Here is a 127405-nt window from a genome sequence, read left to right as displayed (position 1 = left end):
GCAGTGTTATTTCCTCATTGTTTATACTGCCTTTAATCAGTATGTAATTACCTTCCCTGTCTTTTTTAATCATATCTATTTTTACTTTGGCTTTGTCAGAGATCATAATAGCCACTCCCGCCTTCTTTTTCTCATTTGATGCCCAAAAGATTTTGCTCATACCCTTAACCTTGAACTTGTGTGTGTCTACCCGCCTCATATGTGTTTCTTGTAGACAACATATGGTAGGATTTTGGTTTCTGATCCACTCTTCTATTTGCTTCCATTTTATGAGTGAGTTCATCCCATTCACATTCAGAGTTTCAATTGTTAGTTGTGCATTCACTGACATTTTTGTATCCTCCCCTAGACCCACCCCTTCTTCTTACACTATTTTCTTTTAAACTGGTGGTTTGCTTTGAGCCTGTATCCCTTATCCCTTCCCTTGATTGACTTCCCTTTCTGCCCCCTCCCTTGTTATTCCCCTCTTTTTGTTTTTTAAAGACCTAATGAATTATTTCCCCCTTCTTCTCCCCTCCCTTTTTTGACTTCCCCACACCCCTGCTCCCTTTGGTCTATCCCTTCTGACTTTCTCAGTAGGGTTAGATAGAGTTTTTATCCAAATGGATAAGAAAGCTACTCTTCCCTCTCCGGGTTGATTATTACCTCTTAATGCTCTCTTCCTCTCCTTCTTATGATAGTATTTATCTCCTCCCCTTCCCATGCCCTCTTTGTGTGTAATAGAATATCCTATTTTTCTTATTTACTCAGATTTTTCTTGGTGTCCCCTACTATTCCCCCCCTCTTTTTCACCCCCCAAGTCATCTTAGACTATTTAGTATCCTGTCCTCTCACTATGAATTATTCTTCTGGTTGCTATAATAGTGAATATTATAATAGTGAATAGAGTTCACTACAGAGAATTATACATAGCATTTCTCCACCTAGTAATACATATAAATAGATCTTATTTAAGCCCTTAAAGAGTCAAGTTTAAAGGATTATGAGTTTTCTTTCTTTTCCCTCTGTTTCTTATTTACCTTTTCATGTTTCTCTTGATTTTGTGGTTGGGTATCAAACTTTCCATTTAGTCCTGGTCTCTTTTGTGCAAAAACTTAGAAATCTTCAATTTTGTTGAATGCCCATACTTTCCCCTGGAAGTATATAGTCAGTTTCAATGGGTAATTGATTCGTGGCTGAAGGCCCAGCTCTCTTGCCTTTTTGAATATTGTATTCCAAGCCTTGCAGTCTTTTAGCGTGGAGGCTGCCAGATCCTGTGTGATCCTTATTGGAGCTCCTTGATATTTGAATTGTCTCTGTGTCTTCTTGTAAGATTTTTTCTTTTACTTGAAAGCTCTTGAATTTTGCTATTATATTCCTTGGTGTTGACTTTTCTGTGTCCAGTGTAGAGGGTGATCTATGGATCCTTTCAATGTCTATATTACCCTCTTGTTGTAGAACTTCAGGGCAATTTTGCTGAATAATTTCTTTAAGTATGGAGTCCAAGTTTCTATTAATTTCTGCCTTTTCTGGAAAACCAATGATTCTCAAATTGTCTCTTCTAGACCGGTTTTCTTGGTCTGTCACTTTCTCATTGAGATATTTCATGTTTCCTTCTATTTTATCAGTCTTTTGACTTTGTTTTATTTGTTCTTGTTGTCTTGAGAGATTGTTGGCTTCTAATTGTTCGATTCTAGCCTTTAAGTACTGGTTTTCGGCTATAATGTTTTGGTTTTCCTTTTCAATCTGGTCATTTCTGGTCTTCAGTTGACTTGCCTCACTTTCCAACTGCGAAATTCTGCCTTTTAAACTGTTATTTTCTTGCCATATTTCTTCCATCTTCCTCAACATCTCATTTTTGAACTCTTCAATAGCTTGTGACCAGCTTTCATTTTTTGGAGGGATGTTTCATTATTTGTTTGTCCTCCTCTACTGTCTGGATTTTCTCTGTGTAAAAGTTGTCAAGTGTTCCAGAATTTCTCTTGGTAATCTTTTTCTTCTGGGCTTCTCTATGGCTTGCCATCATTAGCCCTGCCCCTTTTCTGCTTTGTCTTCACACTCAGGGTCTGCCTGTGCCTTCCAAGCTCCCAGGGACTCCGGTCTTCTTGTCCTCGGGGTCAGGCCTCCTGGTAGTCCCTGGTCTGCCCCTCTGCCCGAGGCTTCTTCAGTGGTCTCAGGGGCTGCTTACACATCCACTCTCCAGTCTGCACCAGGTCTTCACTCAATGTCCTAGTCTGAGCTAGAAATCTTTATTCACGCCTAGGGCACTGCCTTCAGCCACACAGATGCTTGGGAAAGTCCCTGCTTTATAGATCTTTATTCGCACCTGGGGCAGAGCCTTCACCCACATAGATGCTGGGAAAAGTCCCTGCGTTAGCGTTCTTTCTTTGAGCTGGTGCAGAGCCTTCACCTGCGTATACACTTGGGAAAGTCCGTGCGTCCCCCCAGCCACTTGGGGTCCCACATCTGGCAGCTCACAGGTTCAAGCCCTGGGGCTGCTAGTGATTTACTGGTTGCCCCAATCCTGTTTTCGATCTTGTGCATTGGCCTTGGTGCTGTGCGTGGTGTGTGTGTGTGGGGTGGAGGGGCTTCTTCCTCTCACGTTTTAGTGAGAGCTGTTTCACCCCTTTATGCATGGAAATGCCCCGATTCCACGTACCTTCAATGCTGTGCCCTGTTGTGGGGTTCCTTCGTTAGTCTGGATTCGTTTTTATGTCCCCTTGAGGAGTCCTGTATGCATCAGTTAGGAGAGATCGAGCAGCTGCTCCTTACTCTGCCGCCATCTTAACCGGAAGTCTCCAACAGTTTTTATAAAAGAATATTTGCTTCATATAGCAAAAACAATGTAGGAGCATCTCTCCCCCCAGGCCCTACATTGAGAGCATATTCTCTTCTACATGACCTTGGTAACTCTAGGAAAGAAGTAGAGGAACTCAAAACTTAGCTAAGTTACTACATAGCATTGGTCCCACCAAGTCCTTTTTTTCAGATGTGGCATGACTACTGGATGAGTTTTCATCTCAGCTTCTGCCAGGTGAGAGTCCCAAAGACCATTCCCAGAGATCACTCTTTCCTCCTCTAGGCATCGATGCTTCACTAGTTCTGAAACCTAGATTCTAGAAATGCCCTGTGGACCTTTCCATGGCCTCACCTAGAAAGGAACACACCAAACACAGAGACTAAGTCCCAAGAGCAATATCATGGCAGCCCTGTCCCCAAAGGCCTCCCCATATTGTCTCTTATCAGATGCATGAGCAAAGGAGGCCAAGAGGAAGTGATAGTCCTTTAGAGGCAAAGGTCCCTCAACCAATTAAAGAATCTTGATATATTTTCTTTCCATGCTATCATGACTCTCCTAGAAGCAGACTCCCTAGAATTTCCATGGGAGGATTCATCATCCAATCCAGTTGGTAGGATCTCTGTAGGTGCCAGACTTGATTTATATCAACAGATAATGAAATTGGTAGGAAGAAGGTGCAAATAAAAAGAGAGAATTCAGGAGAGAGGATTGAATGTCTCATCTCACTGCATTAAATCTACAGGAAAAAGCAATAACTATTTGACTATGGTACTCAGATGAATGTGTCCTAAATTAATAAGTCCTAGGGAAAAAACTATGAATTGATGAGTTTCCTTGATCCATCAGAGGAGAAAATTTTCACAAAGAATAAAATGGAATAAGCCCCATATTGGGATCTTAGAACCTCAGATTTAGATTTTGAAAATAATTTTAAAAGCAGATAGTTTTTATAGGTGTGGAACTTCTCCATTTTGCCTAATTTCAAGGATTTAGAAATTGAATTGACTAATTTTCAATAGGACACACACAAATGCACTTCATAGAGAAAGTTTCACTGAGGGGATAAAATCCTGTCTTTGAAGAAATAGTGTTCATTAACCTTTTGCTACTAGAATTAAATATTTTCCATTAAAATATGGTTGACTATTAAATTGTAAATATCCTCTTTTAAATACAGATTGCTTTTATAATAGAAGTATTAACATTATCTCTAATAATAGAGCAGTAGTCAAAAGTTGAATGAATCACAGTGATTGGTATAACTTTTTTATGACCTTCCTCAAAATGATTCCAAAATAATTAGGCTCAGTCATGTTATAGAAAGGGCCAGAAAATTATTGTTTATTAAAAATTACAATTTTTCAAAAACAGAGATTTACATATTAATTTTAGAAATTCTCTATGTATTTTGAAGCCCAAAGTTATCAGTTTAATAACTCAAGAAAGATGAAATCTTCTAATGTGGTCAAATAGGACCACAAAGGCTTATTCCCTTTCCTAGCTTTCCCAAATAAAGAGGTGTTTTCACTATCCATTAATGAAAATTTCTCTTTTATTTCCAGAATTAGTATTTCATAAATTCAGTAAACATTAACTGAATTAAGGGTCAACTCTTTCGATGAGACACTGTGGTGTAGAAATGAGTAACGTAGTATCAAATGTTATTTTTCAAGAGAAAGCATATTATTTTAAAATTTTTCTATCATTTATATTTGCTTCTCTCTTTCTTCCTTAGGTAACTGACTCTTTGATCTTTACTAAAATCTTTCTCCGATTCCTCATCTTGGCCTAGAGGCTAGTCAAGGTTGTTCATAAGATACTTTATTGATTATCTTCTTTAGAACTATCTCACTTAGGTGTATAGCAGGTGAGTGCCAGCCTCACTTTTTGCAAACTTCTAAGTCATTACTATAGCAAATGATTAAAATGATTTTTTTAAATGGGTGGACTTTTAGGATATGTTCTGGCTGTGTGGATTTATGGGAGATGCTGGTATTTTCATCCTTCATTTCAAAAAGATCCAATGACATCAAAAGGGTGATGTCTTTTTTGGCAGGTGAGTTGGATTTAAGTGACACAAAGTGGCACAATCCTCAGCTTCACTCTCTCTCCTAGAGTTATTGAAGTTCAGAGATAAGACAAAAGTCAGGATGACTAGCAATGATCCACAATATAGTGGATGCCTTTGGAATCTTTGATGGCTTGACCAAGATCTAAGTGCTTTCTTTCAGATGCCTTCATGACTGTTAGAACAAAAAAACACCTAACTCATGATGGGGTTTGAGGTCTATTGGTTCTGTAAGAAAATATAAGTAAGGTAATGGGGTCACCAGGGATATTACAATAAACTAAGTGGTTTGTGGGAACACACTCTAGGATTTATGAGAGACTGGATCAGGGTGAAGAGACCAGAGTTTACTGGATTTCCACAGGAATGGCAGTTGATCTTAACTGTCACCCAACTTCCACTAGACCAGAGTATAGTAACAGGCTAACAAGGTAAAAGGGACTTAACAGCTTTAATTATGTTAGACTAAAAGGTGGGAAAGGATTTCTATACTTAAAATCTAAGGGATAAAACCACAGGGCAATGGGAGGACTTATTCTACTCTTATCTAAGTGATCTAAACTAACAGGGCCCAAGGAGCTGTAAATGGAGTCTCTGCGTTTCTACCTCAAACCTGGAACCTGCCAGGCTTGAGTACAGCTAGGACTTTGTGGCTTTGGGATTCTCACTGCAATCCACTGATGATCTCTGGATGCCAGGAGTCAGGATGATCTCAGGTACCAGGTAGAAAGGGTTTTGCTTGAAGCACTGTCCTCCAGTTTTCAAACTTCTCCTCCTCTCTTGTCTCTGTAGGTTTATCCTTTTGCTGGATGCCACACCACACAGGATCCCAGGGGAAATCAGGAAGCAGGATGTCCTTTGCTCTGAGGTCTCCCAGGCTGGCAACAGTTTTTGCCTACCACTAATGGAGTCCACACTCAGGGCACAGACAGACTTCCTCCTCCCTCATTCCATCAGGGAATTCCCAGCTCCAGCTCCTTCCTGCTAGGTACAATTTAATTCCTAATAACTAGCTAATCTCATTTTTACTCATAACAGTTCCCTTCAACTGGGTTTAGCCCATCTGCTGGGAAGGTTTTACTGAGGTACATTATTTACTGTGCATATTATATCTTATCAGAACCACAGGTGAGAGTTGGGTGTCAGGTGGACATCAAAGGTGGATGAGTACCCCTAAAAAGGATTTGGAAAGCCTTCAAACCAGAGCTGCTAGTCCTCCTTGAACACCCCATACATCCCCCCCCACCCCGGGAGATAGGGTCTGAAGAAGACTAACTTGGCTTCCTACTCTAGAATAGCTTTAAGGACTTTCATGGAAATAGTACTTGGAGACAAGAAAAGGCTTTTTGAATTTAGCAGTGATGGACACAGAAAGAGTACCTGGTTGCAGAAGCCATGGTGGTGGCTCTGTAATGGAGAAAGAGGAACTGCTGCCAATGTAGCACCAGGTCTACTGACAGATTCATGTACCAGGGTGCATGAGACAGTGGTGACCAAGGCAAACAGAGTATTTGACCATTGGTGAACTTTCCTCCAAATAAGAATCCAATTAGCCAGAAAAGCTACATTTCCCTCTTTCTCCCCTCCCTTCTTTCTGTCCAAGGGGATGGATGTATATTCCAGAATTCTCTATTGCTTAAAGTTGTTTATTTGCTGGCCTAAGTAGAAATTTTTTAAAAACTGACTCACCATAAATGAAATCTGACCTATTTTAACTGCTTTTGATTTGTCTTTATCCTTAATTGCAAAAAGAGGATGCAAAAGAGAGGAGTTTTGGTGTATAAAGATATGGAAAGGACCAGAATTTAAGCCTTGGTCTAAAAAAAAGGTACCAGGCTTTCTCTTTATTGAAGGAAAGAATTAAACTGAGAGAGAATCTTATGGTTTGGATTTATTGATTTTGGCTAATTTTACCAAAAATAAACTAGATCTAGGATTTTCCTTTTGCCTCTCAGGTGAAAGGGAGTTAAAGTGTCATTTTTTCATTTTCCTCTGACTAGAGGGCTTTGTTACTGGCAAGAGTTGGGAAATGAAGGGAGCTTGGAAGGTTTCTCCCATTTGGGGTGTTTATGCAAAATGCTTTTAGGCTTTAAAAATTCAGACTTTTTTTTTTCAACCAATATGAAAGCAGCTGGATTTGTGGTCTTGGTAGAACAAGCCCTTCCTTAAATAATCTCAACCCACCTCAACCTTGAAATTGAACCTTCCCTTCTAGGAGCAAGAAAGAATTTTAGTCTGTTAGCTATTTGATGATTAATTTCTATCATTTTTTCTCCTAAAACAATTTGCATTATAAGTGCAATGACATTAGCAGTAACACTGACTTCCTTGTGAATTTTTTACCTATTAAAAAGAGTAATTCTCATATCAAAAAAGGGGAAAGGATCTACTTGTATAAAATATTTATAGTTGTTCTTTTTGTGGTGGGAAAGAATTGGAAAATGAGGAGTTAATTAGGGGAATGGTTGAACACATTGTGGTATATGATGATGGACTATTATTGTGCTGTAAGGAATGAACGGGGTGATTTCAGAAAGAGCTAGAAAGACCTACGTGAACTAGAATAAACAGAAACAAGAAAACATTGTACACAGTAACAGCAAAATAGTGAAATGATCAACTGTGACAGACTTAGCTAATCTCAGCAATACAATGATCCTGAACAATTCTCAGGGATGTATGACAAAGAATGCTGTCCACCTCCAGAGAAAGAACTGACGGAGTCAGAATGCAGATGAAAGCATATGAATTTTCAATGGTTTATTTGGGTTTATGTTTGGGGGCTTCAGTTTTATAAAATAACACACAAATGGAAAAAATAAAGAGTAATTCTCAGCTCTTGCCCCAAGTAGCTGGTGAATTGGGTAGCTAAAGGCCCCCAAATGCTCTTATAGTTAGCATTCAAAGTAGTTAAAGTCAAAGGACCCTGAACATGAATTGATCCTTGCTGTTTATGCTAGTCACCCTTGAGACCCTGAAATGACAAAATATCATTAAAAGTCTTTTTTCCCCTTTGGGGCACAGTGGCTCATTAATCCATTATCTGACATTCCAGGAAACTAAAAGAGAAAAGAAAACATGCAGTTGGACCCATGGACTACTTGCACAGCTTAACATTTGTGACACACAAAATTTAAAAAAGAACAATATTTTCCTCTGAGCCATTGTTTTGCTTTTATAAATGAGAACAAATTCAGGGAAATTCTATAAGTTTGAAAACACATAGAAATATCAGCAAAGCTACACAGATATAGTCTGTTATCTATACATATTATTTTATTTTCCCAAGAACTGAGAAACCTACAAATTGACAGAGGAGAGTGAATAGAGAAGCAAAGTTGAAGTCATAGGATATTGGTTCAAATCCTGACTTTGCTACCTACTTTGATCCTGGATAATCTCTTTGACCCTCAGTTTCTACATCTTTAAGATAAGGAGAATCTAGAGGAGCTTTAAAATCCTTTCTAGGCCCTTCTATCACTTACTTGGTTAGGTATTCCAAAATCAATCAATCCATAAACATTTATTAAGTGCCTACTATATGCCAGCTTTTGTTTTCATTTGTATCTGACTCATGACTCCATTTGGGGTTTTCTTGGCAAAGATATGGGAGTAGTTTGCCATTTCTCCTATTTATTTTACAGATGAGGAATTGAGGATTAAGTGACTTGCTCAGGGCCACACAGCTAGTCTGAGGCCAGATTTGAATTCATGAAGATGGGAATCTTCCTAATTCCAAGATCAATGCTTTATTCACTATATGCCATTATATGCAGGTACTATGCTAAGTGCTAGGGATCTATAAAGAGGCAAAAGATGGCCCTTGCCCTCAAAGAGCTTACATATCTCTGGGGGAGAGATAACATGCAAAAACAAATATATGCAAAGCAAGTTATATTGACTGATTGATTAAAGCATCTACTCTGTAGCCACACAAACATATACAATGTGCCAGGCACTGTGCTGACAATCTGCTTACATTAGAGAAACAAAGAAAAATCAAATAAAAGAAAATAGAACAAAAAACTACCCTTTACTCTCAAGGAGTTTATATTCCATTTATAGACAATGCGTCTATAAATGGGTACACATGAGATACATACTAATAGGTGGGATATAAAACCTTTGATGGGAAGGCCCTAGTGGATGAGAGGAATGTCAAAAGCTTCATCATACAGATGGTTAGAGCTGGGATAGAGTTTAGAGATCATCCAGTCCAATCTATTTAATTTTAGAGAGAGGAGAAAAATGAAGAGATCTTTCTAATTCTACAATGTTTGTTTGTTTGTTTGTTTTAAATTCTTACCTTCCATCTTGGAATCAATACTGTGTATCAGTTCCAAAAAAGAAGAGCAGTAAGGGCTAGGCAAGGGGAGTTAAGTGACTGGCCCAGGGTCACACACTTTCTGTCTCTAGGTCTAGCTTTCAAACCACTGAGCACCTAGCTGTCCCTACCCACCACTTATTAATAGCAGAATCAGGACTTGAGTTCTAACTAATTCAACTAAAGTCAACTAACATTTTTTCCATTCATAAGTTCATCTAATGAAAAACTATTAAACGTTTAACTGTTTTAGCATTATGTTAGATACTAGAGAAGATAGTTTAACTAAAAAACTAAAACTAAACTAAACAACCCCCCAAAAAAAGTTTTATGGAAATTAGCAGAGAGACAGGATATATATGCAAGGATTGGTGATTCATGGCAGTGTGGCTACTTCCTTCATCAGGGCAGTCTATGAATCTTCTAGCCTAGAGTTGACGAGGCCCCCAAATGGACTATCCTGAGGCCAACCTGGCAATGAACACCTCCTACTTTACTAGCTTGGTTCTTGGATGCTAGACATAGAGTTTTTTATCAGACAAATTTTTTCATATTTAATCCTTTCCCACTTGATAAGACTTTGTCAGGTTTTGTGTCCTAGGGGCATGGCCTTTGAGAATCAAGGTTACCATTTTGCCTTGAAAAAGAATGAAAGGAAGACTTTGATCTATTCCAGTCAACATTTATTAAGCACCTGCTATGTGCCCAGCAAAGTGCTTGGGATTCAATTAATAAAAAAAAAAAGATAGTTTCTACCCTCAAAGGGTTTATAATTCAAAGGAAGGAAGGAGGACAACACACAAACAGAGGCAGGAAAGATGGGGGGTTTCTAATGGGTACCCATTGCAGGGTCATCTTGTTCCATGGAGTAAAACTAAGGCAAAGGAGCAGATGCAGAGAAAAGTGAGCCTAAAGGTGTAGTTTGATACTTCATTATCCAGCACTTCAATCAGAGGGGAGAAGAGGCTGAAAGAGATGGTGTCAGGCAAGGCTTAAATTGATGAGATTAGAAGTGAAGAGCTTAACCTGGGGAGCATCTTGTTCCCTGGTCTTTAGTAGAAGTGTGTCACTATTTTATACAAACATTGAAACTATGATATAAAAAAGTAATAAAATTTTGTTTTAAGCTTTATTAATGTGTTTTGTCTTTTTATCAGTTATTTCTGAATAGGCTACACCCAACAAAATTGTAATAAGAGCAATATTTCCTAGGGTCTTGCCACAGAGTCTGGCTTGGCTTTTTCTAAGGTCCAGCAGCCTAGTTTTTTCCTTAAAAGGCATTAAAACCATCCTCAACATTTAATTGGCTAGGACGACTAAGCCTTGACATAGATTCCTGTTTGTCTGAGTACAGAGGGCAGGAGTAGTTCCAGCTGCTTCTTCAGGTTACTGACCATCAATCATCACATCCAGAAAACTGACCAAGATGACAAAACAGGAGAAAAGTCAATGTTGGAGGACTTGTGGGAAGTTTGGTACACTATCCATTGTTGATGGAATTGTGAATCAGTAAAACTATTTTAGAAATCAATTTGGCATTATGCAAATAAAGTGACTAAAATGTCTATACTCTTTGAGCCAACAATTCCACTATTACACATATATCTTTAGGAGGCTACTGATAAGAAGAAAGTCTACATATACATCACAATATTTATAACAGCATTTCTAGTGGTAAAAAAAAACAAACTCCAAGTCAGTTGATATATTAGGGAACATTTTGAGCGTAAATCAGATTTCAAGTTTCCTTTTTCCTTAAGAAATAGTGAAGATGAAAAAGAATCACACCATTTCACAATAACTCATAAACTTCATCCATTTCTACAAGCAACCTTCTGGTCTTTGTCAAAGTAAAATATCATGTTTAAAAAATATGTTGCAGTAGGAGCTGTGAGAGGCAAGTCTGTAACACCCCTGCCCCAACCTCTTCCACCATGCCCTGGAAGTGTTGGTCTACCCAAATTGTGAGGCTGAGAAGCAGTCCAAGGCATCATCCACGACTTTTTGTAGTATTTATTTCTTATCCACTTAACATGTATAAAACTATGTTGTCATTTTAATTAGGTTCCTAACTTAAAAAAAAACTTACCTTCTTTCTTATAATCAATACTATCAGTTCCAAGGCAGAAGTGCAGAAAGTGACTTGTTCAGGGTCACATAGCTAGGAAGTGAATGAGGCTACATATGAACTCAGTCCCCAAGTAGTTGCTCCTGGTTCCTATTTTTTTAAATGTGTCACTGATGAAGTTTTGAGGTGTTGTACCCCAATCTCTATTTTTTCCCATAAGCTCTGTGTTTTTTCTTATTACTTGATTTTGTATAGCATGGTACCTCCTGGGAATGCATATGTTGCAGAACTGACTGTACATGAAAAAATTATACTGTCTATTATGATTCTCAGGTGGGATGACTTTTGAGTCAACTTATAAACTTTTATTTTGTTTTGTTTTGCTTTTAAAACCCTTACCTCCCATCTTAGAATCAATACTGTATGTTGGTTCCAAGGCAGAAGAGGTAAGGGCTGGGCAATGCTGGTTAAGTGACTTGTCCAGAGTCACATAGCTAGGAAGTGTCTGAGGGCAGATTTGAACCCAGGATCTCCCTTCTCTAGACCTGGTTCTCAATCCACTGAACTACTCAGCTGCCACCATCTTACAAACTTTTGAAAGACAACAATTGGCTAATAATTTGAAAATATAAATAAGAGTATGCTTGTTAGAATTTACAGATTTCTTAAACAATTGCTTTCAAAGAACTGAAAAATATACAACCAATTCTTAGATACATAGAGATCTATGGGGAGAAATTACATTTTATTTTTAAGGTTTAGACCCCCCCACCTCAAGATTGTCTCTGTGAGATCCTTACCAAAACCAGTATGTTTCATGAATTTAATCAGATGTCAGTGAATGACTAATAAATAAGTAAATAAATGATTAAACAAAGCAAGGAGAGAGTTATGTGGAGGTTTTTGTTGGTTTTTTTTTTTTTTTGAGACTGGGTCTCCCAATCTGCCCAGTCTGGAAGCACAATAGCTACTCACTCTGCTCCCACCCCCAAATAACATCCTCTCCCATGAGCTCATCATATTGGTGCTGAAATAAATACAGGGATTCAATTAACTTGAATTTTACTCTTCTAAGATGTCCTGAGCTCAAGTAATCCACCAGCCTTAGCACCCACAGTAGAAGGAATCACAAGTATATACATTAAAACCCTCAAAATGCAAATTTCTCTGGCAAAACACTCATGGGAATATAGCTTTATATAAGTCTTCAAAGACCCTCCATTGGATTTGTGAATTAGCCAATAGGTCTTACGTGTACTTTTGATATAATTATGTTGTAATGGACATATGAAGATTTCTAAGCATGTGCAATCATCAGAAACTGTTTTACTCCTTTTTGTATCACTATCTGCCTCCTGAATAAATGCTATAATATCGGCAGATAGAAATACCACTGCTATTGGGGCGTTAAAAGTCCTTTTCCTTTCATTTTGTACTTAATGATTACTCCTTCCATCTATCACCAGGCATCGTGGTTTGCTACAAAAATCTATAACTTGGAGTCTGAAACATCCCAAGGGGCCAAGTCTGAATAATAGCTTCTCCTCTGCCCCCAGGCCACATTTTCCTGATAACTGCTGGGTTCACCAAGCCCTCAATAATCACACAGACATTTTATTTAGCTTGATCACACTCATTGAAATTTAATTTGCATTGTGGGTGTGTATGTAGGGGAATTAGGGACCAGGGATATGGTACTTGCAAGTGTCTTGCAAGTGTCTTGCTATGATTGCCATTTTGGAATTGAATGTCTCTTTCAGGGAGGCCTGTATGAAATTACTGGACAGAAAAGGATGTCTTCCGACTGCCTCTCTGCATCTGTTTCAGACTGAATCACATGGAAAACTTTTCTAAAAATATGCATAGAAAGACCTCCAGAAACCAGTATCAGCCTTCTAAATCCCTCAGAGATCCCTCGTTAGACAGTGACTCAGAGACCAGAGGAATAAAAAGGAAGAGAAGGAATGCTAGGATTTAGATAGAATGTTAGAGAGGTCTAGGATGCTGAAAATCTAACTGCAAGAATGTACTCTGGGCTAGTCCCTAAATCATTGCCCAAAGGTCTACAGTACCACAACTATTGAGGTGAGACAGGATGCTTTCATTAGGACAGGAGCTAGTGTTAGGACTTTCTTTGTGTTATAGACCCCTTTGGCAAATTGGTGAAACCCAAGAATACTTTCTCACATTAGTGTTTTTAAGTGCATAAAATAAAACACAAAGAACTGCAAAATAAAGAAAATGAAGAGATAGTAGGGGAAATGGTAAATGAGTAGAAGGGTAGGAAACGAAGTCCATATGAAATCAGGGAATAATTGCCTATTATCTCAGGAATAATTAAGGGGGGCAGCTAGAAAGCACAATGGATAAAGCACTGGGCCTGGAATCAGGAAGACCTAAGTTCAAATCTGGACTCATACACTTAACTAATTTGTGAACCTGGGCAAATCATTGAATTCTGTTTGACTCAGTTTCCTCATTTGTAAAATGAGTTGGTGATGGAAATGGCAAACTGGTCCAGTATCTTTGTCAAGAAAACCCCAAATGGGGTCACAGAGAGTCAGAGACAATTGAAACAATTGAAAGATAATCACACAGAACAGTCATTATACTTTATATTGGATTTGTTGCAAGTCAGGTCTGATTTTAAGCTTTCTTATTTGATTGTAATTGCTGTGCAAAACTAATAATTGAGCCTTTAATAACTCCTTGAGCTTTTGGTGAAATTATGACTTCATAGGTTAAAGTATTAGTTATATTACAATATGAAATATTGAATAATTTAAAGAGGCCATTGACCCAATTTATTGATTACTGCTAGCCTAACTAATAAGTTGATCATGATCAGATCTAGTCTCAGTTTACCTTAATTTTTAAATTAAGGTAACAGGTTAGCTAAGCAGAGAAAAAGGTGCCAGACCTGTAGTGAGAAAAATATCTTCCTGAATTCAAATCTGGCCTTAAATACTTACTAGCTGTGTGACCCTAGAAAAGTCACTTATTCCTATTTGCCTCACTTTCTCCATCTGTAAAATGAGTTGTAGAAGGAAATGGCAATCCATTTCAATATATTTCCCAAGAAAGCCCCAAAGCAGTCACAGAATTTAAACAACAACAATTATATATATACATATATATATATATATACACACACATACACACACACACTCTGACTCTTTAGACACTGTTTTAAATTTTTTTAAGTAATCAAAATGATTATGATGCATATTAACATGTAGGAGAGAATAAAACCAGATATAATCTAAGATGTACTCTAGGTTTTAGAAAGATTTTTGATTTTAGAGAATTTTTAAGGTAGATTTTAAAGAATATAGAACTGTATTGGTGAACCTATGGCATGCATGCTAGATTGGGGCACTCTCCTCCCTCTCTTCACCTGTGCTGTGCTGAGGGCATTCCTCACTTCACCTGCTCCTCTGCTGAGCAGCCGAATGGGAGTGCTGCCTCACTCCCCTCTCTAGGGTAAGGGGGTGGCTCACATGTGGTGTGAGGGTGCAGTTTGTGCACTCAGTCTCTAAAATGATCACCATCACTGGTATAGAGGAAGGAAGTAGGTGAGATCCAATGGCCTATAACTCTTTAATTTTATTATATTAAATTTTTTTTTATTTTTTCCCATGGTTACATGATCCTTGTTGTTTTCCTCTCCTTTTCCCTCCCCCCTCCCAGAGCTGACAAGCAATTTCACTGGGTTATACGTACATTAACACACAAATCCTGCTTCCATATTATTCATTTTTGTAATAGAGTAATCTTTTAAAACCCAAACTCCAAATCACAAACCCATATAAACAAGTGATGATTAATATGTTTTCTTTTGGATTTCTACTCCCACAGTTCTTTCTCTAGATGTGAATAGCATTCTTTCTCATAAGTGCCTCAGCATTGTCCTGGATCACTGCATTGCTTTTAGTAACAAATCAATCACATTTGATTGTCCCATGATGTTTCAGTTACTGTGTATACTGTGTATGCTCTCCTGGTTCTTTTCATTTCACTTGGCATCAGTTCTGAAGGGAAGGTCATATGAGGAAGGATGGGAAAAGTCATCTACAAGAAGGTGGGAAACTCAAATTAGGTCAAGTTAAGTCTTGGAAATTGTGTCAGGAGTACTAAAACCCAGCATGAACTAATGCTAAAAAGAAAAACTAAGAATGAAAAAAATTATCTGACAAATGAATGATTTATATTTTTAAAAGTGGTTGTCTTAGATGGTTATATACATTTAAAAAAACATGTAAAAGTAAGAAATCACCCAAAGATGATATTAGATGCTTATTTTGAAGCTTACTGATCAGTATTTCATCTTACACATTGATTCTTTTATTAATTTTTGAAGTGAAAAAAGATGAAATTTCCTTCTTTTTAAATCTTTTCTATTTTTAGCATCAATTCTAAAACAGAAGAATAGCAAGGGCTAGGAATCAAAGTTAAGTGATTTGCCTAGTATCTAGGGAATCCCTAGGAAGTGTCTGAGGTTAGATTTGAACCCAGATCCTCCCAACTCCAAGTCTGGCACTCTATCCAGTGTGTGCTACCTAGCTGCCCCTCAAGATACTAGAGTGGTTTTCCATGTCCTTCTCCAACTCATTTTACAGATGAGAAAACTAAAACAGACAGAATTAAGTGATTTGCCTAGGTTTACCCAGCTAGTAAGTGTCTGAGGTCAAATTTGAACTCTGGAAGATGGGTCTTCCTGACCCCATGCCCAGCTCTCTGTCTGTTGTGCCATTTAGTTGCCTCACTGAAATTTCTTATGTATTTCAGAATTATAATTAGAACAGGGTGTCCAGGGCTTTATCGCAGGGTGCCAGCTTCTTGGTGGGAAGGACACTTTCCCCAAGCAATAGCCCAGAGACTACTATCCATCATTATACCTCACATTTCACAGACCGAGACCTTGTGTCTCTTCAGGGGGTGGGAGAAGGATAAGGGTGAAGGAGCAAAGGTGTAAGTAGAGGCTAAGGAAGGAAGAATTTGGAAAGCAACAATGAGCTGCGCCTCACCTAGCCAGACTTCTGTGGAGGGACTATTCATTAAATATAGGATTCCATGCCACCTGATACTTTCTTTCTTATTTCTTTTCCCATACCTCTCAACTGTCTTCTCCAATGAAAAAAAATTCCTAGTTCACTTCTAGTATATCTTTTTTTTAACCACAAAGAAGTATAATTTTTATTGCTGAAATCTTTTTTTTCAGTCTCCTCATTGCTATGAAGAATACCAAAAAACCTGCCACAATTAGTATCCCAGATGTGAGAACCTCAAGTGCCCTTATGTCTGGGACTGAGCCTGACTGAGAAGAGCTCTTAGTGACGTGAAGGAAAAACATAGGGTCCTTGTTAGAAACATTTAAAATATTGTCCTAATATACACTGCATCCAGAAACATTCTCAAAGTGGAAGGAGCCAGATTAAAATTAAATTGGAAAGGGACAATCATTAGCCTGATTGTTCACCTATAGAAACGGGGTCAATAAAGTATATATAGGTTGAAAAATGAATTTTCATTTACAGCAAATTAAACTGTAGAAAATCTAGGCCATTATAGAGCCTTTCACTACTGAATATTTTGGAGGCATTAGTATCAGGCATATGTCAGCTAAGTGGTTTAGCAGATTGAGAGCCAGGCCCAGAGGCGATATGTCCTGGGTTCAAATTTGATAGTAGACAATTCCTAGCTGTATGATCCTAGGCAAATCCTTTAGCTCTCATTGTCTAGCCCTTACTACTCTTTTGCCTTGGAACCAATACACAATATTGATTTGAAGACAGAAGGTAAGGGTTTAAAAAATATAATTGGGAAACAATTTAATCAAATAAATAAAAAACTCATAGAACATAGATAATATTAATATATGGTTTTTTTAAGTCAATATCTAATCCACAGGGATTCTTATGAACACTTTAGTGCCCCTCTCTACCCTTTTCTATTTATTTTACACTATTGATGTAGGATAGCCTTTTCAGGGCTGCTCATTCACTTTCATTGTCCATCTTTCACCCATCTCTCGCTTGTAGCTCCAAGAAGCTATAGCACCATGATGGCAAACCTATGGCACCCCCCCCTTTCCATTCCCTTCATTTCTAGAAAGGCAGAGGGACTTGGTGGAGGTGGCCCCCTGCCCCTCTCCACCTATGCTGATGACATTTTTCACATCCCACGCCCCTTTGCTCAGCAGCCAATGGGAGTGCACAGGAGGTAAGGTGGGCAGCTCACAGGAAGGAGAGCTGGAGGGGAACAGAGTGCTTGGACTTCTTTCCATCCCCCTCTCTACACTCACTGAGGATATACCTCACTTGACCCACCCCTCTGCCCAGCAGCCCAATGGGAGCTCTTTCTACCTCCCCTGTGTGGGTTAATGGGGGGAGGGTGCACCCAGCACTCAGTGTGGGGGGAGTACTGTACCTGGTGTGGGGAGGAGGGGGCAGGCATGGCACTCAGTCTGGGGTTTGGGGTTTGGCACTCCATCTCTAAAATATTTGCCATCATTGCTATAACATGTGAAGTGGCCACACTCTTGACACCTATTAGTATCTATATAAATGCTAGCTATTATTATTATTAAGGTGACACAATGGATAGAGTGCTGGGCTTGGAGTTAGGAAGTCTTATTTTCCTGAGACACTTGGTAGTGTGTGTGATTCTCAGCAAGACACTTAACCCTGTTGGCCTCAGTTTCCTCATCTATAAAATGAGTTGGAGAAGGAAATGGCGAACCACTCCAATGTCTTTGCCGAGAAAACCCCAAATGAGGTCAGGAAGAGTCAAATATGTCTGAAACAACTCAAAAACAAGAAACTGAGATAGATAATGATATAAAATAATGATCTTGAGGTGGATGTGCTCAATCATAGAAGGAACCTTGAGAGTTCAATAGATTGGAGAACATTGGTCCTTTCATGCTTCCTGGAAGAAGGAAGATCTACTTTAGAAAGAATATTACTGACTGGGGAAATAACTTCAAACATGGGTTAGGCTGATCAGAAGACCTGAACCTGGAAGGAAGAGTTTGGGAAACACAAAACGAAAGTGAAGTGTAAAATACCTATTCAACAAGCCAACACACTTCATTATGTTTTCGTGTTTTAAGTGCCATCCTTTTAAGTGTCTCTACTATTGTTGCTGCTCATTAAGTTTTCTGTTATCCACACTTCTAAGAGTCTTATGTGTTTAATATGTCTTTTGTTTGGAAGAAATAAATATTCATACCATACATTTAATACCTTTCTACTTTCCATTTTGGGGAGATCTCAGACATGAGCCAAAAATCTAAGCTTTAAAAATCTTTTCACAGGGTGCAAGTGACCAGGGTTATAACTAACCAAATGATATGATAAAAAAAATAGTCCAATCTTTGTTGGTCAGGTTCCCTTAAAACTGAATACAATCCAGCCTGCAGGTTCAAAGCAATTTTTATTTGCTTAAAAAATGTTTTCTAGTTACTAGAGAGAGGGGTTTCAGTGCCTTAGCTTCTTGATCCCAGAAGTAATTCTGATTGTTAGCCTATGGAATAGAGCTATTCCTGACCCTAATCCATAGGCTAAATAAAGTATAGATTAAAAATTGAATTTTGATTTATAGTAAATTAGGCTGTAGAAATTCCTGGCCTTTACAGAGACTTTTACTACTGAATATCTTGGAGGTATTCATTATTAGGCATATGCCAGCTTAAAGTAGAGAATTTAAGAACCATTAAAACTTTTGGAAAGTAAATAGTAATTGACAAGATGACATCATTAACATCAAATAGTTAGAGAAATTTCTAAGGCCCACCTTCCTAAATATTGTACAAAGAGAATAAAATAGGGGCATTACTTTTACTACCTTCTTTCATAAATTGTATAAGAGTGTGAAGGTGATTATTATCCTTAGAAACTTCCTACTAGATTACCCTGTATTTTGACTACATGTAGACTGTCACCTCCATTTCACATGTCTAGCTGTTCAGGGTTTCAATACTATTGTGTTGTATGTGAGTCTATGAACCAGATTGTTGGCTGACAAAGTTGTTTGAGGCACTAAGGAATTCAGAAGAACACAAGAGGATGATCAACAGCTGGAAAGGTTCCCACTACACATCAGAATCTGAAAGAGAGAGCTTTAGGAATAAGTGTTTTGGCATTCCCACGGCAACAGTTTACTGATGGCACAGAAACTGCATTTTTCAAGGCTCCTATTGTAGATACCTTCCAGCTGTTTTCTGTTCATTTGCCTTTGTTCTCTACCCATAGACAGCAAACAGTATTTAATAGGTATTTTTCCTTTAAAAGCAAACCTCTTTTTAAAAAGTGTATTCTAATTCTATTATACCTTCCTTTTTGATGCATTATCCCACTCTCTAAAGTCACTCTCCCAAACCTTTTCATCCCTTCTCAAACTTCCCATGGCTCACTCCTCCCTCACCAAAAAATCTCTCAACTGAGAACTTCAACTCATATTTTGCAGGAAAAAAATTGAGGCCATTTGCTGTAAATTCCTTCTTCTCTTCTCTTCCTTATCACCTATCACTCAGGTGCCACCAGTAACTTTCTTTTCCTTAGCTCCTGTTTTATATGACGAAATGGCCTTACCCCTTACCAAGATTAACACTTCTAGTTGTTCAAGAGATCCTATTCCATCCTGTCTCTTCCAACCGATTGCCCCTCTCTGTCATATCTCTTTGATTTATTTTCAGTATCTTCTTCTCTAATGGGTCATTCATTTCTGCCTACATATATGTCCATGTATCTATCCCCCATCCTGAAAAAAATCCCTAATTGATCCTTACTTGATCCTGCTAATGATTGTCCTATATCTCTTCTGTCCTTTGTACCTTAAAAAGACTGTCTACATCAAAGCCTCCATTTTCTTTCCTCTAACACTCTTAATTCCTAACAACCTGGCTTCTGACATTTTTATTCTACCAAAACTTTTCTCTCCAAAGTTATTTATGATCTCTTAGTCTCCAGCTCCAAAAGCCTTTTCTCAGTCTTCTCTACAGCCTTAAACATTGTAGATCACTCTCCTCTTTGACACTCTCTTCTCTCTAGGCTTCCATGACACCACTCTTTTCTGGTTTTCCTCCCATTCCTCTATTTCCTTTTCTGGATCTTCCTCTAGATCACACCCTCTAAAGGAGGTGTTCCTCAGGATTAGGTCTGGATCCTCTTCCCTTTTCCCTTTATACTGCTTCACTTGCTGATCTCATCAGTTCCCATGGATTTAATTATGATCTCTATGCGAATGACTGTCAAATCTACCTTTTCCACACCAGTATCTCTACTGACTTGTAATCTCACATCTTCGACTACCTTTTAGATTTCTCAAAATGGATGTTTATAGTTAAGTTGCACAAAACAGAACTAATTTTTCTTCTAAGTACCTACCACATCTTCCCTACTACTATATAGAGAATAAAACCATTCTCTCAGTCCCTTGGGTTCACAACCTAGGAGCCATCCTGGATTTCTCATCATCATTCAACCTATATATCCAAGATATTGATAAGGCCTGTTTTCAATATCTCTAGAATACACTCTACCCCCTTATTACCTCTCACAGCTGCCACTACTTTAATGAAGGTCCTCAGCACCTCAAGTTTTGATTATTGAAATAGCCTGCTGGTGGGTCTACCTGTTGTGAGCCTCTCCTCACTCCAATCCATCCTCCATTCAGCAACTAAAGTTGTTTTTCTGAAACCCAGGGCCAATCATGTCAACCCCATATTCAATAAACTTTAGTGGTTCCTTATTACTTCTGGGAGCAAATACAGAATATTCTGTGTGGCATTCAAAACTCTTCATAACCTTCCTAGACCCATCCTGTCTTTCCAGGCTTCTTACACCTCATTTACCAACATGTACTCTTATCCAGTAACAGACCTCCTAACTGTTCCATCTCTCATGTCAGGGCATTTTCTCTGGCTATCCTCTGTTCCTAGAAATACTCTAAGAGTGTTTAGGAGTATCTAAAGAGGAAGGAAGGAAGGAAGGAAGGAAGGAAGGAAGGAAGGAAGGAAGGAAGGAAGGAAGGAAAAGAAGAAGAGAGGGAGGGAGGGAGGGAGGAAGGAAAGAGGGGAAGGGGAAAGAGAAGAGGAAGAGGAGAAGGAAAGAAGGTAAAGAAAGAAAAATGTCCTAAGATCTCATTTCTGATACCATTTTTTATTTTTGGAAGATAGAGAGAAAACAGCCTAGGAATAGTTTGCCCTTAGGAAGCAAAGTTGAGGGGATGGGTTACACATACATAAATATGTTCAAACTATGCAAGTTGCATTTTTCTTGTTGTCCTGGGAACCATGAATATACTTGAATTTTTCTGATGATAAGTGCTGCTTGTATCAATGAATAGTTTTTAGATTACATTATTAGTGTCCAGGGCATTGAAGCATTTTGAACAATGGATAATGATTTCACCTTCTTAAAAATGGGAGAAAATTCTAAAGAAAAAATAAGACATTATAAAGTTCCTAAGAAATATATTTTGCTAAAGAAAAAATTAAGTTCAAGAAGTAAAAACTATAAAATTCTTTGTCCCATGTGTACCCTCAGTAATGTGTTTTCCTTTCAGTGATGAGTGGAGAATCATGTCATCAGAAAGCTGTATGCCCAGAAAAGAAATTAGGCCAATCAAGTAGCTAGAGCAAAGGATAGCCCACATGTTCCATTGATATCTTTACCCTGTTACAACAATTGGACAATGGGGCAGGTGGGTGGCTCAGTCGATTGAGAGCCAGGCCTAGAGAGGGGAAGTCCTAGGTTCAAATCTGGCCTCAGATACTTCCTAGCTATGAGAACCTGGGCAAGTCACTTAAGCCCCACTGCCTAGTCCTTACTGCTCTTCTGCCTTGGAACCAATACATAGTATTGATTCAAAGATAAGGTAAGATCTAAAAAAAATTAATTAATTGTGAAAAATAATTAGATAAAGACCTTTATCATGTTGAGATGATCCTATGCAAGGATATTTGGAGTATATACAATCAATGTGTACAAATAATAGTAACCCAGAATAAGAAGGTATAGATAATTGTGACTAGTATTATTAGAGGGAATATCCCCATGGATGAATTTATAGTTTATATATTTGATATTAAAGTCAAATGAATAGAAGAATTGTTATGAGTGTGAAGAACATATAAAACTGATGTAGTAAAAGACGGAACTTTTACATTTTGCTTTCTTAAAGTAAATAAAGTTCTAATTTGATCCTTCCTCTTTGGGGAGAGTTTGAGGCTTCTCTAAAAAAGTCACAAAACCATTTAGATCCTTCATTTTTTTCTCCCTCTATTTCTCCCCTATAACTCACCATCTGTGGGGACCACAAAGAGGGAACCAGTTGTTAGTGGGGATTTTTGACTGGTTTAATGAGAGGAGGTTAGGACAGGGCTAGAACTATGCCTATCCTTTGACCCAGCTATACCACTACTAGGTCTGAATCCCAAAAAGATAAAAGGAAAAGGACCTATTTGTATAAAAATAGCTATAGTAGCTATTTTAAGTGGTGGCCAAGAATTGGAAACTGAGAAGATACCCATCAATTGGGGAAAGACTGAACAAATTGTGGTATATGACTGTGATGGAATACTATTTTGCTATAAGAAATGATGGAGATGGTTTCCAAAAAATTCTAAAAGACTTTCATGATCTAGTACAAAATGAAGAGAGTAAAACCAAGAAAATATTGTACACAACAATATTGTAATGATGCTCAACCGTGAAAGACTTATCTACTCTAATTGATATGATGATCCATGACAGTTTCAAAGTATTCATGATGAAAATGCTTTCTGCTCTTCAGAGAGAAAACTGATGAACTCTGAGTACAGATTAAAGCATATTTTTCATATATTCTTTTTTATTTCTCTTGATTTTTACATGACTAATATGAAAATATGTTTCGCATGACTTCACATGTATAATGATATATTATTTACCAGCTCAATGAATAAGGGAGGAACTGGAGGGAGGAGAAAATTTGGAACTCTAAAAAGAATGTTATATATACATTTATTATAGACATGATATATATGTATAAATGTGAAAGTGTGTGTAATACATATGTATATATGTGTGCATATATGAATATTTTATATACACACATACATATATGCCTAGCAGTTGGGTGGCACAATGGATAGAAATCTAGTCAGGAGGAACTGAGTTCAAATCTAGCCTCAGATAACTCCTGTGTGACCTTGAACTTATCCTTTTTTACCTCAGTTTCCTTATCTGTAAAATGAGCTGGAGAAAGAAATGGCAAATCACTCCAGTATCTTTGCAAAAAATACCCTAAATGGGATCACAAAAAGTTGGATACAACTATATTTATATATGGATCCTGAGACAAGGTTAATTTCCAGGAGCTCCCATCGCTGCAGCAAAAAGTCTGAAGCAAAGAGGCACATTTAAGTAAATAGAGAAGGGAATACACAGTGGGTTAGGGACTAAAGAACTGTTCTGATCATTTTCCCTTCTGTCTCAGGTTCTAATTAAATAAAACAGATTATTGGGAGCCAAGAAAATGACATATTTGTGGCTATAAACTCCTCCTTTTGGTTTCTTTCTCCACTAAATTCCTTTAGTCATTTTGATGTAAGCACCTGTGTGTTGGAAATGAAGGATTTAGTAAAGGGGGAAAATACTTTCCAACTCTGTATTGCAGATTTTCATGGGGATGAGGGTCTCATAAACATTCAATACAGCTCTTATGTACTAGAGTAATAAAGTACAGTAAATATACACATAGCTCATTTATGTTTGCTCTGAGAAGTATGCCTTAAAACTAGAATTTCAAAGCAGTCTCCTATAGGACATGTAATTCCACATGGGATTCTGGACACCATGAGGCCTAAAGAAGCCTCAGCCAATGTGTGTGCTTTTGTATACCAAATAGCCACAAGGAAGGAATTCATAGCATACCAACTTACTCTAGTCCCAATAAAAATCATAAACACCTAGGACAGCTGTGGAATAAGGGCTTCATTTATAGAAGGAAAGCGTGATATAAAGTGATACTCCATTGCAAAGAAACAGCTTAGATAAATAAATGCATGATGACAGCAGCTAGCTGGAGTGTTTCTCCTTAATTCTGGGCTATTCTCTAGTCATAAAATTGGCCAATGAATTTGCTTCACTTACTCTTCCATGTTAATAGTAATCAAATTCATCCCCACTCTCATAAAGAGACCTAGAAAAGAGATGCATTTCAAAAACAGGATTGTTGGCTCACTTTCTTTGATTTTGTAAACATTATAATCATTTGTACCATATTTTAAGTTGAGAAGAACAAACGAATAAATCCATGTATCACTTCAAAATTGGGTTAATAATTCAGATTTTTGTAATGTTTCAACTAATTGGCCCTTCTTGAAAGTGCAGGATAGCTGGCAATAATCCAGCACTCCCAGCATGCCTATGTTTTTAGGATGAGGGTGTTCTTCCCCCCTCTCCTATTATTCTCTCAATGACAATTTCTCCTCCACTCTTTCATAAGTAACAGTCAAAGAAATTCTCACGTGATTCCTATGAGAGTACTAAAAGGGCCACTGTGGGGAAGGTGGGGAATAAAAGAGAAAGGGAAAATAAATTCTGCTACTCGGTAGAAGAAACAATTGCCTTCTGCTTGATCTAAATCAGCAGCCACTCTACACATCCCAGGGTGAAGGGAAATTACCTCTCAATGCAATACCCAAAGGCATGTCGTGTGTTGGTCTGTGACTATTCCCTCTTTATGAGAGCAATTGGAATGATGCTGAGTAAAAGGCTATTGTGAATTATGCATTGTCTTCATAGATATTCCAGAGAGAGCTATGAGCTGGGTAGTCTGGAGGAGCTCCAAGAGCCCTGAACATGGGTCCACGAGAGGTCTGGGTTTGAAGGCTAACTCTGATCCTTGCCAAATGCATGTCCATGGGTAAAGTTACTTAACCTCTCTTGAACCTCAGTTTCCTCAAAAGTAAAAAGGGAATATTACGACCGGTGTGGAGTACCTACGTTATAGGACTGTTATAAAGATCAAGTGAACTAATGCTTGTAGATCAAACCTTAAAGTTCTATACTAGTTTCTCAAAAATAAGAATACAGTTTTAAGATATTTAAAAACAACAAATTACCCTTTAAACTTCACTAAAACTTTTGGGACACCTTTTATTAATATCATGGGATCTTAACTACAGATCTGAAATCCTCTAACTGGAGAATTAGCACTCATTCTATTATACTTTGTTGTCAATTATTATTATAGGAAATTGATTAACATTTATTAAGCATCCGGTATGTGCTATGCATTAGGAATACAATGACAAAAGCAAGATAATCGCTGTTCCGTTAAATATAATATACACACATTTAACTATGAGACACACATGTATATATATGCACATACAATTTACATATAGATTATATTTATATATATACACATGTACACAATTATTACTAATCAATTAGAAGAATCACAAACAGCTGAAAGAATAAGAAAAGGTTTCTTGAAAGAATGCCATAGCTTGAGCTGAGCTTTGAAAAGAAATAGGGATTACAAGAAGCAGAGGTCACAGAGTATCAAGGAGAATCAAGAGAATGACCCATTCAGAGAATGACAGAAAATGAACCTGTCTTCTTTTCTTCTCTCCTCTCCCATTTCTTTCCTTTCCTCTCCCTTCTTTGCCCTCACCTCTTCTGCTTTCTTTCTCCTCCCTTTTCCCCTCCTCTTCTCTTCATAACCAGCAATTTATTTCCAGTTTGATTTTTACCAATTCATTTCCATCAAAAATTTATTTCTAATTCAATGGAAATAAATATGAAGGCTAAAATTGGTTAAAAAACAGGTAGGCAACTCAGTGGATAGAGCACCAGGTATGGAGTCGGGAGGATCTGGGTTCAAATCTGACCTCAGATGCTTCGTAGCTGTGTGACTGTGGGCAAGTTACTTAACTCCATTTGCCTGACTCTTGTCCTTCTATCTCAGAGTTGTTACTAAGACAGAAGGGTTTAAAAAATGGGAAAGACATGGTATGACAGTAGTTATTCTAAAAAAGACTTGGAGGTCTTAGTGGACTCATTATAGGTCATCAGTGTGTTATAGCAACCAAAAAAAGCTACTGAAGTCCCAGTAGTGTAGACAAGAAACTTCCCAGAATGAAGGAGGAAGAGTCTCTTTATACTCTACCCTACTAAGACCTTATCCAAAATAGTGTTTTTGGCTCTGGGTACCACAGTTTATAGCTACTGACAAACATGAAAGTATCCAGATGAGATCAAACAGGATTGGAAGGACTGGAAATCCATGTCCTATAGGGATCTGTTGAAGAGACTAAGGATGTTAATCCTGCTCTAGACAGGTGTTTCTTTGGGTATGGAAGAAAGAAAACCATACACATACAGACATATATTTTTGTTGTTCAGTCATTTTTCAGTTGTGTTCAGCTCTTCATGACCCTACTTGGGCCTTTCTTAGCAATGATACTGAACTGGTTTTTCATTTCCTTCTCCAGATCTTTTAACAAATGAGAAAACTGAATTATGGGACTTGCCCAGAAACACACAGTCAAAAAGCATCTGTGACTTAGGTGTGAATTCAGGGCTTCCTGAGTGCAGGTCCAGTGCCCTATCCACTGCACCACCTAGTTTTTCCCAATTTTGGTTATATTTGGCCATTTTTCAGTCATGTCTGACTCCTTGTGACCCCTTTTGGGTTTTTCTTGACAGAAATATTAAAATGGTTTGCCATTTCCTTCTCCAACTCATTTTACAGATGAGAAAACTGAGACAAACAGCATTAAGTGATGTGCCTTAACTCCTTAATTGCTCGGTGCCTTAGTTTCCTTAATAAGGATAATGAGAATTAAATGAGATAATTTTATAAAGCACCTTGCAAACTTTAAAAAACTATAATAAAGCTATTACAATTATTTTGAGCTCAGAGCTACAAATCTGAACTACAGGTTATACATACTATTATCATTTCTTTTTTCTTTTTAAACCCTTATCTTCCATCTTGGAATCAATTCTTTGTATTGGGTCTAAGACAGAAGAGTGGTGAGGGCCAGGCAATGGAGGTTAAGTGACTTGCCCAGGATCACACAATAGTACTGTACTTCTTAAAACAGCACTAATAATGAAATGTTCTAAAATTAGAGACATCTGGGAGGGAGCATCGGCATGCCACAATCCCATATGGATAAATAGACATGGTTTCTTAGCAACTCAGATATAACATAGTCATTATGATGCAGTGGATAGAGAGCCAGAACTGGAGTCAAGAAGACTTTTCTTCTTGAGTTCACATCTGGCTGAAAACATTTATGAACTGTGTGACTATGGGCAAGTCATTTAATTCTGTTTACCTCAGTTTCCACATCTTTAAAATGAGCTAGAGAAGGGAATGGCAAACCACCCCGGTATCTCTGCCAAGGAAACACCAGATGGAGTCACAGAGTATCAGACATGATTGAAATGACATGGTTCACCTTGGGTTGTTGGAGGTGATGAGGCTGCAATCAACAATTGCACCCATAAACAGCATGCTATTTCATATGTTTCATACATTCTCTAAATTTTTGCCACAAGTGGAAGCACGAGTTTTTGCCATGTGTTTGGCACTATTTTTTACATATGCCTAACATTTTTTTTAAAAACCACATACACAATTGCTGAGCCTAAGAAGCTGGAGTGTTCTACCCACTCCCTTTCCACTGAGGGCCCCTTCTCAACTTGGAACCCAAGCACATTAACTATATTAGGTTCAGTGCTGGGGCAAGCCTGGCCTCTTGCAAGGGGAGTTAGGCTTCACACTAGTTAGCTCATTACACCCTCCCACTTTAGTGCCTCAGAGAATTACTTAGAGCTAAGATTTTTGACTTATGTCAAGGTTTTCCACAAAATGGGGAGTAGAAATATCCTCAATATACAGTGTGAATCAGGACAGCTAGGTGGCTTGGAAGATAGATGTGAGGCTTGGAGATCAGATATCCTGGGTTTAAATCTGGCCTCAGAGATACTTTCTAGTGGTGTGACTCTGGGCAAGTCACTTAACCTAAATTGCCAAGTTCTTACCATTCTTTTGCTTTGGAACTGATACTTAGTATCTTAGTAAACTAAATAAAAATTAAGGGTTAAACACATACACTCACACATACACACATACACACACACTATGAATCAGGTATGGGATAAGTTTCATTTCTTATGCACAAAAGAAATTCTACTGACTCAACTAACTACAGCACAATTCCCAGATTTTACATGGAGGAGCAAAGCCCAGTCTGCATGAAAAATACTTATTTGAACTCAGACTATAAATCTTAATTTTAGCTTGTTTGCTTGCATTGAAATAATTTTTAATAAAGATAGCTAGAGGGCCAGTTGGGTGGCTCAGTGAAGAGCCAGACCTGGTGACAGGACGTCTGAGGTTCAAATCTGGCCCCAGACACTTCCTAGCTGTGTGACCCTGGGCAAGTTACTTAACCCCCATTGCCTAGTTCTTACCACTTTTTCTGCCTTAGAACACAGTATTGATTCTAAGATGGGAGGTAAGAGTTTAAAAAAAAAGACAGCTATATACATTGTTAAAACTTAAAGAATCAGGGAGCAGCTGGGTAGCTCAGTGGATTGAGAGTCAGGCCTAGAGATGGGAGGTCCTAGGTTCAAATCCGGCCTCAGACACTTCCCAGCTGTGTGACCCTGGGCAAGTCACTTGACCCCCGTTGCCCATCCTTACCACTCTTCCACCAAGGAGCCAACACACAGAAGTTAAGGGTTAAAAAAAATTAAAGAATCAGTAACATAGCCACTGTTACAATCTGCTACAAAGTTAAGTCATAAACATTGGAATATGAAACTATTTATAGGACATTAGACATTTTTCATTTTACTTCTGCTTTTCACTGTGTTTCTCAGAGTCTGTATTATCCAGCAAATCAGGCCAGGGATTGCCCTCATCTCATCCCCTCAGAGGACGCTAAAGTAGTTGCTGTGGACTCCTTATGAAATATATTTGTTGTTCAGTGGTGACAACTTTTCATCACCTCTTTGGGGGTTTTCTTGACAAAGGTACTGGAAGGATTTACCATTTTCTTTTCCATTTCATTTTCTATATGAAGGACATGAAACCAACAGGGTTAAATGACTTGTCTAGAGTCACACTGCTCATGCCTCATTTGAATTCATGAAGTCAAGAATCCTGAATCTAGGTCCAGCACTCTATCCACTGTGCCATCTAGCTGCCCTAAATACATAGCCAGTATAGTCTGAGGGGCCAGAATTTCCAGATCTCTTCAATTCAATAGTGGCCTCTAATCCTATATTTGCCCATTGCAGAATCAATATTCACTCATCTAGAATGAAAAAAGATGAAAAAACAACAACAAAGAAAAACCAAAAGAGACAACTCCAAACCCAGAATCAAACTCACTTAGGCAAGGCACTTGCTCAAGGCTATCTGCTGCCTGTGGTGGGAATAGGGTGCACTACTATTCCTACCATATTTCATGGAGATATATTGAGACAATTCCAATGTCTTCCACAACCACAAAAAGAAGAGAAAGAACAAAGATCAGAGTCACACCCTTTTTTCAAAGGTTCACTAAATTATTGGCTCTTCCTATTCAATCACTAATAAGTCAGTAAACATTTATTTAATATCTACTATAAGGTAAGCATTGTACTAATGACTAGAGATACAAGAAGAGGCAAAAGATAGATTTTGCCTTCAAGGACTTTACAATCTAATGGAAGAGACAACATACAAATAAATATATACAAAGTAAGCTATACACAGGATAAATAGGAAGTAATTAAGAAAAACAAGGTACTAGATTTAAGAAAGTTTAAGCAAAGCTTCCTGTAAAAGATGGGATTTTATTTGGGACTCAAAGGAAGCCAAGAAGAAAGTCACTAGTTGGAGTGGAGGAGGGAAGTGTTCTAGACATGGAGGACAGCCAGAGAAAATGCCTTGAGACAAGAGATGTAGTGTCTTGTTTGTGGAACATCCAAGAAGACAGTGTCACTGGATAGTAGATGTTGGTAAGTAAAGTGTAGAAGACTGGAAAGGAAAGAGGGGGCTACTTTGAATGGCACACAAAGCATTCTGCACTTGCTTCTGGAAGTGCTAGGGAACCCCTGGAGTTTTGTTGAATAGGGGACAAATATAATTGGACCTGCCACTTTAGTGACTAAAAAGGAGAATGGATTAGAGTAGGGAAAGACTTGAGGCAGGTAGACCCACCAACAAGTTATTTCAATAAGTCAAGTCCTGAGGTGATGAGGGTCTGCACTAGAGTAGTGGCAGTATGAGGAAATAGAAGATGTGTTCTTGAGATGTTGCAAAGGTAAAATTGACAGGTTTTGTCATTATCTTGGGTTTGGAGGTTGAGAGATGATTAGGAATCCAGGATGGCTCCTAGGTTGTGAGCCTGAGAGATTGAGGAAATGGCATTATGCTCTGTCTACAGTAAAGGGAAAAGTAGGGGATGGGGAACATTTAGAAGGAAAGATAATGAATTCCATTTTGTACATGTTGAGCTTAAGATGTCTAGTGGGCATCCAGTTTGAGATACCTGTAAGGCAATTAGAGATTGGAGATGAGCAGAGATTTGGGGGAAGGCTAGGTAGATTTGAGAGTCACTATTGTAAAGTAGTAAGGAGAAAGAAGAGAAGGACCATGACAAAACTCAGAGGGATACCTGTGGTTAGAGGATGTGATCTGGATGAAGATTCAGCAAAGGGAAGAAAGAAAGAGTGGACAAATAGGAGGAAAACCATAAGAGAGTGTTCTCCAGGAAACCTAGAGAGAAGAGGTTCATGGAGGATAGTGTGACCAACAGTGTTAAAAGGTTGTAGGGGGGTTAAGAAGACTGAAAACTGAGGAAAACCCATTGAATTTGGCAACTAAGAGATAATGAGTAACTTTGGAGAGAGCAGTTTTGGGAGGAAGATGAGTTTGGAAGTTGGATTGTAAGAGGTAAAGAAGGAAATTTTTTTTCTTTTTAAATTTAGAATATTTTTCCATGGTTACATGATTCATGATCCCCACCCCAACCCTCTTTCCACCCCACTCCTGAATAGCAGGGTCAAGGGAACTTTTTTTCCCTTAAAATATAAGGCAATTTAGGGTAGGAAATATTTTTAAAGGGATAGGTAAGACCTGAGCATGATTATGAGAGTCAACAGAAGTATTGAGCCTATAATGTAGGGTAAGTGTGTTATAAACCTTAAAGTGCCACATAAATGCTAGCTATTGTTTTTGTCACCATCATCATCATTACTTGCACAAAAAAAAAGAAAGAAAAAGGAAGGAAGGAAGGAAGGAAGGAAGGAAGGAAGGAAGGAAGGAAGGAAGAAAGAAAGGAAGAAAGAAAGAAATGGAATGATCCATGGAGCAATAGCCCAGAGGAAAAGGTTGGATTAGATGAAGGGCAAAGGCAGAGGGATTAGTCTGGGCTAAGAAAGGACTTTTTTACACTCTGAAGAAGGAGTGGTAGGAAGAAAGTAAATGGGTGAGGAAAATAGGAGTGGAGTTGAAAGGTGTCCAGTTGTGTAAACTATAACTTTTTAGATAAGTATTATGGGCTCCTGCTGAGAATGAATGGGAAGGGAGAGAGCAAGTTGGAAGTTGAAGAAAGAAAAATTGTAAAACCCTCACTGTGGGTATTGTGGTAGAAAATCAATTAGAAATGAATAAATAAAAATTTCCAGAGAGGCCTAAGAGCTCAATTGAAGGTAGATAGCACATGCTATATTTCCTATATCTTGAGATACTTTTGTCACATTTTTCTCTATAGATTCATATTAATTAAGATTGAGTTGGAACATTTTCACATCCTGGAATTCAGTTTGGCTCTTGATTACTAGAAATTTTCTTTAGAATGTTTCCTTTTATTCTTCTTCCTTCTGTTCATAAATATCACCCTCTTTACTGAAAAATATTCATTTTCCAAAGTTTTTATTATCACAAGTCTCTAATAGTGGTATAAATACAGGTTGATGATATCAGTTTTACTTCAGGGTCAAGCCAGTTTTTTACATAAACATCTTGCTGATTGACTATTATTAAAGTGGACCCTACTAACTAACCAGTCTGAATAACAGAATTTACCTATAGTATCTCATAATATTATCTCTGCCTGTGAAATCCTATCCATGTTTCAAGGATCAGGTCTAATGCCATCTCTTGTAGACAGATTTCTCTGATCCCCCTTGTCCCCAGGAAGTAGAAAACATCCATCCCCTCATCTGATCTCATAGAATTGTGTCCTTTGCACTTATATTTTAATTTCCATTCCTTTGTACATGGGGTGTTTGGGTGTTCAAAGAGGACTAGTACGTCTTGTGTGAGGGATTGCTGAGCTGCTTTCAGAACTGCTCATCCACCTTTGGTGTTCACCCAGCACACAACTCTTACCTGTGGCTCGAAGAAGCTGTAGCATGCACAGGAACCACACCCCAGTAAACCATGTAGGTAGATGGGCTAAGCCAGATTGAAGGTAACTGATAGCCCACACACCCATGAATGAGTGAGGGGAATGTCTACCCCAAGTATGTGAAGACTTTCCCCAGTGGAATGGGCAAATGGAAACAATTTGTTCCAACAGCCATGAAGATAGCTGAAGTAGGTACTGTTGAGTGCTTAAAGCTTGGTCAGACAATGAAGACATCACGGTCATACATTGCTTCATGGTTCATCACCAATTGTTCTGACTTTTGTCTTGCCACTGAACTTCAATGACTCTGGAAGAGAGAATGAGGCAGATTACTCTATGCAACTCTGCCTCACAAATTCGACTCATGCACAAGTCGAGACATCATTTTGTGATGTCACTGGTCCTTTTCAAAAATGAAGAATAAATAACAATAACTTCGTGCAAGGATTTTTATCTTTCCTACTATTCTCATCTCTCCTTTTCTTTTATTTTCTGTTATATTCTGTTGTATATTATAGGATCCTTGAGGCAAGGACTATATTTCATTTATCTGTGTACCTCCTAAACCTAGCAATTCTTTGAACACAGTATAAATTTAAATAGAAAAGGAATGAATAACTATTCTGAAAATCTTAATAGTCATACAATTATTAGCTACGTGACTTAGGACAAATCACTTAACCTGTCTCGACCTCAATTTCCTCATCTACAAAATGAGGAGGTTGGACTAGATGATCTCTTAAGTTCTCTTCACCTCTATCCTTCTAAGACTTATTATCACTTGTGAGGTTTGTGGTAGAAGGAATTTTTGCTCAGGTATAGGTTGGAATGGATGGCCTCTGAAGTCTCTAACATCTCTGAGACTGTATGAAATGCTATTGTTATAGAAATAAGTTATTAAACCTTCTTTCTCCACTATTTTTTGTTTTCTCAATTAGAGATTTAATCTATCCTTTAAATAGGTTATCTAATTATATGATAACTTTGATCATTATACTACATTGTACCGGGCCTTTTATTATTTAAGCATTTGTTGGCTTATTTGACTTTTAATAAGGAATCCATCTTCACTAAAAATTTCAATTGCATTTATTTATTCATTATTTTATTAATATATTATATATTTAAACATATTTTATTTATACACATACATAGTTATATATTATTTATGCATATTTTTATGCCTTCATTATTTGTTTATTTTAAAAATCATGTTAATATACTGTTGTGTGCAAGCACTGGACTAGGAGTTGATAGGGAGGATATACAGCTAAAATGAGATATAATTCTTGCCCTTATGGATCTTACCCTACAATCCATATTAGGAAAAGAATCATGACTCTGGGTCTAATCTCAAATATGAAATTAGAGGTAATTTAGACAGTGTATTCAAACAATACACTTTGCTCTAATGGTGAGGTATGATACTGCGTTATAATACCACAGAAACACAGATAAGGCTGATTATGTGATAAATATAAAACCAACAGATGGTTCTAAGAAATTAGTCACTCCTTAATTGAGTTGCAGAGGAACTCTATCTTCTCCATTTTTTATGGGGATAATATTTTCTTAGTGGCTCATTCCCTTTCTGGGGTGTAGTTTTTGGTTGAAACTCAGCATACCAATATGGTTGCCCAGCCTTGTTCACTTAGCTACTTCCAAGTTCCCTCCCACCCCACCCAGCTCTCATTGAGGAGAATTTGGTTCATAGAATTTTTTTCTCTTTCCCTCCAAAGCACTTCCATCTCAGTGAAACATATAACTCATGAATTTCGAACAAGATTGCTCTGGCAACATCAACTTAAGTGTTCAAATCTTCAATGATTTAAATCTGTTCTTTGAGTTTCCTCCTTTCTTCCCAAGGTCCTGCAAAGACTCAAGTAAGCTGAGTTGGCACAGATTTCCATAGCTATCCAAATGAATGATGAGAAAATCTAAAAAATAGTTTTAAATATGGCCACACAGGTTGTAAACCACAAGGAGAGAGGGGAAGAAAAACAGCATGACTGACTTTCTCTTCATTCTGCTTTTCCCTGAGAAACAGGCAAAAGTGAAGGAGTAGATGAAGCTAAGGTAAATAAGAAGAGAACAGTTTTCTTCTTTCCTTGGGAGATCCCAAGCTAATCTTACCAAGAGACACATGATTCTGAAAATCTGATCAAGTTCTAAGAAGGTCTAGACAGTCCTTTCACCATGAAATCTCTCAGGCCCATGGGGCTCTTTCTTGGCATGGGGAACAAAATATTTTTGGCCTGCAACTCAGCCTACATTAAAAAAATTCAGTATTGAAACCCTGACTTGGATGCTGACTTGGCTTTAACCTCCACCATTCTCCATCATTCTCAGCGTCAAGTCTTTTGGCTATTACCTCAGTCTTCTCAGACTGGAATTTGTGATTCTTTCAAGAAGGGTAGTAGGAATAGAATCCCTCTAGGTGAAAACACCAAAATTCCCTGACCAGTACCCAGACCTCCAATATGCTCAATATTCTCAGTCTGTGAGAGAAATGATACAAATGTTTGTGTTTTGGTTCAGATCTGTGATTTCATTAGTATAAATAATTATTAAAAGGAAAAGGACCTATTTTTACAAAAATATTTATAGCAGCTTTTTGGGGTAGCAAAGAATTGGAAACTGAGGAGAAGTTGTTAGTTGGTGAATGGCTGAGCAAGTTGTGGTATATGATTGTAATGGAATATTATTGACCTATTGTTATAGCAAGCAGGATGATTTCAGAAAAGCCTGGAAAAACTTATATGAACCCATGCAAAGTAGAGTGAGAACTAAAACTTTGCAGCAATATCATATGATGATCAACTGTGAGTGACTTAACTATTATCAGTAACATGATGATCCAAGACAACTCCAAAGGACTCATCATGACAAATATCCACTTCCAGAAAAAAAAGGCTAATGTAGTCCAGATGTAGACCAAAGCATGTCATTTTTAACTTTATTTTCTTCACAGGTTTGAATTTGTTTTTTTAATGTGTCTTCTTCTATAATATTATGAATATGGAAATATGTTTTGCACAATAGCATATGTATAACCAATATCAAATTGCTTATTGTCTCAGGACTGGAGGAAGGTAGGGAGGGAGAACATTTGGAACTCAAAATGTTCCACAGAGGTTAAAATTTATTTTTACATTTAATTGAGAAAAAAATAAAATCTTACTGAACTTTGAAAAAAAGAATTCTTCACAGAGAAAACTCTTTATTAATAGATGTTTGTCAGAGTTCTGCAATTTTTAATCCTAGAGTGTTTTCCTGGGTTAAAGAGGTTAAATTACTTGACTAGGGTTACAGAGCTAGTATCTGTGAAAGTTGGGAATTGAACTTAGGTGTTCTGACTTCAAGGCCAACTCTCTATTCAGTTGGCCCTGCTGCATTAGAGTCACAAAGAAAATGCTATGTACGATGTGTCCTCAATTTGCCAAAAACTCTTCATTCTTGATACTGGCAAACTTTGGTACTAGTACTAGAGAGGAAAGTTAGCACCGTCTTTTCAAATCATAAATACCATTTGAGTTGATTTACATTCCAGGTAAAACTCCAAATTGTTTCTCATTTATTTGAACCCTTTTGCCTATTCTAACTATAAAGTCAACTGGCAACCATTGTAAGCAGCAGAGGCAATGTTATCAAAATGTCCCTTGGGTGAGAGTGGAGGGAAGATGAAGATATTAGAACATTCAACGTGCTGTTTTTCTGACTCTGTGATTGCAATCACCACATTCCAAAGTGCACAGATTATCCAATTTCAGTCTCACAGAGCTAACATATTATCTTTACATTTTCCATATCCTCTGGAGTTGGAAGATACAGTGGAATGTAAACAGTATAACATTTATATGTAGGTCAGAGGTAAGCAAAGCAGGCAGGGAGGTACCTTTATTCTGAAAGCTATAAGGGGATCATTTAAATTTAAATGTCATTGGTTTGGGTTCATTTGGTACAACTTGTATTTTATAAGAATCTCAAATTTCACTGCAGATTGTGGCCAGACTTTGGGTGGTATTGAAGATAATATTTTCTGTTTCCTGTTTTCATAATGTAGTGCTACAAACATTAGTGTGAACAGTTGGGAGGAAGTTAGAAGGTAAGTAGACTGTAGATTTGTAGTCTGTATTTCCAGCTGTTCAATCTGGCTCTTAGTTCCTGTTTCTAGGATTATATTTATGTATGTACCACTGTGAGGAAAAGAATTATCTAAACACATGACATCTCTTGGGTCTTTCCATTTTGGCTGCATAGTTTCTGTTCTGTTGACAGCTGCTTGTCATATTCCTTTCCCACTTGGGTGGTCTGATTTGAATGAAGAAGATTGGCCAGGATTAGTATCTACATGATGGCCTTTGGATGTCACTTTAATTGTCAGGAAATTCTGACCTTTAAAATTTTGTATTCCACTCTTTCTCACTTCCTTGGGGATCAATGATCTCTACAGAGCTCTAATGAATATGATCTCCAGTTGCTACTGAGCTTTTGGATACATAAGGTTGACTCCTGGCACATAGCAGTGGTAGATATTTAGGAATGGATTTATAGAGTCTGATGGAATGTTAGAGGTAGAAGAGAACTTGGAGGCTCTCTAGTCTAACTCATTCATTTTATAGATGATGGATACTTCCTATAAATTCAAATTTAAAAGGTTCACATTTGATCATAAAATGAAAAGGCAAACCAAAAATATTTTTTCCATCCCAATATCTTTGTGCTTAAAGGAAAGTGACTGATTTAGGAATTTGAGGGGGAAAAGAAAACAAGACTGAGATAAATTGAAATTTGTAATTGAAGCTGAACTCCCAAACTTTTTTGAATCTTTCCTTATATAAAATCTGTGCTTTCCTCTTGTTGTTGTTCAATCATTTTCAGTTGTGTCCAATTCTAAATTCCATTTAGGGTTTTCTTGACAAGGATACTGGAATGATTTGTCATTTCTTTTTCCAGCTAGTTTTCCAGATGAGGAAATTAAGACAAACAGGGGTAAGTGACTTACTCAGGGTCACATAGCTAGTAAATATCTGAGACTATATTTGAACACAGGAAGATAAGACTTCTTGATTCCAGGTTTGGCACTCTATCCACTGTACCACCTAGTTGCCCATTTTCCTCATTAAAAATATTAATTAAAGGTAATATGTGCTCATGGGGAGTTGAAATCTGTTGCAAATCTGGATAGCATTTGCTAAGAACATGTTGAAGCAAAGACTCCATTATGCTCCACTAACTAAATATATGAAGCTAAAAGTTAATAGTTGATGTTGGATATAAAAGTAAATCTATATTCTCATGATATCATGACAGACAGACTTTCTATTTTGTTCTTACTAACATCCATTTTTTACACAAAAATAAGATTTAATATTAAAATTGATTCATTGAACTTCTTTGCTATATACAAATACTCTACACTCTCTAAATCCCTAAATTTCTTGTATTCATATTTCCCAAATACTTAAGACTACTCTTATGAGATAATGGGAATAGCCCAATATTATCTCTCCCTAATAATGGAAGCCAGATTGCAGTAATCAAGGGATTAGAAGCATTTGTGGATTTAGTCCCTGAAATTCTACAGAGTTGCTAATGGGGGGTAAGGAAAATTTCCAAAGCCACAGTCAATGTGTTAATGTCTTTAGAAATCCTGAGATGATGGCAGTTCTATAGAAATACATCTGCTTGCTCCAACCAATCATTTCATTAAAATGCTGTTAATACATTTTAATCAAATCCCATCATGATGTGTCACAAAAGCTTTTGACTGATTACACAAGAGGAGAATAAAATAGTCTAACTATCAAACTATCTGCCCTTTATTAACATCGTTCTAACAAATTTTATATTTTGGAGACCAAGTAATGGTGGTAGGTGACAAATGACTGTATAAATCAGAGTCATCAAGTATAAAATTAAAAGGTCAAGTAAACACATAAGTCCTGAAAGAAAATCTGTTTATTAAGTAGAACTATATTTTAATTCAAACTGACAAAACACAGAGCAAGGGGGCAGCTGGGTAGCTCAGAGACCCAGGTCTAGAGACGGGAGGTCCTGGATTCAAATATGGCCTCAGACACTTCCCAGCTGTGTGAACCTGGGCAAGTCACTTGACTCCAATTGCCTACCCTTACCACCCTTCTGCCTTGGAGCTAGCACAGTATTGACTCCAAGACGGAAGGTAAGGGTTTAAAAAAAACAAACATAAAACAAAAACACCCTACAAATTTGAAGAAATTCTTTACTTTGTTATGTTTTTCAAACTTAGTTTGATGTGTTTGAGATTAGTGTAAAACATCCATGCTTTCATTGTCATTTGTTGGTATGATTGAATTAGAGAAGTTAGAAGACAAAACACACACACACACGCATGCACGCACGCACGCACGCACACAAAAAACTTGCCTTCTTCTCTGTACCCACAATACCATTGTGCAATTTGCACTAATAGGGTCTTCTAGCATAACTAAAAGACACATAAATCCATTTACTTTAAGATCCACCAGTGACATCATTCTTTTTCTTACCTATAACTGAATCATAACAAATGCTTATTTTCACCTAAGAAAATGTTTCCTCAAAAGTAACTTAGCTAACAGAGTATAAGAAATGGCTATTTATTTTTTTCCTTTTTATCAGCTCCCTGGTTTAGTATAGTTAGAGATGAGAACTTTACATTCCTTCTCAGGATGTACAAAGATTTTTTTTGGCTTCTTATGGTGGAAGTCATTCATATTTTGTTTTCCATTGCTATGTTTCTTTCTCTAGTTTTAGTAGTAACAAACGTAGAAACATGGCCCTAAAAAAATCCTCATTTCAGAGGCGCACCTCTCTGTTAGATTGAATAGTTTGAATTCATCATCTAAGTTAGTTCTAATTTCAGGCTTGATATTAGATCCACAGTCAAAATTCTTTTCCACTGTGGAAAGTTGTGTCCATGGAGTAGAATTCATATGGCTACTGACTATGTAAAATATCTGTTGAACTCAGCTAAAAATGAACTGATTCCTTTCACTCTACCTCCTTCCTGCTGAAATGCAACTTAAACATTTTACCATCTGCTCACTGTTGTGATCTATCCATAACTGTATCATGTAACCAAACTCCTTAAATCTAGGCAGTTTTAAATGGTTTAAAACTCCTCACAAAAGGAGCATCATATTTTAAGTCTCAGACTAAAAATTCCCCAAGGAGGTCTGTGAGCACCTACTCATTCAGTAAGAGAAACATAAAGGCAGCACCATTTGAGGATCAAGGAAAATTAAGTCTTTCTTTCATGCCACAGACATGTTTATATGGTTGCTATAGGGAAAATGCAAATAAAGCAGTAATTCCTTGTCTTCACATACCTAAGAGACAGCCAGATTTAAAAGTACTATCTTGGGGCAGCTGGGTAGCTCAGTGGATTCAGGCCTAGAGACGGGAGGTCCTAGGTTCAAATCTGGCCTCAGACACTTCCCAGCTGTGTGACCCTGGGCAAGCCACTTGATCCCCATTGCCCACCCTTACCCCTCTTCCACCTAGGAGCCAATACACAGAAGTTAAGGGTTAAAAAAAAAAAAGTACTATCTCTGAGTTCTCACTTAAGACACAAAGAAACTAATCATGATCACTGAGGGATAGTAAGAGGGTGTTCAAAACATTTAGTATAGAATGTCAATTCCAAATGCTTTGAAGGGATATTGTCTAGGCACATGATTAACTCAGTAACGTTAATCAATTAATTAATCAATAAGCATCTATTAATACTAGAAGATCCTGTCATATCAACTGAAACAAAATTTTACCGTACTTTTACTTTAAAAAAAAACATTTTCATCCTATATTTTCATGTAATTTGGTCCTTCGAGTTATTTTAAAATTCCAGTCCTTCTATTAAATGCTTGATCTAATATTCTTTGAACATACCATTTTTAGGAACAACTAATGAGGGTGGATCCTATGAAAACTATAGCAAGAAAGGAACCACTCAGAATTCCAGAAATGTGCCTACTATTACCAAGTGGTAATGGTGTTAGATTAGACTTGAGAAATTGCCATCACAATAGTAATTTAACATTCATATCCCAAAGGAAAACTGCAGGGTAATGATTCAAACTAGGATTCAATAGAATTAACAATTAAAATGAGAAATATCATTGATGTGCTGGATGTTATTAGTTGGCTCTACAGAAACACTGAGTCTACAGAAGAGCTTTGTTAGAGTATTTTTCCCATGCATTTTGTAGCCCCACACAGTTTACATTGTTGATGTTCCTGGACACATCAATGTGATCCTTCTCACCAAAGCCAATCTGTCTACATGTAACCTTGATCCTATCTCTTCCCATCTTCTCCAGTAGGCTTGCAGTTTCAAATATCCTCTCTGTCAAATCTTTCCTTACCAATTAGTTCTTATATTATTGCCTTCAAATATGTCCAATTCTCCCCCTCTCATCCTAAAAAAATGGAACAAAAACAAAATAACACAGAAAAAAAAGCAAAAACTTTCACTAGATAGACCATAATGTCTAGTCCAAAGTCATGGTAACTGGAGCTATTGTGAGAGGGGAGAAAATGGAAAATGGAAACATATATTGTGGCTAGGTGGTGTAAGGCTTGAAATTTAACAGAAGAGTTTGTGTCCCTACAGACAGTGAGTCATAAGAGTTGATTTATTAGGGGAGTGATATGGAAAATAATTTTTTCAGAAGAATGAATTGGGGTGTGAAGAGAATTGAGGCAGGGAGGCTAATTAGAAGACTGCAGTGATAATTTAAGGGAGAAGTGATGAGGGCCTGAACTAAGGTGGTAATTATGTGAGAAGAAAGAGTAGAAGGAGAAAGATGTTTTAGAAGTAGAAAAGCAAGATATAGCAACTGATTGGATATATGGGATAAGGGAGAATGAAGAGATAAGAATAAAGGCAAATTTAAGTGAGGGGGGCCATAAGGATCATAATGACATTTGAAATAGGTGAGAGTTTGGGGGGTAAGGTAATGGATTTTGTATATGCAGAGTTTAAGATATCTCCAGGACATCCTGTTAGAAATGTCCAATAATTAACTGGTGATGTGGGACTGAAGCTCAGGGGAGAGACTTAGGACTAGATGTATCCACCTTGGAATAATTTGATGAGGTTACAGAGAAAAGGAGAGACAAAGAGGCAGAGAATTTAAAGAAAAAAATGAAGAAAGTCTAGGAGAAAATCTTGGGGAACAACCATTTTAAAAGAGCATGATCAGGGGGCAGCTGGGCTAGCTCAGTGGATTGAGAGCCAGGCCTAGAGACGGGAGGTCCTAGGTTCAAACCCGGCCTCAGACACTTCCCAGCTGTGTGACCCTGGGCAAGTCACTTGACCCCCATTGCCCACCCTTACCAATCTTCCACCTATAAGTCAATACACAGAAGTTAAGGGTTTAAAATTAAAAAAAAAAAAAAAGAGCATGATAAGAGAATGATAAGCCATCAAAGAAAACAAAAAGGAATATGACAGATAGGAAAATATGACAATTTTTTCTCATAAAGGGTTAAAGTTGGATCTGGCACAACCTTAGAGTAATTTCACAAAAATCCAGAAAGAAAGGAGTATATAGAAGAAGAGAATGGTCAACAGTATCAAACACAACAGATAGATCTATAAGAAAATACTATTAGATTTAGTAAATTTGAAGAGAAAAGTTTAAGTTGAGATAAAATCATGAGGCAGATTGCTGAAGATTTAAAAGAGAGTGAAAAAAGGAATGGAATTGGTGAATATAGGTAGCTTTTACAAGAAGTTTGGTTGAGAAAGGTAGGAGACAGGATAAAAGCTTGAGAGGACAATATGCTCTAGTGACAGATTTTTTTGTTTGTTTTTCTGTTATTTTAATTTTGTTTCATTATTTTAGGATAGAGGAAATTGGGCATGTTTTAAGGCAATAATATAAGAACCAACCAGTGAGGAAATGTTGAAGGTTTGACAGAGGGGATATTTGAAACTACAATCTGCTGGAGAAGATGGGAAGAAATAGGATCAAGTTGGCATGTAAACAGGTTGGCCTTGGAAAGAAGGGTTACCTTATTGTCAGAGACTGCAGGAAAGGAGAAAGTGAAAGATGTTGTCAGGGGCTTTTGAGATAAAGAGAATAAGAGAAGAGATATTTCACATTGAGTGACTTTAGTTTTCTCAGTAAAGATAATGGTAAGATCTCTTCAAGCTATAGGAATGAGGAGATAGCTGGAGGAAGATTCCATACTTATGGTTTGGGCATGTTAGGAGATCCCAAGCCTTCTGCTTCCTGGATGAGAAGAGTAGCCCATATTTGCATAGCACTTTATGATTTGCAAAGTATGATTTTCATTACAATTCTATAAGGTGGTTTAATTATTATTCTCCCCTTTTTACAGATAAGGAAAATAAGTAGTTTCTCTTGGAAAAGAAAACTAAAATGAAATAGTCATTTGTTGCAGAGATCATAGAGGGGATCTTTGACTAGGTATCAGCTGGACTACTTGGTCACTAAGACTTTCTCCAACTGTGAATCTGTGATTCAGGAAGATCAGAGGACTGATAAGTAGGATTATAGGATGATAACTCTAGAATTTATCAGGACTTATGCTACTTTGAAAATAAAGCTACAGGACAGCTAGGCAACTCAGTGAATTGAAAGTCAGGTATGGAGACAGGATTCAAATGTGGCCTCTGACACTTCCTAGCTGTGTGACCCTGGGCAAGTCACTTCTCTCCCATTGCTTAGCCCTTACCACTCTTCTGCCTTGGAACCAGTACACAGTATTGATTCTAAGATGAAGATAAAGGTTTGAAAAAAAAGAAAAATAATGAAACTGCAAGCAAATTTGTATTTGCAGAGAGCCAAATCCAAATGAAGGGCACTATTATACTAAAATGCACACATTCCTGAGGAAGTTGAAGCCTTTTCTGCCTCACTGACTCTCTTAATGAGTGGCCTGCCTGGACAGATTTTTGCTGGCATCCTTAATTGGGCCTGCTTTGCTGTCATTAGGGCATGATGAGTTTGTTCATTCTTCCCTCTATCCTTCCCTGCCTTATCACTGTCTGGCAAACTGGCACAGCTTTTTCTTGCTGTTTCCTGCTCTCTTCTTACTACTAGAAAGCCAGATGGCTCTGTGCCTAGTGTGTTGAGATTGGATTTGTAGTGACGAATACCTGAGTTCAAATCCAGTTTTAGACTCTTCATAGTTGTGTGTGACCCTGAGCAAGTCACTTATATATGCCTCAATTTTCTCCTAAAAAAAACAGGGATAATAATAGCATTTACTTTCCAGAGATGCTAGGAGAATCAAATAAGATAATATTTCTAAAGTACTTTGTAAACATCAAAGAATTATATCAGTTCTATTATTTAAACTTTATTTTCAGTCCACTTTTAAAATGGTTTCTATGTCCAGATAAAGATTTGTATTGCATTCTGAGCTAGTATTTGCTACAAAGGAGTAAACCAGTCAATGAGCAGGAGCAATAGGGGCCCCATGAGACCAATAGATTTAGATTTAATTATGAGTTTATCGATAACATCTCCATCTCCTACACTCATCCTAATGAAAACACCGTTGGACATAATCATACATACATAATCATACAAGCAACATTGCTATTCCTGAGCCCCTGGACCCACTCTCCCTTTCTACCCCTAAAGCTCAGAAACCATTTATTAAGAGTTTACTATTTGCCAGATGTTGAGATAAATGCAAAGGAAACAAATACAAAAGTCACTGTTTTGAAGGACCTTTTATTTATAATAGAGAGATAAAAGACACAATGAGGAATAGTAGTCAGGAAAGTGTGTTTTAGGCTGTAAAGTCACAGGAGTGACTGATAGGTAGAACAGTTGATTGATATGACCTTTCCAGAAATTATGGCAATCACTGTTCCTATAGGAAGCAGTGGAAAGTAGGGGTAGATGGGGCATAGACATTGCAGTAAGTTGGCCAGGATGAACCTTGGTCAAGAGTATGGAGTTAGCTAAATTTAGTAGACTAAGTGAGCTTGCACTCTTATACTCACCAAATAAAGATAGCATGACCCCAAGTTGGAAATTCCAAAGCTGAATGGCTTGAGTAGCTTGGTTCCTCCAAGTCTCTGGAGGCTCCTTTCAGAGAGTGCAGCAGCAATAGCAATGCTATCAAAACAGCCTGAGAAAGACTTCCATGGGTTCCTGTGTGGACTGCCCAATCCAGAAACAATCATTTATTAAGCACCTACTATGTGGCAGAAACTACATATCTACAGATATTTCATTTGATCCTCACAGCAACCTTGGGATGTAGGTGCTATTATTCTCCCCATTTTACAGTTAAGTAAATTGAGGTGGTGACTTGTCCAAGGTCACATAGTAAATGTATAAACAGAGATTTTTGGGCCTTGAACTTCAACCCCCAGAAGTCTCTTAGTATTTCCCCAAATTCCCTTTAATATCTCCTGTGCCTCCACATTTGCATGGTCACATTATTGTTTTATAAATTCTGTAGCTCCTCCCTCTCTTCTTCTTCTTCATGAGCATGGCTGAAATTAGTTTAGCACCTTTTCACTTTAATTTTTTATGTTAGTTTATAATTAATAAAATTTTATAATATATAATACTTAGCTTTTGCATATTAATTTTAATCTCTACATGAGAAAAATGTAAGAGACCTCCAATCTTCCTGATCTCAAGACTAGTGGTCTTTTCACCGCACCACCTAGCAGCCCCTCTACCTCTCACCATTCCTGAAGATAAGTCTTTAATCGTATCACAAATGATGATTCAAAAACTTCACTTGACAGCAGGGTGTTATTGTTGGAACTGCATTTATCCCACTCACACCAAATTTCCATGTCTTTATGTAAACCTATCCCTTATGCTACTAACTGTTATCATATACTACATTTTGAATTCATAGCTAGGTAGTGCAGTGGATAGAGCTCTGGACATGGCATGAGGAAGACCCGAGTTCAAATTAAGCCTGACATACTTATTAGCTATGTGACCCTGGACAATCCACTTCACCCCTATTTGCTTCGATTCCTCATTTATAAAATGAGGATACACTGGAGAAGAAAATGGCAAATCATTCCAGTATCTTTGCCAAGAAAACCCCATGGACAATGTTATATAGAGTTGGACAGAAGTAAACAACAGTTAACAACAGTCCTTTCAAAATCTTACCATCCCCAGTCTAGATTAGATTCTTTTAAGACTTCTAATTTTTCCTATTGAATCTATCTACAGCTGGAGGAGGTAATTCTAACTGCTCCCTCCCATGTGGATTAGAATCCATAGTTCCATCAAGTCCTATCAAGTCTTATGAGTTAAGACAGCTCCACAACTACCCCTTCATAATGAAACTACTCAAGATAAATCAATTGTAGGTATGAGACCTGAGGAAAGTACTTTTTAAAACTGTTCAGAGATATAGGGGTAATTGTATGCCAGAGACTCTATAAAAAAAGACTGCCTATCCCTTCCTGCATTGACCTGGAAGATCTGGATCTTGTCATTGCTCAGCGTTTTTGTTTTGGAGTTTCAGTTGGTACAGAGCAATTTTTTTTTCTATTTTCATTTTCCCCTCTAGTTCTAGATAATCTGGATAATTTATTTGTGACTTCTTGAAAAATTGTAGCTAGGATTTGCTTTTGGTCATGGATTTCAGGGAATCCAATAATTTAACCTTTACTTTCTGTCTTAGAATTGATATCAATTGGAAGAAGAGCAGTAAGAGGGGTAGGTAGTTGGGGTTAAGTGACTTGCCCAGGGTTACATAACTAGGAAGTGTCTGAGGCCAGTTGTGAACCCAGGATCTCCTGTCTCTAGGCCTGCTTCTCTCCCATGAGCCACCTAGCTGCCCTGAATCTAAGAGTTCTTAAATTAACTTTTTTCTAACCTGTTTTCTAGGTCAATTTTAAAAGATAATATATTTATTGTATTATTTTATGTTGCTTTACTTTGTTACCTTATAATATACTGTATTGTTATGTCAAGTCTTGTCACATTATGTCATATTGTGTCATGCCATGTTATATTATCAAATATAATTATATTATATCATACATTATCTATTTATATTATACAATTACATGTTGCTATGATTATCTTATAAATACATTTTTCAACCTTTTGATTTTGTTCAAATATTTTTTTGTTTTCTCATAGAATTATTGGCTACTATTTTGTCCATGATAATTTTTAGACATAAACTGTTTGAGTAAGATTTTCTACTTTCTATTCTAAGTTATTAATTTTCTTTCCATTTTTTTCTCCCATCTAGAACCTAATTCCATTATTTGTTTCTTGCTTTATTTCTTTCAGATATACTCAAAGTCCTTCTGGACAAACCAGTTCCCCCATCAATATCAGAGAGTCCGTATGTAAATATGGATTTCCACTTTCTTTTCTAAGCTTCTTAGTTTCTTTTCAGACTTTTCAGGGACTCTAAATTCTTTCTTTTAAATCTTGCTGCATTTTTTTTCAACCCCTCTTGGAGTGCTTGTGACCAAGTCATTTTTTTGAGGTTCTACTTGTCCCTATGGAGTTATACTCTTCTTTTGAATTTACCCCTGAATAACCCCTAAACACAAAATTTTTTCATTGAATTTAGAGTTTTCTTCTGTTTATTCCCATCTCCAGCCTTAGTTATGGGATTAGGATTTGGAGGGCCAGACTCCATCCTTTCCCATAGTTTCATAGGGGAAAGAAAGGTCCTATTTGATCCTGCCCCCTTTATCATCCAGATGCTGTTGCCATTGCAGTTCTGGATGGGATTGCTTCTGTCTCTTTCCCCTTCTCTTTAATCTCCCTTTTTGAGTTGGCTTTTGTTGAGTTTGGTCAGCTAGGTGGCATGGTAGATAGAGTTCTGGTACTGGTGTCAAGATTCATCTCCTTGAGTTCGAATCTGGCCTTATTCATTTACTAGATGTGACACTGGGCAAGTCACTTAATCTTATTTACCTTAGGTTCCTCATCTATAAAATGAACTACAGAAGGAAATGTCAAACTACTCCAATATCTTTGCTAAAAAAAAAAAAACCCAAATGGGGTCATGAAGAGTCATACATGACTGAAACAAAAGAACAATAACACTCCTTTGGCCCTGATAGGCTCTATTCAAATATCAGAGATAGTTCTCATCTCAAACATTCTGCAAGACCCCTGTGTAGGGGGCAGCTGGGTAGTTCAGTGGATTGAGAGTCAGGCCTAGAGACGGGAGGTCCTAGGTTCAAATTTGGCCTCAGACACTTCCCAGCTGTGTGACCCTGGGCAAGTCACTTGACTCCCAATGCCCACCCTTACCACTCGTCCACCTATGAGCCAATGCACAGAAGTTAAGGGTTTAAAAAAAAAAAAGACCCCTGTGTAGCTTGTCTAGTCAAGTAGCCCTATCCTCTGCTACAGTTCAGGCTGAACCAAAGATATACACTGCCAATCCCTCTTTTCTTGCACAGGGACTCCTTGGGGGACTGGCTTTGTGTCTCACAACTGCTTTGACAAGTCAGGTTCAAGATCCCATTTAAGCACTGAATATGATGGCTTGTAGTGACTTCTTTTTCCCTAAAATGTTCATATTCCCAGAGGCTTTTTACCATCTTAAATGGTCTTAAATTGGATAGAATAATTTTCTCATGCTTCTCTTTGAATTTCTTGATCATGATATCATCTGCTTTGCTAGGGATTTATGGAGGAGGTGGGATCCCCTAGGACCTCTAATATCACCATCTTAACTGAAAATTCTTCCATCCAAGCAATCATGCTGTGTTTTATCTTAATGGCTCTCCCTTTTTCTCTTCTTTCCTTCTAATAAAAGAATCCAGGCCACTGAATTCCATGATTTCATTTTAACATTAGTTTTCTGGAAGCAAAGCTTCAACCAAAGGAAATGAGGTGAAGGTGAGAATTTTGAGCACAATGTATATTTGGGGAGAAATAGGTCTTCTAGAGTCCTCTAACCACCTTTCACTATTTTTCCATCACTGGAGGCCTCATTCACAGGAGATCAGGGACATTCCCAAAGCTCAATGATATTGTCACCGGTAGCATAGATATCATAGTACCTATCTTATCTTTTTTCTAGTGAGTAAAATATATTGTTTGTCCTTTGTTTTCAGAGATGGCCAATGAGTAAAGTCTATGAGGGCAGACAAAGAGTATTAGCAGCCAAGCAAATCCCTCTCATTCCAACTAAATAGTAAATCCCTAAATGCTTGGCTCATTACTAATGCAGGAGGTAGCATGGCATAATGGAAAGAGACCAAAAAGCCAAATCCTCTGGGTGCTAGGACCAGCTGGGTCACTACTAAGTCACTGTCTGTCTTTGGGCAAAATACTTCATGACTCTGAGCCTCAGTTTTCCCATTTGCAAAATTAGAGTTTGAGTCTAAATGTTTCATCAGGTTCCTTCTAGCTCTAACATTTTGTATACATTCCATAGAGCAATGGTACTCCCTATGTAGGAAAATTGTGAATAGCTTCCTTTCATTCTAAGCAGATTCAGGGATTCCCTTTCTTTAGATGGCATTTTCAACTGGACTAAGGGGGAAAAAAAAGAAGCCCTTGCAGAAATAAGGTCAGGACTCCCAAAGCATTGAATCTTCCTTTCAATATCATCATTTGGGCATCTTTCCTACTGGATTGTAAATTTCTAAAGAAGACATCTTATCTTTGTCATTACTGTATCTCCATAGTAAGCATTTACATGGGTGCTAGGTATATAGCTGGTGTTCAGTTAATGTTTTTAGAATCGAGAGAGTAAATTATTCCCTTCTATTTTGCCACTTCTCTTTTTATCAAGAAACTGAGTGGTACAATGGAAAGAATATTCTGGAGTCAGAGAATCTAGGTTCAAATATTGGTTTTGCCACTGTATAGTTTTGGGCAAGTCATGAAGCATGTCTGGGCTTGTTTCTTTATTTGTAAAATGAAGATTTTAGACTAGGTGGCCTTCTGAGGTACATTTTGATTTTTTAGTTCCTCCTTTACAATTCTCCACAAATGGCATCTTTATTTGAGATGATTGTTTTGGAAGTGCCATAACCCTTTCCTTGTGGGGTATATAGTCAGCCTTTCATTATCAGGTAGGTCATTATCTACTTTGATTGTGTTTAATACACTGCTATAGAGGGGAAAGCACTGGATTTTGGAATCAGAGGTTGTGGGGTTCATGTTCTGGCTTTGCCAGTTACTAGCTTGGAGAAGTCATTTAATCTCTTGCCCTCAGTTTCTTCAACTTTAAAATGGAGATAATGTTTGCAGTACTTACTCCAAGGCGCATGCATAAAATCCCTTGGCAAACCTGAAAGGGCTCCAACAATGTGAACTCAACCATTTAATCCTGACTGGAGTATTATACAAATCACATACTCAGTATGGGTTCTTTAAAATATGTAAATATTAATTCCAATAGTACCTATGGAAGCTCCTCTATTTCACAGAGCAAACAGATTGCTCAGAGGGAAGAACTCTAGCTTAAAACTATTCTGTGGGTGCTCTGAAGCTGCAATCTCATCAAGATTTCTAAATAGACTCTAAAGCCGTTCTGTTCAATTCTGATGCAATAAAACAAGTTTCAAGTAAAGGATTAAGAAGTTACTTTATTTAAGGGGCAATGAGTGAGCATAGCAACCTAGACCTTCCATTGTCTACAAAGGTGTGTGCTATTACTTCCAATAGACAGACATGCAGGGAGAAGGTTCATTCCATCAGGTCTCTCGGGGACTTCAGGGACAATCCCTGGAGAGGATCCCTTCACTTCAGATAACCATTCATCTGACTGCGTGTGTCTGTGCCACAGATCATGTGCCTGGTGTCAGCTGTTCCCAGTCTACCACAATCAAACCCCTGACACTAATCAAGTTCCCAGTAACCTGGACAGACAGATTTACCAATCACCAGGAATAAGAGCTGACCCCCACCCCAGCTGGAATGAAATATTTTAACCCCATAGCATGATACTTGGGTCACTGTCTCCTTTTGGTGACTGTTCAGTAGGAAGGGAAGGAGGGGGGAAGGAAATAAGTATTTATATAACATCTACTATGTACTAAGCACTATGCTAAAGATTTTACAAATATTTTCTCATTTGATCTTTACAACAACTCTGCAAGGTAAGTGTTGTTCTTGTCTCTTTCTTACAATTCAGGAAATGGAGGCAAACATAATTTAAATGACTTGTCCATGATCATGTAGCTAATAAATATCTAAGGCTGAATTTGAACTCAGGTCTTCCTGATTCTAGGTCCAATGTTCCATCTATTGTACCACCTACCAGCCATTTGGCATTTGGATTGGAAGAGCAACCTGTACATGGGAGTAATTGGAAGAAAATGTTTATTACTTTGAGGAAGAATGTCCTCAGAACATATATAGAGTGAAGGCAGATAAGTGACTCAGTGGATTGAGAACCAGGCCTAAAGATGGGAGGTTCTGGGTTCAAATATAGCCTCAGATACTTCCTAGCTGTGTGATCCTGGGCAAGTCACTTAACCCTCATTACCTAGCTCTTACTGCTCTTCTGGTTTGGAATCAATACACAAGAGAGTAAGAAAAAAAAGGAAGGAAGAATGAAAGGAAAAGAAAGAAAGAAAGAAAGAAAGAAAGAAAGAAAGAAAGAAAGAAAGAAAGAAAGAAAGAAAGAAAGAAAGAAGGAAAAGAGAGAAGGAAAGAAATAAGGAAAAGAGAGAGAGAAAGAATGAAAGAAAGAAAAAAGAGGGAAGGAAAGAAAGAAGGAAAAGAGAGAGAGAGAAAGAAAAAGAGAGAAAAAGGGAGGGAGGGGGGAAGAAGGAAAGAAGGGAAGAAGGGACAAGGGAAGAAGGGAAGAGAGAAGGGGACAAAATTACAACAAGCCAGATAAAAGGGAAAGTTACAGCACACTGGGTGCTGCTCTGCCTTAGGCAAACATGTATTCCTGTAGAGGCAGTAGAGGAAAAAAACATATCTAACCCATGGCCACTCAATGCCCTCTCTACTGCCCTTCCTATTGCCTGCAGGCCAGGGCATGGCCCTCTCCCTCTTTACACTTTTCTTTCTTTATAGAGTAGCCTGTCTGTTTCCTTTCAGTCTTGGATAAAAAGCATTTCATCTCCAGTAGGAGATTCCTTTGCCTCAGGCACTAAATTTTTTGAGCTAAAGAATAAAATTCTCTCCATTAGCCAGTGCCTTCAGGTTGAATGTTTTCCTTTGATTAAACTTCTTGGTCCTAGGGTTTGGGTTTCTCTAGCATTTAAATAAGTGAGTATTATATATATATATATATATATATATATATATATATATATATTTATCTCCTANAGGCAGTAGAGGAAAAAAACATATCTAACCCATGGCCACTCAATGCCCTCTCTACTGCCCTTCCTATTGCCTGCAGGCCAGGGCATGGCCCTCTCCCTCTTTACACTTTTCTTTCTTTATAGAGTAGCCTGTCTGTTTCCTTTCAGTCTTGGATAAAAAGCATTTCATCTCCAGTAGGAGATTCCTTTGCCTCAGGCACTAAATTTTTTGAGCTAAAGAATAAAATTCTCTCCATTAGCCAGTGCCTTCAGGTTGAATGTTTTCCTTTGATTAAACTTCTTGGTCCTAGGGTTTGGGTTTCTCTAGCATTTAAATAAGTGAGTATTATATATATATATATATATATATATATATATATATATATATATATCTCCTAATTGTAATTATAACCATTCAAAGCCTAAAGGCTCACTCTTACATTCTTTTCTATCTGAAGAGAGCTGCCAACATTACCATTTAATATCTCCTTCTAACACCTCATCTGTATAGAAAGATGACATTCCTGTGCATAATAACTCATTGCAAGGTCTATAACATGGGAAGTACTTCACATTTTAAATATGCCATCTAAATCCCTCAAGGTATGTTGGGTTTCTCTTGCTCTTGCCTTCTGCCTGGAAAATTCCCATCCCCCAAACACTTGAATTTCTCTGCCTTCTCCCATCCCTATTCTTTAAATGTGCTCTATTTTACAATTGTTTTTACAGAATATTGTGCTTGGCAGGGAGGAAAGAGGGGAGAAAAAGTGTTATAAGTCTGAGTTTTGAGAGTTAATACATCTAATCTTGAAAATAAAATGTATCTACATATCAAACACTTAACATCTGATTTGGTATCTCTGAGGCTGCTTTGAAAACAAAAGCTCAGGTTCCCTAGTAAGTGGCAGTCTTGGATTCTTGCTTAGAAATACCAAGCATCAGCTGTATTCCCAGAGGCAGTAGGAGCCTCATTTTGTTCCCGCTAAATACTATTATGTTTCACATACGTTGTACACTAATGCACCTCTTCCGACATGTCTGCTGGCTGCATTAGGAAATCAAGGGTTTCTTTCTCTTTCCACTTTTCCTCTGCTCAGGGAGAGTAATCCCCTTGGCAACAAAGATTATGATTTTTTTTAGATGGAGGTCTTAGAAATAGCTTGGAAATGGATTCATCAGCCTCTCAGGCTCTAAGGTCAGTAGCCAGTATTAGCTCTTCATTTGATCGACAATCATTGGGTGTCAGGGATCAATTAATCCTTTTTCATCTAGTAGCCAGCAACAACTGCTGAGAACTAACCCCCTTGTAGATGCCACTTTAATAAGTGTGGGCCAATTTGTCCAGTCACTTTATTTTTTAGTGGTTTCCATGGATACCAAATAACTATGATTTCTTTTCCCTTACCAATAAAAATGTCTCTGAATATCACTCTATTTCTGAATGGAGAGGGTTTCAGAAAATAGCATTCAATCTTCTTTAATAGTTTTGAGAAATTTTAAGAAAAAGGGTTAAGAAAAAATAGTATGTTGATTTTAGAGGGAATCAAGTAGTTTTGAATTTTTGCAGAGTATGTACATTACTATGGACTTAAATGAGATCAATGGTAAGCTTTCTCCTTTCCCACTATTTTTCAGATATATGTATTTGACAGCTAATCTAAGAGTTTATACAAGAGCATTTTTAAGTATAAGAAGTCTATTCAAGCATTTGAGGGGAATAATTATTTGATACACAGCAATATCTTTTCGAGGAGAAAATTAAGCTAATGAGCTTTACTCCTCCACTATTTAGGAAGCCCTCGTCCTCAGTTGATTGAGTTTATAGTGACATCTGGAGGTAGAATTTGGATATTACATGATCAACCCAAAAGGATTTCCAATAGAGTTAATCATCATTATGATGTCAGGAAAGATATAGGAGAGATAATTTAACCCAAAACCCTTTTTTTTTTTTAATAAAGATGAGGTAGCAGATACCCACAGAGTTGCTGGGTTGATCAAAGTCAGATAGCGAATTAATAGTAAAAAGTTAGAACTAGAATCCAGATCCTTGGAATTCAAATCCAATGTTTCCCTCACTACATTATATCTCAGACAGATGTTTCTATTGCAAATTGAACCAAGGAGACCTCAAAAGTACCAGTGCAAGAAAGAAGACTTGAGACACATATCAACTATGGGATAAAGTGAATAGAGCTCTAAAGTCAGAAGTCCTGATTTCAAATTCTGTCTCAAACATTTGCCAGCTGTGGAACCAGGGATGGCATTTCCCTAGGCCAGAAGCTTCTGAATAGTTCCCTTCATTCAAAGTAAAGTTAGGAATTCCCTTTCTTTGCATGATATTCACCTAAAAGAACCTTTTTTAGGAGTGAAATGGGAGACAATGGGAAGATTCTGTACCATATTGCCTTTATTGAATATGACTTACCAAATTCATGTTTGTATTTTGTTTTGCTTTATTTTTTAGCATCTTTAAAATGATGTTAATAATAACACCTATCTCCCAGGGTTGTAGTTCAAATTTTGGGTAAACCATTCCTAGGATTAGAAATGTTTAGGAGGGACCTGGCAGTGACTGCCACAACTGCTCTCCCTACCAGGAAATAGTACAAAGAGTTAATATAACACTTAGCACTTAGAAAGTGATTAATAAATGTTGTTTCATTCATTCACTCACTGGTTTATTTATGTAGGACCTTGACAGCTCTTTAATAATAAACATAACATGAGCAGCTAGGTGGATCAGTTGGTTGAGAGCCAGGTCTAAAGGCTGAAGGTCTTTGGTTCAGATCTGACCTCAGATACTTCTTGGCTATGTGACCCTGAGCTTAACCCCCATTGCCTAGCTCTTACCACTCTTCTGCCTTGGAACCAATACTTACTATTGATTCTAACATGGAAGGTAAGGGTTTAAAAATAATCAATAGAATAATTTCAAAAATTTAAAAACAGGTTTAGTGCTCGAAGGGTCATTAGAGATCACGTAGTGCAAATCCTTCATTTGAGGAAACAAAGGCCAGATCAGATTATAACTTGCCAAAGGAAGATGGCAAACTAAGGCCAGCAACTCAAGCGAATCAGTTCACCCAACATTCCTTTCCAAATGACTTTAAAATAATACATCAAATGAAATTCCAAAGAGGCATAGCCAACAAAAGGTCAAAGTGAGATACTTTTCTATTCCAAGACAACTAGGGAGATTGGAAGGGTAGATCTATGACCCTAGGATAAGGAACTGACCTGGAACTTATGCTATGGCAACACCAGGGGTGGGCATTGAAGGCAGTCACAATTATAGGAGTAGCTTCAGAAGTTCTCCACCAGAATACATTCCAGGACAGAGAGAACTAGTGCTTGTGGCTGCAAGAAAGGTAGGAGCCCTTCCTGGGTATAGATTAGAGCTCAACAAAGAGAGCAGATCCTCTCCGTTGGACCACACCAACTTTAAATCACTGAAAACTTACAGACCACTCCTCATTCCTGCTGAACTAGCTTTGAAAACAATAGTGCAAAAAAGCCTAAAACTTTGCACAATGCTTGTCTACCCCAAGATAAGCAAAGTCCAACTTTAATATAAAGTTTAAAGTCAAGAAATACACTTAAAAAATGAGCAAACAATAAGAAAAAAGAGGCTGATCATAAAAATCCACTATGATGTCAAGAAAGATCAAGATGCAAACTCAGAAGAAAACAACAAAATGAATATAGCTACAAAGTCTCAAAGAAAAAAGCTGCAAATTGGACACAAACCATCAAGAATTACTGGAAGGACTAAACAAAGAGTTGATTGAGTGGTAGAGGAAAAATTGGGAAAAGGAAATGGAAGTGATGCAAGAAAATAATGAAAAGAAGATTAACAACTTGATTAAAGATGAAAAAAAAGAAACCTTGAAGAAATAGCTCCTTAAAAAAACAGACTGTAAGCAGTAAAAGAGCACAACAGTTCATTGAATAAAAGGACTTCTTAAAAAGCAGAACTGATTAAATAGAAAATGTGATACAAATGTTCAATGAGGAAAAAATTCCTTAGAAATTAAGTAAGAGGATAAGTGAAAGCTAATGATTTGATGAAACAACAAGAAACAACAAAACAAAGGCAAAATGGAAGAAAATATGAAATATTTCATAGGGAAAAACAACTGACTTAGAAAATGGATTGGGACTTAATCATTTAAGTATTATTGGACAATGTGAAAACTATAACTAAAATAGAACCTATGCAATATTTCAAAAAAATTTTTAAGGAAAACTGCCCCAATATCTCAAAACCAAAGCATAGAAAAGGAATTTTACTCTCTGATTATACATTTTTGGGGTAGTTTTCATAAAGTGTTTTGGAGGTGTTCAAATGATTACCTCTGAAAGAGATGAGAAATAATAACTCCCAGGAATATATTACAACCAAATTCCAGAGTTCCAGGGAAAAAGAGAAAATATTGCAAGTAATCAAAAAGAAATTATTCTAATATCATGGAGCCATAGTTAGTATCACTCAAGCTTTAACAACCTCGATATTAAAGAAGATAAGGGCATGGGGTATAATATACCAGAAGAAAAAGGAGAGAGGATCACAAGCAAGAATAGTTTACCAAGCAAAACTGAGTATAATCTTTCAGGGAGGAAAATATATATTTAATGAAATAGAAGACTTTCAAGTATTTATGAAGAAAAGACCAGAATTAAATGGAAAATTTAACTTTCAAACACAAGACTTAATGAAAGCATAAAAAAGTAAACATGAAAAAGAAATTGTTAAGAGTTCACTAAGATTAAATTCTTTAGATTTCTATGTGGGAAGATGATATATGCCATTGCTAAAAATTTTATCATTATTAAGGTAGTTAAAAAGGTACTATGAATATATAGACAGATGGCATGGAGGTGAGTTGATTTTATTGGGATGGCATGAAAAAATAAATAAAAGTATGAGAAAGACCTGCTAGAATCACCAAGGGGGAAGAGAGAGGAAGAATCAGGAAAACTATCTTACATAAAAGAGGCACACAAAGAAGAGATTTTACAGTGGAAGGGAAAATGGGGGTGGGGTAGCAGAGTATGCTTGAGCCTCACTCTCATCAGAAATGGTTCAAAGAGGGAAGAATGTATATATACACATCTATTTTACCCAATAGGGAATTGGAGAGAAAGGGGATAAAGGATTAAGAGAAGCAGTAGTCAACAGCCAAACAGACCTCTAAGGAGCAACAGGGTAAAAAAAGAGAGAGAGAAGGATACACAGAAGAAAAAAGAATGAAAGGAAATGCATAGTTGTTAATCATAACTGTAGATATGAATGAGATTAACTCATCCATAAGAGAGAAGTGGTTAGAAGACTGAATTAGAAGTCAGACTCCAATAATATGCTGTTTAAAAGAAATATACTTGAAACAAAAAGAGACATAGTTAAAATAAGAGGTCAGGACAGAATCTATTATTTTTAACTGAGGTAAAAAAAGCAGAGGTAGCAGTCATGTTCTCAGACAAAACAAAATAGATCTAATTACAAAAGATGATCAGGAAAACTAGATTTTCCTAGAAGATAATCAGACAATTAAGTAATAGCAATACTAAATACATATACAGCAAATTGCAGAGCATCCAAATTCTTAAAGGAAAAGTTAAATGAGCTATAGAAGAAAATAGACAATAGAACTATTCTAGTGGGGAACCTCAACTTTCCTTTCTCAGAACTGAAAAAAATCTAAACATAAAAAAGAAGTTAAGGAGATGAATCAAATTTTATGAAAGTTAGATTTAATAGACCTCTGGAGAAAACTGAATTGGAATAGAAAATAACATATCTTTTTCTCAACTGTCTCCCTAATTGACTATGTATCAGGGCATAAAAATCTGACAGTCAAATGCAGAAAAGGAGGATATTAAGTGCATCCTTTTACCATAATGCAATAAAAATTACATTCAAGAAAGGACCATGGAAGTATAGATTAAAAATTAATTGGAAATTAAATAATCTAAAAATAAAGAATGAGTGGTCAAAAAGCAAATCATAAAAGAGAATAACAACAATGAAACAACATGCCAAAATTTGTAGCATATAACCAAATCAGCACTTAGAGAAAAATGTATTTTGCTAAGTGCTTACATCAATAGAAAAGGAGAAAGAGTAGATCAATGTTCTGGGCTTGCAACTAAGAAAAAGCACAGAAAAAGAACCAGTTAAAAACCTTCAGTTAAACTCAAAAATAGAAATCCTGAAAATCAAAGGAGAGATTAAATAAAACTGAAAGTTAAAAACAATTGAACTAATAAATGAAAGGAGATGGCTTTATTTTTAAAAAAAGCACACAAAATAGATAAAACCACTATTAATTTATTTTAAAATTCAATATTATACTAGAAATGCTAATTATAGCAATAAGACAAGAAAAATAACTGGGAGGAATAAGAATAGATAATGAGGAAACAATGCTATAACTCTTTGCAGAGAATTTATAGTTAGAGAGCCCTAGAGAATCAACTAAAAAACTAAAAAAACTAGTTGAAACAAATAGCAACTTTAGAAAAGTTGTAAATCCACAAAAATCATAAACATTTCTATATATTACCAACAAAATTCAGCTAGAAGAGATAGAAAGAGAAATTCCATGTAGAATTACTGTAGATAATATCAAATAGTTGGAAGTTTTTAAAACAATATGCTAAGACAAACTAAGAAACTATATGAACATAATTATAAAACACTTTTCACACAACTAAAGCCATATCTAATCAACTGGAGAAATATTAATTAGCCATAAGTAGACCAAACCAATAAATTAAAAATGATAATTCTACCTAAATTAATTTACTTATTCAATGTCATACTGATCAAACTACCAAAAAATTCTTTTATAGAGCAAGAAAAAATAATAACAAAATTAATTTGGAAAAAACATGAGGTCAAGAATATCAAGGAAATCAATAAAAAATGTGAAGGAAGGTGGCCTAAAAGATTTCAAACTATATTACTCAGAAGTAATCATGAAAATAAGCTGGTACTTAGTAAGAAATAGTGTGGCAGATTAGTGGAATAGATTAGGTCCACAATACTAGTAGTAAATTACCATAGCGGAGCAACTAGGTGGTGCAGTGAATGCCAGATATGGAGTCATGAAAACTCATCTTTCTAAGTTCAAATCTGGTTTCAGATACTTCCCTGTTGTGTGACCCTGGGCAAGTCATTTAACCTTGTTTGCCCCAGTTTCCTCATCTTTAATATAAATTGGAGAAGAAAATAGCAAACCACTCTAGTACCTTTACCAAGTGGGGTCACAAAGAGTCAGCCACATATGAAATGACTGAACAACAATAGCTACAGCTGACCATAGTTATCTAGTGTTTGATAAATCCAAAGATACAAACTTTTGGAGTAGGTGCTCACTATTTGATAAAAATTACTGGGAAAACTGCAGAGCAGTTTTGTAGAAATTTGGTATAGACTAACATATCACAACATATAACAAAATAAGGTCAAAATGGGTACATGATTTTGACATAAAGAGTGATATCATAAGTAAATTAGGGGAGCATGGAAAAGTTTACCAGTTATATCTATAGATAAGGGAAGATTTTATGACCAAACAAGAGATAGAGAGGATCACAAGAAGTAAAATGAATAATTTTGAAATTAGATAAAAATTTAAGTTTTTACACAAACAAAATGAATGCAAGCAAAATTCAAAGTAAAATGGGTCACGGGAGGGATTATAATGTTTTGATGATAAAGGCCTCATTTCTCAAATATACAAGGAACTGAGACAGATTTATAAAAATGAGACCCATTCCATCATTGATAAATGGTCTAAGGATATGAACAGGGAGTTTTCAAGAGAAATTGAGGCTATGAAGAGCTATATGAAAAAAAATGTTCAAAATCATTAGAGATATACAAATTAAAACAATTCTGAAGTACTACCTCAAACCTATCAGATTGATTAAGATGACAGAAAAGGAAAATGAGAAATGCTGGAAGGTATGTGGGAAAATATACATTGTTGATGGAGTTGTAAACTGATTCAATCATTGTGGAGAACAATTTGGACCTAGGCCCAGTGGGCTATAAAACTGCATTATCCTTTGACCCAGCAATTCTTCTACTAGGTCTGCATCCCAAAAAGATCAATAAAAAAGGAAAATAATCTCTTTGCAGAAAAAATATTGATAGCAGCTTCTTTTGTAGTGGTAAAGAATTGGAACTTGAGATGTTCATCAATTGAGAAATGGCTGAACAAGATGTGGCATGTATTTTATAAGGAATACTATTGTGCTTTAAGAAATGACAATCAAGATCATTTCAGAAAAACCCTGGGGAGACCTATATGAATTGATGCAGAATGAAGTGAGCAGAACCAGGAAATTGTACATAGTAACAGTAATTTTGTCATGATAATCAACTGAGAAAGACTTAGATACTTTGATTGATACAATGATCCAGGACAATTCCACATGACTTGTCATGAAAAATGCCATCTATCTTCAGAGAAAGAATTGATAAACTGAATACAAATTATAGTATAATTTTTTCACTTTATTTTTCTTGCTTTTTTTGTAAACGGCTAATATGGAAATATAATTTACATGAATCCATCTGTATTATTAACATTGACTTCTCAATGGATGAAGGACTGAAAAGAAGGAAAGCATTTGGAGCTCAAAAAAAAATTTAATGAATACTAGACACAAATAAATAATTAACTAAAAAGAAACTTTCTGAAGGTCACACAGGTAAGTGGCAGAGGAAGAAAACAGACACATGTTTTCTGATGCCAAATCCAACCTGCTTTTTACTACCTCTTTTTGTAGACATTTCTGCTTTAAAACTTTAACAAGGCATTTTATTAGGGTGGATAGTGAATGAGATTTTGCCTGGAATTTTAGTTGAAAATTCAGCCAAAGGAGATTCTGACTTAGATTATCTGATTGCTTGTCTTCACTTGTCTTTAACCTTTAAATAACTCAGTCCTCATACTAATGAGAAAATGTATTTTAAAAGATGAAGAATGCCTTCTCACTAGTTCAAGTAGTTATATTCCAATGAATTCTAGATGATAGAATTTTAAAGCTTTTTATTGATAACCTTTTTTCTGAATATATCTCATTTTCCCATCATGGCCCAAGAAGTCATCTCTTGGAACTAAGAATGAAAAGAATTTTGGCAAAGCTAATCAACATATTAATTAATATAGAGAGTTATATTTTAGGTCTAGAGCACTGAAGGGACCTTCATCATCTTTTCTACCCCATCATTTTTCATATGTGTATTTAAATTAAATTTAAATCCTACATATGAGAGGTTGTATTGGAACACACCCACTGGTACATATGTCAGGATAGACCTGTGGGGGATATCCCATGGAGCATTTGTAGAGATCAGCTGATTTTAGGAACACATTTATAGCACTAAAGGACTTTGGGATGACACTAATCCCTTGATCTTTATGTATGAATATAGCTAGGTGAACCCAGGAGACAGAGCTTTGGGCTTGAATCAGGAAGATCTATCTTCCTCAGTTCAAATCAAGTCTCAGAAATTTACTAGCTATATGACCCTGGGCAAATCATTTAACCCTGTATGCCTAAATTTCTTCATCTGTAAAATGAGCCAGAGAAGGAAATGGCAAACCTCTCCAATATCTCTTTCAAGAAAACCCCAAATGGGGTCACAAAGAGTTGGATAGGACTAAAACAACTAAACAATGACCACAACAAAAACATATGTATTTATATAATCTTTACAAATATATCATCGTGTGTGTGTGTGTGTGTGTATACATACAAATGAATTGGAAAAGCATTTAGTGTTTGCTCTGTGAAAAACCTTGTACAAACCACGGAAAACATGACTGGAAAAGCAAGACAGTCCTTGTTCTCACGTTCTAATAAAGGAAACAACACATGTAGGAATATGTGTGTAAGGTAGGATAGGTAGCTTCCCTATTTTACAGGTGATGAAACTGAGGTATAAAGATGGGAAATGATGTCTAAAGTCCTCATGCTGGGTAGAACTGGAGCCAGAGCTCACCTTTTATTACTCTTAGTTTTCCATTCTTTTTCCCTCTCATCAAATCTGGGAGACTTTGAGTTTTGTTCAAGATTCCTTCATGGTAAGTTGCTGAAAATGTTTACTCCTAATTAAGGTTTAGATTGGACTTGATGATACTCCCCCTTAAAACTAGCTATCATTTAGAATAAATCTAGAAGTGTTCTAGTATGTTCATCAAGGAAATTTGATTTCTAGCTGACTTTTGTCCCAGAATTAAACAGTAGATTTTTTTTATTAGTAGTCATTGAAACCTTTAAACCTTTGCTTCTTTAGACAGCTGTGATGACAGAAAGATTTTTCTGTCATATTTCCAAGTCACTTGTACACTCATATTTTCTAAGCAGTGCCTTGCCACCACCCCTATCATTAGTGGTTGACCATAAACTTGATAAACACAATGTTCATTGCTACCTTATTGCTGTGGTTTCTAATCCATCCATTTTAAGGCTAATTTTACTTGGGCAATGGGAGAGAATTGTGCTCTTCATAAGAATTCTAAATTAGTACAGGGCATTAAAGATTGGTTTTTGTCTGGGCATTTTGAAAAAGCCATTAAATTTAATAGTTTCAATAAGAGAGAACTTCTGGTACTGGGCCATTTTGCTGAATGCCAAACTTTAAAAAGAGGCAATTAATTTAAATGACATCTTAGATTAAAAGAACTGATCTGAATTAAATACCACATGGCCTAACATGAGGAAAAGAAATGATATTTTCTTTTTAAAACATTCTTATATTTTTGCTCATTAGACTATTGGAAGACCAGGGAATTCTTCAAATCCGAGCAAGTAATGGTAGCATAAAGAATATAGGTATATATATGTTCTGTGTACAAATATGTATATAAGGGACTTACAAAAAAAAGGATATTCACTACTATAGAAGAAACAAATGGAGTCTGAAGTTAAACTGGAGTATATCATTCTTCCCTTTATTTTCTCCATGAATTTTTCTCTAGTGTAAGCAATATGTATCTTCTTTTACAACATTACAAACAGAAAAAATATGTATTATATGATAATGTATATAAACCTATGCCATCTTATCTGCTTTCTTGGGCAAGGGGGAAAGGTGGGAGGAAGGAAAAAAGGATGAGACATAGATTTCTGGACATAGCTAATATGAGACTTTGTTTCTTTGGGATACGCACATTTACTATAATTTATTACATATTTATAACAATATATATTATATTATGTTATATATACATTTTTAAATCCTTACCTTTCTCATCTTAGAATCAATAATGTGAATTGGTTCCAAGGTAGAAGACTGATAAGGGCTAGGCAATGAGAGTCGATTGACTTGCCCAAAATAACAATGGTCAGAAATATCAGAGGCAGATTTGAATCCAGGATGTTCCATCTCTAAGCCTGGCTCTCAAACCACTGAGCCACCTAGCTGCCCCCTATGATATATATTTTTAACATATATGATATATATTTTTTAAAGTGGTAACTCGAAAAAAGACTATACTATGAATGAATGGGTATGTACATATATAAACTACATATGTATACACATATGTCTAGACACATATGAATACATATATGGATGATAGATGGATAAAATGGACTAAGACTTAGAATTTAAAAACACAAATTTAATTTTAGCATAGTATTTGGAGACATAAGCAAAATGGCTTAAATTTGTCCCCCTCCAAATGTAATTATCCTTTTTTAATGCTTTCTGAACTTTCAACTATTGCTCAAAAATTTCTGCCTTTCAGACATCACTCCAAGATTCCCTCAAATAGCTGGAGTGAAGCAGAAGTAAATCAATATTACAAACTGTGATTTGTTAAGCAAATTAGAACTAATAGGTAAACCTTCATTTCTCTCTGCATTAAATTCTAAGGTAAAGTAACATTTTAAGAAAATATAGCTTCTTCTGATGATATGAAAGATGACTATGATCTTTTCACATAAAGTGACAGGCAGCATTTAATTTAACATTGACACAGAACATTTTATTTTCTGCCAAACCCAAGGATCCAGGTGACAAATGCAAAACTCCCTTTCCTATTATCTTACGCATCATACAACTATCTGCCCTAGATGATTTAGAGCAGGGGTCGGCAACCTTTTTGGCCATGAAAGCCGTAAATGCCACATTTTTTAAAATGTAATTTCATGAGAGCCGTACAGTGCTCACAGTGCGCGCTCCTGTAACAGCGCCTGAAAAAAATTGACTTTATGGCTTCTGCAGAAAGAGCCATATCTGGCCCTCAAAAGAGCCATATGTTGCTGACCCCTGATTTAGACAAAAATCTGCCTGAAGGCATAGGGCTAGAACAGACACTCTCTTGAGATTGCTTCTGATTCTGTGGTTTTGTGATTCTATGCTGAATTAAATTTATCATGTGTTGTTTCATAAAGCATAGTTCTTTCTGTCCATCACTTTATTTAATATGTAGTATACATTTAGGGGGAAATAGAGCTCAGGATAATTCTACCGTAACTTGTTAAAATATCTACATTCACTGGCAATATGGAACTATGCTCAAAGGGCTATAAAAGAATGCCTGCCCTTTGATCCAGCCATACCATTGTTGGGTTTGTACCCCAAAGAGATCATAGATAAACAGACTTGTATGAAAATATTTATAGCTGTGCTTTTTGTGGTGGCAAAAAACTGGAAAATGAGGGCATGCCCTTCAATTGGGGAATGGCTGAACAAATTATGGTATATGCTTGTGATGGAATACTATTGTGCTAAAAGGAATAATAAACTGGAGGAGTTCCAGGCGAACTGGAGAGACCTCCGGGAACTGATGCAGAGCGAAAGGAGCAGAGCCAGAAGAACATTGTACACAGAGACTGATATACTGTGGTAAAATAGAATGTAATGGACTTCTGTACTAGCAGCAATGCAATGACCCAGGACAATTCTGAGGGATTTATGGTAAAGAACGCTACCCACATTCAGAGGAAGGACTACAGGAGAGGAAACATTTAAGAAAAACAGCTGCTTGAACGCATGGGTTGGAGTGGACATGATTGGGGATGTAGACTAGAAACTACCACACCAATGCAATTACCAACAATTTGGAAATAGGTCTTGATCAAGGACACATGACAAAACCAGTGGAAATGTGTGTCGGCCATGGGTGGGGGGAGTGCGGGGGATGAAGGGGAAAGTAGGAGCATGAATCATGTAACCATGTTAAAAATGAATATTAATAAATGTTTAAAATTTAAAAAAATATATACATCTACATTCAGATGACGAAATGAAAGATAAATTTTGGATGGGTTGTGGGAAAACAGGTAAATTATTAATATATTTCTGGGCCTGTGAATTGGTTCAGCCATTCAGAAAAGTAATTTGGAACCAAGATCTGAAAGCCTCTAACTGTTGATGACCAATACCAACACTAGCCTATAATCCAAGAAATCAAAGAAAGAGAAAGGGCTCATTTGTATAAAAAACGTGTATTGCAGATCTTGTGGTGGCAATGGGCTGGAAATTAAAGTCAATTAGGGAGTGGCTGGATAAATATAATTAAAGACTACCATGCTAAGAGAAAAGATGGAAGGGATATTTTCAGGAAAACCTGGAAAGGCTTATATGAAAGAATGCAGAGTGAAAGGAGCAGAATAATTTATATACCAGTAATACTGAAAAGACAAACAACTTTGAGTTTCAACTCTGTTCAATATAAAAACCAATTACAATTCCAGAGACCCAGTGATGAAGGAAACTGACCCACCTCCTGACAGAGAAAAGATTCAAGAGGCAGAACAAGATATACATTTTTGCACAGAATAATGGAGGACTTTGTTTTGCTTGACTATACATATTTTATTAAAAAGATTTTCTTTTTAATGAGGATGGATGGGAAGGAGAGAAAATAAATGCTTGTTAACAACAGTTTTTTAAAGTACCTACATGCCAAGACAGAGATTTCATCAGGACCATGTTAGAGCAGATATGAAATCTCAATACTCAGATTGTCATCCTTGAAGTTTTTCACATAGACCTTGGTGCAACTTTAACGTCAGAACTCTCTTAGGCCAGTTTCAATGTTGGGACTAAATGAGGCGCTTAATGAGTCATTGAACATTTACAAAGGGAGGTTAGTTTTGCCTTCTTAATCCAGCAGTGATATACAAGAGAATACACTTAGCTGCTCTAGATGCCTGATCTCTACAGAAATGAGTCTAGTCAGCAGTGTAAGGCAGGGTGACTTTACTCACACAGATTTTAAAAATCCACCAAGTCAGATGGGTCTAGATTCCATATGGCCGGGACTTTCTTTTCCCTTAGGTTGCCAGAAAGCTGCATCAGGGAAGGTATGGCTAATCAAGTCCCAGAATAGTTTTGTCCTAGGCTTACCTCTTGTTAGCTAGTGGGTTAGGAGGTGGGAGCAAGATGTGGAAGAAAACTGAGTCAGGGAAATTGGGACCAATTACATAAGTCAATTTGGATCTGGGGCATCTTTATCTTCTTTTAGGCAAAGCAAGTTGTTGGAAGAAGGAAAGAAGCTTTGTCAGGGAAATTCTAGTTCCATCTCAATCCTGAAATCTTACATTTGATTTACATTTACATCTTACATTTGACCAGAAAGACATACTTGATAATTTTTTAAAAATTCATGATCTGAGTCCTTTCTTCTACCAGATTTTCTGCCAAAGGTGTCTGTGTTTATGTGCCAAGCAGATGAGTTCCATTATTTCTGCTTGGAAAGGCAGTATAATGTTTTAGGGAACAATAGATTAAGTTGGAAAATTTAGGCCTATCAATTTTATGATCAAGTTATAGAAACTTGCTGGGTCTCAGTTACCTTACCTGTAAAATAAGAATGTTGGACTATATAATCTCTAAAGTTTTTTTCTATGCCTAAATGCTATGATTCTATGGTCCTTTCTTGAACCGTATACAGCAAACTTAGAGCAAAGGAAGATGAAAATGGGGAATAAATAATTTATATTAAAGAGGCATATTATGCTTTTAGTTATTTTAAATATATACACAAAGGATGGCCTCTTGATGGTCCACTGGTCATGTACGGAACGTTCATCATCCTGATACTTACAATTGTAAAGCAATAAAGTAAATAAAATTAATCATTTTAAGCTTAGTAAAGTTGTCTGGTTGTAGACCAATGGGATGCCACTATATCTATCAGGAGTTCATGTTTCACTTTATTTTCCTGTTATGGTTCTTAATTTCTCATGTAGAACTTTGCTCAGATTTAGTCAGTTAAGCTATACATTTGGGAGACCCTACTGCTCTTCCGGGATAATTTGAGTTGTCCATTTGGGGCCTCAAAATCTGGGAAAGGCCTGGAGATGTTTTCAGAACTTCACTTCTGGGAAAGTCTTTGTGCCTGGCAAACACACACTCTGTCACTAGTGAGTGGTCTTGAACAGGAACCAATAAGGAAGGGATGAGAGCCTAATGTGTTTGGAAAGCTAACATGTTGATGTTTGTCCTACTTGGCAAAGCCACAGGAGCACTTGTGAGAAATGTCTAAACAAATATAATTAGGAAGTGTCTAAAATTTTGAATGTTTTTTTTTCTGTATTTCTCAGGGGCCCCAAACCTCAAATTTCTTGTTGTGCAATGAGGCTGTGCAACTCTTTCAGAAAATATGGGATCATGATTCCATTTCTGGTAACAGGATAGATGGATTGGGGTGGTAGGGGGAGATGGTGAAAGGGGAAGAGATGCAGAGTTAAAATCTAATTCAAGGCCCCTTAATGACTTTTGCCTCTCTAATAAGAATGCCTTAGGAAGATGTTTCTTTTGTTTTTGTCATTTTCAGAACTTTAAGGTTTTCTGTGTAATAAGAAAATGGTGTCATATAAGGGGAACAATTAGCTGAATGGATAAGTGCGTGTATATGAGCTCAAGTAAATATATTGTTCACATTTGTGGTATTATAAAATACTACAAAGGTTCTCCATCACCTCCTTTCAATGACAGTGGGAAATATTAACAAAACAAGGACAAAAAAATGGGAGCCATGTTAAAAGAGCAATGAGATTGTAAGTTAGCATTAAAGTAATGGTTCCAGTCTATGAAAGACCAAGAGTCGGTTACATTTAAAAAAGAAATACAAATCAATTCAATTTAATAAACATTTATTAAGATTACTCACTTACAAAAATAAAGAGTATGGAAATATGTTTTGCAAGATAATACATGTATAACCCAGATTGCATTGACTGCCAGCACCAGGATGGGGAAGGGAAGGGAGGGAGGGAGATAAATTAGATCATATACCTTTTTTTTTTGCATTTTATTTTTTAGAAAAATTTTCCATGGTTACATGATTCATGTTCTTACTTTCCCTTCACCCCCCCAAACCCACCTATAGCTGACACGCATTTCCATTGGTTTTAACATGTGTCATCTAGATCATATATCTTAAGAAAAAAAACTTATGTAGAAATTTGTTATTATATGTAATTGGTAAAATTTAAAAATAAATAAAAATAAACATTTATTAATTGATTACATAGGTAAGACACTTGATTACTTCTGGAAGTACAAATTTAAATAAACCCTATTCTAAGGGAGCTACCAACCAAAAAGACAAATAACTCTAATAAAAAGAAGCTGAATTCTCAAAAGGCAGAGGTAGAAGTGAGAGGGAGAGAAACCAGAATTTTGCTACTTGGAAAAAAAAATTCAATTTAAAAAAAATTTAAGGGAGACTCAAATAAGTGAAAAGGATTCCAGGGAAAGTGCTTCAATAAAGTTGAAGATAAGTAGGAAAGGCTTCATTATGGAGGTAGCATCTGGGATGAACATTGAAGGAAAGGAAGGATAGAAGTATTCTTGGGGTGAAGGAGGCAGTTTCTTCCTGATATTGGTGGTGGCATAGGGACAGGTCAAAAAAAGAAGAAGAAGAAGAACAGGTGCTGAAGAGTAATCAAATTTGGCTGTAATACAGACTGTGAAGGGAGGCTAATATAATATAAGAATGGTCAGGTAGAATGGAATCAGAGTAACAAAATCTCTGTCTTATTTACCTTATTTATAAAATTAGAAAGTTGGATGGATCAAAAATAGATACATCCTATCCAGAGGATTTTGAGTAGAGGGATGGCATAATCATACAATGTGTTACGAAGGTTATTTGAATAGTACTTTAGAGAGTGAATTGAAAAGAATTTCAAGGGTAGAGAGCCAGGCCTAGGGATGGGAGATGTTTTCAGATCTGGCCTCAGACTCTTCCTAGCTGTGTGAACCTTGGCAAGTCACTTAACCTACATTGCTTAGTCATTACAGCTTTTCTGCTTAAGAACCAATACACAGAATGTTCTAAGACAGAATATAAAGGTTTTAAAAAAAGAAAGAACAAAGAAAAGGATTTCAAATGGAAGGGAAGAGACCATTTTAAAAGCATTTATGTAGTCTAGATGAGAAATGATAAAGGCCTGAGCTAGTAGTAGAACAGTGGAAAAAGAGTGAAAAGAGTGCTGGATCTAAAATTAGGAATATTCATTCTTCTGAATTCAAATCTGGCCTCAAGACATTTTCTAGATACGTGACCCTGGGCAAGTCACTTAATCCTATTTACCTCTGTTTCATCATCCATAAACTGGAGGAGAAGGAAATGGTAAACCACTACAATATCTTTGCCAAGAAAACCCAAAATAGGGTCACAAAGAGTTGGACACAATTGAAATGACTGAACAACAAAACAAAGTATAGTAATATTTGACTTGCCAAATATTTATTTTGCACTACAGAGAAAAAAAAAAAGAAAAAGAAAAACCATCTTTATACTCTAGGGGAGGATGCAACTGTGATCACAGATAAATGAATACAAAGCAATCTGAAGAGGGAGAGAGCAGGAGGAATTGAAGGATCAGCAATGATTTTGAGGAAGAAGCAATTCTTGAGCTAAGCTTTGAAAAAAGCTAAGGATCTAAGTATCTGAGGATAGTCTTATCTATGCAAAATGTATGAAAGGATGGAGGTAAAGAGGTAAAATTTCAAACTTAAGAGAACATAAAACCGTGTTTTTGTTTTTCAGTTGTTTTTCAGTCATGTTCAATTCTTGTTGGCTCCATTTTGAAGATTTTCTTGGCAAAGATTCTGAGCTGTTTGCCATTTCCTTCTCCAGCTCACTTCACAGATGAGGCACTGAGGTAAATAAGGTTAAATGACTTGCTCAGAGTCACACACCTCATAAGTGTTTTAGGTTGGATTTCAACTCGGGAAAATATATCTTTCTGATTCCAAACTCAGCACTCGTGCCACCTAGCTGCCCCATGTAGAATATAGGAAAGGAATAAAAATATACTGTCTGGAGAAGTAGGTTGTAGCCAGATTGCAAAGGGCTTTAAATGCTGGTTTGAAAAGTTTCCATTTTGTTCTAGATACCATAGGAAAACTCTGAAGAATTTTGAGTAAAGAAATGACATAGTCAGACTTGGACTTCAGGAAGATTATTTTGTCAGCCGTGTGGAAGATGGATTGGAAAGGGTAGAGACTGGAAGCAGAGAGATTGTTGTAATAATCCAGGGAAGAGGTGAATTAGGGTGGTGGCTGTGTAAGTGTGGGGAAAGGGACAAATGTTAGAATTATTGTAAAGGAAGAGTGGACAAGAGTTGGTTGCAGTGGAAGTAGAGAAGAGGAGTCAGATTTGTGAGATTTTGCACTGGTTGAAGAACAATAAGACTTGGAAATTCATTGGGTAAGTAACATGTGGGAACAAAAAAAGTCAAAGGTGAGGCTGAAAAGAAGGGCAGATCCTAGTGTAATTAACAGAAGTAGGGAAGATAAGAGAAGGGGCTACTTTAGTAGGAGGGAAAGAGTTCCATTTTAGACGTGCTATTTTTTTAATTATTTTTGGAAATTAAGTAATTTATCTCTGGGGAGAGGTTTGAAGTTGAGATTTTGACCTATGAGTCATCACCAGAATAGAGGTGATAACTGAGGCAGTGGGAGTAGAAAATTTCACCAAAGAACAGATTGTAAGTAGAGAAGACAGAACCTTGTGAAACAGCCATGCTTAAAGAGTGGTATGAAAATGAGGCGCCAGAAAGAGACAGGAAAAAAAAAGCCATTTGGGAGAATGGTGAAAATACAGTGACTTAAAAGCCCTGGGAAGAGAGGAACACTGCCCTCACTGTCAAAAACCACGGAGAGGTCAAGGAGAATGTAAATGGACATGAGGTTGTTGAATTTAGAGATAAGATTGTCATTACTCATTTCTTAATTTAAGCCATTTTATAAGGAGTTGAAGAGTGAATGCATGGCAAGAAAGTGGAGCCTGAGTATCGATTCCCCCTTCTAGAAGTATGGTAGTTAAGAGGGAGGAATAAAGTAGGAAAATCTTTTGAGAGGATGGAACTGTCAACAGAAGGGTTTTGCTTATTTGCTTTTTCATCTAGTAAGGACTTGACTTCCCCAACACATCCTACTCATTCCCCACCCCCATACTAGAGGCTGGGGAAAAGGAGTCAATAAATAGAGAGGGAGAGATGAAATTACATGAGAAAAGAAGGATACAGGTAGAGAGGTTAATTTTAATCAGAAGGAAGGCCACATCTTCCTGAACCTGGTGGAAAGGAGTTACATATGGCAGTGAGGGACAAGTGAGGGTCACTTCCCAATAAGCAACCAGTACACAGTACTTTTGTATTAAAAAAAAAAAGGGCTAAACCAAATCATCCAATATAGTCATTGAAACTGACAATATATGTAATTTTTCTTTTTTTTTCCTGTAGTTTACCTCTTGTTAATCCTAATTTAGACCCTCAATACTTTTTGCTTAGATTTTTGCAACTGCCTCATAATTGGCTTGTTCCCTCTTTATTCCATCTTCCCTATAACTGCTAAGCTGATGTTACTAAAACACAGATCTAACCATGAAAAGATTCTAAATTTCAAAAAGAAAATCTGATCCATTTTTCTGGGCAGCACTCTAAGGCTGACATTCTCCACAGCAAAACCACTTCATTGAATATTTATACAATTTTTTTTCTTTTTTACAGCTTTACTGTCTTAGTAACAACTCTAAGACAGAGCCTGCAAGGGCTTGGCAAACTGGGTTAAGTGACTTGCCCAGGGTCACACCACTAGACAATGACTGAGATCAAATTTGAACCCAGGTCCTCCCAAATCCTAGCCTTGTGCTCCATTCACTGTGCTACCAAGCTGTCCCTACAATTCTTTTTCTCAAGGAGCAGAGGTAACTGCAACCCCCCAGCCACATTTGTGGGATTCCTCTCCAACAAAGGAAAGAGAGATAGCATTATCCTTTCCCTTACTCTAAACCCATCCCTCGCCTTTGTTCTCAAGACCTTCTTTTCTCCTTGGAGCTCCCAGGTCCCTGGGACTATTTGTTGACTTTCATGTTGTACCTTTGATTTATGGGGATAATGTACTACATAGGTCATTTCACCTTTACAAGTAGTTTTTAAGAGGTGAGTATCTAGGGACCATACATAGACTGCCAAATGTCTGATTTTTCTGTGCTCTGAATAAGGTGCAGGGGAAGCAAATGCTTTGAAGGTTTACTGTTTTTGTAATAATGTACTGAAATGGCTTTTTAGGAATATCATTGAAGATGACAAATGAGACATAATTCAATTCATCACACAAAATCAACAATCTTCAAATTTATTTCTAGACTTGATAATCAAAATTCAAATATCTTAAACAACTCTTTATTTGGCCCATTTAGTATAAGTAGGAAAAATAAATCATCACAGGAAGCCAAAGAGATAAAAAAAAAGGGGGGGGGGGAGGTCATTTGAGTATTCAGGGTGGTTGGCCTTGTGGTTGATAATTTCTTTCCTACAAATTAAATTTTATTATAATTAATGGCTCAGTACTTTAGGGGATATCATATGATGGCCTGATGGTGCTTGCTGTTCAGGTCTTTATTTGATTATTGCATTTAATTCCAGGCTCTATTTTAAAACAAGTAGAGGAACTGTAGAGGACTCAGGAAAATGTCAGCAATGACCAAAAGATTGGAAATTAGAACCCAGGGCAAGTGTACATCTTTTCTTGTGTTTCCTTTACATTGGCACAGAGGCTTCAAAACGCTTTAAGAGGATTTCTTCATCTTGGAATCATTAAATTTGGAGGATAATGATGACATTAAATAGTTGTTTAATACCTTCTTTCAGTGATGTAAAGAATTATATTATAAGGGAATAGTAATCAGGTATTTTTCATCTTTTATCCATGTGCAACATAGGCAGGACAATAGAAAATGGATTTAAATTTCAGTAAGTATATCTAAATGTATTTATTTACCTTTTAGATTTCTCTACTGCCTTTCTAAGTTAGCCTAGGTGAGAATGAGCTACTAATCTGGGAATCCTTGCACTTGGGCAAATTCACCTCATCAATAGGGTGGAATGGAAACATACAGAGATTAATTCAATCATTGTGCTGTCACACAAGAAGAGGAGAGGGTCTGTCTTTCATAGAATCAAAACTGCATGCATAAGAACCCCAGAAAAGGGGTAGAATGGCAACAAAACTCTGAGCACTGCCCACCCCACCTCCAAGAAGAATATAAATCCCATGGGGTGGGAGAAGTTTCATTTTTATTTCTCTATCACCAGAGCCTAGTAGTACCTTATATGTAGCAGGCAAATAATAAATGCTAATTTAGTTGAATTGAATGAAGAAGTAAGTCTGAATTATAATTTTGCCTTTTATCTGTTTTGTTTTAGCCAAGTCACTTAGTTTCCCTGGTTCTCAGTTTTCTTATCTATAAATGAGGATGTTAGACTAACTGATTTCCAAGGTCTCTTTCTATGATATTAGGACATAATGACATGACAAAGCTAGACTACTATTACTTCACCTATAAATATTTGGCACTCAGAAGAGCCTCTACTTCAGTTGTTAATTGCCAACTCAAAAATCCCAACAGTTTCATATACATGAGTTTTCTTCCTTTATATATAAGTAGTAAAGTATAAAAGGAAAAAGAAGATATCTAAGTATACTGAGTAGAACTGAGTCCTGTCGATTACACAGAGAATCATGTTTGTTATTGCAACTAAGAAGCTTATTGAAAAAAGTTTTAATTAATTAAAAGAAATGGGGTTCCACAATTGTTTGGTTGTCATTTTCTCCTGAAGATAGCCTTTTACAAAACATACCTTGTCAAACATCACAATATAATTTCGGTTCAAGGGACATCACAAGATAGGCTCACAAAGAGACTGGTTTCTTTCTTTTTCTTCATTGACCTGTTCTGCACTTACACAAATAAATTTCTGAGGATCTTCTTCAGTGTCTATTGGTGATCTCTCATGGCGTTTTGTCAGGATTCTACTGTCTCTTCCTACTTTTCTTATCTTGTGGATGTCCTGAACTATTTTTTTTTCTGTGTGTTCCAAAAATCTGACTAACAAATTAAATAGAAGAGCAATCCAGACAAGACCAAAGAAAATCCAAATTGCCACCAGGGTTCGGTAATAGGGAAAGTATTTTCTCCCAGGCTGTACACCTAGAAGTAGAAAGTAAATCATATGCAAATCAACAAAAATTGACATTAGAAGCTATGTTTTTTTCTTTAAACACACACCAGTTTTCAATCATAGTAAAACATCTACATGTTCTCCAATGAACAACTCAAATAACTCTCATTTTTAGGGAATAGATACAACCCTTCCATGATTTGGGATTTGAGGATTACTATGTGTGAAAATTTTATCACTCTGTGCCCAACCTGATAATGACCTCTCTAAGACTTAGCAACTAATATCCTCAAATGGCATTCAAAGCCCTTTATAACCTTCAAAAAAGCTAGTCTAGCACCCACAGTTTTCCAGTTTTCTTACACTTTGGGATGCTCTACTACCACCAAATACTTTGGTCTTGTTATTGTTTCCCTTATCTTCTGGATGTCCCTCCAGTCTGAAATTCTCATCCTCCTTCAAGTTCCAGCCACAAGAAGCCTCTCTCAATTTCCTTTAATTCTAGTGCCTTCCCTCTGTTGACTACCAGTTTATCCAGTAGAAAACTTGTTTGTATGTAGTTGTTTGCACATTCATTAGACTGTGAGTTCCTTGAGAGTGGGGTTTGTCTTTTACTTTTCTTTGTATTCCCAGAGGTCAATACACAGTAAGTGTTTAATAAATACTTATTGGCTGACTGACTCAGGTGACCAAAATGCACTATATCTCCAGACCAAACTTGTCCAGGTTCTTAGGATCTGCCAGAGTTTATGTCAACTTTGGTATACCTTCAAGAACCCAGGAGCACCTTTACATTCCAAGGCATTAGAATAGGACTTAAGTACCTATTTAGAAATACCTAACATAAAGATAATTGACTTAATCAGAGACTTAAAGGGAGAAAAGAGACTTTAGAGATGATTTTGCACATGATGAAACTAATTCTTGGAAAGTCAAATGACTTTCCCTAGGCCACATTATGAGTTAGTGATATAATCGATCATGGCCCAAGTCTCCCATGATTGATTGTTGATTGTTGATTGTTGATCTGGTTGACTGTTTTACATTTGAAGACCAAACAGAAACGAAAAGGAAGTATCTAAAACAAAAAATCTATTAATAAGAACATACAATTCAGTTTATAAAAATCAAATTACCCACAACTTGAGGTTAGGGGTACAACTGTCACTTGATTCCTAGGTTCAAAAGCCTCCTCAGAATACATTGAACCCAGCTGCTAGACTTTGGGTGATCTTTTTTTTTCTGAGCACTCCCCAAAAAAAAAACAATTAAGGGGGAAGCTGGGTAGCTCAGTGGAGTGAGAGTCAGGCCTAGAGACAGGAGGTCCTAGGTTCAAACCCAGCCTCAGCCACTTCCCAGCTGTGTGACCCTGGGCAAGTCACTTGACCCCCATTGCCCACCCTTACCAATCTTCCACCTATGAGACAATACACCGAAGTACAAGGGTTAAAAAAAAACAATTAACATTTTAGATATACATCAATGTGATAATTAATTTATTATTACCATTGCCTGATAATTTTTAAATTAGAAATAAAAATAGATAAATATATCACACAAAATTGCTCTAAAGGAGATTCATGCTCTATTCAAGTAATAGAGCCTTTTAGCTGGGCATGGTGGATAGAGTGCTAGAACTCAGGAAGACCTACTTTCAAATCCTACCTCTGCCACTTACTAGCTGGCAAAATCACTTAATCTCTGAATTTCCATTTCCTCATCTATAGGGCAGCTAGGTGGAAGAATGGATAGAGTCTAGAACAGGAATCAGGAAGACTTATTTTCATGGGTTCAAATCTGTCCTTGGACACTAGATATGCGACCTTGAACGAGTCGTTTAACCCTATTTGCTTTAATTTCCTCATCTGTAAAATGAGATGAAGAAGGAAATGGCAAACCACTCCAGTATCTTTGTCAAGAAAACCCCAAATGGGGTCACAAAGAGCTGGACAAGGATATGAAAAATGATTGAACAACAAAATGAGGAGAATAATGCCCTTTATCCACTATCTCACAGAATTGTTAGAGTTCAAATGAAAACACGTATGTACATTTCTTAGAAAATTTTAAAGATCTTACATAAATATCACCAGGAAACAAGGTATATTTAAGAGAGAACTATCCTTAAAGTCAGGAAGAACTGGAATAGAGGCTTTTGTCTAACATATTGGGTATGTGTCTTTGGGCAAGTTGATTGATCCCTGAGTGTTGGAGGCAATTCTTTAGGACTATAAGTTACATATGGACAAGGATTTGCATTGGCAAAGAAAGTTTCTTCACTTGGGAATGTTCCATAGAGATGAAATAATATTCAGATCCATTTCCATTTCTATATAAATGTTGGTAATCATCAGCAGCATTGTCCTGCATTCCTAATATAGGTTCAGTCAACTTTGGATTTAGCACCCCTGCCTCACTCCGTATCAATGCAGATATAAATGAAAAGGGATAATTTTGTTTCCATAGTCACTGAAACATCAGGTTGCTCCTTGTGATCTCATGAAATAGCCAACAACACAATTACACATGTTTTATTTCCCCACTCTCCTCCCCACCTCACCCCTGGGGCCTTTAAAATATAGATTTTATTGTCAGCAAGAACATTAACCATCCAGAATATGATTTAGGAGTCTACCAAAAACACAAAGATATACGTGGAGTCTTGAGGCTTGTCAAGCCAGAACACGTCCACAAAGTCTATTTATGAAGCATTAACACATAGAGTCTTGCAGGACATTCTAATTTTGGTTCCTCACACTTATTCAATGAACTTGTTTCTGGGGGGAATAAGGTGGAAATCCTGTTTTCATACAAAACAATTGCCTATTAGCAGTCTATTCTGGTCAGCTGGTGGGAAAGTACAATTTAATTATGACTTTCTCAAGGCCAAGTTTTTTTAACCCTTGTCAATAAACTGGGGTAAAAAAAAACTTAAATAATCAGTGATTTTTTTTCTTACAACAACAGAACACAACTTGTAGTCTTCTAAGCCAATATTTAAAGACTCTTGTTCCATATGATACAAGTAATGTAAAGTTGCATACTTGCCATTTAAGTAAACCATACCATGTAAAAGAAATAGTATGATATTTTCCCCAATAGCATACCTGCCATTTTAAGTAAACTATATCATTTAATACAAATATTTTAATATCTCCCCAAGTTGCATACCTGTTATTTAAAACCATACAATTTGGTCATCCATTAAAATAATCCATTCTCCAGTGAAGTCTGAATGATTGTGATCCTGCTAAGTTAGTTAAAAGTATTTGTAATATAATATATCTGCAGGCACATGTTGGATCATAAACATTGCAAAATGAGGAAATAAACAAGACCTAAACATGTAATACAAGAATCTTGGTTTTGATCCTCTCTATAATCTTTTAGTAGTTCTGTATCGTAGTGCTTTTCATCTGAATTGGATTTTAGAAAACAAATTTTAAGTGTAATTGTCTCAATTTTGTAAAAGATAAATGAAGTGCAGAGCAATTTGTCTAGTATCTGCAAGGGAAATAGCAGTAGAGACTGGAGGACAGTGTGGTGAGTCATCTGGGTCGTTGACATTTCCATCCTCTAAGACCTAGTTTGTAGAAAATTTCCCACCCCATCTTAACAAAAAGCCTCACAGTATATATGGTAAAAAAAGTTATATTTTTCCACTGAGATCCTAGAGGTTGAGCTCATCAGTCAGAGAGAGCTCTCGGGACTTCACTTCTCTATCATTGGCCACTTTATTAGCATTGAAGTTAACTATTGATTTCTTTTTCTTATTCTGTTTTTGGCTTTAGAATGTTGCTGATTTTAGGTCATACCATGTGGGAAATATACTTTCATGGATTACTTGTTCATCAGTCATTGCTGTGTCTATTATGGGAATTTTCAAAAAGGCCACCATAGGGAGATGAGTAATTTATTCTCCAGCATCTGTTGTTAAAGAGGAGGTAAAGAAATTCTACCAAAAACTTGGTAAAAAATTCTAAACAAAATATATGTGTGTGTGTGTGTATGTGTGTAAACATAGAAGATAAGGGTTTTATATATATTTAATCTATGTTTATATTATATATAACCCTTATTATATATATAGCACTTACTTTCTGTATTAGAATCAATATTTATATTGGTTCCAAGGCAGAAGAGCAGTAAGGGCTAGGCAATGGGGGTTAAGTGACTTGCTCAGGGTCACATAGGAGGTCAAATTTGAACCCAGACCTCCTGCTTCTAGGTCTGTCTCTCAGTCAACTAAGCCACCTAGCTGCCCCTGAAATCAATACATATTTTTAATATTCAGTGACTTCAATGTAAATGTGGGCATAAGGGAAGAGAGCAAAAAATATATTGACTAATGAATAAAAAATAAGAGTCGTCAAAGACTCCAACACTATGCAGAAATCTTGAGACTTTATATCATAAATGCTTTCTTTAAGAAAAGAAGGAAATACTATACATGGGAGGAAATGAAAAACATCACAGTTTTTTATTATATTCTAACAGTTCAGAAATCACTAGTTTGTAATGTGGTTGTCATTTCCTGAACCAGTTGTAATATGGGTATTACCAAATTGGATAAGATGAGAAGATTCTAAATGGAACATTGGCAATTCCAATTTGACTGATTTAAACAAAGTATTAACTCTGAAAAAATGGGAAATAGTTTTTTAAAATGTCAGCACAGACTATCACTATTTTCTGAGAAAGTCTAACAAACGTAAATCAGTCACTACAAACAAAGGCAAAAATAAAAAAAAATGCAGCAAATATGTAAACTCAATGATAAGCAAGGGTAGTATTTGTTTTGAATAGAAATCCATTTATAATGTTTAACAGAGAAGAATGAAGGAAGATTCTGAGCAGTATCTCCTCATAAAGCAACTAAAAACAATGGAAGGAAAAACAAATTTTTTCCACCTAAACTCTTACCTTCTGTCTTCGAATCAATACTAAGTAAGGATTTTAAGGCAGAAATGTGGTCAGGGATAAGCAAACAGGGTTGAGTGACTTGTCCAGTGACTTACACAGGTAGAAAGTGTTTGTGGCCAGATTTGAACCCAGGTCCTCCTGACTCCAGGCCTGGTGTTCTATTCACTACCTAGCTGCCCCCAAAATTCTTAAAAATATATGACAGAGAGAGCTGTTGAACAACTCTGATTATTATTATTTTAAACCCTTGTCTTCTGACTTAAAATCAATACTAAGTATCAGTTCCGAGGCAGAAAAGTGGGAATGGATAGGCAATTGCAACTGGCCAAGGGTTACACAGCTAGGAAGTTTCTATGGTCAAATTTGAACCCAGGACCAATTTTCTGATTATTAATATCAAGTGAGACATAAAACAGAGAAGCTTATGTTTGCAATAGATATTTGCAATTGTCATGGTAGGTGTCCAGGGAAGAGTACAAATTAAAAAGGGATTCTTTTACACTCCAGATACTCCTTTTTGAAAATATTATGTAAACTGCATCAAACCCTGTAGCATTGCTGTTCCACTCAAAAAAGTCCTATAACCATTCAAAAGAGTTCAATCTAACAATCCACACAAGAACATACAAATGGATGAATAATATCTATTGTACAGACAATGATATTCAGTTGGATGGGCATCCCATAGAGTTGGACACTCTCTGTCAGTCTTCTTTTCTCTCTCTCCCTTCCTCCCCATGCATACAAATAAAATGCTGTGGTAATTCCTGGGTCAATTAACTGAGCCAAAGGTTGTCTAAGCTGAAAGAGAGTGGGCTCAGTTGCATTTGGGAAATTGTTCAGTGTTTTAATATCCTAAACTCCTTCCTGAAACAAAGGCTTATATATCATTATCAATATTACCCTCAATGATGGCCTGTATGTCTACAAATCATGAAATATCAATCTCTAAAGAATTAAAGTTATAGGTCGCATCACACAAAGGACAATGGAGAAGTGCAATGTGGTTGTGAATTAACTGTTGCATCTTTTTAACCTATGAAAAATTACTCTTAACAGCCATGTAAGTCATTTTATTAGAGCTACATAAATGACTGGAAAAACAACTGGGATGGTCACATAAAAAGAGAAAAAGTAATTTAAGAAGCAACAGGTGTAACCACTAAGTTCCATGCAATGACAAGAGATCTACAGGGAAGCCTCCAGAATTCTGGTTGGATGCCTGTCCAATAGGACAATAGTTATGCAAAGTAAGCAGGCAAGGAAGGGTTGTGATATGTTCATGTTGGTGAGATTATACATCAAAATATTGAAATAAGCTATAGATTGCCATCTTTGTAGAAATTCAACCTTAAGAAAATCTATAGCGTAGGAAGAAATGAATTTACAATTAAACAAAGATATAAAAATCTTTATGCAGTTGAATTCAAGATTTAGAAATCCAGTTTTGCCTATGGAGAAAAAAGTAAATTTATTCATTTTCAGTATATAATACATAGAAAATCTGGTCCCTTCTAACTGTAATATTCTTTGGTTGTGAAAAACTTCTCAGATGAAATAGTGTTATATTGAAGTTCTTTTTATATTTCATAAACCAGCTTCTATCTAGGGACATACCATATACTAAATTCTGACATATAATGAATAGTGTTAAAGTGAGTTTCCATTGTAGAAGTGAAACTTATTTCTGAAGAGGGGTCCACCAATTGAGAAATGGCTACACAACTTTTGTATATTTTGAATGAATCAATCAATCAATCATTAAATTTTACTAAGTGCCTCTAATATGCCAGACATTTGGGATACAAAAAAAGGCAAAGACAGTCAATGTCTTCAAGGTGCTTTCAATCTAGGGAAAAAAAATTACAAATGAGCATATACAAAGTAAGCCATATTCAGGATAAATAATAAATAACTGAGGGAAAGGACTTAGAATTAAGCAAAATTAGGGAAGTCTTCCTGTAGAAAGTGAGATTTTAGTTGGGATCTATAGGAATACAGGGAGGTCAGTAGTCAGAGTGGAAGAGAAGATAAGTGTTGCAGGCACAAGGGACAGTCAATGCTCTGAGGAGGAGTGTCTTTGTAGGAACTGTCAGGAGGTCAATTGAATGGGATGTGATAGAATGTAAGAAACAATGAAGGGAATGACTTCAGAAAATATGAGAGGATTCATATGAACTGATGCAGAATGAAATGAGTAAAACCTGGAGAACAATTTATACAATAGCAATAATATTCCAAAGACAAAATAACTTTGAAAGATTTAGGAATTTTGATCAATACAAGGACTAACTGCAGTTCTAGAGGACTCAAAGTGAAACATGCTTCCCATCTCCTGAAAGAGTGGGATATTATTAATGTTAGCTCATCTACCCATGAGCAATCAATGTTTCTCCAATTGTTTGGATCCGGTTTTAATTGTTTGGAAAGTGTTTTGTAGTTGTGTTCATATAATTCCTGTGTTTATTTTGGTAGATAGATTCCTAAGTATTTTATATTGTCTAGGGTGATTTTAAATGGTGTTTCTCTTTCTAACTCTTGCTGCTGTGATATATTGGAAATATATAGAAATGCTGGTGATTTATGTGCACTTATTTTGTATCCTGCAACTTTGCTAAAGTTATTGATTATTTCTACTAGCTTTTTAGTTGGTTCTCTAGGATTTTTTAAGTAGACCATTATATCATCTGCAAAGAGTGATAGTTTAGTCTCCTCATTGCCTATTTTAATACCTTCAATTTTTTCTTCTTCTCTAATTGCTACTGCTAGTGTTTCTAGTACAATGTTAAATAATAGAGGTGATAATGGGCATCCTTGTTTCATGCCTGATCTTATTGGGAAGGCTTTTAATTTATCCCCATTGCATATGATGCTTATTGATGGTTTTAGATATATACCATTTATTATTTTTAGGAAAGGTCCTTCTATTCCTATACTTTCCAGTGTTTTCAATAGGAATGAGCGTTGTATTTTCTCAAAGGCTTTTTCAGCATCTATTGAGATAATCATGCTCAAAGGAATAATAAACCAGAGGAATTCCATGTGAACTGGAATGACCTCCAGGAATTGATGCAGAGTGAAAGGAGCAGAGCCAGAAGAACATTGTACACAGAGACTGATATACTATGGTAAAATCGAATGTAATGGACTTCTGTACTAGCAGTAATGCAATGACCCAGGATAACTGAGGGATTTATGGGAAAGAATGTTACCCACATTCAGAGGAAGGACTACAGGAGTGGAAACACAGAAGAAAAACAACTACTTGAACACATGGGTTAATGTGGACATGATTTGGGATGTAGACTCTTAATGACCACCCTAGTGTAATTATCAATACTATGGAAATAGGTCTTGATCAAAGACACATGAAGAAACCAGCAGAAATGTGTGTCAGCTATGGGTGAGGAGGGTTGGGGGAAAGAGAGTGAGAACATGAATCATGGAAACAAAGAAAATTTTTTTTCTAAAAAATAAAATTATTAAAGAAAAAAGAGTGGGGATGTTAAACTCAGAGTGCAATTTTAAACATATTATTTGGTTGTGGATAGGGTAGGAGTGGGGAAGACATGGCCAGTGCAGGAATCTGTTTTGCTTGACTATTTATATTTGTACCAGAGGTATTATTTTTCTTGCTGCCTCAAATAAGGAAGGAGGCAGAGGGGTTGGCAATGGAAGAGAAAAAATATGGATCTGAAAATTAAAAAAAAATCAAACCTGTCTACCAAGTTCTTACCAGAGCAGTGAAGTAATTCTTTTTCATTCCCTAACCTTCCAAAATTTTGTTTACTTGGACATTAGAAATACCAATTTACTTAGTATAACACTACTAGGACTACTACTGCTGCTGCTGCTACTGATTGTCATTGTTATTAATTATAAATTAGGTAGGTGGCACAGTAGATAGAATTTGGGGCCTGGATTCAAGGTCTTCCTGAGTTCAAATCTGGTCTCAGATACTTTCTGTGTGATCCTGGACCAAACTAGAGAAGGAAATGCCAAAATCCTCCAATGCCTTTGCCAAGAAAACCCCAAAGACCTAATTAGACACACCTGAAAATAACTGAACAACAATGCTCTCCCAAATCTGTTTGAAACAAACAGCTTTTATTATGATGATATGAGATGTCACCCCAACTGTAGGGTCCTTATGTACTTTTCTAATAAAAGGTTCTACCCTGTAGGGATACTATGGCAGGAACAGCTTGCGAGTAGCATGCTTGACCCATTATTAAGGCAGAGGAAACACCAAAGGAAATTCAGCACAAGAAGAACATTTAAGTTGTGTTTACACACAGCATGAAAACTAAAAGAAACAAAATATGGGTCAGATATAATAATAACCATGTGCATCTAGTTTCAGTGGCATTTCATTTGGCAAAACTGAAACTAACATTCCTTTCATCCGGTGCAAAAATAGTAGAGAGGCAGCACACGAAGGCTTACTTATGAGGTTGGAGAGGGTCAGGCAAGATGGGTGGCCCTGGCAAAAGAACCATGGAGAAGTCAGGGTAAGAATCAGGGTCTCATTGTCTGGTAGAGGACTGTAGAATATAGAGATAATCATCTCTAAACTGTGAGACGATGCCACCACCTGGGGAAAATCTCTGGTTTTCCTATCTAGTTTATGGCAATTGCCATATTCTCCCTTTTTTTAATATACTGATATCAAGTAGGGAGGTGGCACAATGGCCAGAGTTCTGGATCTGGAGTCATGAAAACTCGAGTTTAAAATCTGTCATCAGACACTTATCAGCTGTGTGACTCTGGGTAAGCCACTTTACCTTGTTTGCCTCAGTTTCCTCATCTGTAAAATGAGCTGGAGAAGGTAATGGCAACCCACTCCAGTATCTTTGCAAAAAAAATCTCAAATGGAATCACTAAGAGTTGGACATGACTGAAACAACCAAACAAGAACATTGAAGTCAATCATGTAGCTACCGAAAAAGATAATTGCTCAGCCAGTGACTAGCTAGTTGTGTGATCTTGGGCAAGTCCATCCTCCTTAGACTTTAGTTCCTTCTTTTTTTCCCCCTTTTTTATTTAGAATATTTTCCATGATTCCATGAATCATGATCCACAACCCATCCCCACACTCTTCCCTCCCCCCTCCCAAAGCTGACAAGCAGTTCCACTGAGTTATGCATGTATTATTGTTCAAAACCTATTTCCATGTTATTCATATTTGCAGTAGAGTAATCTTTTAACATCAAAACCCTAATCATATCCCCATCCAACCATGTGATCAATCATATGTTTTTCTTCTGTGTCTCTGCTCCCACAGTTCTTTCTCTGGATGTGGATAGCGTTCTTTCTCATAAATTCCTCTGGATTATCCTGGATCATTGCATTGCTTCTAGTACAGTGATAGGCAAACTTTTTAAAGAGGGGGCCAAAGGAAAGGAAATGCTAATCTGCCAGTCTGTTTCTAAGGCATCTCTATCAAAGTTTCATTGTATTGTATCCTACTCATTGTATTCGTTAGATTAGGAATAATGTCCCAGCTAGATAAAACATTTCAGGGGGCCTGTATCTGGCCAGCAGGCTGTAGTTTGCCCATTGCTGTTCTAGTAGAAAAGTCCATTATATTCAATTGGGCTACAGTGTATCAGTCTCTGTATAATGTTCTCCTGGTTCTGCTGCTTTTGCTCTGCATCAATTCCTGGAGGTTATTCCAGTTCACATGGAATTCCTCCAGTTCATTATTCCTTTCAGCACAATAGTATTCCATCACCATCAGATACCACAATTTGTTTAGCTGTTCCCCCAATCAATGGACATCCCCTCATTTTCCAATTTTTTGCCATCAAAAAGAGTGAGCCTATACATATTTTTGTAAAAGTATTTTTCATTACTATCTTTTTGGGGTACAAACTCAGCAGTGGTATGGATGGGTCAGTCAAAGGGTAGGCATTCTTTTAAATGAGCATAGTTTCAAATTGCCCTCCAGAATGGTTAGACCAATTCACAACTCCACCAGCAATGTATTAGTGTCCCAATTTTGCCACAAGCCCTACAACATTTGTTACTTTCCTTTGCTTTCACACTGGCCAGTGTGCTAGGTATAAGATGGTACACCTCAGAGTTGTTTTAATTTGCATTTCTCTAATCAGGAGGAATTTAGAATACTTTTTCATGTGATTATTGATAGCTTTGATTTTATCATGTGAAAACTGCCTATTCATGTACCTTGACCATTTGTCTATTGAGGAATGGCTTGATTTTTTTGTAAATTATATTTTTGGGAAATTAAACTTTTATTAGAGAGTTTTGTTATAAAAATGTTCTTCCAGTTTGTTGCTTTCCTTCTAATTTTGGTTGCATTGGTTCTGTTTGTACAAAAACTTTTAAATTTGATATAATCAAAGTCATTCATTTCACATTTTGTAATGTTCTCTGTCTCTTGCTTGGTCTAAATTCCTTCCTTTCCCACAGATCTGACAGGTATACTAATCTATGTTCACCTAATTTGTTCATGATTTCACTTTTTATGTTTGTCATTTATCCATTTTGAATTTATCTTGGTATAAGGTGTAAGATGTTGATCTAAACCTAATTTTTCCATACTGTTTTCTAATTTTCCCAGAACTTTTTGTCAAAGAGTGAGTTCTTGTCCCAAAAGCTGGGGTCTTGGGTATATCAAACACAAGTTTGCTGAAGTCATTCATCCCTAGTCTATTCCATTGATCCACCCTTCTCTTTCTTAGCTAGTACCATATTGTTTTGACGACTACTACTTTAGAGTACAGTTTAAGATCTGGTACTGCTAGGCTCACATCCTTCACATTTTAAAAATTATTTCCCTTGATATTTTTGATCTTTTGTTCTTCCAGATGAACTTTGTTATAGTTTTTTTCTAATTCTATAAAAAAGTTTTTTTTTGTAGTTTGATAGGTATGGCACGGAATAAGTAGATTAATTTCAGTAGGATTGTCATTTTTATCATATTAGCTTATCCTGCCCAGGAGCATTTAATATTTTTCCAATTGTTTAAATCTAGTTTTAATTGTGTGAAAAATGTTTTGTAGTTGTTTTCATATAATTCCTGTGTTTGCCTTGGCAGATAGATTCCTAAATATTTTATATTGTCTAGAGTGATTTTAAATGGAGCCTCTCTTTCTAACTTCAGCTGCTGAGTTTTGTTGGAAAATATAGAAGTGTTGATGATTTATGTGGGTTTATCTTATACCCTGCATCTTTGCTAAAGTTGTTAATTATTTCCACTAGTCTCTAGTTGATTTTCTGGGGTTCTTTAAGTATACCATCATATCATCTGCAAAAAGTGATAGTTTCCGCATTGCCTATTTTAATCCATTCAATTTCTTTTTCTTCTCTAATTGCTCTTGTTAGCATTTCTAGAACAATATTAAATAGTAGAGGTGATAATTGGCATCCTAGCTTCACTCCTTTCATTGGGAAGACTTCTAATTTGTCCCCATTGCAGATGATACTTGCCGATGGGTTTTTTTTAATTTGAAAATTTTTATTTAATTACTTAATTTAGAATATTTTCCCATGGTTATATGATTCATGTTCTTTCCCTCCCCTTCTCCCACCCCTTTCCCAAAGCCAATGAGCAATTCCACTGGGTTTTACGTGAGTCATTGATCAAGACCTATTTCCATATTATTCATATTTGCATTAAGGTGATCATTTAGATTCTACATCCCCAATTATATCCCCATTGATGTGATCAAGCAGTTGTTTTTCTTCTGTGTTTCTACTTCCACAATTCTTTCTCTGAATGTGAATAGTGTTCTTTCTCATAAGTCCCTCAGAATTGTCCTGGATCATTGCATTGCTGCTAGTAGAGAAGTCCATTACATTCAATGGTACCACAGTGTACCAGTCTCTGTGTACAATGTTCTCCTGGTTCTGCTCCTTTCACTCTGTATCAATTCCTAGAGGTTCATTATTCCTTCAGTTCATTATTCCTTTCAGCACAATAGTATTCTATCACCAACAGATACCACAATTTGTTCAGCCATTCCCCAATTGAAGGGCATCCCCTCCTTTTCCAATTTTTTGCCACCACAAAGAATGCAGCTATGAATATTTGTGTACACATCTTTTTTCCTTATTATCTCTTTGGGGTATAAACTCTTGCTGATGGTTTTAAATATATACTGTTTATTATATTGAGGAATGGCCCTTCTATTCCTATACTTTTTAGTATTTTCAATAGGAATGGGTGTTGTATTTTGTCAAAGGCTTTTTCTGCATCTATTGAGATAATGATGTGATTTCTCTTGGTTTGATTATTGATGTTTAGTTCCTTCTTCTATAAAAGTATGGGTCTGTTTCAAATGACATTGAAGTTGCCTTCTAGCTCTAAAGTCAAGGATCCTAAGACAGGAAGGGTTCTGCTGATTCAACAAAACAACCTATTTCCTTTTCATTCTTCTGCAAAGATGTTTATCAGAAACAATTTCTTGGAATGTCAGGGCCCTCTGTGAATTATTTTTTTATTTTCATTTACTAGAACTTGGTTCTCCTTTGTCTGGCAGTGCCTGGTGGAAGATATAATCCTGCAATCCCAATGCAGTATTTTTGGTGAGCACACCAAAAATATAGTGTTAATCTTTCCAGCAAGTATGAGTAATGAGAACTGTTTGATTTCAGTGGTTGAGTTTCAGTGGATGCTAACAACATCTTGTAAACTTCGTCATAGATTCTTTTAGGTGAAAAAAATCTTTTCATCATGGATTATCCTTTAGTAATATTCTCTCCCTCCTCTTATTGGTGAGTTCCTTCTGGAGCCTGCATTTTGTGGAAAAGCCCAGGCTTGCTTCCATTCTTCAACTGGTCTTATTCCTGGCTTCTAGACTTCAAAACTCTACCTCTGCATCAAGTACTATTCTTGTCCCTCTCATGCTTTTTAGCAGTGGATGGAGTGCCAGGTCTGGAGTCAGGAAGAGTCATCTTCCTGAATTTAAATCTGTCCTCAGACTCTTACCAGCTATATGACTTTGGGTAAGTCACTTAACCCTGTTTGCCTCAGTTTTTTCATCACTAAGTGAACTAGAAAAGAAAATGACAAACCATTCCAATATCTTTGCCAAGAAAATCCCAAATGGAGTCATGAAAAGTCAGACATGACAGAAACCACTCAACAACCACAACTTTCCTCTTTAAAATGTAAGCTCCTTGAGGGCAGGACTATCTTTCTGCTTATGCTGATATCACTGTGCTTAGCACAATGCTACGCATATAATAAGTACTTAATAACTACCTTCCTTCCTTTCTTCCTTCCTCCCTCCCTTCCTTCCTTCCTTTCCTCCTTCATTCCTCCCTTCCTTCCTTCATTTCTTCCTCCCTTTCTTCCTTCCATTTTCCCATAAGAAAAAGCTGAATAAAGAAAACTCAGAATAATACTGGCTATATGCTATGAGAAATTTTTTAAAAAATATTTTAGTGTATGTGTTTAAGTTTTAACATTTCTCTACTCCAACAGAGACACATGATGCATCTCATGCTGACACTTTATTTCAAAAGCTATTTCAATCTGTTGCCTTAAATGAGAGAACTATTTCAAATATGAACACAAGACTCCTTACCTACTACATAATCACCAAAACCAACAGTGCTTAGAGTGATGAATGTAAAGTAAAGCCCTTCATTATAGGTCCAGCCCTCTGTTGAACAGAAGACAAATGGTGGTAACCCAAAAAAGATGATAATTCCAGACATCAGGAAAATCAGAAGTGTCAGAAACCTGGTTTTTTTCTAGAGAAAAATGAAAAAAGATCAAATATTAGTAGATATTCCATGAATCTAGAATGAATCAAGCATGTTATTCTCTGCTAGGAACTAAGGATTTGCATTAAAGTCAATAATAGGATTTCTAATTTAGATCTTACATTTCACTCTGAGATCTTTAAAATCTAATAAAAAAACAACTTTAACTTTTCTAAGTCTGTAATTGGGATATTTGTCTTAAGAAAGTGCTTCTTTTCTTACTCTATGGTGAATCAATGTTTATAATACAATTATTCACAGTCCTAATGATGGGACTTATTGAATACCAGCCCACTAAGTGCACCCATCATCACTGATTATGATTAGGGAGCGTGGGCTTGGCATCATGTTAAGCTATGCCAAACATATGTATTTAATGAATGTTGTTTATTTTAGTGGTCAAATGTCATTTTCCTGATGTGTCTCTGAGCCTTTAAATTATTTTTTTTCTTGTTCTGGAAACACAGGTAGTAGGTAGGACATGGACAGAACATAGAACTTGTAGTCAGGAAGTTCTGAATTCTAATCTTGCCTAGTCATTCCCTAGTCCTGTGATCCTTGGCAAGTCACTTACTCTCTCCATTTATGCCTTAGTTTCTTTGTCTGTAGAATAGAGATAATAACAGCTTCTATGTCCAAGCATTGTAGGGAGTATCAAATAAGATAATATTTGTAAAAGCATTTTGCAAACTATAAAGTATTATATAAGAGTTAGCCATAATTGTAATTATCATTTGTATAATAAGGAGGAAAACAATGTAAAGCCTTTTTTTTAAAGCTGATTCCTCAGGTACTAGCATTATTAACAAAGGAAAATGATCTATTTATACAAAATATTTATTGCTGTTTTTTTGTAGTAGAAAAGAATTGGAAATTGAGGGGATAGCTGTCAATTGGGGAATGGCTCAAAAAGTTGGTGTATATGATTATAATGGAATACTATTATGCTATAAGAAATGACAATCAAGATGACTTCAGAAAAACCTGGAAAGACTTACAGGATGCAAAGTGATGGAAACAGAACCAGGAAAACAATGTACACAGTAATAGCAACATTGGACATTGATCACCTATGGATGACAGCTATTCTCAGCACTGCAATGTTCAAAGACAATACCAAAGAACTCGTGATGAAAAGTACTGTTCGCCTCCAAAGAAAGAACTGATGGAATTTGAATGCAGATAATACTATTTTCCACTTCAATTTTTTTTATGTTTTTGTTTGTTATAGGAGTCTTCTTCTACAGCATGACCAATGTGGAGATATGTTTTGCATGATCATACATGTTTAACCTAGACCATTTTGCTTGCTGTCTTAGCAAGAGGCAGGGGAGGGAAGGAGAGAGAAAACTGATAACTCAAAATATTGGAAAATGAATATTAAAAAATTATTACATGAAATTTGGAAAAATAAAATATTATATTAAATTTTTTAAAAACACAGGCAAAAGAAAATATTCAAACTTATTCACCTTCTCCAAAGACTAGGAACAAATCACTAAGCACTACATTTTCCCATGATGATGTGAACTGCCACTCAACTATGGGATCATTATATGATTTTCTCTTTTTAAATTTCTAATTATAGGTGATGTACTTTTTTCACATTATTTTATTTGTTTTTAGAATATTTTTCCATGGTTACATGACTTATATTCTCTCCCTTCTCCTTCCCTCCCCTCTCCCAGAGCTGAAAAGCAATTCCACTGGTTTATTCATGTCTTATTACTCAAAACCTATTTCCATAGTATTCATATTTGTAACAGAGTGATCTTTTAAAAACCACAACCCCAAATCATATATCCATATAACCAAGTGATAAATCATGTTTTTCTTCTGCATTTCTATTCACATAGTTCTTTCTCTAGATATGGATAGTATTCTTTTTCTTAAGTTCCATGGAATTGTTCTTGATCATTGCATTGCTATCAGTAGCAGAGTCTATTACATTTGATCATTCCACAATGTTTCAGTTTCTGTATACAATATTCTCTTGGTTCTGCTCATTTCACTCCACATCAGTTCATGGATATCTTCCCAATTCATATAGAGATCAAGCAGTCCATCATTCCTTATAGCAAAATAGTATCCAATCACCATCATATACCACAATTTGTTCAGACATTCCCCCAATCAAGGGACACACCCTCATTTTTCCAATTTTTTGCCAAAAAAAATTTTGCCACATCCCCTGCAAAATTTATTGTTTTCTTTTACTGTCATATTGACCAACCTGCTAGGTATGAGGTGGTACCTCAGAGTTGTTTTGATTTGCATTTCTTTAAGAAGGAGGGATTTAGAACACTTTTTCAGGTGCTTATTGATAGTTTTGATCTCATATGTGAAAACTGCCTATTCATGTCCCTTGACTATTTGTCTACTGGGAAATAGATCGATTTTTTATAAACTTGACTTAGTTCCTTACATATTTGGGAAATTAAGCCTTTGTCACAGAATTTTGTTATAAAGATGTTCTCCCAGTTTTTTGCTTTCCTTCTAATTTTGGTTGCATTGATTCTGTTTGTACAAAACCTTTTTAATTTGATATAATCAAAGTAATTCATTTTATATCTTGTAATATTCTCTATCTCTTGGTCTTAAATTCCTTCCTTTCCCATAGATCTGACAGGCATACTAATCTATGTTCACCTAATTTATTTATGATTTCACTCTTTATATTTATTTTGAATTTAGGATGCAAGATGTTGACCTAAACCTAATTTTTCCCATACTGATTACCAATTTTCCCAGAAGTTTTTGTCAATAGTGAGTTTTCTGTTCCAAAAGCTAGGATCTTTGGCTTTATTCACTAGATTGCTGAAGTCATTCATCCCTAATCTTGTCCATTGATCCACCCTTCTCTCTCTCTTAGGCAGTACCATATTTTTTGATGATCACTGCTTTGTAGTACAGTTTAAGATCTTGTACTGCTAGACCCTGATCCTTCACATTTTTTCTCATCAATTTCCTTGATATTCTTGATCTTTTGTTCTTCCAGTTGAACTTTGTCATAATTTTTCCAATTCTATAAAAAAAGGGTTTTTTGTAGTTTGATAGGTATGGCACTGAACAAGTTAATTAGTTTTGGTAGCATTGTCATTTTTATTATATTAGCTCATCCTACCCATGAGTAATTAATATTTTTCCAATTGTTTTGATCTAGTTCTATTTGTGTGAAAAGTGTTTTGTAGTTGTGTTCACATAACATTATATAGTTTTCTGATAAAGAGCTATGCTTTGCAGGGATACTATGACAGGAGCAGTTCCAAATGGTGGAATCTATTGCTACATGTTGTACAATGTCAGTGCAGGATACAGAATAAACTGCTTCACCATTTTTCTCAATTTCCCCATTTGCAAAGTAGATTCACAATAAATCAATTAATATGTTTATTGTTTACTATGAGCAAGGCAAGAGGAAGTATGGTATAGTAGATTGAGGGCCAGGTTTGAAATCAGGAAGGCCAAGTGCAAGCTCTCCCTCTGACATATAATGGCTAAATGGTCTTGGACAAGTCCATTAACCTCTAACTGGACTCGGGCAAATCTCTAAATCACAGATTTGCCAATGTGCATCAGTGAGGGAATAACAAGCAATGTGGTACAATGTACAATTGAGACAGCTAGATGGCACAACAGATAGGGTACTAGGCTTGGAGTCAAAAAGGTCTGAGTTCAAATCCAATCCAGCTACATGATCTGGGCAAGTCACTTAACCCTGTTTGGCTCAGTTTCCTCATCTGTAAAATGATTAGGAGAAAGAAATGGCAAATCACTCTAGTATCTTTGCCAAGAAAACTCCAAAATGGGTCATGAAGAGTAAGACAGGACTGAAATGACTAGCCAGCAAAATAGTGAACAATAATAATAGCTACAACAGTAAGTAGCAGTGTCAGAGTAAATTAAATTTCTTACTAATTCCTTAAAGATGTTGAAGATTTATGAGATGTCTGTAAAGAATAAACATCTTAGTAGGAAAAAATACTCTAAGCAGAAAAATCTTTGTAAGGATTCTGTAAAATATAGGTATTAGGAAGACATTTCCATTTCCCATTTTGAGATATCAATTTTTAAGCTTACTTAATTTACAACTTACTTTTTCATTAGTGTGTGTACCTGCTCCATTTCAATTCTCTGTGCATCCCTCACCTGTACAATTCTTGCCCATAGCTTTCCATAAATTCTTTATAATTTCTCCAACCTGTTGGAAACATTTCTCTGGTTTCTTTCAGGGCCTCAGAATAGCAACACATACTGGAGCTATCTGTTGTTGTTCAGTCTTTCTACATTACCAGCCACCTCCTTTGACTCTGGTATAAGTCCCTAATGATGTATTCTGCACACTTCTAATGCTTGAGTTATTGTTGGGAAAAGACATTTGAGACCAGCCAGGTGAATTCCTTCATTTTAGAAAAGATGAAATTAAGGCCAAGGGAAATTAAATGATTTATTCAAAGACATATGGGTAGAAATCATGAAACTAAGGATGGATTTGAACCCCAGGTCTTCTGACTCCCAAACCAGTTTCTGTTTTACTGTACCACTTTTCCTCTTGCCTTTTGAGTAACATGATAGTAACATGATTTTTATTCTTCCAAGATCATAATGCTTCATGATTTGCCACTCTATAGCACTGCTAGGAGAGTAGCAGTGTTGAGGAGATGAACTTTTTCAGGAATGAGCACTTTGGGACAATGAAATCACTGCAAAACTTCCCCAAACTCTCTGATCTTTTCATACTAAAGAATTCTGGGTCAATATTGCTATTCATCAATAGTACCTATTTAAAATAAATACAAAGCTATATAGCTAACCAAGAAGTCATCAGCAGCTATTGATTTATAGGCCTGATTGGTGTCAATAAACTCTTTATGAGAATGTTTGTTAAAACACTTTGAGGGCATCATTGATAAAAATATGAGAATGAAATACACAGGCTTTCAAAGACTATCTTCTATAATGGGTGATATCTTTTTGATGCACAATCAAGAAGGCTAAAGCATAAAAGATCCCTCTGGCTCTATCTTTTTCTATATTGGACTGAGTTAATTTCAAGCAAGGTACAATACATGGAAACATATGCTTATTATGGAAATTGATCAACGATGTCATGAAAAATGCCAAAGGACAACCTATTAAGTTAGTCTTCCTCCTTCCCTTCTTTCCTTCATTTCCTTCCTTCTTTCCTTCCTTCTTTCCTTCATTTCCTTCCTTCCTTCCTTCCTTCCTTCCTTCCTTCCTTCCTTCCTTTCTTTCTTTCTTTCTTTCTTTCTTTCTTTCTTTCTTTCTTTCTTTCTTTCTTTTCTTTCTTTCTTTCTTCCTTTCTTTCTTTCCAAATTCTTCTCTCCACTTCCTGTAATACTTTTGGAGATTATCACCATCTTTCTATTTGCCAGGATGTCATCCTCAATTCCTCAATCTCACATCTCATTTTAATTTAGTTGTAAAATCTTGTCATTTAACCTTGTTAAAATCTCTTGTATCCATCCTTTTCTTTTCTTTGACATTGCCACCACCTCATTGCAGGACCTCATCACCTTGGGTGATAGCCTTCTGGTTATTCACTTTGCCTCAGATCTCTCTACTCCAATCTGTCTTTCTTTCACTCAGCTGTCAAAATGATCTCGAAGCACAGGTATGCCCATGGCAGTCTCCTATTTGTCAGTTAGACTAGAGTGGCTCTCTATTGCCTCCAGGATCAAATATAAAATATTCTGTTTATCTCTTTTAAAAAAATCCCTTACCTTCCATCTTGGAATCAATACTGTATATTGGTTCAAAGGCAGAAGAGTGGTAAGGTCTAGGCAATGGGGGTTAAGTGACTTGCCTGGGTTCACACAACTGGGAAGTGTCTGAGGAGAGATTTGAACCTAGGACCTCCTGTCTCTAGGCCTGGCTCTCAATCCAGTGAGCCACCCAGCTGCCCCACTGTTTAACTCTTAATACCCTTCATAACTTGGCTCCCCTTTTACCATTCCAGTCTTTTTACTCCTTACCCTGTCCTACATGTTCTGTGATTAGGTGTCACTAGCCTCCTTTATGTTCCTCAAATATGACATTTAATCTCTCTATTCTGAGTTTTATTACTGACTGTCCCCAATACTCAAATGTTTGTCTTCCTATGTTGTCTTTCCATGTATCTCTCCTATGTTCTCTAGCTACCTTGTAAATTTTTATCATCTACAAGAAATCTTTTTTGGTCCTCTTTAATTTTAATGCATTCCTTCTAAAACTGTTCTCGATTTATCCTTAATATACTTTGTTTGAATATAGTTGTTTGTATATTGTCTCCCCCTTTAGATGGTAAGCTCTTTGAGAGCTGGGACTGGAGATTTGGGGTTTTTGTGGGGGTTGCCTTTCCTCATAGTCCCAGAACTTAGTACAGTGCTAGCACATAGTAGATTATTAATAAATGCTAGCTATTTGTCTGATTGACTATCTCTCTACCAAAATAGCTACAGAGATGTTGGAGGGGATGCAGGAAAATGGAACACTAATACACTGCTGGTAGAGCTATGAATTAATCTGATCATTTTGGAGAGCAATTCAAAATTAAACCCAGAGAGTTATAAAACTATGCATTGTTGCTGGGTCTGTTTCCTAAATCAGGGAAAAAGGGAAGGAACCCATATGTTCCCAAAATATTTATAGCAGCTCTCTTTGTGGTGGCAAAGAATTGGAAATTGAGGGGATATGCATCAATTGAGCAACTGTTAAATAAATTGTGTTATGTGATTGTGGGAAGACACTACTGCACCATAAGAAGCAATGAGCAGGCTAATTTTTTTAAAACTTGGAAAGAACTATATAAGATAATGAACAGTGAAATGAGTAGAACCAAGAGAATGTGGCCATAGAATTAATGCTGGAAGAATAAACCATAAATATTACCTCCAGAAAATGAACTGAAAGGTAAAAACATAAAAGATTTAATTTATATAAACTTGTCAGTCTCGTGGACAATATCTTTCATGATGCAGGGAGGGTGGTAACGGTCTGGGACACTTGTGGATGGAATTTATTATGTAGATTTTAAGAAAATAAAGCTAAATATATAAGATATTTGTGATTTCATTTATGTACAATCTCATTTTATATGTGGAAACACTTCTTTTATTTGGTTTTGCAAATTTTGGAATTAAAAGAAAAAACAGCTATAGATATATTTGCATTTCTAATGTGGATAGTAGACAAATAGAGATATCTTTAGATACCTAGATAGCAATATCTAGATATAAAATAAAGGCAATATAGATATGAATAAAGGCATCTTATATACTAATTAAATGGTTTGTGACATAGGCTTTTCATTGTGCATTTTTTGTCCATGTTGTATTTAAATACATATGGTTATGCAAATCTCTGTTGCATTATTCTGTATTTCAATGGCTTTATAGTATTCTGAGACTGAGTACACAATTGGGTAATGTCATATACAAAGAGAAACATGCAAGAACTTCACAATATAGAATCTTTCTTTCCATTAGACTCTACAAAATATCTCTCAAGACTCCAGTAAGGAACTTATTTGCTTATTTTCCCTGTTTTATGCCTTGCCAGAAATGAATATTCTATAAAAACTTAACAAAGTATGTAGACAACTGCCTGTTAAACAATGACTCAGAGAAGTACAGTGACCATTCAAGCATATACTTGCTTAAGAAACTTGCACCAACTCTAGCTCTATAAAGTGTAAAAATAAATAAGAAGCTAATGCCAATTTATAACATCCATAATATTGTACAGGTTTCCCTAATTCACCACAATTGGAATGCAAATTTAAAATAAAAAAGGGGAAACTGTAGATATTATTAATAAATGGTAAAAATGTAAAATATTGTAAAATATTTTTTAAATTTGTTTAAATAAAAATTGGTAACATTTTAGGTTTACTTATGAAAATATAAAAGAAATATAGAGAAAAAGAGACAGTTAAAACAAAAATATTGGTTATGACAGTGTACAGAGATATTATGTTATATATTAGTATAATGTTGATTCTCCTCCAAGTTACTGACCAGCCCCCCTACCAGTCATCATTAATCAAGATAATGTTAGTGGAAATTTACCTCCCAACAAAATTGCTAACCCTTTTTCTGTATGAATTGGAAGAATTGCCAGATAGCTTAAGCATTGTTAGTGAGTATTGAAACTTAGAAAAAAACTGGAAAATAATTTTTAAAAACCCAGAATTATAATATGGGGGTAAAGGTTTTATTTTTATTTACACAGGAAATGAACACCTATAGCAGAGAACCTTTCAGGGAAAGCCGAATAAGAAAAAATCCAGATGACTACTCCAAACATCTGAGTCATCAAAGCCATTGATTTGGCGATAAGCCAAAAGAACAGTTTAGATGGCAGAACAATCCCTGGAGGTGACAATACTCCCTAAGATTAATCAATCTTAACTATTAACCCCAGCCCAATTATTACTATTGTTGTGGTTCAACCACCTTGAAAAATGTAACTTATGATGATGTACAAACTTGTATTCTGATATTAGGTATAATTATTTCTGTATCAAATGTAAGTTTTTAAAGTGTATTTCCCCTTCTGTTAGCTCAATCTAGCCTCACACTTATTCCACCAGAAGATAGCACAGTATAATAGATCCACACTTAGCAAGACTTAACACAAATGTCTTATACCAAACACTTATTGCAGATTTGATTAGGAAGAAAAGATTCATACCAAACTCTAGTATATTACCCTGTAACAGAACATAATGCATAGCAGCATAATAGCATGGACACTTAGAAATTAAACAAATTTGACTTCTAAGTAAAAAAGTCAACATTTTCTTGGCTTATGGAATCAAGAATTGGATGCTAACAGAGTCAGGCCCTTAATAAGAGTAGCTCTCTTAAGTTATGATAGGTGATGCTTGTCATAAAGGCAAAAGGACCTTGAGTCTTAATGAAAGCCATAGCAAGTCTAACAATCCAACTGAGGCTATGCAAAAATCTCAGAGGAAAAGTCTTATCAGGGGAGGTGGTCTTAGTAACCCAGGATTGGGCCAACTGATTTTGAGGCCAAGAAAGACTCTGAGTGGAAATCATCTTAGCTCCTATGCTAAAGCCGTGGAGAAATGTCTGCCTATGACAAAACACTATGGTCAACACACACAGCATATTCTGAAAAAAAAAAGCCCTAGTAAAAAATGAAATTTCAAAAGCTCTATTTCCAAGCAAATAGAATGGGAATTTAGCCTTCTAGCCTTACACAATCCACACAAATCATACCTTCACCTACCTTGTCTTCATTTGTTAAATTTAAATAAAAAAGGAGCAGATGTAGCCCCCAGTAGTGAGAATAGGCTCTAGTAAAATCACAACCATAACCTAGAAGTAGTCAGACATGTAGCTTCCCAAACCCCCCAGCATGAGAACTTAATCCAATTCTTTCCCAAATACTAAATGTCCTTCCAAGAAATCACTGGTGCAAGAGTTCTATGAGAATCTCTGTTAGATGACTACACATTGACATATTGATTTATTATCCTAAAGAAAACTCTGTCTAAGTTTCAGTGAGGTAAACTAAGTCATTGTACTAAGATTATATAAATCGTTACTAACCATTGCCCATGTAAAAAGCTTACCTAATCCCTTAGCCTACATCACTTTCTCTATAAAATACTATCCTTGCCTCTGATTGCTATCAGCTTCATTGTCCCTCCTGATGCATGTCATCCTTCTCCCCATGTCTCATTCTTCTCACCCCTTTGAGACCCCTGAAAGTTTGTTAGTCACCTGACAAGGATAGAAACATTTGGATCATATAACTTTAGAAAACTTATGTGGAAAATCATTATTGCATGTAATTGGTAAAATAAAATATCTTTACAAAAAAGAAAAATTTGCATGCCATCCATACTTACTACAAATCTAGGTCAGCCTATGATTCCCCACATTCCATCAGCCATCCTCAAGCTACCAATGTTCCTCCTCTACAATCTCCTCCTCTGATTGGCAAATTCACCCTTGGGCCAAAATTTGAGGAAATACCTATGCCAATCATACTTATTTGAGGGCCGGATTATCTTGTTTTTTTTTACTCAATTTATATTCTCAGGACTAAGCATAAAGTCTGGCACATAGTAAGTCCTTGATAAATGTCTCTCTCTCTCTCTCTCTCTCTCTCTCTCTCTCTCTCTCTCTCATTATTTTCTTTCATTTAATCACTGAAAAATATTTTTTTGGGATCACATAAAATCTAGACTTCTTATAGGTAATGTAACCATAAAGATGTCATCTGTTACAGAAACCTATCTGCAAAAATCTGCCTATTCTCTTCTCATATTTTCATCAAAGATACCTCTAATACATGCACAAAACCTTCTCATGAAGATTTTATGGAGACAAAAAACAAGCATAGGAGTCAGTAGTTACTGATGACTTCTTGGTTGCCTTTTCTATGTTAAAACAACATAAATGTTCCTTTCTTTTTAGATCTTTCTCTCCTTTAGAGATGCTGAAATTCTATCCCTTAAGTACCTTTAAAATAATATTGTCTCTATCATAGATTTCTTTTGTTTGTATTCAACAAGATACAGCTGTTCTTCCTAAGTTAATATTTTTAAGTAGTATTAATTGACACAGCACTGGATATTGAAATGGTAGAATCTAAATGTGGTGGCACCACTATCATTACCTATGAGAAAAGAACATTACAAAAATTCTGACAAATCTGTTCCATGTTGCATATACTTGTTGTTCTGTTTCCAGTTTTATCCACAAAAGCTCTTGGCTTTTTCATGTCTCAAGTTTATCTCTTTGTAGGCTTATTTTCTCTTCAACTACTTCCCATTGTTTTGTGAGATAATATTGTTCATAGTTTTCCAGCACTATGTCCTGTAATACCTTGCAAAAAGCTTATACTAGATCAATGTTGCCTTATCCACCATACCTCTCTCCATTTGGCAAGGAAATGAACTATTTGTTGACTAAGATACTTTCTGGACTCTTTCAGCCTCAAATGGTGTCTAAAGATTCATTAATTAAATGTCTTTAAGAGACAATGATAGTCCAAAGTTATGCCTTTCAATTATCCATTTCTATTTTTCCAGCTGACTCTTTATATTGTAATAAATTTTTTCCAGATTGCATGCCAATAAAATTTTAAATAATCATTTTCTGATATTTTGCAATCCATGTTCTCTCTCTCTCTCTCTCTTTCTCTCTCTCTCTCTGTCTCTCTCTCTCTCTCTCTCTCTCTCTCTCTCTCTTTTTCCCTCCCCTCCCCAAGAAGGTAGGTAATATGATAAAGGCTGTACACATAATATATATCTCCATGTTCTTCATGTCATGAAACAAGACATATATTGCTTATAGTAGAGAAAAGTTCATGGAGGAAATAAATTAAAGAATGGTATGTTTCAATTTGCATTTGGTCTCCATTCCTTCTTTGGTAGTGGATATCTTTCCTTTTTCTGGTCATGAGTCTTTTGGGGTTGTCCTGGATCCTTGCCTTGTTGATACAACTAACTCCTGATTTGAACAAAATAGATGGATATTGGGGCAGCTAGGGGGCACAGCAGATAGAAAACTGAGCCTGGAGTCAGGCAAAACTGAGTTCAAATTTGTTCTCAGCAAAGTACTGACTGTGTGATCCTAGGCAAATCACTTAATTCTGTTTGCTTTAGTTTCATCATCCGTAAAAAGAGCTGGAGAAGGAAGGCAAACCATGCCAGTATCTTTGCTAATAAAATTTCACATGGGTTATGGAGAGTCAGACATGACTGAAACAACTGAACAGCAAAAGATCAATATTGCTGTAATTGCACAGATTATCTTTTTCTTGTCTTTATCCCATATAACCTAGTATTGCTTTGACCTTTTCTGTAACTCAAACACATGAACAGCTAACTTTGAAATTCTATGCTTTTACCAGTTGTTGTTTTTTTGTTTTTATCAGCTACTTCTTGCTAAAATGAGCTAGTGAAACTCATTTTGATTAGTTCAATCAAAATTCCTAAGATGAATTGTGATAATGTTTAACTGATCTGGGAGACCCAATCCATTTGCTTTTATCTTGTGGCACAGTCACTCTTAAGTTTCCTGATTCCTCATCCCTCATTTCTAATAAGGAATAAGACAATTCAGAGACAGTCATTGCAGTGGTCCAAATAACTTTCCACTGCCTTGACTAAGAGATGGCAAGGGAGCCTCCTTTTAATGTCCCATCAGCCCTTTGTATAAAACCTCTATGTAAGTTTGAATAACCCTGAGTGGTTTTAGGGGGGTCATCAATCAGATTACAGATCCTGCAGCATGTGGGGGCATCCCATCAAAGTTGCATCAATTGTCCTGCTGGGTCTTAGACACTTCTTTAGCTGTGTGACTCTGGGCAAGTCACTTATCCCCAATTGCCTACCCATTTACTGCTCTTTTGCCTTGGAACCAATACCTAGTAATGACATCAAGACAGAAGAAAAGGGTTTTAAAAAATTATGCCATTCATTTCTTGACATGTCCAGCATCTTCTGATGTTCTTAAAAGTTATTCATATTGTACAAGCCAGAAGTCTTTGAGTAATCTCCAAATCATTGGCCTCTTTTGTTTCTTGATCCTGAATGGTTTTTTTTTCCAATAGAACTTTCGCTATCCACTTATTTTTAGGATATCACCAAGTATTAAAATATATACTAACTTCATTTGGGGAATCCTAAAGTCTTAGTTTTTTCAACATATTTCTTCTCCACAAGAGAAAATGTTACATAAACTACAATTATATCCACAGTATGTTTCTTCCATTGTGATTTATTCATTTGTGCTCATCATGTATTGCAAAGTGAGATGATCAAGTAGCTCATTAATCGATTTGGGGGCAATGAAGAAACCAATGTTACCTATTCCTTTATTTGCCCTTCTTGGAAGATTTTGCAAGCTGTCCTTCCATTTATCTACAATTGGTTTATGGCTTCTGGTTTCTTTTATAACAAGAACACCAAAATGGGTGTGATGTAGCTACTCCAGTATATCAACTTGATCATTGGATAAAGATTGCATGTCAGTGCAGCAGTAGAAAGGATAATAAGACCACCAACAAACTGTATGCACTTGGGTGTCTCATTTTCCCTCTATGGGCCTCGACTCTTTCATATTCAGTAAGCCTTCTTATTCACTCTTGTGACCTGGTACACCATGTCACCACCTCTCGAGATAGCTTCTGTAGGTGAGGAAAAAAGCAACAGTCTTCCTTTAAGTCCATAGGTTGTAATAGACCAGAGATTGGTAACTTGGGGGTCTATAAACTTGTTGTGGAGGAAAAGAAAGGGGAGAGAGAGAGAGGGAGACAGAGATAGAGACAGAAATAGAGAGAAATTGTATTTTTTTTAAAACTCTTACCTTTTCCAACCATTCTGGAGGACAATTTGGAATTATGCTTTAAAAGGGCTTTAAAAGAATGCCTGCCCTCGATCCAGCCATACCACTGCTGGGTTTGTACCCCAAAGAGATGATAGGGGGAAAGACTTGTACAAAAATATTTATAGCCTCACACTTTGTGGTGGCAAAAAATTGGAAAATGAGGTGGTGTCCATCGATTGGGAAATGGCTGAACAAATTGTGGTATCTGTTGGTGATGGAATACTATTGTTCTCAAAGGAATAATGAACTGGAGGAATTCCATGTGAACTGGAAAAACCTCCAGGAATTGATGCGGAGTGAAAGGAGCAGAACCAGAAGAACATTGTACACAGAGACTGATATATTACAGCATAATCAAATGTAATGGACTTTTCTGCTAGCAGCAATGCAATAACCCAGGACAAGCCATAGGAATTTATGAGAAAGAATGCTATCCACATCCAGAGAAAGAGCTGTGGGAACAGAAACGTGGAAGAAAAACATATGATCGATCACATAGTTCGATAGGGATATGATTGGGGTTTTGGCATTAAAAGATCACTCTACTGCAAATATGAATAACATGGAAATAGGTTTTGAACAATGATACATGTATAACCCAGTGGAACTGCTTTTCAGCTCCGGGAGGGGGGAGGGAAGAAGTGTGGGAAAAACCATGAATCATATAACCATGGAAAAACATTCTAAATTTCAAAATGAGAAAAAAACTCTTTCCTTCTATTTTAGAATCTATACTAAACATTGGTTTGAAGGCAGAAGAGTGGTAAGGGGTAGGCAATTGGGATTAAGTGACTTGCCCAAGGTCACACAGCTAGGAAGTGTATTAAGTCAGATTTGAATCCAAGACCTCCCCTATCTCCAGGTCTGGCTCTTATCCACTGATTCACTTAGATGCTCTCAAGAAATTGTATTTCAACATATTTGGTTTGAAGGGGTCTATGGTTTTTACTAATGGGATCCGTGACAAAATGTTAAGAACCCCTGCTAAATATGCTGACAAATGCACATCCAGACCACCAAATCCTGTGGAATTTTTATTCCCAGCAGTATTTGTCCTTGGCAGAGGGACAACAGGATCTACATGCAAAATGCAGGATCTCTCCAGCTTCAGAGGTCTCTCCTGGTATAGACTGATGATTCTATAAACACTCAAGTCCCCAGGATCCAGCATAGTCTCAGGCTTATAGTAGGTAATTAACAATTACTTATTAAATTGAATTAAATAATAATAGAGATTGGAAACTGTCTTGTATGGTCAATCAACAATTAAGGTCTTACTATGTTGAGCACTGTGGTAAGCATTGAAAATACTAAAAAGGAAAAAGCTTGGTCCCTCTTCTCAGGGAGTTCATATCCAAATGGCTGCAGCACTATACAACTATATGTACATACAAATATGTACAGTAGAAGTAGAAGGTCCTCTGAGGGGAAGGGACTAACTGTACTAAGAAGGGACCAGGAAAGGCCTCTGAAGGAGGTAGATTTTGAGTTAAATCTTGAAAGAAGTTTTGAAAACTCAGAATCAGAAGTGAGGATAGAAAGCATTCCAAGCCTGAGCTCCTTGGAGTGGTTTTTTTTAAATATTTTTTTCCCAAATGCAAGTAAAAACATAACATTCATTTTTTTAAATTTTAAGTTCTAATTTCTCTCCCTCCCTTGCCCTTCCATCTCCCTGAGGCCATAAGCAATTTGATATAGGTTCTACAAGTACAATCACACAAAACATATTTTCTGGGTATGTTTTGAGCATTCCCAGTTGGTCTAGCATGGAGCCCTATGTCTTCTCTGTCATAGATAGGGTAGCTTATTTTGGTTTACCACCTCCATTTTTAAAACTGGTAAGATCAAACTATTCATCCTTTTCTGGAAGTGTTTCTGTTTTCTTTTGGCTGTTTTCTTATCAATCTTTTTGCAATTCCTATGTGTTCTGTCCATTGTACACGCCATGAACTAAAATAGGAAGAGAGAAGCGAACCTCCTTCCCCTGCTTACTTTCCTTTAACCTAAGCTCTAAGGAATAAATCTAGGGGTATTTATTTCCATTTGGGTGTTGTCTGTTCTCTAACTGAGGAACAAAGTGTAAGAAGTCTAGAAATATGAGAAGGACCAAGTTGTAAAGGACCAAACAGAGCATTTTGCATTTGATCCTAGAAGTAATAAGAAGTCATTAAAGTTAACTGGGTTAGGGGTGGGGGCCAGTTAACAGTTAGACTTGGGCTTTAGGAAGATTTCTTTGGCAGCTGAGTGGCAGATAGATGGGAATGGGGAAAGACTTAAGGCAGGAAGACCAGTAAAAAGATTATTGCAATAGTCCTGGCAAGAGGTAAAATGGGCAGCTATTTGTCATAGCAAGTAGTGTACTATACCCGAAGTCAGGAAGACTCATCTTCCTGGGTTCAAATCTAACCTCAGACACTTCCTAACAATGTGACCCTGAGCAAGCCACTTAATTGCCATTACTTAGTTCTTACCACTCTTCTGACTTGGAACCAATATACAGTATTGATTCTAAGATAGAAGGTATGGGTTAAAATGAATAAAATAATTCAGGACAAGTATGAATTTTAATAATTATTATTAGTAATAGTATCTGATAAAAGTTAAGGATTAATTAGGAAGGTATTCAATTTGATTCTAGCTCAATAGATTAAAATTCAGTTGATGGTAGTTTTGCATTTATACCTCTATGCCCTTCTCCCCTCCCTTTGAAACATGTGTTCATGTTTCAAATGGTGAGAGAAAGAAATAAAAATTTCCATGTTTATCATGCTGTGAAAGAAATCAGCTAACATTTCTTTTTTTTTTTTTTTAACTCTTTTTCCTTCCGTCTTGGAGTCAATACTGTGTATTGGTTCCAAGGCAGAAGAGTGGTAAGGGCTAGGCAATGGGGGTCAAGTGACTTGCCCAGGGTCACACAGCTGGGAAGTGTCAGAGGCCAGATTTGAACCTAGAACCTTTAGGCCTGGCTCTCAATCCACTGAGCTACACAGTTGCCCCGCAGCTAGCATTTCTTAAAGAAAACAGAATGCATAGAAATAGTGAATAATCATTACCTCATTCATTTCCCGCCTCTTAAGGCATTTCCCAAGCTTTGCACTTAACAGGGAAAGCGTCTTACCCACGTGCTGGAGGAAAATGATATTTAAAGGGATTCCGAACAAAGCAAAGATGACACAGAAAAGCTGCCCGCCAGCTGTCTTGGGAGATAGAATCCCATAACCTGGTTTAAAAAAAAAGGGGGGGGGGACAAATTGAATGTCTCTCAGTCTACGGCCACAAGTCTCTTCTTTCAATGTTAGTCTTGGCTATCATCGAGCAAATATTGTTATTCTAAGAGCCCTACCATGTGCACAGTTCTAAACAATAAAGAATGAGAAAATGAACCAAATTTCAAATGCCCTGAAGTATGCTGACTGGCATAATGTCTGGGCTAAAGCCATTTAAGAAAATCATTTGAATTTTTCAGGTACAAAAAGTAAAATCCCCTTGGGATAGTTCATTGCTTAGAAATTATTGTAGTCTGGAATATTTTTTCCATTATTTATCAGTGCTCACATGAATCACACATAAATCTTGTCTCATTGAATATTCTTACAAAACTTTGTCTGGAATTCCATTATCTCCTGCCTTGAAAGTATTTGTTCATATATTTTGTCCCCCTTATTATGTTATAAACTCTTTGAGAGAAGGGATAGTTTTGGTTTTGCGTTCATATTCATAACACATAATATAGTGCCTTATTTGTTAAATTGATAAAAAAAAAAAAAAGCAGTAGGGTGGTACAATGGAAGGAGCACTGGGCCTGGAGTCATACAGGAAGTAGTTCAAATCTGGCCTCAAACACTTAACTAGCTGTGTGACCCTGGGCAAGTCACGGAACATTGTTTGCCTCAGTTTCCTCATCTGTAAAATGAGTTGGAGAAGGAAATGGCAAACCACTCCAGTTTCTTTGCCAAGAAAACCCCAAATGAGGTTACAAAGAGTTGGTCACAAATGAAATGAGTGAACAACAACAACAACAACAAAACAGGTAATATCTAAGAAGTTATAAAAATTCAAGCATGAACTGAACTACATATTACAATTGAATCAGGAGATCCCTATTCCTGAAATTCAATTCCATTTTTACTTTGTGGTCACTTCTTGTCATACTATAGCTTTGGGGACTGATTGTTATCTCACATGTTACATGACTAACTGAAAGCTCTTTTCTCTGAACTGTGGATTTGGCATTGCTTGTGGGAAAAGTACTCCAAATGCTATTTTTTCCCCTTTAATTTATTGACTTAAAGAGCTAAAATCCCACAGTTCCCTCCCTTCTAAAAATTTATTTTCTGCCATCAGTGTCCCTGAGGGAACATTTATCTTGAATGTTTGGGAATAATATAACACACTTTAATGTTTTCATAGATGACTGTTTCCCCAAAGCATTTTACATCCTGGCTAACTTGCTCAAGAACAGCCATATTCTTTTCATAGGAATCTCAGGGACTGCTTGATATGTCACAGTCATTCATGACAATTTTTTTTAACAATAGCAAATAGAAAATTAGTTTCCATTTGAACCACGTTTTTACTCTCTATATGTGACACCATTTACCCATTCTGGCTCAGACAGATAGTAATCCCTTTATTCTTATGACAAAATGGCATAGACAGGAATATGATAACATTCCTTTAATTCTACTGGTATTTTTTTTTTATTTTAAACCCTTAATTTCTGTGTATTGACTTATAGGTGGAAGAGTGGTAAGGGTAGGCAATGAGGGTCAAGTGACTTGCCCAGGGTCACACAGCTGGGAAGTGTCTGAGGCCGGATTTGAACCTAGGACCTCCAGTCTCTAGGCCTGACTCTCAATCCACTGAGCTACCCAGCTGCCCCCTCTACTGGTATTTTTTTAACTCTTACTTTCTCATTTGAATCAATATTGCATATTGGTTCTAAGACAGAAGAGCAGTAAGGGATAGGCAATGGGGGCTAAGTGACCTGCCTAGGATCACACAGCCACCAGGAAGTGACTGAGGCCAGATCTGAATCCAGGACTTCCAGTTTCTACATCTGGTTCTCAATCCACTGAACTACTAGCTGTCCCTTCTTTTGGCATCTTAAAGTTCCTCCAAACAGCTAAAAAAATCTCATAATCTTTTGCAGAATCATGCATTAAATTAGTCAAAAATGCTATTGAAGTTTGGCAGAGAACTAACTAATTAATTTTTGGTTAAACCAAAATGCTAGGATTCAAGTCAAGAAGACCTTGGTTCAAAGTTTGCTTCTAGTCTATACTATAGTGTGTCCCTGGGAAAGTCATTTGACTTCCACATGCCTTCCAGGTAATTCTCCAAGACTCCAAATAGCAGATAAGCTTCCCATCTGTAAGGGTAAAAAGACTTTTCATCTTGGAATTTATTCCTCATTGATGAAATTACAGATCCATGATTAAAAAGCATTGTTATTAACAATTTCACAAGGATTCAGATGCAAGTATCAGTTTTGTAATCCTTACAGTTTTCATGAAATACATATTAATAGCTAAAAAATGTTTGAGTTGTCATTTTGAGGGCTAACTTTTGTTCTGACATCCATTCCCATTTCCCAGTTATTAACATTGTTGTTGAAAATAATTTCTCAACTGACTCAAACAATTATTTTTTATGGTACTTTGTTGTTCATTTATTTTCAAAGAAGCCCAATGACATCACTAGGTGATATCTTGATTTGTGAGTGAATTAGATTTAAGAGAAGCAGAGTTGCACAAAGTTGTCAGCCTCACTTTCTCTTCCAGTTATCGAAGTCCAGGGGCAAGACAAGAGTTAGGACAACTGGGAATGGTCCAAGAATCAGCTGATGACTTTGGTGTTTTCAATGTCTAACCAAGCTCTAAGCACTTCACTAGTGCCTGCTTCAGCTTCCTTCATGGCAGCTGGAACAAATAGCTCTCATCAGCCCACTCCATCAGGGAAGTCTTCATGTGTTTGGAGTAGACATTCACCTATTGGTTACTCTTACCCTGCTTTAGTCCATCTCTGGCACTTTATGGGTCATATGAATTATTGTCACTATGGTTACAAAAAAATGGATATTTCCCTTCACTCCAGCTTTTCTTTTCTTTTTCTTTCCTTTTTAAAAAAACCTCTTAGTTTCTGTCCTAGAACCAATATCTGTATTGGTTCCAAGGCAGAAGAGAGGTAAGGGCTAGGCAATTGGAATTAAGTGATTTGCCCAAGGTCTGAACCCAGGACCTCTCATCTCCAAGGCTGACTTTTTTTTTTTAATTTTTTTTATTTTTTTAAACCCTTAACTTCTGTGTATTGGCTCCTAGGTGGAAGAGTGTTAAGGGTGGGCAACGGGGGTCAAGTGACTTGCCCAGGTCACACAGCTGGGAAGTGTCTGAGGCCGGATTTGAACCTAGGATCCAAGGCTGACTTTTAATCTACTGAGCCACCTAGCTATACCCTCTCCCCATCACCCCAGCTTTTCTTGAAAATTTATCCTTAGAATTTCTAGGGTAAAGCAAATTTAGGTAGTATTCTCATTTAAGAGCACTGAATTTAAGACAGATGATTTAAAATCAGATTAAGCCCCTTCCACTGACTACCTGCATGACCTTGAATAATTCACTTCACTTAAATTTCCTTAAATATAAAGAAGGTTTGACTATATGCACTCTGTTTTTTTTTAATAGCTCCCACCCTATGATCCTGTGGACCTAGAGAAAAATCTCAGGATGTTTGGAAAATAGGTGTAATACCTACCTATTGTTGATACAATGGAGCCCACAAAGAAAAGGGAGTTGCTGAAGTCCCAATTAGTATGATGGTCTGATGCATTTCCTAGGGGATATATTCCATTTCGGACAGCATGAGTCAGATTCTGTAAGTTAAAAAAAAAAAAAAAGAAGCAATCTTTAAATTCATGTCTACTTGTGATTTTTTTTATAGGAAATCATGTGAGCACAATGAAAGGGTACTGAATTTGGAACAAGGAAATCTGAATTCAAATTCCACCACAAATCAATGGCAAGTCACTTAGCTCCTCTGCACTTCAACTTTCTTTTTTGCCAAATGGGGATAAAAACTGTACTACTGACCTCACAGAGTTTTTGTGTGAAGTGTCATTTGCAAAACCTTAAAGAACTATATAAATGTTATTTTTTGTTGCTGCTGCTATCTTTTCTTTATAACAATAATAGAAAATTAAGGTCTTAGTTAACTAAGGGTCAAATTCACATTTTGAAATAGGCTCTGGGAAATTGGGTTGAGGGTAGTTAAAAGTTGAAATAAAATGCAAGCAATTTCTCCTACCTGGGGGGAGCGGGGAGAGATGACCCTAGAAAGAATTAGGTATCAGAATAAGATGTGGTAATGAGAGAAGCAAGGTTTGTGAATGGGCTTTTATTATTAAAAGACTGTGAATAGATATGTGCAGATTTTATGAGATGACTAACCTGTTGGTAGGTTTAGTCATTTGCAAGGGTAATTTGGAGTCAGCCAAAGAAATGGAAATCATTTTCTCAGAAAACCCCAACTGAATTAGAACAAGCTTTTTGCTGGCTGACAGGACTACCTCTGACTGCTTTCTTCCAAATGTCATTTAGAACTATTGTTGTTCAGTAGTGTCCAATTCTTCATGACCCCATTTGGGGTTTTCTTGGCAAAGATACTTGCTTGAGTGGTTTGCCATTTCCTTCTCCAGCTCATTTTACTGATGAGGAACTGAGGCAAACAATGTTCAGTGACTTGCCCAGGGCCACACAGCTAGTTAAGTGTCTGAAGCCAGATTTGAACTCAGGAAAATGAGTCAGGAAAATAAGTCTTCCTGACTTCAGGCCAGGTGCTCTATCCACTGCACCAGCTAACTACCTGTATTTTTGTCCTTAACATCTACCTTTAACTTAAACATGGCTAAAAAACTTGAAACAGGAAGTAAAATAAAATTTTCAGCTATCAAAGTCCAATTCATATTTTCAAACTTCAGTATGCATTTTAGATTTGTAGCCAGTCCTCTCCCTAATTACCATCAAATACAGGATCCTGAAAGCTATACCCAGGTTGAAGGAAAGCTTTGGGTCAATCTCTACTTAAAATCACAACCCATGACACCCCACTCCCTCCTACAAATGTTTTTATTACATAGTATTGCAAAGCACAAATATTATATTAACAAAATAGTAAGGTAAATAACCATGGCAACCCCTTGTCCCATATACACAGAGGTACATCTTCCCACAGATTCTTATACCACTAGTGGAAGAAAGAACATGAATAGAAAAAATCCATAGCCAGGGGACATGTGTGAGAGAGAAAACACACCCAGGGAACTCACACAGGAGTGAGATCACATGCATCCAAGAAACTTCTATAGCCAAAAAGCACATATAAGAGAGAATGCATGTACACTAGCCAACTCACACCCCTGGGACTGTGTTACAGCTGGAATATTTCTTTGCCTCCAACACTGTCACATTACTTTCTCATTTGTAGAATTACTTATATCATCAGCTATTCTAGCAATGTCATCTGCCTGGCTTTCTCCACCAAGGTGCTTTTTCAGCTATATTTATTAAATGTTAGTGCTATCTGCTAGGCTCTCTTCCCATCTGCATAGCCATCTACTGGTTTGTGGATGAATTATATGGGCTATATGGTCTATCTCCTACATGGCAGTATCCAGAACTATTTTAGCTCTTTTGTGAGTCAGCCTCACAGCCATACCCACCACCTATCAAAAGCTATTAGGTCAAGACTGTCTTTAATGGCTTTGCTTGTGCTTCATTTCTCCTAGTGTCTCTCTTATCTCTAGGTTTTTGTGACATTGTTGTCACATCTGAGATCTGAGGCCCTCCTCTTACCTGTATAGTATTTTTTTCTCTATCTCTTTTGCCAAGTCCTGGACCTTTTCCTCTCTTCCTTTGCACTATTTCACTTGGTGATAGATCTTATCAGCTCCCATGGTTTCAATAATCATTTCTATGCAGAAGACTTTCAGATCCTCTTGTCTAGCATTAACCTCTCTCTCAATCCCCATCTCACAACTCCACCTGCCTAATGAAGGTACTTCCATCATCCCAGTTACCCAAGCACTCAACCATTATGACTATTTACTGTCTCTTACTTCTCATACTTAATATTGATTTAGGTGCCAAGATGTAAGTATAAGTTATAAAATTTATATCATACAGAAGTTAGTGACTAAAAGAAAATCTCAAAGAGCTTTCATCTCCCTTATTCCTTATCTCACATCACTTATAAACCTTCTGACACCATCTTCTTCTTTATCTTGAACATTCAACCACTGGCCTAGACCTCTCATTTCCACTTTTGTAACATCTCTCTTATGTGCCCTCTTCTGTCAGTCAGTCAATAAATGCTTTTTTTATTAAGCAACTATTGTGTGCCAGGCATTATGCTACATGATGGGGATTTAAAAAAAGAAAAAGTCTTTGCCCCAAGAAACTCATAATTTAATGGGGAATATAACTAGCAAACAATATTTATAAACAAGCTACATACAGTATCAGTAGGCAATAATTAAGGGAGATAACGGACTAGAATTAAGAGGAGTTGGAAAAGGCTTCTTTCAGAAGAAAGGATTTTAGTTAGGACTTAAAGGAAACCAAAGCACATGGTATAGTCAGAGAAAATGTCTAGAGCCAAGAAATGCATAGTGTGTCTTGTCTATGAAGTAGCAAGGAGGACATTGTCACTAGATTGAAGCATACAAATGAATGTGGAGAGGAATAAGGTGTAAGGAGACTAGAAGAGTAGGAGAAGGCTAGGTTTTGAGGGGCTTTAAATGCCAAACAGAGTATTTTATATTTGATCCTGGAAGTAGTAGGGTGCCATTGGAGTTTCTTGAGAAGGGGATGACATGATCAGAAGAAAATAACTTTAATGGCTGAATGGAGGATGGATTGGAGTGGGGAGAGATTTGAGACTGGCACATTCCCCAGCAGACTATTACAACAGTCCAGGTGTGTGGTGATGAAAGCCTATACTAGGGTGATGGCAGTGACAGAGAAGAAAAAAGTAACGTTTTCAAGAGGTATTGCAAAAATGAAATCAACACTTTGTCAACAGATTGGATGGAGGTGGAGTGGTTAGAGATAGTGAAATCAAGGATGACTTCTATTTTTCAAGTCTAAGGAACAGGGAGAATCCTGTTTCTCTCTACAGTAACTGGGAAGGTAGACAGGGAAAAGATAATGAGTTGTTTTGGACATGTTTAGTTTAAGAGAAGGAAAGAGGCCATTGCAAATAGTCTCAGTTTTTTTTCTATAAGTGAAGCAAATGGGAGAGCTATGGAAGGCTCAAGGAGGGTCGAAAAGGTTTGGAAGAACTGCTGTGGAGAACAGGATAGTGTACTGATAAGGCAAGCATAATAGAATTTCCTAGCAGCAATGAGGATTCATTTGAGGTTGTGCAGCATAAATTTGTAATGGACTCTGTCAGAACAGCTGCATGATTTTCTCCACTTTTGTTTAGAAGCACATGTGTAGGAACAAAGGCAACAAATGGTAGAAGTGGTCTAAGGCTGAGACTTAGCAAGATATAACAGACAAAATGACAAGAGGGCTGGAGACTCAAAGACAGAAGGACAATATAGAACTGTATTGGTTCAACAAGGGGTCAAGACAGAGGAAAGAGGAGATAATGGCTAGTGCAGGGGAGATGGCCTAGGAGAAAATTGAAGGGGCCATAAGATTGGAGATCAAAGTGCAGGCAAAGATTAGAATTTTGTAGGGGAAGGTTGAAGATGAGTGAAAAGCCAAAAGATTATGGTCAGAAAGAAAAAAAAAAGATTATGGTCAGATTAGATCAGATAATAACTCTTTTTTTAAGTTTATGTATTTATTTAATTAATTTAGAATTTTTTTCTCTATAGTTACATGAATCAGGTTCTTTCCATCCCCTCCTCCCACTACCCTCCCATAGTCAACGAGCAATTCCACTGAGTTTTGCATGTGTTGTTGATCCAGACCTATTTCCATATTATTAGTATTTGCACTAGGGTGATCATTTAGAGTCTACGTCTCCAATCATATCCCCATCAAACCATGTGATCAAGCAGTTCAGATAAGAACTCTTGAACATGGAAGTGGCACATATTTGAGTAATGGCAAGATTAAGGACATGACTTTGTGTGTGATTAAGGTTGAAGGAATAGGCATAGGAGGTGAGTAGGTTGAAAATCTAAATGGTTTAGGGAGATCAAGAATGAATCTCTATATCTCTCTCTTTCTATGTGTGTATGTGTGTGTGTGTATATATATATATATATATATATATATACGTAAATATATATATATATGTCTCCTAGTATGAAGAAAGGAATTGAAAAGGAGAGAAAAACTGTGAGCCATGTACCAAACTCATTGATTTTGAGGGGGGGGGTAGATATGAATAGTATGATCCTCAAAAGGAGGAGAAGTTACTAAGTGATGGAGGCAGAGAGAGAACCTGAAATTGGCAATGGGGAGCAAGGAATAATCCAACACTCTTTCCTTAGCTAGTGAGCTATAGGTTTAGCCAGTACTGGAAAGGGTAACCAAAGAGGTCCTGCCATCACAGCTATTAGAAGAAAAGAATAAGAAAGGAAAAGATTTAGGATAAAGCAAAATGTGTTGCCTTCTGGATTCCCTGGTTTCTTTAAAATCTCAGGAGAACTTCCCCTTTTCTGCAAGAAGCTTTTTATAGTCCTCCATAAACATAATGACTTTCCCCTAAGATTATCACCAGTTTATCCAGTATATATTTTGTTTGCACATAGTTTCATATTGTCTCTCTGACTGTGAACTCCTTCAGGATAGGAAATGCATTTTTCCCCTTAACTGAAAATATATTCTGTGTCAAATATTTCTATTAAATGAACCCATATGCTGTAGTATTAAATGGAAAATGCCAAGTGATGATTTTAGGTCAGTTGTTTTATGATGAACACTTATGATGAACAAATCTATCTACTGCCTATGCTAGGATAGTATATGCTCCTAGATCTCTGTGAGCTTAGTGGTAAGAACTACCTGTTTGGGGGCTATTTCATAGTGCTTCTGGAGATCCTTTGGGAAGTCTTAAATGTCACTGATAAAGTGGAAACCATGACTACAACATGTCCAGACCCAGAAAATATCTATAATTTTAGCATCAACTGGGACCAAATTTAGAATGACTTAAGGTACAGACAAAATATATAGGCAAAGATATGAGTATGTTTGTACTTATACAAGTATAAATCTGGTAGTAAATATTGAAACATCCTCACAGTCCAGAATATTATGGTGGCAAAGAGCATCAAGTAAGCCTTGAATTGTCCATTTCAATGGTGAATACAGAGAAGTACAACTTAGAAGACACTAGAAAGATTATCTGAGGAAGAAACTCATCTGTGCATTCTAACAATGAACAAATATGGCTCATATCCAGAAATCAATGCATATAATTCACTTCAAAAAGTCAACCCTCTGCAACAGTATATTCAATATAATTAAATGATTTTGCCATTAGCTAACATGATATGACAAAAGTTTAAATGAATTCACTCTCTATAAACCATAACAAAAGTTTAAGTGAATTCACTCTCTATAAACCAACCCAGGAGGTAGGCTGGAGATTTTTTTATTGAGGCAGTGTTGGCAGAGCTAGTTGGGTAAGGAGATGCCTGAATAACAAAAGAGATGACAATAGTGATTAGCTTTTAGGCATGTTGATCTGAGCAAGCTCATAAAAGATCAGAAATAACACCTTTAAGGAAGAACAAGTCATGGGAGAAGATAATAAGTGGTGATCATAGATTAAGCACCTACAACAGTCAATGGCAGCCAGATATAAGTAACACCTTGGGAGAGAAAAAAAATATGGCTTCAGAGGAATAGCAGTTGGAGAGGCAGAAATAAAAATGTGATGGAGCTATCTATGAAAAGGGTTTCAGGCACAATGCAGCTTTTTATTATCTTGGAGATGTTATCTGACAAGTGTTTCCTCCTTTGCACCTTTATGTATTGGGTATGGTGGAGCTATGGGGACAGAATGCAGAATGATTTTGCCACTTGATTTCCCCTTGATGTTTACTTTGCTATTCTGTCCTAACTAAGTACTTTCTTTTGATTTGTAGGCTTTGGCAGAGAAGGTACTATATGTAGTTGTATTTGTATAGTCATAATTAGCTAAAGGCAACATGGTGATTTGGGAGCTGGCCATGGAGTCAGGAAGACTTGGTTCAAGTTCCTCCTCTGACAATACTGGCTGTATGAACCTGGGCAAATCATCTAACCTCTCAGTGACCCAAGCAACCTAATAAAATTATAAGTTGTAGAGAAGGTGTTGGCAGCAGAAGTTACTCACTAGAAGTTCTCTATACCTATTAAATAATTGTTAAAAGATAACAATGATAATTAATTATAATAATATTAGATAACATTTATATAGTACTTGTTATATGCCAGGCACTGTGCTAAGTGCTTTACAATTATTATTTCCATTGATCCTCACAACAATCTTGGATTGCTATTATCATCCCCAATGTCCAGAGGAGGAAACTGAGGCAAGCAGAAGTAAGGTAACTTGCCCCGAGTCACACAAACTAGTTAGTGTCTTTAAACATTTGAACTCATCTCCTTAATTCCAGGCCTGCTGCATGCGAATATATATGCACATACATACACTCATATGCTTATATTTAGATACACACACATATAAAATCCCTGAGAATCTAAAATACCAAAGGATTAGAGTTGAGAGGAACCCCTTGATGTTACATATGTAACAGGTGTCATGGTCGTGAATAGACATTCTTCCCAACCTTATGGACGTGATGCACTTCCTAGATTCTCTATATTTTCACCTTGTAGCTGTAGACATACTTGCCCAATTTTTGTACATATCCTAGTGTAACACTACTCTATGTGTATGTGTTAAATAGATATTTTAAGAAAATAGGCAAGGTGGTAATAAACCTTTCCCCTTTCCCCTTCAAAGACATTTTCTCTTTTAAGTTTTCTGTCTTTTCTTTCCTTTGGCTGACAAGGATAGGCTTAAGGATAGTTTAACATAATTGTGAGTGTCTTAGAAATCTTGGTTGTAAAGGAAATATTCATGTGCATTACAGAATAGTTGTATTTAACTATCTGTTAAGAACATTTCACATTTTTACTAAGTCTGGAAGGGTGGCAATTCCTGCTTTGTTTATTAATTAGGTTAAAACAGCAAATAATCCCACTTGTCATCAACACTCACATTTCTGTAGCACTCTCAGGTTTAAAAATGCTTTTCTTATAATAACTCTTTGAGGTAGAGTAGTATATGCATTAACTCCATTTTACAAGTAAGGAAACAGCTCTGGAAAGATTAAGGTTTTATTGAAGATCACACAGCTTGTCTTCCCTAGGTCTTCTAAATGCAACTCTCTCTCAGCCATACCACATGGATTCATTCAAACATTTTGATTCTATGATACTCAATTTCCCAGTTATAGTTCAGCTTCCTCCATCCTTATCATGAGGATATTAACATTATTTGGAGTTGGAGAAATGTTGATGAATGCACATTGAGAAGGAAATTGGTCATTTGTTATTAAATGAGGTAAACTGCTAAAGTCCCATCTTATTCCTATCTCCCTTGATCAATCCCCATTATCTAGGGCTAGATGGCACAACGGATAGAGCACCATGCTTGGGGACAGGAAGACTCATCTTTCTGAGCTGAAATCTGATTTCATATACTTACTAGCTGTATGACTCTGGTCAAGTCATTTAACCCTATTTGCCTGTTTCCTCATCTGTAAAATTACTTAGAGAAGGAAATGATAAACCACCCCAGTATCTTTGCCGAAAACCCCAAATGGAGTCACAAGGATGCTGACTGAAAACAATTATTCCAGTATCAAAAGGTGCTATCCTGAAATATCCCTACACTATTATCTTATGTTACCTTTTTTCCTTAGCTCTCCTCTCCACCTCCTAGTTTTGCCATCTCTCCCCAGTTGGTCACTTTACCTGGCATTCTGGGTAAGGTGATTTGAAATTAGAATGATTTTCATTTAAACCTTACTCTTTTTCCTGAAATAACCAAGTGCCATGTTTACCCAAAACAGTACCAAAAGTGATTTCAGTTAGATTTAGATAGCAGACCACTTGAAGAAAGTTTCTAAAGACAAAAAATAATGCATTCTCTAGAATACAGGACTCACCAGGGTTGCCTAGGACACTTGACAAGGGGCTATTAGAGTTAAAGCATCATTGTTAAAATAGTATGCCCAGAACTTAATGCCACATCAGCCCAGAAATTAAATAGGGACAAATTCTAGTTCCATGGCACCCTTAAACCTCCCTCTCTTTCAGAACATCAAGACAGTCTTAGATGATGGGACCAGGCAAAAGTGAGTTGTTCCTGAGTTAAGAGCTCAGAATGACTTAAATCCCCAATATCCCCGAAAGTCTGTTCTACCATTTGTCTCTTCCCCAACTTCATCTCTGTCACCATTTTAGATTTAAAGATGGAAGAGACCTTATAGGTCATCTAGTCCAATCTCCCACCACCCACCATTTTACTGATGGGGAAGCCAAGGCTTCTACTTCCTCCTTATCTGTTTTTCTTTGATTTTCTCCCAAGCTTCCCACTTCATTTTAATACTACTACTGCTGCTACTGCTGCTACTACTACTACCACCACTACTACTACTTCTGCTGCCACTGCTATTTCTGCTACTACCCGCTCTCCAACACCCATTGCTCCCTCTTCTCTTACCTTCACAAAGGATTCAACATCTTCTGATGTTAGATTATTAAGTTTCCTCAGGAAAGCAGCTTTCGTTTCATATACTGATGTTATCATATTTCTCTCAAAGTCAGTCTCCAGGGCTTGGAATATCAAAGATCCCAATATTAAGTATATAAAATAACAGGCCATCATCAGTAGGCCAGTCTGGATTTTTAAATCACCCATGGCTTTCTGCAGAGCTGGTTCCAGTGGGAACCAGGGACAGAGAGTCTCAAATCTCTTTAATGTAAAACTGCTTCCTTCCCCAACCCCTTAAAACACACACACACACACACACACACACACACACACACACACACACACACACACACACACACACAAATGAGGCCCAAGAGGAAAGGCTGTTCTGAACCCAGAATCTAAATGATTTTTTGTCTTCAAGTATAACTTTAAACAAATATACAAAGGAGACTACTCTCATAATATTAATGGAAAAGGAAAATTGAACTCTTCCTGACCAGAGACTTCCTTCACTCTGTGAAATATTGAATTTCTCACTTCCCCTGGCAAGTCAGTCTGGGTAAAATTGGGGGAGGGAACTTGGCACTTGGCCATAAAACCAGTTCACATAAACTAGTTGCATAGACTTGCTAAGAGACTGAAGGACATGAATATTGTGACTGCTCTTGGGCCACTTTCCAGGTTTATTTTTTAAGAAAGAGAAGACTATTGTTTTGTTTTCTGACCTGGATGATTTGAGGCCAGCTAATTTGTGACCTTCATTTCTAGAATCCTGCCTTGATGGTGTGAGGGAAGGGGAAGGGCGTTAAGGAAAAGCCTTGCGGTTGGTAAGGTAAAAATGGAGCTATTTTCACCAAGTCTGAATTTGACAATAAAACAAAGAGATGACTTTTTTTGGCTCTACAGCTAAAAAACTCTCTGGGGGTACATGCCCCGGTGGCTTCTCTAGTAATATAATAAGATTAGTCTCTTTTGTAATATTTATTTAAAATTAGACTTGAAGATAAAAGCTTATTTAGCCCGGGTCTAGAAAGGCCTCTTCCCTTGGGTCTTGTTATCTTTTTAGAGAATTGGAGGAACAAGTTTACATTAAAGTGGCTTGAGAGGCTCTGCTTAGGCTCCCACTGTTGCCTGGCTCGGTAGGAAGTCATGGGCTGTGAGTGCCAAGTGGCTTAAAATCTGAGTTTTGAGACCTAATCCAAATACGATCTCAAGGATTTTTCAAATCAATTAAAGTCCTAAGAGGCCAGATCAAGACCCTCTTCTTTTCTATTTTGCTCTTTTATCAGGAGCATCCTAGCGATTCTGGGTCTTCTAGATCTCTGAACACTATGTGAAGGGTATCTATACCCCAAGGAGCCCTGTCCTACCAAGATCCTCTGATGCACACATGATCCCAGTTAAGCTACACTCTTCAGGTACTTTAAAATGTCTCATATTTTCACCCTAGTACAAAGGCTTGAAGTTAGCCTGAAGGTAGCCCTAATATTTTGCATTGTGACCCAGTGATACATTATGACAATTTTAAAAAGCAGCACTCCTTTGTTTGCTGTTGGAAACTTGCCAACCCTGTATGTGTGAGCTGATGCTGTATGTAATATATTGTGTGAAGTAAAATATCTAGGGGTCCTCCATCCCAGCTTTGATCCCTCACACCCTAGAAACTCAATGTAGGAATCCGTCACGTGTCTGACGCCCTGTCACTGTGCCCCCAGAGCAGCCAGCATCAGCACCAGCATCTCAGCATCTCCCAGTATCTTCCAGGTCAGGCATAAAGTCACATGACTCTGAAAGCCATTGACCTAAGATGTGAGACTGGGAGGAGTGATGTTTTTTAAAAAGCCAGCTAGAGAAGTGGAGCACTCTCTTTTTCTCTGGACTGGTTTCTTAACTAACTGACTCCCCTGGACTGGTTCTCTCTCTCTCTGAATCTCTCTCTTTCTCTGTCTCTCTGTCTTTCTCTGTCTCTCAGACTCTCTGTCTCTGTCTCTCTCTCTGTGTGTCTCTCTCTGTGTCTCTGTGTCTCTCTGTCTTTCTCTCTCCCCCCTCTCTCTTTCCCCCTCTCTGTCTCTCTCCCCTCCCTCTCTCTCTCTCCCTGTCTTTCTCTAGCTCTCCCTCTCTCCCTCCCCCTCTCCCTCCTTCTCTGTCTCTTTTTGTCTCTGTCTCTGTCTGTGTCTGTCTGTCTCTCTCTCGGCTTTATCTGAGCTCTTATTTCTGACAAGTTGCCTCAGCTGACTACAACAGAGATTAATTTTTATTTATAACATTATTAAAACTATGTCTGTAGATGTGGGAGACCATAGAGTTGGCTATTTTTGCTATTTTTTTTCTTTTTGTTGATTCCTTGTTATAAATAATGGCCAGCTGGTTAAGTAAGAGGAAAGGGTATATTTGGAAATAGGGTGGATATTTTTAAAAATTAAATATTTAAAAAATATAAGATAATAATGTAATCTAGAATTACATTAGCTTTTTTTATGGGCCATGTCACATTGTCATTAAGTTTGTAATCCCTGGATCAACTTCTTCCCCCATCTTATACTTGTTTTAGAATTTAGAATTTAGAAATTCTTTTAGAACACAAGTTCACATTTATTTCTCTTTTTTCTGTCAAAGAGAACGATTTTTGGATTTCAAAGAACAGATGAAAAATGACTACCAGGGGGCAGCTGGGTAGCTCAGTGGATTGAAAGCCAGCCCTAGAGACTGGAATCCTAGGTTCAAATCTGGCCTCAGACACTTCCCAGCTGTGTGACCCTGGGAAAGTCACTTGACCCCCATTGCCCACCCTTACCATTCTTCCACCTAGGAGCCAATACACAGAAGTTAAGTGCTTAAAAAAAAAATGACTACCACATTTATTATTGTTCAGTCATGTCCAACTTTTCATGATCCCATTTGGGGTTTTCTTGGCAAAGATACTTACTTACTTGAGTGGTTTGTCATATCCTTCTCCAGTTCATTTTACAGATGAAGAAACTGAGGCAAATAAGATCAAGTGACTTGCCCAGGGTCACATAGCTAGTAAGTGTCTGAGGCCAAATATGAAGCCAGGACCTCTCATCTCATATTTCTTTAGCTTTTCCATAAGAATGGTCTAGTGGTACGTCAGGGGAACTTTTTACCTTCTCATATCTTTTGGGTCTCTGCCCCTCACTGAAAAATGTTTCATCTGTCTTTTGTATTCCAAAAAGAAAAAAAGAGATGCAAAACAAGAGCTGAGTTGTTCCATCTTCTTTTACATCATTCAATATCAGTATCTATTCAATCTGGTAGAGAAATTCTAATGTTTCATTGTTGATCATTTCCCCTGGTCTCCACCACACGCACAGAGAGCCACATCCACTCATACATAAATACACATACCTGTCTACCACAAGAATCCTGTTTTATTATACTTAGTATTTCTTTCCAGCTTTAGTATATCCTAAACTTCAGCTCTGATAACACTGTTTTCATAGCATCATAGAGCACATTTGTATTTATCCTGCCTTTTCTTGCCTCCAATTTCTGAACATATCTCATTCAATGAATTTATTGGGTATCTATCCTATATTCTTTAAACATCTCTCCTTTTCATTAGTAGAATTATGTGTTTTTTCCAAAATGCCATTCTAAAAATGAAAACATCTAGTTACAAATTAAGCAATTTACTAACAACTTCAATGATTACTCATCACTATTTCACCTAATTGTGACTTTCCTTATCCTCTTTGAAGGAGAAACATTTAACTTTTTTTTTTACTTTGAGTATTCTAGATGTTGGAAAAAATCCATGTTCTGGCATCTTCCAACTTATAGGTCTTGGATTTCAAGGCCATACTGCTGATTTCATCAAGAGTTTTAATATCCAAAGACCTTAGAGATAGCAAAAGTTTTCATGATAATTTTATGACTTATTCAGTCTTTGACATGTTCTACTTGCCCCTTCCTCTAAGAAAAGGATATATCTGTACCCTTTAGGGCCTTACTGTGTAGGAAAGATATAATGTGAAAAAACTTGGGATTGTCTAACCCCAAGTCAGTTAGCAGTTGGAGGCAGAGAATCTACCCTTATTGAATAGAAAGTTAAAAGGTTAAAAAATAAAACTGAAAACTTCAGAACTTATATGGCTATTTTTTTTGAGATATAGGCTCCTTGGACAAGAAATCTCTTTTTTAGAAAGAAAATACCTATTACAGCCAAGGTTCTGAGAAATAATGGAATTTCTTTATGAGAGAGAAAAGGCGAAGCTTCTTTGTGCCATGGCCTGGTTCCATCCCAAAACACACTCTTGAATGGAATATATAGACCCTACCTGCCCTGCCCAGCTTTGCATCCTTGGCTTCTGGCTCCTTCATGGATCAGAGAGGATGCAGACCTCAACATCCCCTCTCTCCATCTCCCACATGGAGTTCATTCTGTCCCATGCTACGACTTTGATAGAAAATCAGATATTGCAGTAGTCTCAGAAGCCCCAATCTCATTCCCTGAGCAATCATTCTGTGGGAGGTGGTCCTCTCTCTTGCTAAAACCCTTGATAGTAGTGTCAGTTTTAAGGATCTTGCAAGGAATCAAGGTGTGCACAAAATCCCTGACTCAGACTGCCGCTACACAGTGGTGTAGAAAGGGCTCATCCTGTCTCTTATTTCAGTTCCAATAGACTAGGGCCATTTTGGTGAACCTATGGCAGGCATGCTGGAGCATGCAGGTGAGGGTTATGCCCCTTCCCCTCTCCACCATACCTAAGGATATTTCTAACATGACCCATTCCTCTCCCCGGTGGCCCAATGTGAGTGCTTCCTCCCTCCCCTGTCTGGGATAAGGGAATGGCTCACATGCAGGGTGAGGGTTGCAGTTTGGGCATTCAATCTCTAAAAAGCCATCACTGAGAGCCAAGGTTTTACATCCCATTTACTGGAGATTGAACTAGTTTTATGTGCTATTGGTATGTCCTTGCTCAGACTTCTAGCCACTTTCTTCTGCTGTCCTGGACTGGCTGGGAACGCTAATGGTATTTTCTCCTTTCAATTTTTGTAAATCATTGTTTCATCTGGTGAACTTTTATTATAAAAAGTTGGGAAGGTTTGTTGGAAGAGTTGAGCTCATTTAGGAATTTCCATATTGCCATATCAACTGGAAGTCTCAACATTGATTTTTTTTAACTTGGTCACTCTTTAACTCTTTCTAAGCTCCCACAATCTAAATGGTCTCCTCTTTTCTCAAACCAAATGTTCTCTCACAAAATACTAACTCCCAATTCATGCACATTCCATCACTTCCAAGCCATTTTCTAAGTCCACATCAGTCTTCCCTGAGAGTACTTCCTAAGCTCTTTCCTAGACACAGTGAGTAAACTGGCAGCTATAGTACCTTGTGGTCTGGGAACACAGGTCTTTCTCTTTTAAACCCTACTGTATCAGAAACCTTATAGTTTGAGGAACTGTGAGGAGGCCAGTATCCCTGGACTGAAAGCTAAGAGGGGTGAATGGGTATAAAATAAGAAGATTGGTTATGAAGGGAGCATGAAGGACTCTAAAAGTTAAACTGGTTTTAGTTGATCCTAGAAGTAATAGAGAATTTACAGAATTGAGAATTGGGGTGAGGGGGTAGGGGATGACATGATCAGACTTATTCTTAGGGAAGATAAAGCTGAGTATAGGATAGATTGGAGTAAGGAGAGGTTTGAGCCAGGGAGACCAACCAGAAGACTAATGCAATAGCCCAGTTGTGGAATGATGAGGGTAGAGACAAGGATGGGTGGTATTGTCAGAAGGAAAAAGGGGTATATATCAGAGAAAGTGTGAAGGTAGAAGTAGGGACAGCTAGGTAGCTCAATAGGGAGCCAGGCCTGAAGACTGGGTTCAAATCTGGCCTCAAGACACTTTCTAGTTATGCAACCCTAGTAGACAAGTGACAACCCCAATTGTCTAGCTTTTATCATTCTTCTGGAACCAATATTTAGTATCAGTTCTGAGGAAAAAGGTAAGGGTTTATTTTACATTTATTTTATTTTTTCATATGTTGACACAATTTTTAGTAATTATTTCCTTTTTTTTAAAAGATTGATTTATTTTTAAGACTGTCTATTTATACATAAGAAGATTCTCAGTGGATGTTTCCAACCCACTTATTAATTTTTGTATTATTTATTTCATTTATCTATTTATTTTTAAATTTTTTCTATGGTTACATGATTCATGTTTTCTCCCTCCGCTCATCCCTCCCCCTCCAAGAGTTGACAAGTAATTTCACTGGATCATACATATTTATATTATTACTCGAACCCATTTCCATATTACTCATTTTGTAAAAGAGTAATCCTTTAAAACCAAAACCCGAAATCATATACCCATATAACAAGTGATAAATCATATGTTTTATTCTGGATTTCTACTTCCATAGTTCTTTCTCTAGATGTGGATAGCATTCTTTCTCATAAGTCCCACACAGTTGTCCTGGATTATTGGATTGCTATTAGTAACAAACTCAATCACTTTAATTTTCCCACAATGTTACAGTTTCTGTGCATAATGTTCTCTTGGTTCTGCTTATTTCACTCCACATCAGTTCATGTAGGTCAGGGGTCGGCAATATATGGCTCTTTCTGCAGGAGCCATAAAGTCAATTTTTTTTCAGGCGCTGTTACAGGAGCGCGCACTTTTACCAGAGTATGGCTCTCATGAAATTACATTTTAAAAAATGTGGCGTTTATGACTCTCACAGCCAAAAAGGTTGCCGACCCCTGATGTAGGTCTTTCCAGTTCTTATAGAAATCCATCAATTCATCATTCATTATAGAACAATAGTATTCCCACCATCATATGCCACAATTTGTTCAGCCATTCTCCAATCTAGGGAGATCCCCACAAAGAGCGCAGCTATAAATATTTATGTATAAACAGATCCTTGTCCAATTTTTAAAAATTTCTTTGGGATATAAACCCAGTATTACTAGATCAAAGTGCATGCATTCTTTTAAAGCCCTTTGGGCATGATTCCAAATTGCCCTCCAGAATGGTCAGATCAATTAATAAATCCACCAGCAATGCATTGGTGTCTCAATTTTGCCACATCCTCTCCAAGGTTTATTATTTTCCTTTACTGTCATATTGGCTACTCTGCTTGTTGTAAGATGGTACCTTAGAGTTGTTTTGACCTGCATTTCTCTAATCAGGAGGAATTTGAAACATTTTTTCATATGATTATTGATAGTTTTGATTTCTTCATCTGAAAATTGCCCAATCATGTCCCTTGACCATTTGTAAATTGTGGGGTGTTTTGATTTCTTATAAATTTGACTTAGGTATTTGTATATTTGAGAAGTTAGATCTTTGTCAGAGAAATTTGTTATAAAATTTTTTTCTCCAATTTGTTGCTTCCCTTATAATTTTGATTGCTTGGTTTTGTTGGTACAAAGATTATTTAATTTAATATAATCACATTTATTCATTTTACATCTTGTAATGTTCTCTGTCTCTTGCTTGGTCTTAAATTCTTCCCTTCTCCATAGATCTGATAGATCATATTCCCCTAATTTACTTGTAATATCACTGTTTATGTTTAAGTCATATATCCATTTTAAACTTATCAGGATATTAAGTGTGAGGTATTGATCTAAACCTAATTTTTGCCATACTGTTTTTCAATTTTCCCAGCAGTTTTGTCAGATAGTGAGTTCTTATCCCCAGAATTGGGATCTTTGGGTTTATCAAACTCTAGATTGCTGAGGTCATTTACCCTTTGTCTATTCTATTGATCCACCTTTCTATCTCTTAGCCAGTACCAGATTGTTTTGATGATCCCTGCTTTACAGTACTGTTTAAGATCTAGTACTGCTAGCCCAATATCTTTCACACTGTTTCATTAGTTCCCTTGACAGTCTTGATTTTTTTGTTCTTCCAGATGAATTTTATTTTTTTTCTGATTCTATAAAAAAGTTTTGGTGGTTTGATAAGTATGGCACTGAATAAGTAAATTAATTTAAGTGGGATTATTATTTTTATTATATTAGCTCATCTTACCCCTAAGCAATTAATGTTTTTCCAATTGTTTAGATCTAGTTTTATTTGTATGAAAAATAGTTGTGCTCGTATAATTCTTGCATTTGTCTCAGCAGATAGATTACTAAATATTTTATTTTGTCTAGAGTGATTTTAAATTGAGTTTCTTACTAACTCTTGCTGCTGATTTTTGTTGGAAATATATAGAAATGTTGGTGATTTCTGTGGGCTTATTTCATATTCTACAACTTTGCCAAAGTTATTAATTATTATTTCAACTAGCTTTTGGGATGACTTTCTAGGATTCTTTAAGTATGCCATCATATCATCTTCAAAGAGTGATAATTTAGTTACCTCATTACCCACTTTAATTCCTTCAATTTCTTTTTCTTCTCTAATTGCTACAACTAGCATTTCTAGTACAATATTCAATAATAGGGGTGATAATGGGAATCAAAAGGTAAAGGTTTTTTAAAAAGATAGAATTGACAGGAGATGGCAACTGGTTGCTAATGTTGAATAAAGAGTAGAAGTTAACAATTAGATAGTGAACCTGGGTGACTGAGAGGATTATGGTAACCACTACTGTAACATGGAAGTTAGGAAGAAGGAAGGGTTTGGAGGAAAAGATTAATTCAATTTTGGACATGCTGAGTTTAAGATGTATCAAGAATACCCAATTCAAGATGTGTGGTAGCAATTGGAGATACAGGTCTAAAAGTTAGGAATGAAATTAGGACTAGACAATTAGAGCTGAGAACTACAACTAAAATAACAGTAACTGATGTTCAAATTCACTTGATTCACCAAGTGAAATAGTATAGAAGAGAGCCCAAAACAGAGCATTGGAAGATGTCCATTGTTAATAGATGAGACCTGAATGACAATCCAGCAAAGACTGAGTAGTAGTCAAACAGGTAGGAGGAGAACCAGGTTAGAGCAGGGTCAAGAAAAATTAGATAAAAGAGAGTATTAAGGAGAAAGAGAATGGATGATATTGTTAAAGGCTGCAGAGAAATCAAGATAGATGAGAATTGAGAAAAGCCCATTTGATTTGACAATTAAAGAGATCATTATTGGGGGCATCAAGGTAGCTCAGTGGATTGACAGCCAGGTCTGGAGATGGAAGGTCCTGGGTTCAAATTTGGTCTTAGACACTTCTTAGTTGTGTGACCTTGGGCAAGTCACTTACCTCCCATTACCTAGCCCATACCACTCTTCTGCCTTGGAACCAATTATAAGAGGGAAAGGGGAAGAGGGAAAGAGAGAGAGAGAGAGAGAGAGAGAGAGAGAGAGAGAGAGAGAGAGAG

General features: G+C 36.7%; 1 protein-coding gene across 1 annotated transcript; it reads right to left on the bottom strand.

Annotated features, from left to right (window-relative positions):
• Nucleotides 1-73973: 73973 nt before the first annotated feature.
• Nucleotides 73974-118316, bottom strand: LOC123235815 (potassium channel subfamily K member 16-like). Its single transcript, XM_044662028.1, has 5 exons — nucleotides 118119-118316; nucleotides 109134-109251; nucleotides 105434-105600; nucleotides 88830-88998; nucleotides 73974-74378 (listed from the first exon to the last, which is right to left on the bottom strand). Exons 1-5 carry the CDS (start codon nucleotides 118314-118316, stop codon nucleotides 74068-74070), a joined length of 963 nt encoding a protein of 320 aa, XP_044517963.1. The 3' UTR covers nucleotides 73974-74067.
• Between the last annotated feature and the right edge of the window lie 9089 nt (nucleotides 118317-127405).

Source organism: Gracilinanus agilis, chromosome 2 (genome assembly GCF_016433145.1).
Source record: "Gracilinanus agilis isolate LMUSP501 chromosome 2, AgileGrace, whole genome shotgun sequence".
Lineage (NCBI taxonomy): Eukaryota > Metazoa > Chordata > Mammalia > Didelphimorphia > Didelphidae > Gracilinanus > Gracilinanus agilis.
Note: the sequence above shows the minus strand (reverse complement) of the source record. Positions and strands in the feature narration are given on the sequence as shown.

What these genes read in the sequence shown, in the direction of transcription:
- LOC123235815 (XM_044662028.1), bottom strand. Translation starts at nt 118,316, where the DNA reads ATGGGTGATTTAAAAATCCAGACTGGCCTACTGATGATGGCCTGTTAT. An exon ending in CTCCATTGTATCAACAATAG is followed by an intron (nt 105,601 to 109,133) that starts GTAGGTATTACA and finishes TTTTTAAACCAG; the next exon opens with GTTATGGGATTCTATCTCCC. An exon ending in AGAGGCGGGAAATGAATGAG is followed by an intron (nt 88,999 to 105,433) that starts GTAATGATTATT and finishes ATTTTTCTCTAG; the next exon opens with AAAAAAACCAGGTTTCTGAC.